Source organism: Lepidothrix coronata, unplaced genomic scaffold, assembly GCF_001604755.1.
Source record: "Lepidothrix coronata isolate B3197 unplaced genomic scaffold, Lepidothrix_coronata-1.0 Scaffold65, whole genome shotgun sequence".
Taxonomy (NCBI): domain Eukaryota; kingdom Metazoa; phylum Chordata; class Aves; order Passeriformes; family Pipridae; genus Lepidothrix; species Lepidothrix coronata.
The window spans coordinates 1,133,375-1,277,553 of NW_016690245.1; the positions used below are offsets into that span (position 1 = coordinate 1,133,375).

Here is a 144,179-nt window from a genome sequence, read left to right on the forward strand (position 1 = left end):
ACCTAAGAAAGTGAATGGAAAACCACAGACAACATTAATTCTGGTATTTTGTTAATTTTTAAATCTCTGCATCTGCAACCCTAGAACTGTTCTTTTAAGAGTTGTTGGATACTGGATGAGATTTTTTTTCTTTCATTTTGTTTTCTGGTACAACCTAGCTTAGACTGCACCACATAAAATCAGTTCTGGAATCCCAGGGCAACAGGAGCACAGAGATTCACTTCGATTTATCTTTTCTGACTCACTATAGTAAAAAATCTGAAATTGCTAACTTATTACAGTTCAATCCAAAAAGATAGTCATATCCAAACAAAAGGATATAAAAAATACTTAGACTCATTTGTATTTCTACATGTACTTGGTCTCCTTGTACTCTTTCTGTATATACAGATGCATCTTTTCCTGATATGTGCTTTTATAGGAGTCCTAATCCTTGAGGCCTTTGGAGAGCTGCAGGCTGGCCTGGTGGTAAATGTGTTGCACAACACACAGAACAATTCTGAAAATACACACCACACAAACACAGGTTAAAATGCTCCAAATGAGTCACATGTTTTCATTATCCATTCCATGAGCTGCAAACATTTGCCATGAATTATAATAATGCATTCAATTCCCAGCAGAAGAGTTGTCGGCAAAGGAAGAAAAACAAAGTCCTCTGCAGAGTATATCACACCAAAGCTGTCAGCTGTGCAAGGGTTCATAGAACTGGCACATTCAGATCAGATGAGCGTTCATTTTAATACACTCCTAATCCTCTTTTGTTCTCGTGAGCTATTATTTGACAGGGATTCTGCATTCTCATTATCTTCTCTTTCACACTCCTGATACACTCCAGAGAAATACAGAGGGTCTGGATAGCACTAGAAAGTAACCTCAGCAGACATTTCCTTCCTGACTACAGGTATACTTGCCGGATTTGATGATGAGCTATGAAGATTTTTCAAGTATCAGTGATAAGGGTATGATTTCCAAGCAAACTCTTAAAATGTTTCTAATTTAGAGATATTTCCCCATCCTACCATTAATTCTTCAAGTACTTAGCAATAGAAAATTCTCCATAAAATAAATATGAAGGACATTGCCCTACTTGATATGGCTAGGCTTTTTAAATCTTCGTGAACTGTTAGTTGCTGAAGAAATGGGAACAGGGAAAGAACTATACTTACAAGATCAACCTCAGCTTTAGCTAGTGGCTCCCACTCTGTGCCTGACCTACTGACACAGGGGCTGATTTGGGTCCAAAGTCCTATCAACCAGTTCCCAAATAGGGAAAGATTATGGCACAATAAGCAAGTGAGTCTTTTCAGACTGTGTGATCTTGTCCACTCTTTGATTATGAAGGGCACAGAGGAGTTATTTCTACCATTATTAATTCTAATTTGCCAGTTTTAAGTGCCCCTAGTAGTAATTGAGAAGACCACTCAAAGCCAAAAGCCAGCTTACTCTGAGATAAGATTTGTATCCTCTTTCATAGCAATGCTTGAGACCCAAGACCCAACTGTAAGGCCAGTAGGCTCAGAGCTTGGAGAAAGCTCACGAAGATTCCTGCCTGAATCTCCCTACCTGGAGAACCTGCCAGCTCTCTCCAAACAAGTCAACACAGAGGCACGTGCAGACTGTAGTGAGATGTCATCTTGAACCCTGAGCTTATCTGACAATCTTATCTAAGGGTCCCCTATGAGCATCTGAGTCAGGCTTTGCCTCTGAATCACCTTCTGGAAACCTTTTCTTACCACTGTGAAGAAAGAGAGTTTGAGAGATTTCCTAAGTAATTCACAGTTGACTTTGTGAATACCACGTTCCTTCTACTCGCTCTTATTTACAAGTCAGGCAAGCTTTTAGCACAGAAACAAACCAGAGAAGTTCAGATCCAGATATTGTCAAGGCCTCTAAACACAGCTTGGAACTCCAACATCTCCTTAAGTATCAATTGATGGGTCTTCAAACTCAAACAGATCACTTGATCTATCGTGTAGTGTTTTATTAACTCCAACAAAGTTCTGTATTTGCTATTAGTTGTTTAGTTCTGCTGGAAATATGAATAAATTACTGTAAATATGATGCTGTTAAAAAAGGGCCATAATTTCATACATACACTCCTCATTATAGAAAATGAAATATCAAGGAAATGTCAAGTCAAGAGCAGAAAAGCACTAAGATATAATTTCTAGCAAATTTTCAGCATGTCTTTCACTGAGTCTTGTAATTTCACTTTTAGGCACAAAGGGTGTAGTACACCAAGTGCAAATGTCATAAATCTACAGTTTACAGTCTTTCTAACCTGAATGGCTAATAAGTCTAACACATTCATTTTTCAGTACAAATTAAGCCTGTCAGAATGACTCACACTTCTATATAAAGGAAGTTCTAAACATATTTAAAGGGAAATTTAGCTGTCAAAGTCAGTTAGTTTGTTGGGGTAAGAGGAATCCCATGTTTCTTTGTAACCTTTCAGAGAACATGGTATTTGGCAGATTGCAGACCTGTTCAAGATAAGTGGGTTTAAAATGTGTTTGTGTATGTTTGTGTGTGTGAAAGAGAGCAATTACAGACTCTGGAGAGCAATTCTGGAGAAGTTGAAGGCATACTTCTTTGCCCATTATTACTAGCCAGGGTCTTTCTGTAAGTTAGTGAGGTCTGAGGAAGGGCTTGCATGCCCGTTTTTTCTCCACAATTACATAAGATCATATACTGAAAAACTTTACTCTCCCTACAAATCCTGCCTTGCTAGTGCCCCCAGTTATAACACTGCTGCTTCTTGCATTTCAAGATCATTTTTCGTTGCTAGTTTCTGAAATGTCTTATAAATATTGGTGCACAGAATGATCTTTTCCTGAAAAAAGATCTAGCAAAGCAAAATCTTGTAAGCTAAACATGGCTGAAAGCCAAACAATTCTGCTTTATAATTTTTCCAACCAAAATGGGTAAAATTTAGAGCAATGCAGAAGTTCTTCATCAATGTCATTGGTCAGCTAGCTAAGAAGCTAATTTTCTCTTCAGACATTGTTTCACTGGACATATTCAGAGCAGTTCTTAGTGAGTCCCCTCTTGTTGTTTGTGAAAGGCTGGAAAGGCAAAATGATGTGCCAAGAACATAGAGCAACTTAGTTGCTTCTCCTGATGTTAGTATACACCCTATCACGCAAAGAGACACAGGGACACTTCCCATGGCTCTTTGAGCTCACAATGCTACATTCAGACCCTCATTTCCCTGTTCAGATCTGGAGGCCCACATACTGGATGAACTGCTGCCTAAAAGGCAAGCCAGTAAATGCCAGTACATCTGTCTCCAAAGCACAGGCTAAAATTCACAGCTTGAAGTCCCACCAGAAAGTAAGAACATCATTTGAACCACAAGTGCACCAAACCTCCAAAAGCTCTGAGACAAAACGAAAGAGAAGCAAGAGGAAGTCTGAGTCTGAAGCATGGTTGTTAAAGCACTCAGCCAGAAAGAGGAGGATCCTGGTGTGAGAAGGATGACATAACTAGAGAGATAGTGGGAAAGGGGCCAATACCCTTGCTGATTTACAGTGGGCTATGCTGCTTCATTCTGAGGGAGTTGGCAATAAGGGTCCCAAGATTCTTCCCCTAAGCTCCGCTCCTGGACTACAGCTGACATCCCTGAACTGAGGTTAATGAAAAAAAAAAAAAATCTGAGAAATACAGGAAGACTGAGGTACCTGGGAAGAAGTCTGTTCTACATTCTAAAGACAAACTGGCCTTACCTCCAGGTTATATACATAAGCTTCTTCAACTTACTGCCCTTAGGAACCCCAGGCCTGCCCCTTAGGCAAGCTGGATCACAGTAAAACAGCTAGAGCCTTTCCCTAGATACCTGGAAAACTTAACCAGAGAAGTCATAGTTAGCACTGAGTATGGACCCTGTGATTTGCAGTCTTAGCCTTTAAACACTGATAAGCCATCTCACTCATTCCTTAGCACATATGGCCTTCTGTGTGTTTCAGCTCCTTTTTCACCATTAGTGCAACATGCCCCAGATACTGCTGGAGCTGCAGAGGGATGTCACTCCTGGCTTTTCCTCCTTCTTAGTATCCCTTTCAAAGAAAAGAAAATTTTCAAAAAAATATACTAAAGGAACTTTTAACATGCCACTGCCTACTTTATCTGTGGGCAGGTAATGCTGAATTCACCCACTGCTGGAATTTGTGGATTTTAATGGCACATTTGAACTTTTAATTTCCATTCAAAAGAAGCTAAATTAGATGGTGTCCTGAGACAGGTGGGCACAACACCCTTTTGCAGGGATAATTTTCAATTAAAACTGTAGCCTACTTTCAAGCTCACTTTTCTTTGAATTCTCTATTTCTTCTAACTGAGAGTGTTAATAAGCCAATATGGCATGAACAACAGATCGTGAGAGATTGCCATTAACTAATCAAAAGAAAAATTGCCTTTCCAAAGGATTATATTTAGCTCCTTTTTTTGGGGAAGGGAAAGGAAGCTCAGCATCAACTGAACTGTTTCAGGTCAGGCCAGTCACCATGGCAACAAATTTTTCTGATATTAGAAAGTATCACTTGGGAAGTGTGGTTGGGATAATAACATCATGAATCATTTTCATATATTCACTCTGGACTCAGGACTTAAAGGAACTACATCCTTTTCTTTTGAAAAAAACTGCAACATATTGAGCAAGATACAGATATGCAAATAACAGCAAGTATCAAAGAAACCTGGTGATCTCAGCCAAATATAGGCCTTGATAATTTTGGCTGGTAGAAACCCAAATTTAGCTACCTAGTAACCTGATTGACACTCATGGATGTCCTAACCTTTCTTTTGCCTTCTAACTACAGTACAACAGCATTTGTCTGCTATTTAGCTATAATTAGATGCACAGATTCAGAATATTTCCAAGCAGCAGAATATTACCTTGAAGAATATTACCTTTCTGACCAGCAAAATATTACCTTGTGACTATTCTTGAATTGTTTCATTTCTTGTCACATTGGATTGAGCTGTATTTAAAATATATTGGTTTTGCTTTTAACAGGAAGGATAAATATGTAATTTGACTACACTCAGGGATTTTCAGTCTGTATTGTCATTCTTTTCCCTTTTTTCCTCTCCAGAGATAGGCACATAGCTTCTGAAAGTACTTGAAAAGAACTGCTTAATGATATGGTTGATTATTAAGTCTTTTGGAGGTTTTTCTCTGATTACATGAGAAATGCTGGATTCAGTGCTGGTATTAGGGATGAAATCTGATGTGTACAAGGCAGAAGGTCAGACACATCTATAAACTGTGATAAAAGCAATGAAGATTTTTTTCTTGTCATCTAAACAAGGCCAGATTCTATGATTGGACCAAGGGGCCAGTTACCTCAACTTCATTGATTCAATCAAAATATTACACTGCAGGATAAAGCAGTGTACCACAAGCACATAAATAAGTATCTTACAATTTTCATCCAGGAAAGAAAAATTTTCACTGGGTATCATATTGTGAGGAAGGGTGAGCCAGATTCTGATTTCTCTTTCATGCATGTAAGCCCTATGTTGCCAAGTGAAACTTCTCAGGATTTACAAGACGGTAAAATGAGCTCAGGATACAGCCCAATACATTGCATGAGGTAATGCTCCCCCATATAGCTGGCTGGAGAGTTTCCCTATGGCCCAGGGGAGAAGGGCTCGTTCTGCGCAGGGATCACCTGTTGAAGCTCCACAGCCTCTGTTCTGCACAAGGTCAGACTAGATAATCAGAGTTCTCCCTTTTGGCCTTGGAATCTATGAAGCTATTAAATGAAAACAAATGTTACAATTAATCAAGATGCTTTTCCTCTGCTCCAACCCACCAGGTTAGTCATAACAAACTGGCCTCTCCAGACATGGCTACTTCAACTGTTGTTTGGTGCAACACTGGCAAGAATTAAAGGCACAAGAGGTGTCAATTTTTCAGCTTCATTTTTGCATCAGTTACCTGCTGCAACTGAAATTCTGAAATCCCTACTCAGTTCTTGCTTAGCTAAAGCTCAAATCGAGTTGTGCCTTTGGAAGTCCTGATTAAGTAATTTCAAGGACTGGATGCAGTAGGTGTTGTTAGACTGAGTAATATGTCAGCTGCAGCCTGCAACAGAGCATTCATCACTCATGTAGATGGAGTTTAACCTCCTAAAATGAAAACCTGTTGCATCAGTTTTGTGTAAAGGATTGAATTATTATAATTAAGTGCAAACAGGATACATCAGATATTTTTACCTGGATTCTGACCTCTTAACATATATGGTATGGTCATAAGGCATGTCCAATGTGTGCTGCAGAACCTGAGACCTACCCGTGGGATCACAAAGCACACGAAAATAAAGATTCTTTTCACAGTAAAAATACAACATCTTAGCAATGCTACCAAATTATTATTATCCAAAATAATAATACTGAAATAATAATATTGAAAATAATTATTCTCAGTCATATTAGTTGCTCAGTGTAATAGTTCAACTTCCTTCTGTGAATAAAAAATTAGAAATTATTAAATCTGAAATGCTGAGTGTTTTGCCAACAGTTGACACCAAACAGAATGTACACGCTACAAGATATACACACTTTGGTTACAAAATTTGATCTTTGTTACCACATAAAGCCTTGGAAAATGGGATTTATGAAGCTGAAGTTTTCTTCTGCTGTATATAATGTAGGTTGTTTATTGTGCTCAATACAATGATCAGAATAAAGATCTTTGCTCTGAGGATAATCTTTTCAAAGAAATTTTCAGATCTTAATTTCCAGACAAGATATAAAGTGAAAATACATGCTTCCTCCTTTTTCCCCTCGTATACCTACCAGCCTGTACTATTTGAATCACTATAATGGAGTAAGAGAAATGGAGGAAGACTAAGAAATTTTCAGTTATTCTGAGAAAAAATAGAAAACAGCAGTTGTAAGGTTGGTTGAATATGAAAAGAATATGCACTATTTCCTGTTTAACTGTATTACAGTTAACCTTTGCTGTCATTCTTCAGGCTTAGGCGTGTGAATTACCGGACATGCTGGTAGAATATGACCTGACAATTTGATGGGGTGAGTTTGAAATGGCAGCATCTCCTATGATTATCAAAACTGGGAATGGCTGATACAGGCTTTCCTACCAGATTAAATAAAACCTTCTAATACAACTATCATATAAATGAACATATCGTTATATGAATGACTCAGAGAGTTTTAGCATTTGTATTGAAATGACTTTGTGTTTTGTATCCTGCCCTCTATGAGAAACGGCAGCACTTTTGTGCCCACATGTAGCCACTTTGCACTTTTTTTAGGTTTCATAAAATGTCTGAGACGCCCACATGGGCCTGGCAGAGACAACCTGCTGCTTCTGAAGATAGAGCTGGAGGCCAGCCAGGATACTCTAGAGCATCTACCATGGCAATCATCATCAAAGTTCAGTCAGCTGAACTGAGCCTGAGGCATCCCAGTTTGCACTGTATTAGCAGAGATCTACTGGATACAGTCAGCAGAGTCTGGAGGGTGACTCAACTTATCTAAGTGTAGACAGACAGTGCCTAAGCAGCCAAATGACACGCTGGTTTTCAGTGACTGCATTAACTAGATCTCCACTGATTATAACAGGAGTCTAGACACCCAGTTTATGCATAAATGGGTATACATGGACATGTGGAGTCCTTATCTCTAATGGATTCCCAACCACAATGCCCAACTGCCCAAAACGTTTGATGTTGTTTCAGATCACTAATGGCATCCAACTGCTTTTCAAGGAAGGCAAAGGTCTATCATGCATCCTACATTACATCTGCCATCGTTATGAGGATGCTTCAGACACTTTTTGGCATATTAGCTGGCACTAAAAACATAAATTCAGGCAGCTGACCTAAGTCCATAACTCTTTGCCTTCCTTCCATAATGCCTTCAGCAACTGCCAATGTGTTCCAGACTGCAAAGACTGCAGCCTCTAATAAAGACTAAGCACACTTAAGGTAACATTGGGTAGAATTGGGCAATTAATTAGCCAATTGCTCATCCAGTCTGGGTGTTGGGAAAAACTGAACTCACTAGACCCTTTAGCTGATGGCAATCAGCACCCTTGGTGTCTCATCATCCATCACCACCCTCATTTAGCGGAATTTTAAATCTTTCTTGTCCATGACTGCATTGACAAAATAGATTATCAGGGCAACCAACCTCAAACTGCCCAGAAGAGTGTCAAATTAATAATTGGGAGGAGGTGCTCCAAAATTGTCAAGGGCAATCAGAATTAATGCTTGAGAAGAAATAAAACCAAGTAGATGAAATCCAAGAAATTGGGGCTTCCCTGAGGGATGACGAAAACACTTTAAAATAATGGCCTAATTATTTAATTCTGAATTTCAGTGAAAATCCTATAACAGTACTTAAAGCACCCCCATTAGCACTAAATGAGCTCATCTTGATTAATGTTATTAAAACAATTGCCAAAGGGTTTAGTAATGATTAAGTCTTTTATCTCAGGTGATAAATTCTTAACATTCTGGCTACATTAGGATAAAGCATAAAAATAAAAGTTTATTTTCATTTTAATTTTTTTAATTTATTATATTCCTTCTTTTTCCCTCAATCAGACTAAGCAACACGTGCACATTTCCACTCTAATCTTAGTAAATGTGGCACAGGAAAATTATGCAATAATTTTCCCACTGTTTCAGTTGGGTACTGAGGTGCTTCAACCTATTCTTCCCACTAAGTTTGGGCACTATTCAAGGCACCAAATTAGAAGATTAAACTCTTTAATGACTCTTCACAGTTAACAGCATGGGATGAGTTCAATCAGAGAGTCTGACCCACTGCCTGACTAAATCTGTCTCTTTGTACTGTTCTACCTTAGACATCTTTATCAAATACCTACATTTAGGTCGATGACTCCCAGTCTTCAAACTCTGCCTAGGCATGCAATTAGAGTAAGAATCTGAGCCCAGCTGAACCCGTTAAAAAGACCCCTGTTGATTTCAATGGTGAATTTGCCTAGACTTACTCTACTGGTAATTGAAAATCACATTTGATAGCTTTCACATCCATCCCACCATGTCCTGGCCTTTCCCTCTCAGGGGTCTCAGAAGAATAAAATTGAAACCAAGCATGGATTTTGTCTGTGACAAACACATGAAGGAGCCAGGACACAGGAGTCCTGCATCACCCAGGAGCAGGACATCTCACATGTGGAGAAGCTTTGTCCTCGCCCACCTTCATCCTCACCAGGACAGCAGGGAGAGAAGCAGAGGAAACAACTGTGGTGCTGCCTTCCTCTGCCAGTGCTGATTATGGAGCATAGCAGAGAAAGTCATGTTGTTTTTCCAAGGTAGCTCTGCTGCTACTGTGGATCAAGACAACCAGGAAAACTCCAGCTGTCCTGTCTGCAGTAGAGGAGGTCTCACTCTGAAATAACTCTTAGTGCCCAGAACCTTGTATGTAACTGACATTTGCGGAGGCAAAAATGTGCAGGAAGTTTTTATTTGCATGGGTCAAACATCAGAGTGCGCAGCAAACAACCTTCTTTGAAGAACTTTGGAAGTTCTAATCCTTTTTCTTCATACATATGTGTGCATGTACTAACTCCTTCCATCTCTCAATCCCAATGACAAGTGTTTATTGATGTCACTCTAGAGATGCTGGTAACAGTTTTGTTGTTATTCAAGTTCAAATGGTGTCCTGTGCATGACAGAATATCTTGAGAAGACCCGTAGAGTCCTTGCTTTTCTCGGGTTCTTGACACATCCCCAGGCACTTTCCTTCAGTCAGAGGTGAGAGCAAACTGTGACTCATGAGTACTCAAGCTGTGCTGCACTGAGAATGATAACAGACCGCTTTTCCTTATCTTCTCTGGTACAGGCTCTTCTGGCTGCATCAGGGCACACTGAGGTTTGCTTTTGGACAGATGGAAAAGGCAGATTTGCAGGCTTTCTTCTCATGTGGTGTCAGATGAGCTGCAGTTCTTAGCACTGAGTAATTATACAAATATCTCTGTGACAGCTCTGGAAGACAGGTGCAGGCAGCACCATTGCCCTTCTTACTGCTTTTTGTATACATGGCATCAGCAGCAGCAGCAGCAGCAGCATGGCTTGGCTTCACGAATGAAGATTTCAGAAGGGCTCTACCCACGTTTGTTACAAGCGCGCTGGTGGCTAAAAAGGCCAATACGAGATGGACAAGTCTGGTTGCAAAAGGCACAGCAGAAAGACTCCTTAGGTGGTATATTCTGCAGGGCACGATTCTTTCTACGTTGTCTTTTCTCCTCGAGAGTGATCCTGCATGCGTTCTCAAATGAAGCAGCAGTGTTATACATAATGTGTCTCCAGACCTCCCAATTGGAGGCCAGAGTAGACCAGTTATGTTGATCAATATGGCCAAGGCTGAGATGTTATTTCAGGGAGTCCTTGTATCTTCTCTTTTGGGCTCCTCTCTTGCAGCAGCCAGTGGCAAGTTCACCATAGAGCAGGATCTTAAGGAGGCGGTGGTCCTTCATCCTTGAGATGTGCCCTGCCCAGCTCAGCTGTGTTCTCAGTAACATGGCCTCAATACTTGTAACTGCTACTTGTTCTAGAACAGATGTATTGGTCACATAATCTGACCAGTGGATGTTTAGGATTGTACGGAGACAGAGTTGATGGAAGCATTCTGAGAGTTGCAGGTGGTGACGGTAGATGACCCATGATTCGGATCCATATAAAAGAGTAGACAGCACAATGGCTCTGTAAACACTCATCTTTGTACTTTTCTTCAAGTGCTTATTTAGCCAAAAAGCTCTATATGCCTTTGCTAACCTGTTGTCTATCTCTCCATCAATCTTACCATCCGAGGAGATGAGGCTGCCTAGGTAATTAAACTGCTGAACTGATCTGAGCTCTGATTCACCAATGGTGATATGGGGATGATGGAAGACTTCCTGAGGTGCAGGCTGATAGAGAACATCAGCCTTCTTTAAGCTGACTTCCAGCCCAAAGAGCTCAGCAGCATCTGCAAAGCAGGATGTTAAATGCTGCAGAACTACTTCTGTGTGGGCCACAAGGGTGGCATCATTAGCATAAAGCAGCTCCCAGACATGGCATCATATACATATACATTTGCACAGGAAGTTCCACCTGAATATGAGGAAGAACTTCTTTACTGTGCTGGTGACTGAACACTGGAAGAGGTTCCCAGAGTGGTTGTGGGATCTCCCTCACTGGAGACATTACAGAACCGTCTGGATGGAATCCTGTGCAATGTGCTCTAGGATGACCCTGCTTAAGCAGGGAAATTGGACCAGATGACCCACTGTAGGCCTTTCAAACTGACCCATTCAGTCATTCTGTGATCTCCTCCTCAGAGGTACTGAGTGGCAAGAAGACCTGAGAATCTCCCGCTCTCGGGTAAACACAATGCAAAGAGCTATAGGCAACACGTGAAAAGCAGACGCAGTGGACTTACAGCCACCAGCTGCAAAGCCAGCATCCTGTGTGAGCATGTACAGCCTCTGGTGAAGCCTGAAGGGCCAAAGCTGGGCATTTCTAACTGGTTATGTCGTCTCTGCATGGACCTCTGTCACGTCTCTGGAATGTGCCATAGACCTGGCTTCACACCACACGGTGCCCCCAAAGCCCTGCAGACATCAGTAATTCCTTGTGTTTTTCACAAGTGACACACAGAGCAACCCACTATGGCTTGATAGAGCACTACAGGTATAAGAGTCCTGCTAGCAACTCCCTTTGGTGACATCAAGAAATGCTGAAGAGGAAAGAAAAAGGTGGCTTCGATCTTGTTATGTCTCTTGGCCAACCTGCTTCCACGTATTGTTATCAGGTTTTAGAGGTGCTGACAAAGAGCTCATTTGATCTGAAGTGACCCTTAACCGAAGAAGGTTTCTGATGCTATTTGTGTGCCTGTATATGGAACAGCTCTTGGTCTGTACAAAGGGAAGTGACAAAGAAATCTGAGCCTGTAAATGCAGACCTGGGAAATAAAAACACCAAGGGATTTCATGAAAAAAAAATAAACCCAAACCAGTTTTAATTTCTTTCTCTGACTGGAGTAGTTTGGTTTTTTTTAAGTTACTCACAGATTGTGCAAAACCTCTGCTTTTCCACTTCCTGAAATTTCTTCAACAACTTGAAAGTTCTGATGAATTCTCTGGAAATGTATAGAGTATGAAATGTCCTCAAGCCTTTTTTTTCCTTTCATCCCACATTTTGCAGCATGTAGTCATTACTGGATAGCATTTTGTAACTTGCTTGTCTTCACCAAAGCTTTTGCAAAATCTCTTTATTTGTTGTCACTGAGAAACCCCCTTGATGTTTCGATTAGTTTCTCCCTACATACCAATGAACTGGCAGCAACATGTGCTTTCTTACAGCTTTCTGGAAAATATAATATCCCACTTTAATTCCCAAACTTTGACTCCCAAGGATTCACTTGGCCCCTGATTTTTTTCTCTTTATTTAGTCTCTTACTGAAGTCCAGAACTTTTCCTCACCCAGAATTGACTTTCTATCTTGATTCTCTCCCCCCCCTATCCAGTTTCTCCTGCTCTAGGATGTTTTTCTTATTTCCAAAATGAAGATTCCTAGTCCTAGAGGTGAACCCTGTACAGCCCACAAGAGTCTGTCCAACCACATCCATACATAACAGTTAAGTAGAACCAGGACACAAGAACAGATCACCATCATCCAAACTGGAGAATAGTTAAGCAGTGCCGGGACCACGTCTGAACTGGGCCTGCCAGCATCCTACAACCAGTTCCTGGGTACAACTAGACCAGAGACTGTTCACTAGCCTAGTTAGATGCAGCCACCCTGTTTTGAAGGTAAAGAGAGTTTAACAGTACAGACATTGCCAGATGGCTTCAGAGACAGAGTCCTGAACAGACGTACTCTTGGGGTCCCAGTGGTGCCTTCTCAGAATCTGCTGCATTTGTTCAAACAAAAGCAGGTGTATTGGAGGCTGTTAGCAGTCCTGACCATTTAACGCGTCTCCATCTTTCAGAAGAATGTGTGTCCACATGAGCCCTGAGCACTGTTTGCAAGTGTTCCTCTTTCAATTTCACTCTGGCATGGGTTCTTCCTAAACCTCCTCCCCATCCAGACACTCCCCACACCAACGAAGTCCTCATCAGTGTGGTTGGCTGTACTATGCCAAGTGACTACTGCTACTCTGGTTAACTCCCACTGAGAGGTAATGCTGAATTTAGCTGTAGGTGTTTTTCCCCCAGCTAAAACTAGCAAGTCTGTGCTTTCTGTATGGGGGAAGGGACTGTGAAAAAACAGAAGAGCCCCATTCAATTGCACAAGCTTCACAAGCAATTAGTAACTCAGAGTGGAAAGAAATCATGAACCAAATCATAGGAAATGGCAACGGAGCTACAAAGTTGACATCATAGTTTATTGGAATTATTTAAACATCTTAGACATATGTGCAAAGCTCAATGGAGAACTCCAATGCTACATGCCAGTTAAAATTAGCTTTTCATTCAGGATCAAGTCAACTATCCTTCTGACTTCATACTGGAGTGCTTTACTCATCTTTTTATACATGGCATCTAAATAAAGTCTCTGTCACAATTAGCTGTGCTGAAACAACCTTGGTATCACATGATGATGCATATGCTTTAGCTGATGTGCATCCAGAGAGAAAGCTAACCAGAACCACAGGATATTTCAGCCCTCGAGGGGAGGGAAGTGAGCAACTCTGCTGTGGAAAGTAGCTGGAAGTCATCCAGCTTCTCCAGGGCAGTCAGTCATGAATATCCTGCTTTGGCCACAGAGGGGTTGTGGAGGAAGCAGGCTCACAACAATTGGGAAAGATTTGTAACCACAGGAGTCAAATGAATGAAGCCAAGAGGCTGCCAAGTGATGCAATTCATGGGGAAAAGGGAAAGGAAAAAAAAAAACAGGAGAAGAAAAAAATACCCAAACCCCCTCAGCTCCTACACAGGAGCATTCATCATTCACTGTGACCTTCCAGGAATGTGCTGACAGACACAAAGCATTTTGTATGACATTGTGCCAGTGAACTGGAATGACTGTGCTCACAGCATTGTTCCTAACAGCAGGGCACCATCTTCTGGAGGCTGCACAGGCTGTCCCACCACTCCTGGGGCAGTGCAGGCCGGGCAGTGGGGGGATGATGCACCATCCCTTTGAAAGAAATCGAGGATCTAAAAAAAAACAAAACAGTGTTCAGAACTCATATTAAAACCAGCCGCTGCCTCAATTAGGCACAGGCGCCTGAGTGCCTGAGAGGGGTGCTGGAAGGGTTGGGGTGCTATGCTGGGATGGGATGGAGCTGGGGAGGCCTCTTCAAAATTTCTTATGTTCTGAGCTGACACTGTTGTGCTGTTCATTGGCACAGCACAGCCATCAATGGACAGACAGAAAAGGAAAAAAAGGTGTTACCAGAGAATCATAGAAAAGTTTGTGTTGGAATGGACCTTAAAGATCATCTAGTTAGCTACCAAAATCACTCTGGCAGCAGAAGTGGAACAAGATGGGATGTGGTTAGGGTGGCAGGCATTTTTCCTGCAGCTACGACTCTGCTGGGGACCTTGCTGCCCTGGGTGGTGTCAGCGGGGCTGTAGCACCATGGTGTTTGTAGACACCGTGTTGCCAGGGCTGCTCTGCTTCTTTACCAGCAGAAGATGTGCCTTTGGCGGTTTAAAAGTCATATCAAGCCATGTTAAGTGCAGATGACAGTGTCTTATTCTTCAGAAATACCTCAAGGGCTCTGTTCATTTCCTTGTAAGTGGGGCAAACCTTATTCCCTGGTGATGAGCCAGGCAACAGATTGCTGGTTTGGTTATGCCTCCAGTGTCATCTTTCAGACTCTCTCTGTAGACTTCATTGCCCTACCTTTTCTACCCAGTCCAAACACTAACTCAGCGCAATTTACCTTTGCTTGAGTACAAGTACAGTCAATTGTGTTCTCCCCTGTCCAATGCTGTTGTCCAAACTCTTAGACTCATTTAAAAAATAATTATCTGCTTCATTTTACATCTGCAAAACTCTTAAGTCCCAAGACTTTTGATGTCTGACATACATATCTTGCTATTCTGCTCTTATTAAAACAGGCATCACATATTTTAGCTGAGGGACAATGCCATGAACAGAAGTGTCTGGGCATCTGGGTATGTCTAGGAGCACAAGCTGTTCACCCTCAGCTGAAGGGTAGCTGAGCAGCTAGAATGTTTCACAAACTCTCCTTTTCTGTCATGTTTCCTGCAACCATTCCAGCACATCACATCATGAGAAGGGAGAAGGAGAAGTGATACAAGGGCACGTGGCACTAGACTGCCCTTGCCATTGTGGTGTCTGCCTTGCTGAGGACTTCAACTGGTAATTCAGAGGAGGCAGGACAGCAGGAAAAAAATCACTTTTGGTGTGATTCTTGGGACAGAAGGAAAAAAAACCAAAACCGTACATGGTATAACTCTCGGGACTGCCCTGTCCAAGGCCAGGGGTTGGACTTCACTGTAGGTCCCTTCCAACTCAGGATACTCTGTGATTCTGTGATTTTATGCTGCCACTAGAGATGGTACAGCTGCACAATAGGCCTGGATGCTGTTGGACAGACCTTGTGCCTGAGAGTATCTGTCACAGGAGAAGTGGAGCCTGCCCAACAGGAGGAACTGATGTTGGGTGGTGAGGTCCTGGAGATCCTGGCCACAACTGTGGGTGCACGCTAGGAGGTCCCCATGTGTCTTCCTGGATTTCAGTAAAGCAGACTGGAGTAGGCTCATCTGGACAAGAAGAAACAAAATTAACAGTTACCAAAAAAAAGGCACCAAGAAACTACTGTCTCCATAGTGTCCTCTACAAGGGCAGTGGGTCAGCTGGCTGAAGACAGGGAGAGAACTTACTCAGATGATATGAAGAGAGAGACTGGAAAGGTAAGGAGCCAGTACAGGAATAAGTGTAGGATTACAGTCCAAGCTCAGAGAGGTAGGATGTGGGAAAACATTTGGAGGAAATAACAGTTGCTACAACCCTCTAACAAAAAATGAGTAGAAGATGCCAAGATAAACTTACTCTTCTGTTCTTGCCTAGAGCTACATTTTCAGGACCATCCATGTGATGAAATGATCAGTCAGGCAGAGATAAAGGGTTCACAGCACCTCTGTGTATCACTGTTGCTGTAAAGCTGGGTGCTCAGAGATGTCCAGTATGCTTTAGGCAAGCATTTGTGTTTCTCACTTCAAAACCAAACACGCTGCTTCATTTCTCACAGTCCAGCTGTAGCCCTCTGTCTACCACTGATGCCGTGGGCTGCGGTCACAAGGCTGTTCCCATGCCCCTCACTAGCTTGCTTCTTGGCATCCACTTCTGGGAACAGCCATCGATGTGCCCTGTGTATCTGGGAGCATGTGATCCTGGGCAAGTCCCTTATACTCTGCATGCCATGCCTAAAATTGCGGGAAAAGTTCCCACAGATTTCCTCACTAATTGCCCAATGGTCTCTTAGAGTATTTATTGGAAAGTGAGGAGACAACCAAAGTAAACCTGTAGGAAATCATAAAAAGATCAGATCTGATCTAAGCTGTGGGTAACTGCCTGGCTAGACAAAGCAAAAGCTTACAGATACAATTCCTTTAAGAGACTCACTTCCTCCTATTCCGTGCCTGATGCAAGAGCTGATTTTTATGAGATAATCAGCCAGAGTTCTCCAGTTATCTAAGAGAAGGCTTCACCTCCCAATGAGCCACAATATGCTAAGCCCACCTGGTGCCTGATGGTGTAATTTAACTGGTGGTAGTTTGCATCAGCAGATATCAAAGACAGATCTGACTCGGTATCTGCAATGTTAGTGAAAGGGAGTGTGTCCACTACATAACAGTGGGTTATGTGGGTTTCTGGCAGCACAGCACCAGAAAGTCTATGAAATAAAGAGTATTGTCATCTTGTGTGGGACATTCATTCCCAGGTATTCCAAGCCTTTTGTGCTTGCAATGTCCCATGAATCACTTCTCTCTCTATAAAGACAAGATATTTGTGTCCACCTTTGCAAAACAAAGGCTGAATTTCCTTACCACTTCACTGATTTATGCTGAAGATCTGGAGGACTGACACAACGCTCTTTAAAAACAAGGTTATGGTGAGGTCTCCCATGATCCCTTGCTACATTATGGCTATCACAATTTATCAGAAAAGCAGGGCTACCACGCTGTGGTAAGCAAATGAACACAATGTTTTCTTTATCATAAATTCAAAGCATATTGCATTCAATAATTGCCAATTTCTTTCTTCTAATTCCACACATATTGGGACATGGAAAATTTGGCATGGGGAGGCTTTTAAGGAGGAAATTGCATCTTAAATTTTTTAATATATTTCCATAACTTCTAAGCTTTTTGAGAGTTCCTGATGTATTAGAAGATCTCAGTCCTGAGAGCTGAATTTAAACGACCATAAAAGGACTTAAATTTCAGATGATGGGTGCTCAGCCATTCTGAAATTCAGGCATTATTACAATGTTTCCAGTTAAGCACCCAAAGTCATTAGTCACTTCTGAAAACCTTGGCATAGAGTAAAAGAGAAAATCTCCAACTGAGCTAACATCCTTTATGCAAAGTCTCGTAAAACAAAAACTAGAAAAAATGTCCTAAAGCCCATGAGTGAGTCAATCTCATTCATTGTGACTGTGGTAAGCTGTAAATTATTTTTATTTAATAATAGCTAATACCTGGCTTTTATAAAGCTGCTTTTTTTTTATCAATGCACTATAAATGTATTATAATCTTTAAATGCAGCATCATGGAGCCATTAGCACAAGAATTTAGTCAGTGTAGACAGACCATCATAGCAAAAGAATCCAGCTAAACAAAATATACACCAAAGTATTTGCTCCTTAGAAGACAATGGGAAATTTTAAACAGGCAAAAATTCTGATGCCTTTCTCACATATTATTCTTGAGAATACATTTTTCAGTCAGATCAAAGACAGTTGTGTTAATATTTCTTTCTCTGTTTTCTTTTGACTCCTCCTACCAAGCCAAAGGGAAGGGGGCTGTATCACAGATCCCAGCAAGGTTTTGTATCCTGGCCTCCAGATCAGAAAGGCAGGAGGTTGCACCATGGTTGCACAGAGCCTCCCAGGACCACTTGCAGAGCAGTTGTTTAGGCATTACCCCAAGACTGTATCCAAAACGGTCTCCTGGCCAATAAGCCCCAGCAACTGACTCAGAGGTCAAGGAGCCAAAATTATCCTCAGCACCACCATCAGCCTGGGGGATTTAAATATCCCAGGGTACTTATAGGGGTACCAGCAGTTTGACTGCAGGAGCAGACGCATTCAGGATGTGGCAGCACTGTGTTTTACCACGGAGCAATATACTGCAAGCCAAGCTATCACCCACCTGTATGGACCTCATCAAGCAGAAGAGCTGCTTGACAGATGGGTCTTGCTCTTTCAAACTCAAAATTTCAGCCTTGCACAGTCAGCAAGCGACAGTGCTGGGCAGTGACCAGAGAAACCAAAGTGGCGGTGGTTGCTCAACACCCATGTTTCGCCCAGCACAAGGTCTGTGCCAGACACATCACCCTGCAGCTTAGATAAGCTCCAAACTGAGTCTAAGGTGGACTGAGCTCTACTTCTCTCACCACAATACTTTTGCTGTCTGGGGCCAAGTTTCCTGAACACTCTTACACAGGGTTGAAAATATGTGAGAAACCAGGATGAAGCTGCAAATGCAGCCAATCACCTGGCTCCTGTATGTAGGCCTTATAAAGATCGCTTTATAAGTATTTTTGTAAAGTGATGCTGTGCCATGTTTTCGCACAAATCCAGTGCATCATTACTCCTAGCTAAAACTGCTTGCTGGAGAGGGCAGTCTGAGAGTTGATAAGGGTGGGGCATCTCCGGCAGTTTTCAAGAGGTTAGTAAATAAAAGAAGTCCTTGTGAAATCTTTGCAGTCAGCCTTGGGGCCATGAGCAGCCGTTGTTTGGTTCCTGCCACAGCCCCACAGTACAGTCTCCCAACAACAGAGAAGCAGATGGACATATAGGCAGGATCAGGTCCAACACAGCCCTGTCTCACATCCATCTGAAATAGAAACAGGTCCTGACACTTGCACACAGAACAGAGAGCTCGTGAGGGAGGTAAGGACTAAACACATAGGAAGAGTGAAATTTGAAATGCAGAAGAGGTGGATGCAGAAGAAGAGAGAAATACATAATAGGCACTTAGCCGCCCAAAACACAAAAGCAAATGTCCTGCCTAGATGTAGTAAACACATTTTTCTGGATATTTGTCTTTCTAGCCCTATCTTAGAAACCTGCAGTTATGTGTTAATTTTATGCATTCATTTAACAGTCAAACCATCCCTCTGTCTCATTTTTACCTAGTTTTAGAAGTTAAAAAGGAAATCTCATTTGCAAACCAAACAAAATTCTAAGTAAAATAATTCCAGATAAAAAACCCAAGTCAATACCTGACAAATAGTCACATAAAAAAAGTTTAAAAAGCATTTTAAAGAGTTAAAGATTGTGATATATTTGTAGTGCCTATCATTAAAATAAATACTACTTTTTCATCTCTAAGTGCAAAATATGAAATAGTCACATACAACAAAATATTTCACCAAAAAAGGAACATAAAAATTATTATTCCACTCCCGAAAACAGGCAGTGGTTTTATTTGACTTATGTGCTTACATCTCTTGAATTTAATAAGTGTTTGCTTACCACTACGGAAGGTCATACATGTGGTTATTACTCATACATACAAATCAGTTTCACAGGTAAATCAGAAGGAAACTAATTTGACTAGACATTTGAAATTTGCTATATTTTTGTAAGCATGAATTGCAATCAAAGCATTATTTTCAGGAAAGTTTATTGGTATTATCTGCAACATTCCCCACCAAACACTCTTTCTTCAAAGTCAATGTTTAGAAATTCTCATTAGTCAAAATTCTATCTCTGTATTTGTCACAGGGACATTTTGGAAATGTTATCCCCAGGTCAATACTCATCTTGTTGCATTTTAATGGACAGTGTGAGCCCTTCTGATTTGCATAATAGCTGATGGTTTCAAATCCTGCTGGAGCTAACACCATATTATCCCCTTTCGCAAGAGTACCTGGGTAGCAGTGACCTGGACACCTCACTGTGGTCATTATTCAGATGATGTCATAACTGCTCAGAGCTTCTGAAAACCAGCCTGCATTTAATAGGTAGCTAAAAATACATAGGTATGGGTTTGCTTATAAGCCAGAGCCCTTTAGCCTCCCATCCTGCCCACATGCCGGTGTCATCAGCTATTTCATTTTCTCCTCAGCAGTAGGGGTTTGAAAGTGCTCTGATACAGAACTACATTGCTGTCACTTAGCAACCTTTGCTATGGCCCTAAATAAAGTGTTTTATCGAGGAATTCATGTAAGTTTGGCATTTATAACCAAATCAAAGGATTTTCCCTCTCTCACAAAATAATTAAAGGATGGTATTTAAAGTTTAAAATAAACTTGTGAGGGCTTTTTCTCTCTGACAGAAATAGAAACAAGGAAATACTGATCTGAAGTTCTGTTGCCAGTTACTGAAATTGCATTTACCTAGTTTTTAACCTTTTGCCTGCTTGTTGTGAAAGGACATTGCTGAGCTGGGAACAAGGAACAACTGGCTTGGACATTGCCCCTTACCAGACCCTCCATCAAGTTTTTGCTACATTTAAAGCTTAGTTGTAAGAACAACTTCAGTGGGAGATGTGATTGTCTCCTGATTTATTCATATAAGTGTAACTTCTAGGTTGGATGAATTTCAGCATTATGGTTTATTCCCTTTTTTAATGTAAATAATAATAATAAAGTATTGTCAAGTATACATGAGAAAATTTGAAGCAGCATAACCACATGAGAAACTCCTTCAGATTTAACAACACACATACTGACAATGCGGCAACACTTTTTGCATATATCAAGCCAATGACTATTTAAAAACACATTCCAGTAGCCTTCAATGGCTGAAAATAGCTGTAAGTGCACGCTCATCTGCTGAGCAGACTGTGGGTGACCATCATCTCTCTGCACCTCTTGGCACTCTCCACCAGCAACCAGCCCACCCTTGGGTGCCTCTCCCTTGGCTGATGGAGACAATTCAGGGTGGGGAGGGAAATTGAGGCAGGGATGTGTGTGGCTGGAGATACCTTGTACTGTGGGTTTCGCAGCAAGGAGATCCTCGAGGGGACCATGGATGCTGGGTATACAAACCAGGACACTGGTGCTCAGGTCCATCAACAAGGGTCAGGATGGGACTGAAAGCCAGGAGCTGGCTAAGCCAGCTGTGAGGGTACCAGTCCTGCTTAGCCTTCCTCAGAGGAGGGGTTCCCACGTCTGGCTGAGAACAGCCCCCTGAGTGGCCCTGGGAGGCACTGAGCAGGAGATACAGGTGTGTCAGGCTCTTGGAGTGATTTTTTTTTTCCCACAAGATGCCACTAAAAAAGGAAATGAGAAGCGGCCTTTTTCATGGCTGAGATTCGCTCTGGAGGGCTGTTTCTTGCCTGCTGCTTTCCTCCTATGTTGCAACACAGGAAATTTGTTTCTGCTAACACCTGGTGTTGTTTCAAACAGCCAGATGGTCCTAACCTCAGTCTCCGGTAATTGATGGCCTACTTGTCTAACCCTGTAACTATCTCTCACTTTAGACACAGATGCTGCATCTCTCTAAATACTGTTCCACATTAAAATATCCTACCTTCCTGTTTCGTGTATCAATCAATGCAGCAACTCTTACAGAAGCCAGCAATGGCCTGTGTAAACCAGGAGACAGTGGGTGTAAGCAAGCAGAGATAAAATTATGCAGGCTTAAATTACAAACTGGATGTGCGGTTGAAGGATTTTGACTCACATTGCAAAATTAGCTGGGACATAACCAGCAAGCAAACAGACATCATGCAGTGACCCCAAGAGCAGATGTTAGTCCACAAAAGCCAGGATGCCCTGGTGTATATACTGTTCTCTGTTACAATGACTAATGCTAATTTGGTGCCTCTCTGCACCAGCCCAACTCTCTGCCTATTTCCAGCAAATCCAAATAGCCTTGTACTTGGAATATCCATTTTTCTGGGTTCTTCTGGTAGGTGGCTCTCTTCTTCTAGGTGGGCTCTATTTGTAGGTGGTCTCTTACTGCAGGGATCATAATGAGGCATCCTAAAGACTACCACAGTACCAGGAGGCATTATTAGCCTTTATGAGTTTAAAGGCCAGAAGCTTTTACTTGACAAATTAGGATCTGCCCCAAGCTCCTTGCCTCCTTGTTCTGAACAGATTGAAGGCTGACAGAGTACCTGGGCTGACAACAGACTCAGGAAATGGAAGCTTAAGTTACTGAGGCTACCAAGATGCTTTTGTCTCCTGATGCTAAATGGCGACAGTATTCTTCCCTCTAATGGGCCAAGAAGGATAAAACTTGACTGTCAGGTGTTCAGAAGCTGAATCACTGGTGGTTTTTCAAATACCTTTTTTGCATGACCCTTCAGCTTCACATCACAGCATCTCCTAGGCATTAGTGCCTTGTTAGCAAAGGTATATAGTGCTTTCGGAAAACTCCATAAAAGAGTTTGGCGAAATAAACACTTGAAGAAAAGTACAAAGATCAGTGTTTACAGAACTATTGTGCTGTCTACTGTTTTATATGGTTCCGAATCATGGGTCATCTACCGCCACCACCTGCATCTCCTAGAACACTTCCATCAACTCTGTCTCTGTACAGTCTTAAACATCCACTGGTCAGATTATGTGACCAATACATCTGTTCTAGAACAAGCAGCAGTCACAAGTATTGAGGCCATGACTGTGAGAACACAGCTGCGTTGGGCAGGACACGTCTCCAGGATGAAGGACCACCACCTCCCTAAGATCTTGCTTTATGGTGAACTTGCCACCGGCTGCCACAATAGAGGAGCCCCGAAGAAAAGATACAAGGACTCCCTGAAACAACATCTCAGCCTTGGCCATATTGATTTTCATCACTGGTCTACTCTGGCCTCCAACTGGAAGGCCTGGAGACACACCATCTATAATGCTGCGGATGCTTTTGAGAAAGCACGCAGGATCACCCTCAAGGAGAAAAGACAACGTAGAAAGAATCGTGTCTTGCAGAATATACCACCTAAGGAGTCTTTCTGCTGTGCCTTTTGCAATCGGATATGTCTGTCTCGTATTGGCCCTATTAGCCACCAGCGTGCTTGTAACAAATGTGGATAGGGCCTTTCCCAAATCTTCGTTTGCGAAGCCTAGCCATGATGAGTGCCTTGTTTGCAGGTCATGCCTGGAACAGAGGAACTGCCATCATCCCTGTCTTCTGCTCGAAGCACAGTGAAGGATTCACCTCAATCAACACAAGATTTCCGTGTCAGGGCACGGACTGGATCCAGTTCCTTACTTGGGACCAGGTTTTTCTTCCTTATCAGTCTCTCTATTTTGAGCAGATGGTTTTGATCCTGCAGTTTCTTTACATGATGTGGTACCATTCATGGACTCATCTGAATGTGGTTATGTCCATGCTCTCAAGTTCATTGATAGACACCAGGCATGTCACTTTATAAGGTCTGCCCACAATTATACGATGATTACTATAAGAATAAAGAGGTCGGGTATAGAATTGGCATGGACACAGTAAAATTGAGGTTCCAGTTTCATGGGACATAGAAGCATAAGGTCCTGCTTCCCTCTGAGCCCATTTAGTTCACTAACACAGAACAAAACTATCCCAGAAGTACAGTGGAGTAGAAAATCAGGAGGAATAAAGAAGGAAACAGAGAGAGTGACTTTTTCCTTTAGGCAGTAACAAAACTGGCAGATCAGATCAGCTACCCAAGAATACGTAGCTTTGGTTTACAAGAATGTACTAGGTCGAAAGAAATGGAAGTGTTTCCATACCAATGATGTGCAGAAGAGCAATCCAGAGCTAGAGGAAATGAGCTTTGCAGAGAGGTGCAATACCTGTGCAGGCTCTCAAGTTGTGCAGAGACTGCATTAGAAAGCAATGCAAGTGTGAACAGCTGAAATGCTCCCTAAGTCACTGTAATTTCATACAATCTGTTACTGACACAAAACAAACAATCCCCCCAAAACCCACCCCACTCCATCATACTTTGAGAAATAAAGACATTTCTCACGTTGTTGTCATTCACACAATACATCAGCAAGAAACAAAGTCCACAATACAGAGCACTGTATTTTTATATATCCGGATCCCTATAGGAAAGGAGTATGATAATATTGGGTCTTCCTCTTTGTTTCTTCTCAGTACATTTCCAATAAAACTCCTTCACTTTCTGAGCCTCACAATTTTTCCTTCCAATTGTTGTCTCTGCCAACTCGAACTTGACAGTGGAGAAGGGTAACAGGAAGGTCACATTTGAAGCATGATCTGTTGAATTTCTGCTTTTCCAACGTGCTTATTTGCTCTCAGGTATGATTTTTCTGTATATCTCCATTCACACTTCAACTCTAAGAAGCCTGTGCTAGCAGAGCTTTTAGATTTTTCTGGCCTTTTGCAGAACTGCAGCTTCCCTAACATAGGTTAATATTGCACAGGCTTGCACCAGACAGAGGTGAAAGCAGTTCAGGACCAGAGAGTGCTTCCTCTTGAGATTCAACTGAACTACAGATGAACTGAAGCACCTTCTTAAGGCATAGGAAGAGCCCAGCTCATACCAAAACCTCCAGAAGGAGAGGTCCCAATATCTCATTACCCAGCCAGCTGGGACACACAAAAGGAAAGAATCTACAGCTCAAACCCAAACCCCAGATCTGGCTCTTCCCAGGTACAGCGCAGATACGTAAGCAAAGTGTCAGGGCACAAGCCCCAGCTCTGGCACACAGTATGCTGACAACAAGGTCCCCAGCATGACCTGAGCCAGGGCAACCAGTGTTCATCCAAGCAAGGGCTGGGCACAGCCTGAGGGCCAGCAGAGGCCAGCAATTCCCCTATGTGGCAGGTAAGCAGCTGGACACTCGCCAAGCAAGCCCGTTGGTAAGGGTGCCTAAAAACAACCTCTGCCCTTTATTGGGCAGTGATTTGTCTGCATAGACATAGCCACCGAGCCCAAAATATAAATAGTTGTATCTAGCAATGGGGAATGGAAACTGTCCTGGTCATTGGTTTTGATGTATTTGTGGTTGTTTTTAACGTAAATCTAAGTTTTCAGTGCTAACAGTCCGAGCCTGCTGAGGATTCTGCCCTTCCGCCACGATATTTTTGGCAAAACTCAGAAACAAATACATCCACATCTCCTACCTCTTTGGCTCCAGTATTCTAAAGGGATTAGAGGGATCATGAATTCGATGGAAATCTGTAGCTCTTGCTATTCACACTTCAGATGGCGATTGTAACTGTCCATATCTGAGCAGCCATTCAGATCCTAATGGAGCTGCTCCTGTGTCAGTAAAATCAGAGAAAGGCCTCCACTGTTTCATTTATAGCCAATAAATATCCAAAAATTAAAGAGTCAACACATATTGAGATACCAGGAAAAATGTCTTTTTTTGCCCGTGTTAGCAGCAATGTTCTAAGATGAAGCCGCTATTTTAAAACATGACTTATTTCCACTTTGCACTAGTGTTTTTAACTGTCCCAAAAAGAAGGATGTTTATACAATTTTGCAAAGAAACATGAACTGTTCTACTCCATTTACATCTCTTTGTTCCAAAATGTATTCCTCTTGTTGAGATTCCAGCAGACAAGGAAAGCAGACACAGCGGTTACTTTCCAACGTGAAACTTAAAACCACAATCTCCCTCTCAGAAAACACAGAATGAGTCACAGGAAGGGGCCACTTGCTTGCAAAACTCATTAAAAGCAAGGCAAGGCAAAATGGATTTCCTGTATCAATAAATAGATTGCTGGCAATAGGCAGAACACCTGACAGTGCTGGAGGCTAAAAACCAGTCCAAGGGTAACCATTAGTAAAGCCAGATCAATTCTTCAGCTCAGAAACTGTATCTCCCCAGCACACAGTTTTCTTGGAATTACTTAGCTTAATCCAGCAAAGTGCTTAAGAACATGCCTAAGTTTCAGCTCAGGGAGGGATGAGTTAAACACTTGCTTAAATAGGGTGAAAAATGATGATGTCTGTATTTATTCACTGAAGCAAGCCATATTGAAAGGATGCACGCATGGTACCACAGCGGTGTACATACTGCAGGTGAAAACTTTGTTTCCCAAGTTCATGAAATAATAAAGAAGCCCTAGTCCTTACATAAGCTTAAAATTTAGCTGTAACTGCAACTTTGTTTTGCTCTTAGCAGTGTCCCTTGGACACTTGAGTATAGATTTCCTTTTGTTCAATGTTATTCCCTTCTGTTTGGGAAATGAAGCCAAAATGGCTTTCTCACCTTTTCTGTGCAGCGCAGACACGTGGGATTTCAGGCAGTGCTGCTTAAGGGGCTTAAAGGCAGAGCTCAGCACCTGACCCAGTACCACCCAGGGTCAGCACAAGGGTAGGAACAAGAAGGTGCTTTTTAGCCATTTGTTCTGGTTTTGTTCCCTTTTTCAAGTTCCTCCTAGAAGAAAACTAATTTCTCATTTTACCTTTACTTTTCTCCCTCACATCCCAGTGACTGGAAAGGTCTTAATGAAGATCTCTTCCCAAAGCATCCAGCAGCTGTAATTCCTCAGCACCACTGCTGGGTGCTCCTTAGAGCCAGTCTCTTGCCTCTGATCTACGACCAACCCTTTCATTGCATATCTCCAACACGCTACAGAAGAGAATGAGGGGCTGTATTTTACTGCAAGAAAAAGAGTCGGGACTATCTAAGGTTGTGGCACTGTGAGTATATTCCATTCACCACCATTCTTTGCTGGACTTCTATGAAAAGAAAAAAACCCACAAAACAAAACAAATTAAAACATACTAAGAACAACCTTCAGACTTCCCTTTTTATGCCTTCATGGAAGAGCTGAAAGTTATAATAATAATTTTAGGCACTATCTCAGCACAAGCCATCTTCTGCCTGCCTCTTGCAATGAACTACCCTGAGGTACTTGATAACATATGCAATGCATATTTATTTATAAGGTCAAACACGTAGTATTCTGGAAATATTCCCTACATTACTCACAGCATCAAAAAAACTCTAACACCATACTCTTCCCTCCTCAGGAGCTTCCTCCCTCAGACTGTTGTACCTCTAGTGTTAATGGGATATTCCAGGAGCAATGAGTATGTCCTTATAAAGTTTGGTTTGCTGATGCAAAAGCACCATTTCTCTGACTTCAGATTAAAAGGGCACCTTCATTTCAAAGTCTGTCTCCAGAGCTCCAGGGTAAATGTTTATACAAGCAAGAGACACACGGAAAATAGAGAAAGAAGACTGAAGAAGCAGTGACTGCAGGCTGCCCAAATACGGCTGCTTCTGTATTTTTAACAGAGAACTTGAGATGTCGCAGAGCCTTATCAACCCCAAACATCTTTGTTTTCATACCAGCACACACAAGCCTGGCAGCATCACTACACTGCAGTCAGTTTGCTCAGCAAACCTGGCAGTGGGGGAAAAAGGCAGCTCTGTGTTCTCAGGGACAGGAGATAAAAAAAAGGGTATTGGTTTCTCCACAGCAGAATGGCCAATGTCAAAGAAGAGGAGAAAGAAAAAAAGACACAAAAAAATAGACTATCTGGTCTCACTGCCATGAGTGACATCTCCATTCAAAACAGATGGCTAGTTTTTGCTTAGGTCACACTAGGAATTACACGAAACAAAGATTAAAAAAAATTCTGGGGTGGGTTGGATTCCCAGCAGCTCCAATTTGCTCTAGTTCCTGTCTGGTTGCTTTTGGTTTCAAAGTGCTGCTCTCATATCCCAAAACAGCTAGACCAGACCCTGATCCCATCTCTCTCAGCAAACTCTTTGCATTTGAAAAGGCTCTGGGTAAAACATTGTAGCCAAACTGCAAAAATAGTGCAAGTTACACTGGATATCCCCAATAAGAAACAGGCAACAGAGACTGGAGCTACAAAAGCCACACTTTACAGGTTTCAGTAGTTCTTCAAAAGCACTCTGCCATTGTCAAAGGATACAGAAAAATAGAAAAGTCAGGAAAAAAATTTATATTTGCCTTTATTACAATATATATTTCTACCCTTGTTGCATTCAGATCGAAATGAAGTGTCAAAATTATTTTCATCATTGCAGTAGCACATACATATACAGAGTAAATACTGTATATAAATAGGCTTTGAAATAATAATAATCCATATCTATAAATAAAAATACCCAATACCCTCCTTCTCCTCCCTCCCCAAATTATAGCAGTAACATTTTATCTTCAACGTAACTAATGCCACAAGTATGGTATTCTTTTCCTCTCATGACCCAGCTGGAGTGGTGTGGCCATCAGCTTGAAGAAAATAAACTGCTGCATATACTAGTTTCTGCGTATTGCATGAACTGAATATAGTGTGATTTAATGTGTCTGCATACTTATGTTAGCATATTCTTTCTGTAATAAAACCCAGCATTACACTGCAAACAAGGTTGGTATTTTTTCTTTCACAGAAAGAGTAGGAATTCGTTAAACGATCCCTTTTTCTTCTATATGAATTAACAAAGCAGTTTAAATATTATGCTAAAATTAATCAGCTACCAAATCAAAATGTCTTATACTTTCTGGAAAAGTATGGTTGATGTTTCTAGCAGGTCAAACCCTTGATTTTCATAAGTGTCTTTTTTGTGAGCAAATTTGATAAACATTTTACAAACACACATTCCTGACACTGTTCAGCTATATTTCAACTTTCGGATACACAGGGGTACACAGTATGTCAGTGGTAAGGCGTTTAATGTCACAGAATCGCAGAAATGTTGGTCAGAAGAGACCCCTGGAGGTCATGCAGTCCAACTTCATCCTTGAAGCAGATGATTGCCAGCACTAGATCAAGTCAGCCATAACCCCGTTTAACCAAGTCTTGAAAAGCTCTGGGACAGATTCTGCAGCATCTCAGGGTTATCTGTGCCAGCACTTCACCACAGCTACAGTCTGACAGATTAAAACAGACCCTTATTCACACTATCATTTGGTTGGAAATACAAATGGTGACAAACAACCTTGGATTACCTATTTATTAATTTATAAATAAACACATCGTTTAATTGTGGAGAATTTTCAGGGAGCATATTTTCTGTTGGGAGTTGCTGTGTGTAATATCTTAGGAAAATAGATCTTTGCTATTGTTAAGGATAAATACGACAAAACTGACAGCCTCTAATTGAAGAGAAGGGTTAGTTAGGTTTATTTTACATAATAAATGGTTTGAAATAGGCCTTTACCAAAACTGAATTTAAATAGGATGCAGCTAGGACATACATCCATTTATTCAATCATTAATTATAAATATTATTAGACACTTAAAGGAACATGTGGCTATATTTAGAGACGCAACTATCTCAGTTTGGTAACCTGCAATCCCCATCGACTGTCTTTCAGAAAATCCACCCCACATTTCTTCCATCTTTAAGTAAAAAGATATTTGCATTTTCTTCAAACTTCCAAGAGAGAACAATCAATCTGCATTTGTTCCTCATTTTGTCTAATCCTGGTATCCCCAAAGTGGACATGCATCTTGCCTGAAGCAGAAGCGTTCATGTGAAAGGAAGACCTAGGGAGTGCTCACCACTGCACACTGCAGCTGTGTAAAGGATTGCACTTATATTTATTACTATTGAAGGCACAGAGAAAAATCATAAATTGGCCCACTGACATACCAGATAAAGTCTGCAGTACTAAAAGTTAGAAAACCCCTCGTACAGAGTTACCATCCCATCTACATTGCCATCACTCTTGACATGCAAAACCAGAATCTGTTGTAACAGAAGAAATGTGATACAGAGCAGCCATTCCAAAACTTCTGGGTGATAACAACCATAATCATATCTTAAAATTTCTCCTGGGCCACTCTGCCTTCCTGTTATTAAACTCTTAACTGAAAAAACTACAAAGCAGCTGTAAAACATACCACAGTCTCAGAGATCACAAGCTGGCAGAGACCACAGCTTGTGAACCACGGGTTTAGCCATACTGAAATACAATATACATAGAATCCCATGCTGCCATTTTCAGTGTTTCAGAACAATTAGACTTTTCACTATATTTTAGAAGTAAAAAAAAAAGTTACTTTCCTAACTACAAGCACATTTGAGAATCATTTGGCATGTGAGCACTTGAAGTCCACATTTGAACTACCACATTGTGTAAAGGCAGACCATTTGGAAAACATCATCAACTGATCTGCAGTATTGCTTTTAGCACGCATATTTAAGTCTTAAGGCTGTCAAAAGCAGGTAGCAAAAAAAACTAACTACAGCTTGTGTCTGGATAAATAAGGAAAAAAAATATGAAAGAGGAGAGTTCATTACCTTAAAGGAGAGTAAATTGCACTAAAATTATCCATTCTTTACACTACAAGACAAAGCAAAAAAATCCATACAGTAAAAACCTGAGATGCATCATTCACCGGCATCAAAAGTCACATTTTAGTCAAAGTAATGTTTCAAATAAAACTATTCCATTTTGACAAAATCCTCAGTGTTCTTGGCTCAGTAACAATCTTGAACCTCAGCACATTGTGTGGGTTAAATGCCTTTACTGAAAATCACCCATTTCAGTAATGTGAGCACCACGCACAGTATAGCCTGTATCTTCCACTTGCCCACTTACCTTGATCCAAATAGCTACTCTTGAAGCATGATACTTCTCAAATTAAAAAAGACTGGCAGAATCTGGCCATCCTATTTCATTTATCTTCTATTTAGACTACACATAATTTATTTCCTCAGAAATACGCCATGTCAAAACAGGCTGGAATAAATCAACACGGCTCAACTGGCTTTGACAGCTATACTGATGTATATCAGTGAGGATCTAGACCAGTAATTAACTCTTAAATAAATAGTTTGTTGGTCAAGCAAGGGGAAACGGGAAGAATCATTTGCTCCTTCAGAGAGAAAAATTTTGATGTATGGATTGCAACCCCTGTCCGTGTCACCAGACGATGTCAGGAACGGTGAGGACCTTCAGCTCCCTTCCTGGCAAGCGTTTCTGACGAGATGAAAGATCGCTTCAGTGATGCAGAACAGACATGGAACCACCTTACAACCTTATGGCACATTTAACTGCAACTCCAACATCAGTTCACTTTTATTTGACCTTACACAATGAAAGTGCATGGCACAATTTGAGGAGCCAGGTGAAGACCTAGAAATGCAACTCCTATTCCCAGCAAGACTCCTCTTGTCTGGAAACGTGACTAAATATGAAAAAGCATTTCTAAGTGTGCTCACAGCAAAAGAATACAATGCTCACATCATCACAGATTCCAGGTGAACTGTCAACAGCAAAAGCCACCTGCTGTCCTGTCAATACAAGCCAACTCATTCTTTGAGCAGAGGTCAAGGGTTTGGAGATGCAGTTAAGACGAGGCTGGATTTACATCCTGAGTTTCAAACGGCGGCAGAGGTTCTCTCCAGTAGGTGAACTGACTGTAGGTGTCAGAACAAGGAAAGTCTGAAGAATGGCTTCTTTTTAGCAAAGGGAAGATGTGATCTACCACTTCAAAGAGTCTGACATAGCTGGAAAACAAACAAATAAAAAGACCCATTTCAGACCATCTTATTTTGAACTTTTTTAAGTCCCCAACCAGTAAGGCATGACTACTACCAACAGACAAGGTGGACAAGTCACCCTCCTCAAAGGAATAAAACTAAATTCAATTTTAGTGAACAGCTTCCAGAAATGATTCACAGCTCAGATAAGAAATTCATTCTAATCCATTAATTCTAACAAATTATACTTACCTGGTAAGAAACAGATGCCATTGTACACCCAGATTATCTGATCAAATACTCAAGCACCACATTCTGCATCTCCATTTCTGTCTAGCTTCGCTCAAGCAGCTCCCTCCTCAACTGATTATTCCTATTTTATACCCATATGGCTCCCCTTCAGTTAAGGACACTCTTGACATTACTAAACGCCATTTCCAGTGGTAGGTGCTACCAGTGCCTAAGCATCTTGCTGGAAGCACTCGGCCCTCTCTTCAGATATTGTTTTCTGGCTCTTCTAGATAGGAGCTCCAGAAAAAGTAAATTTGAAAAGGCCATGAAAAGACAGATGGCTTCAGCAAACTAGTGAGTCTCATTTTTATGCAGACTAAATCATACACTTAAAATTCTTTTACATGATTAAAGTAGATGGGATATATTATATTAAATACAGAAAAAAAATCCTTTTGTCAGCTTAACTGAAGGAAAGTGGAAAATCTGTATTTTATTCCAAATTTTTTATGTTTTCTTTGAAGTATTCTAAGGAATCTTTCATTACTAAAATTGAATGGATCTTTGGGCAACTTGAGTCTCAAATTAGCACAGCAAATTAATTTAGTCCATAAAATGTTAGGGATAAGAGATTACTTACGATGAGATGTTTGTCTTTGCATGCTCCTGTATAAGTTCTCCTTTGGGGTTAACTGTAAATATCCTGTTTAAAGAAACCCCCACCTGTTTGTATGAATAAACATCCTAAAAAGAAAAGAAAAAAAGAGAAATCATGATTCTACCTTTGCACTATAATGTTTATTCTTGCTGGAATATATTACACAGAAGAACATATTCACAAAGTATTGGTACTAAATTTACTTAGTTCTTGTGTACCTGATATTCTCCATTATGTTACAAATGAGGTAAATCTAACTCACAATTCGCTGCTAGGGAAAGAGTTTGCCACTTCAGTTTAATCTATTGATCTGTTTAAACTATTAATCAAAATCATGGTCATTTTTTTCAGTAACTTTCCTTTGACATAACAATAACATTCAATAAAAAACTAGTGATATTTGGTGTAAAAGCACCTTTTTTTTCCTCAGAGAGTATTTAATTTCCTGAGTGCATTGTACTGTGTATCTAATGTACAGAGGTTAAAATATAACTGACACATAAAAGAAGAATCGTTTTTTAAGGACAAGGTCACGAAAGGAAGTCATAGCAAATTTGTCTACGTTAAAATCCCTGGAAACATCTCTTAGCTCCTGAGTTCAGATTTGTGCCATGCTCCATGTCAGAGCAAGAGGAAAAGAAGGGAAAGTGAGAAATATATGCCAAAATAGCAGCAGTGAACCCCAGCAGGTAATGGAGATGCAACTATGGGAAGTACAATGAGAAGTAAGAATTAAGAATGTCTTCTAAAAAGTCCAGATCGCTAAGGAAAGCAATAAATAGGTTTTGATCTGTTCTGAAGAAAAGCTTGACAAAACCAAAGATGAAAATATCTCCCAGAAGATCAGAGTAAAAATAATCTTCTATTTTGCTAATATAAATCATGGTTTTAAAAGCCTAGGTGGTGAAAAAAACTGGAATGTTAATGAAGATACAGAGATTACTTTTATATCTACATTGTAAAGACTGTTCAAAAAAATTAACTGAACAAAAGTGAACAGCAGTCACTTCAAGAATTCAGCAATCTGGCAGTCCATGCACTGTCTACACCTGTAAGACCTGTGAGTACAAAAATTTCCCGGACTTTGTTCTTGGGAAAACAAAACAAAAAAAAAAAGCAAAAGCAAAACAAGCAGAGTAGAAAATTGAGAAAGCTATGATCCTGATTTTCACAAAGCCAGTGGCACATCACATACCTGAAGCCTGTACACTGGCAGCAAACAGAGAAGTGAATTCTCAGCAATTACTTCAGAAACATTAACTTAGTGTTTTACTTGAAATTTTATTCAAATATGAATGAAAATAATTATTCTATTTTATTTCCCTGAAGTTCAAAAAATGGAACTGGAAATAGATTCATCCATAATACAAAATCATAAAAGTTTTTAAAAACTTATTTCAGAGTCATATGTTTAAAGGTATCTTGATAACAGAAGTTAAAGTGTGTATGATATAACAATTTAATATAGCAATTGGACAGTGAGGACCTCCTGTCACCTCTGACATAATGCTTTTAAAGAAGGGATAAAGATATGCCACGGTCCCCACCTCTGCCTTGGCTCCTGAGACTGTTTCCTTTTCTAGATGCATAAAATAATTCTTTGGCCTAGGGCAGGAGTGAGAGCCATCTATGGCCCAAAGATACAGTCTCCAAATAAGTGACAGAGATCTATCTTCCCCTCTCCATGTCAAACTTATCACTTTCCATACAAAGTAGAAACTTTTGACTTCAATGAGACATCCAAGGTCTTTTGAGTGTACTCAGAGTCTGAAGTGTAAGTCCTACCAATATTAATCTGAAATATTTTCTATCTGTCCACAGGTGACACTGTATTTGTGTGGATTTAAAGGAGATCAGTGTTTCACCACAAGATTAACTGCCAATTTATGCAGATCTAACATAGTTACTTTGCTGTTCTTCCATGCATCCTACATTGTGGTATTTTTGAAGAACCTTTATATTTTCCTTAGTACGGGGCCTAATAAAATATTCTTAACTCTCATTTACAGCTTCTAGGCTCTAATGCAACAGAACCATGAAATAACAGCAACCTTTCTGTTCTCTGCAATAGAAATAAATTCAGCTATTACTTACAGCAGGTCTGTTTCCAAAAGCAGCATAAAAGGGTTCTGTGTTAGGATAAAACAAATTTTTGATGTCTGTCAAACACTGCACTTTAAATTTTTCTGGCTTCTTTTCTATGACCTCCCTGAAATTATAAAAAAGGGAAGCTGAATAAGTACACATGAAATACAGAACAAAACATTTTATTTTCTTTATTCAATATTTTTGCCTAGCTGGATACTGATACAGAGCACCCACTCTTCTCTTACTTCTTTTTGAAGTCAGAGTGCTCATGAAGACAAAACCCAAGCATTCCAAAGCTTACATAATGGACACAGTAAATAAATCCAAGGGAACTTCTATTGAAACCTACATTGCAAAGATGGTTACTGAGCAAGGATGGTGGATTACAAGGAGTAGCTAAATCAAGCCCTCTGAGGCATAAACTGTCATCAAATAAACTGCCTCCTGTGAACTGCAGAATGATTCAGAGATTACATTAGCCCTCGCTGTGTATAGCGCCTTTTTTTAAATTTTATTTTTAAAAGGACTCCGATCACCATATGTGCTAGAAGCAACTCAGCCTGTTAAGATACTTCTACAGTCAGGATCCTCCATCAGGGCTAATTAACAAAAGTTAAGGAATAAAGGAATCTTCTATTTCTCTTCAGTTCTCCTTACAGAATATAAAATTCATTAATGAACAGAGTAGTTATCTCATTCCTGGGCAAAAGCCCTTTCACAACAGCTTCTCTTGGCAAGAAGACTGAGCAGGTGGCAGAGTCTGGAGTTCCCATAACATAGGAAGATGCCAGCATGACACAAAAGCGCTTAAGAAGCTCAGAATCCCAGATCCTAGCACCAACACATATGTCAAGGAAGATGTGAATAGTATAGAAAGTTCATAGGAGTAAAACAGCCCTTTGGAACAGGAGATCCGTGTATAAATCAAAGTTTGAGAATGTGCAATACACAAATAAAACTATCTTTCCTTGCATACACCTGATCTCAAACCTAGAAGAATTAAATCTATGGATAACAATGCAGTAATTTATTGTCCACACACCACAGCAGTTACAACAGTGTACACTGAAAGAAGGGCATTCTTTAGTCTAAACAAGATACCAAAAATAGTATCACTTTAAATGTATTTCTAGATATGAGGAGCATAAGATAACAGTAACTACCTTTTCACTGCATTTATTGTTTAATCAGTCTGAGAAGTGCACAGTAATACCTCCACAGTTTCTTATATTTAGAACGTGACTGGTAAGATTGCCTGTAGCATGTCACTCAATCAGGAGAACATCTGAACAACCTTCCATTAAAAATTCTAATGAAATATATCCTGTCACAGCAGCTTTTAACTTAGCTTAAAATATTTTCAGTAATCACTTGACATGCTTCACTGAATTAGGAAGAAGGTACGATATTCATAATCTGTGCTATTCTTATTCACTTATTGCAATTCAACACCTAGAAAAGCTAACACTGTCCACACAGAATTCCACAGTGCAGTCAGGCACGTAAAAAGTTCATTTCATTTTCACACGAATTTCTTCAAAACCCACTAAGAAATAATCTCACACAAAAATATATTTATGTCAATTGGAACACCTTTCAGATCAAGACAAGAAGGATTGCTATTAAAATGCCCACATTTCTTCTATAGCTAAATACACACCACATTAAACACCCCCTATGAGGTTGTGAGCTATGCTGGTGAAGGTATATGCCTTCGGCAGGGTCTCCCATGCCAGAAAGGTCAAAACTGAAGGGTCAGTTAAAATGTCTTCATGGGCAGGATAGGCTCACTAGCCTCCTGGCAGTCATCCCAGGAGAAGGACAACTCTCATTCCAAACCCGGGCAGATGGAGCTCGCTTAGCCCCGTAAGGCAATCCATCTAAGAGAAGGTCACTCTAATCAAACCTACATCCTGAGGACCTCACTGCCACCGTCCAAGCTTGCTCGGCCCTGGCAGATGAACCTTAGGATTAAAGGGTGGGTTCAGTTCTGCGCATACTGCGTCTCACCTAAAAAATCCATTGCACAGGCTCGAAGGTTATACCCACATTTGTAAAGCCCTGTAGCGACAGGTGAGGGTCGAAATGGCAGGTGAAAGGTGCACTGGAAGCCGCAGACCCAACCCTGCATACGGGTGGTTCAGGATATTGGTCGCCTGAGACTGACCCCAGAGATGACAGTCTCTTTCGGCAGCATCCTGAATGACCAAGCAACCTTTTTCAAGGACAGCACTGCTTGCTCCACACGGAGAGGGGCCCAGAAAAGGTGGCCTAACAAAAGCTAATCTCCACCCCTCACCCAGTTGGTTAACCGCAGGCCAACGGGCATCTTCTAATTGTGGTCAAACAAAGATTAAGAGACAAAGGCATACACCTGCCTTCAAAGGTGTACCCAAATTGACACTCGCATGCTGGAACATCAGAACCATACTTGATACTGCAGATAGTGGATGTCCTGAGCGTCACTCTGCCCTAATTGCCCACGAACCGTCACGTCTACGAGTATTGAGGTCATGTTGCTGAGAACACAGCTGCGCTGGGCAGGGCACGTCTCCAGGATGAAGGACCACCACCTCCCTAAGATCTTGCTTTATGGTGAACTTGCCACTGGCTGCCGCAACAGAGGAGCCCAAAAGAGAAGATACAAGGACTCCCTGAAACAACATCTCAGCCTTGGCCATATTGATCATCATAACTGGTCTACTCTGGCCTCCAATCGGGAGGTCTGGAGACACACCATCTATAATGCTGCTGATGCCTTTGAGAACACACGCAGGAGCACTCTCGAGGAGAAAAGACAACGCAGAAAGAATCGTGTCTTGCCGATACCATCCAAGGACTCTTTCTGCTGTGCCTTTTGCAACTGGACTTGTCTATCTTGCATTGGCCTCTTTAGCCACCAGAGCACTTGCAGCAAATGTGGGTAGAGCCCTCCCCCAAATCTTCGTTCGCGAAACCTAGCCATGAATGAATGAATATTAAACACATGAAGTCATCAAGCAGTAGCTATTGGCAAAGAGAGAACACAGACTTGCCTCAATATACATCTAAGACATAAACTAAGAAAACCATCTATTAACTATCTATTGAATTTTGGTCTTTCTCTAACAAAATTTCTTCTTAGTGAAATTTTGCACCAATATGTAAGAAAAAAAAATCATAAATTATTTCAAGCACTCCGATTTAAAAAAGCTGAGAATTCAGCCTCCACCAACCTTGCAGTTTCTTTCTGCATAAAAGCAAAATTGCATTACCTGTGAAGAGCTGAGAACAGGCTGCTTGGACTCAGCAACACTGGCCCCTGAGGCAGCACAGTTCCTCGTTCATTGACCCAGTGCAAGTATCCTCTGGTCATGCCTGCCATTCCAATAGCACGTGCCGAGCAGTACAAAAACTTATATCCATTTCTGTGAGCAGATACAAAAGAAGAAACTACTGTAAAAATAAAGCAGGTATTTAAGTATTAATTTTGGGGCTTGATTTTACATTAACCAAGTCATGACTATTAAATAGACTTATGTTTAACGTAACTTGATTTAAAAGGAATAAAAACATTTATGCCAGAAACCTGAATAATTAAAACCTATCTAGTTCCACTGCATTTTGTGATTGCACCTAAAGAGGGGTCATTTATCTCTGCTCTTCTCATGACTTATGACTCCTCATGGTTTCCTATCCACCCCTGCATGATAGAACCATTGTCCCTAGAATTAACTGAAATGACATCTGTGAAGATGAAAACACTTGGCACAAAACAGATAATGGTGTATAGGTCTCTGCTTTACTAACAGTATTGCATTCCTGCCTCTTGGGCCTCTACAAAAACAGACTAGTTTATGTGCAGCAGTAACATATTATTTCAAGTTGAAACATATTTGAACTTCAAAATACAGTATGAGAAGTAATCCTTAACTTGACACTGAAATAAGTTTTGGTAGAAGTCATACGTTGCCTTTGGTTCTGTTCATGGTAGAACAGAGTCCTATCTGATACTAGTTCAACTTAATAGCAGTTTACTTTCCAATTCCTATAAAGAAATTACTGTTCATAAAATACAGAAATATTGTATTCAGTGCATGCATGGTCATTAGATCTAACTACTGAACATTTATATGGTGTTCAGCTGTAATATCCAGCCGCTACATAATTAACTCAGTAATTTGAAAACCAACATGACTCAAATCTATTTTTTCCCCTATGTTTATGATCACCAAAGCCCTAACAACTGACAGTGCTGGCAGGCACAGAAATAACAACTGCAATTAAAAAAATTAATTAACATTTTCACCAAATGTAATGCAGAGCTTATACACAGAACTCAGCATGTGAATTCCCAGGCTGTCTTGTCTTTTCTGTGTACACGTATGTTTACACACAGACAAGTGTCTCTGGCATAATTAGATTTCATCATCCATAATTTATAATTCATCATCCATGTAAAACAAAAAGCAGTAAACGAACCTTAGCATAACCCTAGCACACAGAACAAATCAGATTAACTAAGAGGACAGTTGTGATGTGTACCAGAGGTACACTTATGGTAATTTGAATATCTAAGAAAAGCTGACTTTAATACAATAAAAGAAAACAGCAATCAGTAATCCTCCTTGTAAAAATTAAAATCAGATACTTTATCTGATCCCATTCAGACATCAATTAATTTTTCCTCATTTCCTTTTTTCTCTCAGTGGATAATTACAAAATTCAGCATGCTCTGTCTTTGTCTTTCCAGTGTACACAATGGCTTGACTACATTGTATCAAGGGAACCAACAGTACACCTGTACTTTTGCACCAGCCTTGCTCACCTAGAAGCATTCCCACACATCACCCCATGTGAGCTGGTACTGTCTGATTGTTTTTCTCCTGTTCATATTCATCAGAGGAAACATCTCCAATTTTTTGGAATATATTGCTCTAGGTAATACCCAGATAGTCTCCTTGTTAATGACATTAACTGACCTAGAGCACAGCTGATACACTGTTGCCCAATATTTCTTCGATAACTAACGGGAAAAATTTCTTTTTTCTAAACACGGTTAGATCTCAGGTGTACTGAGCTACTTTTTGAAGATGCCCACCTTTTTCCATGGATTACGGAGAATGCAAAAGCCACACCTAAACATGATGAATCCAATCCTTTACCTCCTCCAGTGGCATGGAAACTATTTATCACTGTGGACCAACAGGCATCAGTGCAGGTCAATTACTGGATTATAATACAGTAACTGGTGTTGCCAGGTTAAAGCCTTTTCCTTAGGCTGTTCACAGCATATGCCTTACTGACTTTCAATAACTTTAAATTGTACTTTAAGCAATGTTTACTTATCACCTACTCTCAAAATTAACCAATGGCACAAAAATATTTTAAGACTGATCCTTCTTAACATTTCAATTTAACAATGGAATAGCAACAAACACTTGTATAGAGGAATAACAAAATTAATTGTATAATCATCAGTATTAAAAAATTACATGCTGCAACTGCATAACTTGTTCAAATTACTACAGTCTTTGGAACTAACTGTAGGTATCTGTTTGGGATGGTTGGAAGAGTAATCACTACTCATAGATAGGGGGCTTTTGCTTTTGGTATCACAAAGCAGGTTTTGCTCTGGACACCATGCAGCAGATGTTTGCACTGTGTAAGCATCACTGAAGTGATGAGATATTGATGAAATTTTTACCCTTATAGGTTAAGAGAAACTTAAGAGAAATTTTTATTTTTATGTGCAAATAAATAAACACAAACAAGCCACAGATGCGTGAACAGATTTACTGAATACTCACTGGCTCACTTTATGGTACAACTTTGCAATCCCTTGGTGTGTCCAGTCTTTGCCAAGAGTTGGCAAAATATGGCCTAAAGTATCTGACCTGAATAAAGAAAAAACAATATAACTGAACCAAAAAAACCCAACACTTATAATAAGAGTTGAGGATAACACAAACCCCCCTAGCTTACTTGGCTAGCAGCAAATGAAAATAATGTTTTCTGTAAGGTACTGATCGTAATCAGAGGAGGATTATTTTATTCCCCTTTCTTTTGAGACAGATTGATGTGCTCATCCTTGGCCACACTGTTTTAATTACTCTTGTGCCCCAAGACAGATAAGCTTGTGACCCATAAGGTAACATGGAAATTACAGCACATAGGCCATCAATCAGACATGTAGGAGGCCACCAGTACTAAGCATACCTTTTCAGGTTTACATTAAATATTTTCTAAATAAACCAAATATATTCATAAGGGAAGTTTATGGTAAATTGAGAGCATGAGATAAGTCACATTCTAGCTTACTTCAAATTTCTCCACATAAAGCCAGGAGTCGGTCACATATGAAGTATTTTGAAATATTTATTCTGGTTTCAATATATTTCCTGCTTTATATGAGAAAATTATTTACAGTATAATAACAAATGGTGCAAACACACATTGTTTGACTAAGCATTGTATAGATACACAGCAAGAAGTCCACACCCTGAATATCTTGCATCGTAGAGGGAAGAACATTGGGCAGCGGTTTAGGGTGGATTTGCACTGGTATTGTAAGGTGAAGTGATTAAGTAACTCTGGGCAGCTCAACAACAGAGTAAAGAATAGATCCCATTAACTTTACTGAAGCTTAAAAAACAAAAGTTTACACCGAAAAAGAAGTCTGCAATACAATGGATAAATCATGAGAAAGAAGAGAGTTTCAGTTTAAATCAAGTATTTTAGTTCCTCCCAGATTACTCTTGGAAATTATTTTTCCTCATTGTTTTTCCTCACTACATAAAGCTAAGTTTCATTTTCAAATAAATTGATTTAAAAACAAAATCTAAGCATTTCACTTAAAAAGACAATGTTTTTGTGTTTCCTCTGTTCCACACACAATTGTTTTCCCCAGTGTTAAGTAACTAACTAAATAAAAATCAGTGAGTCAGTGAATCATTTTGGTCACTCCAAAATTCTGGGTTTTTATCCAAAGTACTAATCTGAAACTTTCCATCAGATTCTAATTCTGACATTGATTTTGGAGTCTTGTCTTCTAAATAATAGTAATGCCTCTCACTGGAATGCCCTAGTAATTTCTTCTAAAACAAAATTCTCATGTTTCTTCTTTTTAATGCAGCAAGTGCGCTTCGTAAGTGTCATGCAGCAAAAAAGTTAGGATTTTGCAGCAAGTCCTCCAATACTACTGTAAATACTATCATGAAACACCAATAGGTGACAAATAATGGGAACATATGGCATGTATCTTTATTAAATTGAGAATTCAGCTAAGGATTCTTGCACTGTTTGATAGCCAAATTTTTTTAAAAAAATAAATACCCTCAGAAAACACTGGAATGTAATGATTCCCTGATTCAGAATTCCCTGTTAGTTATTTTTGCTTTAGTCTAACGAGCAACTTGTCCTTGCAGATAAAGTCTCTCCCTGTTCATGAACTTACCGTGTGATGGTTCCATCAATGTCAGAAATAACAACTTTGTCATCCCAATCCCATAGGTAAATGGTGCCTTCGCAGCGGCAAGTGCCTTGATACTGTGTTGTAACACTAAAGGTCACATCGTTGGGGCCATTCTTGAGCTTTAAGCTTTTCTGCAAGACATTATCAGCAAGATGATCAACAAACTGAGCATGTGAAATGGGCACAGTGCAAACACAAAGGCACAGCTGATCGTTGCCTCGGTCACACTGAATCTTACTGCTTTCAGCAGAGCTGTGGTCTAAATAAGGACAGCAGAGGTTTGTCCTCCATTGTGTATATTAGGCATTGATATATAGAACAGAACAAAGTAAATTAAAAAAAAATCTGTTTCACAATTAAGGTATATTTTAAAAAAATAAAATCCCCAGATGTTCACATAAACAGCAATAAATGGTGGAACAGGGACCATCTCTGGGGGTTTTCTATTCTGAGATATAGATACACATGCAGAGGTATGTGAGTAACATGAAGTTCCATAAACTCTAATTAAGAATGTTTATATGGGGATTTGTGTTCTGTGGTATTTCATCTCTTTCATACAATAACCTACCTCTCACACCACATGACCTATTACCCTTCAGTCTCCACTAAATATCCTTCACTCTCCCACTTTGCTGACATCACTGTTTCCTGTGTTACTCAGTGACATGCTGGACAAGAGATTATTGATTTGACTTTATTTGTGGACCTACCTGTTCATTTTCCCCAAACCTGTAGGAATTTAATACTCTAAGTGTATCTTTTTCTTAGTTATCTTTCATGGCTGTTTTTCAATTAGTAAAAAAAGTGAAAAGGAGGTGGGAATGAAGAATAACTGATGGGTAACTCTTGTCTTGTTTCATCAAGAAAACAATTTAAGAGCAGTTTTAGCTTCAGTTAATTTCTGCAAGGTTTCTGAAACCGAAATGTACCGATATATTTATGCCACCTTTGCTTTCTGTTTGCTATAGTAAATTACCAACACATGCCATCTATCTCTTGGGAAAAATTATGTGTTTCTTACAAATTATCCAGTGAGCAATGGGCTGTTTAATGTTGTACACCTTGTGTAGGTTTCCTTCAGAAAATTGATTGCCTGTAGATAAGACGACAAAAAGTATTTGCCTGAAGTAGCCCATTTTTCCAGATCAAATTGAAATGTACAGAACACAAAACTGAAACAGTTTTGTCACTATTAGTCAAAACACCTCTGTCACAGAGGAAAAGAAATGGCTTCAAAGCAGTTAATAGTCTGGCCTCATGGTAAATTCACAAGCAGCTCTTTTAGAAGTTATTAACAGAAAAGTATATTTATGCAAAATGTGACTGTCTGCCTATGAATGAGAGGAAAGGAAAGGAAAGGAGGAAAGGAGAAAAGGAAAAAAGAAAAAAGAGAGGCCTTTATATATATAGTATATGTATTATATATAATGTGTATATATACACATTATATATACTACAAAAAATGATGTGGCTCCAGTATACTTTTACACAGGTGAAAAATACATACTTTGGAATTTAATTTTGACATTTTTCTAAATGGGATCCCACCTCTGAATGCCAGTACTTGCTGCAAGGAACAACATTCATGCTTAATATATAAAAGAGAAAGGAAAAGTTGACTTTTTTTAAAAAGTAACAAGAGAGAGAATTAAATGGAAGACATGAGAGGTAATTAAGCTTTGCAAGCCTGAATAACGATGTGGTTCATATTGTACTAGAAATGACATTTAGGACAAGGATGTAAAAAATTAACTCACAAGCTGGTCAGAAGTGAGTCGAAGTGATTTTTTGTAACTGACTCCAGACAATAATGAGAGATGATTGGAGTTGGTTTGTAATGACCCAAGGTTTTGTTTGGCAGCTCTAGGGTCTTCATCGCTTGAAGAAGATTCATCTTTTATTCTGGAACATTGCACACACAGAAAATGATGTTATCATGTCAGTAAATGCATCTCAGTATCCATTAAAAATGCATTAACAGTGAGTCACCAAGTAAGTCCTTGATTCTCTGCTTCCAAGTACTGTCTCACAGGAGGTCATTCACAATATGACTTTGAATATATCAATGAAGCACTGAATTTTCATTCATGCATGTTCCCCATTATTCATAGTTGTATTTCTCTAGTCATTCACTTGTTTTCACTACTTAAATTTAACAAATATAAATTAATGTGCTGCATTGACTCAAAAATCTCATAGTGGTAAAAAAAAAAAAAAAAAAACACCAGATACCATAACTACAAAAAATCCTCTGTTCTTAGGAGAAGAGAGATGCATTTGTTATTCTGGCTTTCTCTTCCCCCTTCTCCCCCTCCCCAAAGAATTTAAAAATTAATAAAAAAGAAATGCAGGTGGTGGAAATTTTATTATAGAAAGTAACTCATCTTTCTCTTTCACTGACCAAGTTGAGCTCATTGGATTATTCTTTTCCAGAATTTTCAAGATTATCCCATTCAGGATATAATGATGAAAAGTCATAAAACCTGAGCTCCCTCACACTATTCTGTTTACATATGCATTGGTATAGGTTGGGTCTTTTTTTTCTGGTACAACCATTTTTTAGAGATTTGTTAAGGGTATTTTTCATCAGAGAAAAAGTTTTCCTACAGTAAAAAAAAATCTGTCACTGTAGGCAGAAGGTAAAATACTCTTTCAGATCCTACAAATCTTATCTTTAAAACAATCAGCATTTGGCCTCTTATTCAATCACACCTGGACATTGTTTGATGTTAGGAAGTCTTGACCCAGTACCAAGGTACTGTATGTTGTGACTAGCAACATTTAAAAGCCTATTTTATCTTTTGTGACATCTCATCTCAAAAGCTTTTCTCAACATCCCACTTGTCACATTGTGATGGCAAACAGTAAATTTTTAATTACAGACATCCAAGGCCAGTTAAAACTTAAACAAAGAACACCAATTTCAGAATCTAGTCTGCTTGAAGTCTTAATCCCACTTTGAAGCTTATCTTCAAACAACCATGTAAGAAACAGACCTAAATGTCATGTGTCATCCTTAAAAGTAAAATCAACATTCCTGATTTATTCCACAGCTCTCAATCTCAGAGAGGAAACAGAGACAACAGCCAGTCTCCTACAGAATGAGGAATCTTCCTTCCAGCCCATTCACCTGGATTGCAGCTGTTGACCACCAGAAAGAACAACAGCTAATGACTTTTTGTTTCAGAAAGGTGATTCCCAAACTTAACATAATGAGAATATCTGAATCTGGCGTTTTTCAACTGTAAGTTTAGACAGCACATAGATGAGCTGTCTTTACACTAAGATCTGTAAGCACAGAAAAGGGACAAGGTAGAAGAGCTGTTCCTGGGTAACTCATCCCTCCAAAGCAAGTTAAAGCTCATCTTATGAAACCTTCCTAAAGGTGAGATTCTGGCTATACACTGTGATTCGTTTGGAGCACAAGAAGGAAGAGACTTCTGCAATCCTTGAAAGAAGTAACAGAAAACATGGCTATTACCTGTGAAAAACACTCTGGAAAGTCTTAGGCCCCTGAACTTCCCAAAATATGCAGGAACAATTTAAGTGGTCAGGCCATAAAGCCAAATAAATTGAAAACTTTAGCAACTGGGATCTGACAAAAACATGGGTTCATCCATGATGTTCCCTTGAAATGGGAATGTGTGCCACAGAGCTGCCAGTCAAACCACAGAAATGCCAGGGTGCACCCGCAAAGTCTGCAACCCTGCCATGGGCAGAGACCTCCTATCTGCACTTATGTTGCGCAATTAGTAACAAACTAAACTTATTTCACTGAGACAGTATTTCTTTGATCAAAATACACGAGGTGCTTTCACTTTTAAAAGGTAATTCTTGCTTATTTGAGGTACAGATAATTTTGAGGATACCTGTTTCCCCTGCTCATCTGTGAAGAGTCTTCTGTAAGTCCACTCTCACTCATACCTTGCTCTGGCTTTGTTTCCTGTAAAAACACAAGTATGAGTAGCTAGGCATCTCCTGTTGAGCAGAAAGCAAATGTCTTTAGAAAAACACTTGAAAATCAAACACCTCAAATAGCTAGATTTCACCTGAAAAAGCAAAGTATGACTCTGGAGATGGAAAAAAATGCAATTCCCTTTCATAGAATCATTAAAATTTTTAATCCAATAAAACTCTCCAAACTGCTTTTGAGTAGATCCTGAACACTACTGATTGTCATTCCACAAGATTTTTAAATAGTGAATAGTTCTACAACTCAAGAGATAACCAAATACTTCCAGAGGTAAATTCTAAAAACTTCAAACAACTACAAAACTAAAATCTCATGCTCTGAAGCCCATACCCACAGATCAGTACAATGGTTATTTCAAGGCTAAAGAAGTTCCTGACTGAGGCATAACCATAAAATCATATTAGAAGTCATTTTCTCCCCTCAAGTACTAATGCTTCAGTAGAATAAATTAATATGAAGAGGTTTTATTAGAAAATTTTAAAGATTAAATATGTCTAGACAGGAGATCAATATTTCATATAAAGCTTTGGTTTTTTCACTGTTCTTTAATGTTCATCCATGGCTTTAAGACTATTACCACAAACTTTTAATGCTTTGAAAAGAAACTCCAGAAGACTTTCAAACTAATATATACAGTCAGTTTTCCATCTTAGGTTTTGCAGAATTTTACAGCTCACACAACTCATAAATATGTCTGCTCCTCAGCTATCAAAAGAAAGCTGCAGAAAGGTAGGTCATCTGCGTTAAAACATTAAATTAGTGGCACAACTATTTGATTCTAGGTTCCCAAAAAGAGATTTAATAGATTAGATAATACTGCCTCAGATTTCTTTATAAAAATAAAGGCAGAACCAAAACTCTTCAGTCAAATGTTTCAGGTAGGGTCTGATCCAAAGCTTTCTGAAGTCAAAAGAAATCAGACTCCAGACCATGTTTAAATATCTCTTAATGTCTATATCCTCAGTCAAATTGACTACTGAGCTGCTCTCTAAAGTAAAGCTCTGAGGGATGAATATGGAGATACCCAGCCTTCCCTTTGCAACCAAAAAGAAACTCTTGCTTGCTTCTTAAACTTACCTCTTTAATAGTGCTGTTCCTCCCTCGCCATGAAAACCACCACCTTCCACCTTTTTTGGGCATCTTGTCCCTCATTATAGATTCCACAGTTGCCTGTGATAAATGGATGGTAACATAAAAAAGGCCCAAAACAAAGGACAACCTGATATATGTAAATGAAAAAGTGCCAAACACACAGTTTTAACTGATAATAAATAGAATAAAAGTAAACATACTGTCTGTGGACCATACATTCTACTAAAGCAAAATCTAATGGTATCCAGAGCTGCTCTGAAGTAACTTAAGCATGAATACTTATGGTATATTTAAAAGGAAAATGAAAAAGAAACCAAATCAAAGAAGAAAAAAAGCATAAAGAGATATTAGTATAATGTCTAGAATGGAGAACCTACTGTTTTTAAGTTATTTAGTACAAATTATATGTTAACAAAAAGAAAAATATCACTTTCTGAAGGAGCTGTCATGCAAAACAGTAAAAAACTGACTTGCAAGATGGCTATTCTCATTTAAAAATAACTGCAAAGTTCATCATTAATCACCAGTTTAGAAAAAAAGCAAAGACATTACTAGCTTTTATGACAATATTAGAATTGGGCTTTTTATAAACCCTGGCTACTTTTCATTGGTTCTGTGTACTAGACATAAGTAGAGAAGTTTCTTTCAATATCCATAATGACTAGAGCCTTATGCATTGCAACAAGAGAACTGAATTCTTTCACTCAGAGAGAAGCAAAAGATAAAAAGGAAAAATATTATAGTAAAGGTGGCCACAGGGTTTGGTATGCCCTGGATCAGCTTAGCCACTGCCTTTCTGAGATGCTAGCTTCCACTGTAAGCAAAGTCACCAAAAGAAAGCTGTGATGTTCATTAGTGATTTTTTAAAAATTGAAAAAAAATTCAAAGAAATCTTAGCAGTAAAGGGAGGAGGTTTCACTCAGCTAATGTGTGGACCCCTTTTCTCTGTTTTTCCCTAGGTTCTCTCTGCTTTATTATTTAAAGTATATGAGATCAAAAAAGAAATTACAGAGGAATAAATTTGTGCAAATGATAGCTTTTTAAACAAAATAACAAAAACAGGGAGTAGATGGAGCTACTGAGAATGGAATGCCACCACTGAGAACAACAGCTACAATTTAAAGAGATTCTCAAACATACTGATAACTTCAAGCAGATGTCCTATTGACTTTTAGTGAGAGAATTCACATGCTTAAAATTAGACATGCATTTAAGTCTATTTTGCAGAACATGAGTGATTTCTTTTTGCAAAAACTTCAGTTTTCAATCACTTCACAGTGTCTGTTTTAATAAAGTATCTTAGTATTTCGATTCCTTAGTTTCATAACTATCGCAAATCAAAACTCTAAATAACAAGTCATGAAGAAAACCAGTAGGATGACTGGTAGCATAAATGAGTAATTTTAGTTTCAGAGGCACAGTTCAACCAAGTAAATCTTCCCAATCATACGGATTGCTCCAACTATAAATACCGGTTTCTCCACTAAACTAAAACTGCACTGCCTAAAAAGTTATCAGCCTTCAGAATACACATTAACCACTAAAAAAAAAAAAAAAATGAACACACTGAATTTCACACTCATAGATGATTTTTCTCAAACACTAACATGGGCCAACATAATTTATGTTTACAATCCATATTAACGAAGTAAAAAAGGAAGCTTTCCTTCTTCAAAATAGTTGTAATCGCCTGGCAGGCAAACACTATTCACAAACCAAACTTAGTCCGGCTTATTTAGCCCTTAGCATAGGCCAGACAAACAGTTATGTGTGGATATATAGTACTGTGTTCTCTTGTACAACAACCCTCTTCCCTCCCTTAATCAATGGCATAATTTCACAACTCCTCTTCTTACCAATCTTCATGTTCAATCTCACCTTTGGCAAAGGTTTCTGGAATGCCTGCATTGCCAGCAGAAGGGGACCAGCTGTTGTCCAGTTATAGTACCTGGGCACGCAAGAGAGATAATTACTGCATTTTGTAATCCCAATTGACAATCTACTTCGTATTTATCATCTGGCAGGTAAAAGCCATGAAACACAGGTCAAACTCTGGCCTGCACTAGTAATAACAGATCCATCTTATTCCACAGGTATTTATGGCATATACTTTTCAGGGTATGTAAGAGAAGCTAGACCCTTTAGAAAGGGTATTTGTCACACATTCCTCAAGTCATCACAGAATCACAGAATGGTTTGGGTTGGAAGGGTCCTTAAAGATCATCTAATTCCAACTCACCTGCTAAGGGAAGTGACACCTGTCACTAGACCAGTTACTCAGGGCCCCATCCAACCTTGTCTTGAACACTTCCAGACACGGTGCATCCACCACTTCTCTGGGCAACCTGTTCCAGCGATTCACAGTAAAGGATTCCTCCTAACATCTAATCTAAATCTTTCCTCTTTTAGTTTAAAACTGGTCCTCCTTACCCTATCGCTATCAGCCCATGTAAAAAGTTGCTCTCCTTTTTCCTAAGCTCCCTTGAAGCAGAAAAAAGCTGCAATGAAGTCTCCCCAGAGCCTTCTCTTCTCCAGGCTGAGCAGCCCCACCCCTGTCATCCTGTCTTCATAGGAGAGGTGCTCCAGCCCTCTGATCACACCTTTGTGTCCTTCCTTCAGACTTGCTCAAACAGGTCCATGTCCTTCCCGTGCCGGGGACGACAGACCTGGACACAGCACTGCAGGTGGGGTCTCACCAGAGCAGAGTAGAGGGGCAGAATCACCTCCCCTGACCTGCTGGCTACACTGCTTTGGATGCAGCCCAGGATGTGGTTGGCCTTCTGGACTGTAAACACAGACTTTTGGCTCATGTCCCACTTTTCATTCACCAAAACCCCCAAGTCCTTCCCCGCAGGGCTGCTCTCAATGACTTCATCTCCCAATCTGTACTCATGCCTGGGATTGCCTTGACCCAGCCACAGCACCTTGCATTCGAACTTGTTGACCTTCATGGGGTTCTCATGGGCCCATTTCTCAAGTTTGTCCAGGTCCCTCTGGCTGGCATCCCTTCCTTCTGTTGATTCAACTGCACTACTCAGTTTTGTGTCATCTGCAAACTTGCTGAAGGTGTGCTCCATCTCACAGTCTACGTCATTGATAAAGATACTGAAGAGCACCAGTCCCAAGACAGAGCCCTGAAGAACACTGCTCATTATCACCCTCCACCTGGACATAGAGCCATTGACCACAACTCTCTGGCAACCATCCATCCAGCTAATGTCCTTACTACACCTCATCACAGCATGAGCCACATTTTTTACAAGTTTTTCCATTTTTTCATCAAGGAACTACATAAAAGTCAAGGGCTGTAGTCTGTAGAATGTCAAGCTTCTGCTATTACATGTTGAACAGGGATCAACTCTTGTTACAGACAGTAGGACAATTACAGTATCCATTGTCTAGGGAAGTTGAAGCTCACACAACATTCAGAGAATATGACAGTAAGATCCTCACTAAGCACTCTTTTATTCCCAACACATTCAGTAAGCAGGTAAATACTATCATCAAATCCAAATGACTCTGTCAGGAAAGCAGGAAATGACTCACCTCAGAGCACAGAGAGGGTCAGGTAAGAGGCCATAACATACACAATACAAACTATCACCTGGTACATGAGATTTGCATAGGCAATGTCTGTGACTAAGGGTAGCCAAACCTCTAAGTGCAGCACAATGCCATGATGTCTCCTCTATCCTCTAACACTGTTTGCCAGGTGTAAGGTTTTAAGTTAAAGAGTCCTTCAAATAGCTGCATCTGCATATGGCATAGACTACAGTGCTGCCCTGCTGCTGGCAATATAAACATGAAATAATCTTAGCCTTGCAGAAATGTAAGTATCATACTCAGTGGCTGAAGTTTGACAAGTCTTGAAAAGCAATGCCTCCAGACAGGTATATTAGCAAAATATTCAGTACATACAAAAAAATTGCTGGGTACTGAGTGACTGCAAGCAGACTGACACATCCCTGCAAATATTAATTATTCAAACTGGCTCAGGGCAAGCCTTAGCAAGTTCATATCATATTTAATTTTTACTCTGTCAATTGAGTGTGAATACTATCAGCATTTAATAGCAGCTTCTTGAAATTCAAATTGTGTCAGTTAGCTCTAATAGGTCATTTGAAACTGCTCTTTACTTTCAATTTAATGGAGGAAAGGTAACTAGAAGGGGCTGAATTCACCATGGAATTGAATCTTTCTGGATGAATCCAAGCTACAGACATTCAAAACCTGTTTTTCAGCTATGGCTAAACTGATCTAATGCACTGAAGTGCCACAGAAGTGTCTGTTATAACAGTAATTTTTTTTTTCTGAAATATACTTACTTATTTCCAATCTTAACCACAAGGTTAGGGTCATCGATGATAGCAGGATTGTCCACAAACTGCTGATATGTGACTGCATGTTCTAAGAATTCTTCTGTGGGGGAAAAAGTTACATTTGTAAAGCATGCGTTTATAGATGCCTGAGATGGGCCAAACTAAACCTCTTGGCATCTCTCAGGTACATAGGTTTTACACTCATTATGAGGGTGCTGAAATTTAACTGTAATATGGAAGCAAGTGGTTCAGAGACTCTCACTCCTAGAAGATGCTGAGGGTTTCTTTTTTTGCTTCTGGGTGTCCTTCCTGTTCAACATACAATCTAAGTGAAAGCTCAGGGATGTAATTATGAGGGAGGAAAACCTCCTTTTAGAAAAGCTATAAAATTTACAAGTGATTCAGATAACAATATCTGAATCACAATAAATCACAGTTTTTTTGAAATGTTTTAATACAAAGCTTCTGAGCAGCAATCAGTGTAGCATTAGGCTCATATGATTTCATGATGCCACAATACTGCAGGAAGTGTAAGTCAACACATTTTGTCCTTATGCCACTGGAAGTTTAAGGAATAGAGTATTGTAGGTGATGTACTTAAAAGTTACACAAGAAATTGGAGTTGGGACAGGAACTCATGTTAAGCATTCCAACTCTCTATCCTCGTGTCCCCATTTACAGACCACCTTTTCATTCCTGACAACAGCTGTGAATTTCCTAGCTATATACTATACCAAGTGGCAAAAGCACCACTAACACTATTTTGATACAAAACATAGCACTATCAGGAAATAAAAATACCCATAAAATACTTTCAAACATTTTTGTATGTAGTGGATTACTAAAACATGTTAAAAATAGTAAGTTCTATATAAGTCTACTATTCTAAGCATAAAAAGTTCTAGAAGACTGATTATTACATGGCCAGTATTTGTCTTCTCAACACGTTTTTGAGCACAGCCACAGGAGGGCTCTGCAGCCTCAGGCTGCGATGCTCAAACCTGGCTGCCAGCAAATGCCCGCAATTCAGAAAATCATTCTGTACCTTTGGTTATCTCTTTGTTGTCAGTAAGGCCTCCACAGAGAGAAATGGCAATGGAGGGCAAATCCCGAATTCCATCCGAGGTGCTTTCGGCTCCACTGTCAACACCTGAGCTCCCAACAGACTGTGGAGAGTGGCTGGCTGACCGCGGCCCCGTGTCATTCGCGCTCTTACTTTGGACATTATCCCCACTGGAAAAGAAAAATCAGGAATTCAGTCTTCATGTATTCCTTCCCAAATTCACTTCCTCTGACAAGCACTGTATAACATGTGGTGCATACTAAGATTAAAAAAAAGAAAAAAAAAGAAAGTAAAAAAATTCATTCAAATTTTACAGCACATGGGAACAAGAATAATGCAAATTAAATAATAAACTAATACGTTTAATTATATAAACTGATAGCTAAAACCAAACAAAAATGTGCATGTTTGTGTATTTATGTGTCATGTATCTATAAATAAAACACTCAACATATAAACTACTGGGATTAAAATTTTAAGAAACAATAAATCATTATGCTAACTTAAAATTTTTGTATAGATGAGATAATTATTACAAAATTCAAGCTCATCAAACTGCTTTTCACTCCAGATTTATAAGAATGCATTTAAGAAATTTTCAATCTGACATTTTCTCCATATTACTAATCTTTTTCAGTTTTATTGAAATGTTAATATTACAATAGCTGACTTTAAGCAAACAAATAAGAAAAATAAAATACACAAGCTACTTTAGTTATTGCTCAATGACTTTAGTCAAATGACTAGAGTATGATGTGGAAAGAGAAGCTATAAATGTTACAAGAGGATCTAATAAAGATCAGAATGAGTTGGAAATCGTATGCTCAGGGTGCAATATTTTCACATATAACTCTGTCATGCATCTTCCAGAAATTATTTTCTCACATTCATATTTATAGGTGATCACCCCCAGTAGAGCAACACTAGAGCAAAAATTTTCTGCTAATACTGTTAACAGTAAGATATGTTCTTCATGGTAATAAGCCAGGACACGGGGATAAATATATCCCAAAGCCAACTGCTCTCCAAAGACATGTGAGTAGCACTCACAAATATCGGTGTACATTACATAATGATCTACAATCTATATATGATGCTTAATTGACCAAAACAGAAAACAAGCTGCAAGCACACTTCTCAGGCCCAAATGCAGCACCTTCCAAAAGCTCTAATATTCCTCTCTACAGGGTTTTATTTTCCTTCTACCTTCATCTCTGCTTGGACTCTGAAAAAGAGGTCTTATCTGTTTGGCAATGAGTTTGATCTAAATATGGAAGGTGTCAAGAGCTCTTTAAAAAGTAAAAATATAAGAAAAGAACTTATACTTCTTGGGGAAATAAAGTGCAGCAACTTCTGGATCCATGTCAGTGAGGTCATCTAAATAGACACCATCAGCACCAAGATGTCGGCTTCGTTTGTCTGTAAAGAACAGCACAAATCAGCCTATTAAGATTTTCTGAGTAACAATCCAGAGCTGTTATTACTGTTTAACTATTCATTTTAACATTGAGAAATCAGACAAGTTATAACAGTTTGTAAACTGTATTTGTACAGAATGGTACTGCCAAAAATTTCAAAACAGGTTGTTCAAACTATGAATACACAAAATGGGACAGCAGAGGACTAGTTTTGAGACATCCTGAAGACTCCCTATGCCAGACATGATCACCAGGAATCAGAAGTCAGTGGTCACTGCAAGAAAACAGCAAGAGGAAAACCTTCTAAGTATTTGCATAGGCCTACTGTCACAGTATGGCAGTCAGAGCATTTAATCTCCTAATCTTCAATCCCTCCTTGCAGAAGGGATGTAACAGACTAGACTATAGCCTCTAACACACTATAACTGGCTTGTAAGGAGACAACTCACTGTTGAGCACATACAACTGATGTGCTGTCTGTGCACATGCACCATTGTAGGGGACAAGACAACGCTCTTAAGTCTCACAAGGACCAACACACAGAGCCATCGCTGTCCTGTTATTGCTAGTACATCTAGACAAGTAACCAGTGCGGGGACAAAAACTAATTTGGAATTGATTCTCAAATGCACAACCTCTCACTATCCCAATTTTCAACACCAAACATCAGAAAAGTAATTAGAAAAAAGTTATGCAAATACTTAATAGTAAGCAGACTAACACATCAGTTTTTTTTGTTTTCAGAGACAGTGGAAATGCATGGGGAAGAAGCTAAGAAACTTGAATGTTTACTGATTGAAAAGCAGCTGCACAAACTAGACTTATGTAAAGCTTATATAATCATAGAATGAGTGCTCTAAAACAGATAATTTGTAAGCAAATAAATTTCATGTGAAGATTGTAACACTTGTTATAAAATATCATTAATATAGAGCCCAGAAATTAGGAAGTAGAAAAGTAGATGGAGTTATATTTCACATATTCAGGACACGATATTTACCACACAGAACTGAAAAGGCTCATGTGAAACAAAAGCACCTCATTTTAAGGCAAAACTGCTGTTTGTGCCAAAGACATACTACAGTGTTTTACTAGAGCAGAGTTTCCACAGCTATTAGCAACATATAACTCAGCTGAACCAGCAGATCCACACAGAGTGAAACCCCTGAATCTATCAAACATGAGTGAAATTCAAGCAAGTTTTGCTCACAGTCTTGCTCATATGCACAGAGCTGCCAAGAACTCCAGACCAAGGAGAATCTTCTAATACATATCTCTTGTGAACAGCCTGCTGCACAAGAAGGCTGCACAAGAAGGCTCCTTCCAAACCTTACTCCTTTCCAGACCTGAAAGTGTCTCCAGGGCACAGATTAGTTTATATGGCAATAAGGTGCTTTACCACCATGAAATTTGAAGACAAAATAATAAATGTAAAAGTGCAGAATCAACAGCTTTACCTTTCTTTCTTGAAGGGGAATCTGTCTTGCCAGTTGGTTGGGTTGAGCAAGCTGCAGCTTGTTTTATTTCTTCATTGGCAGGCAACGGTGGTACAGCTGCTCCTGGCGACTCTGTCTCTGGCTTATTTGTCTCAACTGGTAAGGGCTCACTTTCATCAGCAGTTGCTGCATCTGCTTGTCCAAGGGCAGGCGAAGGAGACACTGTATTAAGCTCCTCTACGGGAGAGTTCTGGATGACCCGAAAGTGAGTGCTTTCAGAAGGATTTACGTCCACTACGCTGGGTTCCTTTGCTTTGAGCAAAGAACTGGCCTGTGAGGAAAATTAAACAGATTATTATAAAGAAAAGCTCTTAAAAAATGCAACAGCCAGAGTTTAACCTGTTCGGTTCACTCCAGTGAGATGAGATTCTCAAGATAACCAACTACAGCAGAAAGCCATCACTAACTGAGATGGAGACTACAGTGCACAAATGACCTTTCTGCTGTGTGTTTGCTTGCACAAAATTCATCTGCATCTTGGGGCCAGGAAAGATTTGTTCTGCAATCTGCTCTACAGTCTTCATTTTCCACTCACCTGCACATCCCACCTCCCACCCTGCCTTCCTCCCTTCCTGTGAAAATCTTGGCTTTCCCTCAGGAGGTAACCCTGACAAACAGGAAGGAGAAAGCAGTGCAGACTGAAGTCCTTGCACAATCAGGGTGCTCTCAGGCACCAGGACACTGTCATTCATCTATACCCCAGATTTAGACTTTAAATCACTTTATAGGAAAAATTTCAGATCGTCTCTGAGTGTGGGATAGGAAGTGTTCTTACAGAGGGGAGCTGAACTACAGCAGCAGCTGTATAGATGCTATAACCTTCACGTCATAGCAAACAAACAACTCTTACATGAAGAACAACAGCATCCAGAGTATAACTCCCAGTTCAGGTATGGCCAGATCAACTCAGAATAGCTTGTCTAAGGACACAGACAGGGACTTCAGAGGCAAAAGCCTCCAGGAATCAGATTTGCAACACACACCAGGCTGTGTTACTGGAATAAAAAAGATATGCCTAAATCTGCTGAGAAACCCTAAATTCTAGACTGCAAATGCCAACTTGAAACTCCTGCATGGACCTGTGCACTTAAATCAGTTCTCTATGAGCAGAAAATGGCTCCCAATTTTCTTCTAATACACATGAGGAGGAAAATAACACAGAGCTGATGGTACAGCTCATCCTTGGCCTGTTAAAGAAGAGACCAGAACTCTTCTGAAGAAACTAAGAATTCAGGATTCCCATCCCTGCTTTTGTCACTAGTTACAAACAGTGAATTAAAGATAAATTATAATAGTGCCATAACTCTGGTGCCATCGCCAGAACACAGAAGCCTTCTTTCTGAGCAAGATACCCACTGCCCTGGCCTGCAAAGCAGGATTTTCTTTTTTCTTTATACTGTGTGTGTGACCCCATCTCTCCTGCATTCCTGTCTGCAGAGAAGCCAGCCTTCAGCAGGAAGGGCCAAACCCTGCACCATCCTGGCCCCCACAGTTGCAGTATTCCACTGAAACCTGACCTTTATTTCTCACACCCTAGGGCAGGCATAATAACTCCCATTTTCCCTTTCCCACAGCAATGCTCTGACTCTACAGCCATCCCAAGGAGCTGACAGTATCTGAGGGAATTGCAGCGTCCACAGCTGCCACAGTCACTGTGCAGCACAGGAGACAATGCTGCTGGGACACTGCAGATCCCACCACCTAACTGGGCCAAATGGCACCAAGCCAGTCCTCTCAGCCAAGAGAACAGCACGTCTGGGCATGCAGAAATACAGGTGTTTCCGGATGCTTATGTACTCAAGGAACACATTTTAATTTTTGTGATGCATACTGCAAACACCAAGCACCTAATTTCCATCTTAAGGCCATTTATGAATTTCAATGATTTACCAAAGGACATTGGGTATGATTTTATCTGGTTTTTACACTTGTAACTTTTACAAGACTAAGTCTTAGGTGCTTCTTAATTTTCTACTGTATATCATCAGTATTGAGAACATCCATGGCGTAAGATCCAATACCTCCTAAGGAGTAAGATGCAATTCTCTTACATAAAAAACTGTAATTTTATGTAAAACAAGGATCCATTCTCTCTTCAGCAGTTTGCAGTAGAATAAGTAGATGTGCCCCATTAAAGCACAATAGATGCTAGCAGGAATTAAACAAGTTACGTTGTATACCTTTGCAGCCTGGGGTAGCTCTCCCCATGCCCAGTGCATGTGGGGATTATCCTTCAGTCCACTTCTGTCCATAGGTTTACTAACTAATTCTGAGTCACTCTGAGGAGTAGGAGGGCGTGAATCTGATTGGCTAAAGAAAAACAAAAAATGTTACAAAACCAAAAGTAACCACAATGCACTAAGCACTTTCAAAACTGATATCCACCAACACAAAGCACTGAAGATTGAAATAATCATGAGCCAACTGAAAGTACAAAAGGATGGCAAAATAGTTAAACAGTTCAGGATCCTCTGATACTGGCATTCAGAGTTCTCATCCATTTTATAGTAAGTGCTGTTAAGGAAGTAGGATTTGAGAAGCTGAAAGAGATGGAACAAGAACACTGGACATGAACATTTCTGGAGGATTTTTGGTTTTCTGTATGGAAAAAAAAATGTGGATGGTACCAGCAGCAGTAGATGAATAGTTGTTAGTATTGTTATAGTGGATGTGAAGTGCAGAAATTACACACTTGCATCAACAAAACACCTCATCCTGACTAAGTAATAAATTAGCCTAAGTAATCCAGTTGACTCCTTTATACTAACTTGTTCATGTTTATATGGAGAACAGCAGGAGACCTACACAGAGAATTTGATCCCTTCAGTTCAAATATAGTTAACTATTTGTTTTGAGAACTACCTAATATAAACTATCTAATAATTAATTAGTAAATTATCAGCTTGTAGCATATTTTTAATGTGGTGAAGACAATAACATGATGTCAAGTCAGTCATTAATAAACAATGATTCACTGATTTTAAGGGCAACAGGAAAAATTCTGATTATCTACTCTGTCTTTCTGCATAACATAAGTCATAGAATTTCACTCAGAACCCCCTAAACAAAGCCCATTATTTTTTGTCTGGGCCATAACTTGTGTTGGTATACTCATCCAATCCCGATTTAAAAACTACAAAAGCTACAAAAGAATCCACAACATTCTGAAGTCAAAGGTCCAGACTGAGTTACTTTCACTCTCAAACACAAAAGGCTTCCTATCTCATGAATTTCCTAACTTAATGAAGGTAAAATCACAGAATCATAGAATGGTTTAGGTTGGAAGGGACCTTAGAGATCATCTAGTCCAACCACCCCGCGGGGCACATGGCAGGAGACTGGGTTGCTCAGAGCCCCACCCAGCCTGGCTTTGAACACCTCCAGGAATGAGAAGTCCACAAATTTTCATGGCATCCTGTTCCAGTGCCTCAACACCCCCTGACTGAATAATTTCTTACCAAAAGTCCAACCTAAACCTACCCCCTTTCAGTTCAAATCCATTACCCCTTGTCCTGTCCCTACATGCCCTTGTGAAAAGTCCCTCTCCCTTTTAGTTACTACTCTAAGGTCTCCCTCTTTCAATGAAAGGCAGTTATGTAGAGCTATCTGGTAGGGAGTTCATTGGTCACAGCAAAATGATTACTCACACTCACATCTGAAATAACATCAATCTAATTATCTACTTTATTCACTGTTTTCACCTATACTGCAATAAGATACATTTTGAATATGGACAAATGCTATGACTTTTTAGCTACAGATATTTATGTTACCTAATTAAATTATAAAACTTATAAGCCATACCGCTGTGGCACATCTTTTTAGGTCCTAAGAATTTCAAGTTTTTATCAGTCCTTAGGGTATAACCTACAATTTGACAGATGAAGGAATAAATACAATGCAATTTTAAGTATTTTCAAGCTCTAGGAATTCAAGAAACTCTTAGTGGGTTTTTCAAAAACTTCTACATTTCCCACTGAAAGTTTTTTAGGATTTGCAGTATTTTCCATGCTTAGGGGCATTGAACCTTTGGAAATCAGGACCCTGGGCACCTCAGAAAATCTCAGCAGGCAATAATGCTTTAAGCCAAAACCACTTTTTTAAAGAAGTCTTGTCACTTCATAACTTACCTAATCTGTGCACTACAGCCATTTCAACCTTCAGAATACCTTAGAAAAATCTCTAGTCTGGCTTTTGGAGTGTGTTTAGGCAGGTTCAGTTAGCCAACCTGAGAGAACAGAGGTATTGTTTCCATTTCAGCTAGAACCTCTGCATTTTGCAGTGAGAATACTGATTTGGGGTGGAGAGAAACCTGGTCTTTTCCATAATTTTCATGGAAAGTACAGTTCCCTTGTACACACAGCTGAGTAGGGAAGAGCCCAGGCTGTTACAGAGCACCATGATTTACATTCCCAGACATAGACATGCAAGTACCAGAACTATGGCACTTGCACATGTGTGTATGTTAAAGCAGGTAGAGTTCTGCTCTGTGAAGGCTCTTGCTGGAAAAGGCTGTTTGATGATCCATGCACACATCTGGGTTTGTCTTGGGCAGAACTATCTCTTGCAGTTCCTCTGCCCTTAAGTTAGGGACTGATCCAGCCCAGCTGAAATTCCCTAGCTTTGCAAAGATTGCTGAGATATTTCAGATCAAACTAGAGCCACCCATCCTGGCAACACTGCACAAGCAGGAAGGGAGACTTCAGCCATTTAGATCAGCATCTCTGATTCACATCCCATAAACGATGAATGCTTGTGTCACAATCCTATGTATTCCTTAACAAGCTATGATTGCACTTAATCTAATTCAATGTCAAAGAACAAGGAACTTGGCCTGTAGTTGGCAGTTCTGCAATAGTAAACCATGATGACCTCTGCAGTGTTTTCCACTGGAAGAAAAAAGATCTCTGAGAAAGCAGAAGTGTAACCTGAGAAAAAGTCCCATCTTGACTGATGACAAATAACCTGTGAAAACATAGTCAGAAGGAAAGAGGCCTATGCCATGTACACAGCATGCTCACAGCAATAACTGAGAGCCTCCACACCTCCTCTTAGGTCAACATAATAGAGCTTCTTATTTCACATGGAAGGAAAAAATTGCTGAAAGACCCACCAGGCATTTATTTCAACAGTTGCAGACACAGAGAAGGCCCCGCTCAGACAAGTTACTACAGCACTTTAGCTATCTAGACTCTAAGGCAGGTGAACTCCAGAGGAAAGTCCATGAAGCAACACAGAGCACACCACTCTTCCATTCCAACCTGTGCAACTGCCCTTCCTTGCAATAGAAAACACTAAGGCAAAGAGCTTTGAATATCCCAGGATCTCACTTTGACTTGGTGCTGCAACACAGTCAGGGGCAGACCTAGAAGCTGAGAAAACCTCAAGATTATCAGTTCTGATACAGCCTTAGGCACCTAGTACAGCAACTATGTTGAGATAATGAATGAGCAATTTAGCCTGATCTATTATTCAAAGCTTTCCCAGCATTAATGGAGATTTGTAGAGGTCGTATTCAGACATCTACTTTAAATTTTTTAACTGAGTTGCTGTGACCTCTCTCCTCTGACTTAATGGAGAGAAAGGGCCTGACTGTAGAATCTTGAGACTTCTCAAATTTAAGATAACACAAAATGTGTCTGTATCCAATTTTACCTTTGTAGAAAAGAGTCCACCCTCAGAGGAATCCTACCTACAGAGAAGGTTTAAGTCTTAATCTCCTAAACCTCTGACAGGATGCCTTACCTATTGTGTCATCTTTATTCTGCAATGTTCTCCCCCAGTCCAACTCAACACACAGAAACTCTTCCCCTCTCCCAAACCAGGGAACAAAGGAAGAGGAGTTTTCTTTCAGCACTGGGCTCCTCCCATTACAAGTTTTTCATTTCTTATTGATCACTTAATCTCTGAGGCTTTTGTTTTGCTTTTACTTTTGCAACCTATGCACAAGCAAACAACTCAGGAAAACCATGGGATAAAAATGTCATTAAAATATACGCTGACTGTAAAAAGCTACATGGAAATGTCAATCTTCAGAGGAATATAAGTTTTCACTAGTTATGTTCTTCCTTTTTGGTGTTTTTATCATCTTAATCAACTTGAGTTTTAACCCAGGTTCTATCAGCCATCATCACTGAATGGATGATTCAACAAGGTAACTCCAGTCAAAGCCCACAAAGAAGCAAGGAGAGGACGTGGTTTTCAATGTCACTTTCAAAGCATCGGGGTTAGCAGTAAGTACAGTTATAAATTCAATGAAGTTCACTGAGTATTAATGTGTTAAAAGTGTATTAATGTGTTAAAAGGAGTAAAAAGCAGTCCAGAAAAGAGGACAACCGTTCTACCTGTCTGGAAGAGAAAAGTGGGAAGATTGTTGAGGACAAGAGTTAGATAGGCCTCCATCTGCTGGAACAGTGAGGAGAGAGGTTTGCCCTGCACAATCTATAGGCTTACTGGGCAGCAAAGCATGTTGGGAGAAAGAAAAACAGTGCTGATTAACATAAACTCTTTGTGCATTAGCTACATGAATGCTGAATTTACATCTAGAGTTTTCAAAATCCAGAATACTGCAATCAACAAACAAACAGAGCACGCAGTTCCAAAAGCCATCGAAAGGACAGAGCGCTGACATATGCTATCATCAGACTGGTGAGGTTAATCACATTAAGCTTTACAGGCAGAGGAGAAAGTTTCTTGCAGAGTGCAATTCAAAACATTTAAATTGAGTCCTTGCTCTGAAATAATCTCCTCACAGTCCCTTCCTCTGCCCCTCAACTACAGAGGCAGGATATTGAGATTAGACTTCTTAGCATAAGGTTTTGTGAATATTGCTGTACTCCAGCAGTCTGCATGGAGGATGTGGAGCACACGTGCATGGGGGCACACACACAGTATAATTGGAATTATAATGCAATGCACGTTAAGCAAAAATTACCCCTTTTTGCCAGGGTTCCACAGACAAGAAAGGAGATCTGAGATGCTCTGATTTGACATGAAAGGTATACACATGCACACAAATACACATACAGGAAAAAGCAAGCAAATTACTGTACGTGTCCTCTTCACAATAAATATTCCATGTCTATACTAAAAGGGACATGAAAAGCTCATATTCTTATTCGTTAAAAAAATCTTACTTTTATACATCAATTCCAATCTTTATTACACTCAGAGCACTAAAGACTTATAGACCTGCATCCACTAAAGTCTTTACAAGGTGTGTGCATCAGGCAAACATTCACATTTCACAAAACATTCATCCTCTCAACAGTATTTATAAACAAACAGTGACATTAACAGATAAAAATATTTTTCAGAATTTGTAGACCTGCATTTGTATGCATACATTTGCTGAATCAAGGACAAAGCTTACCTGAAGTTTTGGTACGCTATCTGAATGCAATTACAGAATGCATCTAACAGTGGTCAGTGACCATGTTTGATATCAAAATTTTTAGTATGACTTTACTTACACTGGCATAGAAGACATAATGGAAAAAAGAAGATGAAGGTACTACCTAGGATTCTAGTATCAGAAAAAGTACCTTTGAAGAGGTGACCATTCTCCATCTGAACGAGGGTAAGGTGCAGACTGAGAAAGCACAGAAACTGCAGGAGCCTTTATGTCAGAAACATCATCAACAAACACATCCGGAACAGGGATCCTAAGTATGGGGAAAGATGTGACATTTAAAAAGCACATCTGAATACTGAATTGTCATATACATCAGATAATAAAAAAACCCTACTACATCTGAATACTGAATTGTCATATACATCAGATAATAAAAAAACCCTACTGCAGAGAAGAACTAAAAGGAGATAGAGAAATGTTATGTTTCAAACCTTCTAGTTCACAACACCACAGAGGATTCTTCTTATCTTTTCAATGTCATTTTCATTACTTTTGTTACTACATTCCCAATAGCTCTCTAGCCTAAAGCTTTTTTCTTAAAGTAACATGTTCATCACCCATGTGTTCTAACTTAGAAATTACTGTTGGAAGTCATGGCATGGAACATTAACCCAGGTTTCCATTACATATCTTAATTCCAATGCAATACCTTGAATTGTCCAATGGTTCTTTTTCTTCCTCTGAGCTAATCTCTATAGGAAACATGTCTTCATCTTCTGATGTATCTCCATGTGTGTCTTCTCTTTTTAAGCTGTCTATTTTATGGGTAGACTTCCTCCTCTTCTTCCTCCTTTTTTTCAAAGAGCTAGAGACTGGAGGTGTTTCAGTAGAAGGCTGGGATCCATGGGCTTGGGTTGGTAATTGTGAGGATGCACTGGTGTCCAGGTTTCTTATCCTGTCTATGGAATTCCTCTTCAGCTGAGATTCCATTAAAGCAGTTCCCTCAGACAGAATGGGAGATGTGGAGAGATGATAAGGAATTACCTCCTGGAAAAGAAAAAATTCAAACCATGAAACATATTAGTTCTTCCACCAGTCATAGAACTGGTTCTAAAACCTATGGACAACTACCAAAATATAAGTCATTTATTCCTCAGCTCAGCATGCTTCTATGGCATATGGAAATTGTTCCACAGCTGCATCTCCTTAGGCAAGCCAGGAACAATACCCTTAATAAAGAGCATCTTCTGAGCATCTAACATTGGCCAGGTTGTGGCATGAGTCTCTATCCACCTCATGCTAGACAAAGAGCAGAAACAAAATCTTAGTTTACAACCTGAGCATTTTGTAAAATCCAATTCCCCCTCACAACTCAGATGACACATAGTAGTCAGACAGGTCAGTGGTTTATAACTAGGTCACAAAAACATCCTGCTATTCAATCATATATATACACATCTCTAAATACTCATGGAAGTATTTCCAGCAATTTTCAGTCACCAAATAGCTGTTGCCACATAAAAGTTTTAAAATAAAGATATAGGAATGAATACTGCACATGCACACAGCTCTCACCTGAAACTAGTACTATCATACTCAGTATAAGAATTTGAAAACTCATCCTGCTCTGGACATGGACAAAAATTTTTGGGGATATCTGAGGAGAAATGCCTGAAAAATTTTCTTATGTTACATTAGGTGTGGACTACTCAAAATTAATGTGACCATAACTTATATACATTAGTATTTAACCACAGCTTAAAAGCAGACATTCTCACTTAAATATAATTCCACATGAATAATAGTTGTGAGATCATGTTTACAGTGAGTACCAGAATTAATCTGTGAACAGATGTTTACAGAGCATGTGCACTTTTACTGGCAGTCTGTCTGAGTGCATGTGTTCAAATTAAAGATTTCCACAAAAAATCAGATCCTTGGACATTAATCTCTGTTGCACACAACTTTGGAGCATGTGAACTCTGTACATGCCATTTCTGTTCACACACTGGTATGCATGGTTTATTTTTCAGTTACATGTTAACTTTAGATTTTTTCCAATCTCAGCAACTCAAAGAAATCCCAAAGTAAGAGCATAGCATTTAATCTCCATAGCTGAAAATTGTCCAGAAACTTTCAAAATTATGAAATGGGTAAAAGTATATTTTTTCAACAAAATTCCTAAAATCAAAACTGACTCTGAAGAGCAGGCATTGAATTTTTAATGAATTAAAAGTACTTTTGACTCTTACCTGATCATTATCGGTCTCCTGCACAAAAAAGGCCTCCCCATTGTCTCCTAGTTTCATGTGCAAATCTACAGCCTCTCCATTAATTTCTATGTCAACCTGGAAGAAAATAAATATATTCTCATATGAAAAGAAAGTTATTTTAGGTACACAGTTCCTGTTCAGCTGTCCTTCTGCTGTCACTGAGCAAACTCTTCTCAGGGAAGTGCAGGAAACCTTACAATAAACATAAAACAGTAAACCTCTCTGTTTCTTCTCTTACCCCTTCACAAGGCAATCAATTACAGAAATGTTTTCCTAACTCGTTCAGCTCATTGCTGTTTTGTTCCTTTATTCAGAAAGGTTTACAGACATTGAATATTTTTAAATATAATTCTGAATGCTTCACTTGCCACACAAATCTATTTGGTCTTTTAATTCATCACCTAATTTTGAATTGTGCAAGAAGTACTTCCAAATGCAAATTCTTAATAAGCTGTCTTTCAAATTCATTAAACAGACTTCTCTGCACACTATGAGAAGTAAAAATAAGAAAAATCATTTTACATTCAATTCATGTGTCTATTTCTTCCACACATTTATCACATCACTGTACAGCCTTAATTATCTCCATTTCTTCTCAGGAGGATCTCTCTCTTTGCCTATAAACGTTCTTGCCACTAACTCCATTGTAAATTTTTTGGAAATTTGGACAAGTCTACATTTATGTTGTATTTCAGGACACAGTATTGCACAGTTACATTTTCAACTTTTACCCATCCTAAATATTGGAATTTCTTTCTGATCCATGTAAGAATTGAACAATATCCAGGTTGACTTTAGAATCTTTCTGCTGAACAATTATGGCTACATTAGAACCTAGACTGCATGTAGTTACAAATTATTTCCTAAAATAATCTGCCACCCATTACTCAACGGTAACTTCACATCTGATATAATATTGCCATGTCATTCAGCCTGGTTACATTTATTTCAAGGTCCTCACTGCTTTTTCTAGCTTCAATTAACCCCAACATTCTATTATCTGAAAATATTACTTTACTAATACCTCCTTTTTTATAATTATCATTGAACGTGTCAAAGAAATGGGTTTTAATACACAGTCACTAATAGAATCTAGTATGGGCTCAAATTAGCACATTCAAAATTTTGCTTTTTGAAAATAAACATTACAGATTTCATGGCTTTTTTTGTTTTTTGTTATAGCCAATATCTCATAAATTATGCTCTGAAGTGCAAGAATTAGTAACAACCACTTTAATTGAACCCTATCTTAATTCAGGCGTGTCTAAAGAAAACCTTGGTTAGCAGACCACAGCACATTCGGTTACCTTCATGCTATTAGAGCTAACTCACGAACAAAATATACAAAAATTCTCAGTTTTCTTACCACTTTCTCCCTAGAACGCAGAACTCCCATTTTCCCAAAGCGAACATGGAAAGGGGAACACTGAAGATTTCCATCTGGCTGACGTACAACAATTATATCTATACATCCCGACAATGTGGCTGGGTTCAGTCCCTTATAGAGCTCCTTCACAGTTACAAATACTTGCCCTGCTAACTGTCCAACGTAATTCATGGTTTGGACCTGAAAGGCAAATGACAGAACAAATTAGATTCTGATCCCTGATTTGTATTTCAGAGATATTTGAGAGACAGAATCTAGCAGTAGGGTATCCTCCTCTTTCACAAATTAACAATTTTACACAGAATCAGGATTTCCCACCTGATTTATTTACAGCTGATGCATGTTTGTAAAGAGCTTTTAAAAGAAAAAAGCAAATGAGATCTTGTAAGTCAGCAAATTGTAACAACTTCAAAAGTTCATTAAAATCAGTTGCCTACAAAACCACTGTCAGACTTTAGACTCTAAAGCTCTTAAATATCTCCAATTATCTCTGAAGAGAGAAGCATTACTTCCAGAATAACATCTCCTATCATTTATTGTGCCATCAACACCAAATATACTTTTCTCATTATTTCCACAGGCTTTTAAGGGCAGGACAAGTGAATGGTTTTAAGCAGATCCAATTTTCCACTGCACTGAAGTCAAAGACTATTTTCCCACTTTACAGGGATTTCTCCCATTTGAAGATTATTATAATGCATACAGACAATAGATATGCATTAAGGTTGGACAAGCAACCTTCAATCCAGAGTGTTTGAACATTGGACTACTTCCTAATGCAACTTCACTGTTCTTGTTTCAAACACCCTTTTAGTATCAGCAGTTTTATTAAAAATCAGACGTGTTGATGGCTGAAGTTATTGGCTTTATTTCTCCTGCTCCTGGATTTCTTTAGTGTTTAGTATTTAGCACTTAGCTTGCTGCTTCTACTCTGCTAATGCACATCCTATTTAATACATTTAGACCCCCAGACATGACAGCATAGACATATTTATAGGATGAAAAAGACTTTTAAGGGCTCTCAAAATATAAGTGAATTGAAGCAGATACCATTCTGAACAGTACAGATTTTAAGGACTTCCAGTGTCTATTGTTTTCATTATTTTTCCAACACCTCTTGCAGATTCCAAGGCATTGGTTTCTGCGAAGTCCTTGCACACTCAGCACAGAGCACAAAACTTACATACAAGTTCTTTGGTAGGCTGTACTACATCACCTGGACATTACTAAAAGAGACACTTGCATGATGGACAATGCTAAAACTCCCACTGATGGTGACAAGAACAGAATTGAGCTCAGAGTCTGAGACAGTCACTGTGCAGCAGCAGCATCAGCTACAATAGAGACTCTTTCAGCTGTGTTCTTTCATAAATAGCAAAAAGATGTATGAGATGTAAAAATGGCTCCAAATTTTAACTGTTATTTACAGTTATGAACAAAAAACTATTTAAAGAATACAGGGAAAGCATTACAGTAAAAAAAACAGAAAGTTAGGAAATGCTATAATTAAGGCAGGTCTCTTCATGCACTGCTGTTCTATTTAATTAATGTTCACCTGTGCTTTTTTCCAAAAAAACCTAGGATGGACTGAGGCTTTACTTTCTTCTCTATTTCTATTTTAATACATGGGTATCAGGACACAAACCACGTATGCTCTGAAGGAAGAATTATTTATGATAGCCATCACTACATTGCCCCTGAAGAGCAATTATGGTCTCCCCATCTGACAACTGGGGGGCTGAATTACAAAAAGATTAAGATTAAAATTAGGCATTAACTTGAAAAATCACACACGGGTTTTTTTTAAGTATTTACTATACAAGATGTTGTCACAGTTTAACTCCAGTCAGCAACCAACCACCACAAAGCCACTCACTCACAACCAACTCCCCACCCCAAGCAGGATGGGAGGAAGAATCAGAATAGTGAAAATGATAAAATTCATGGCTAAAATAAAGACAGTTTAATGGGACAGAAAAGAAAGAAAATAATAATCATTACCGTAATAAATTATATAATAATAATAATGTAATAAATAATGGTAATAATAATAAGAAGAAAATAATTTCAATATACAAAACAAGTGATGCACAATGCAACTGCTTACCACCCACAGACTGATGCTCAGCCAGTACATGAGCAGCAGCCCATGACCAATTTTCCCCCCAGTTTATATTCTGGATATGACAGTATATGGTATAGAATATACCTTTGGTCAGTTGGGATCAGCAGTCCTGGCCATGTCTCCTCACAGCTTCTTGTGCCCCTCCAGCCTTCTCACTGGCAGGGCATGAGACACTGAAAAGTCCTTGGCATAGTGTAAGCACTGGTCAGCAACACCTAAACCATCGGTGTATTACCAACATTATTCTCATCCAAAATCCCAAACTGTACCATCTAAGAGGAAGAAAATTAATTGTATCCCAGCCAAAACCAGGACAGATGTTAACTAATGGAAGAATAATCCCTAAATACTGTTTGGAGAAGCCTTTCTGCATAGCCCTCAATTCAGGCACCTAGAAAGTGCCACCTACTGAAAAGCCAACAGATAAAAATTTCATGACAATTATATTTAGTTTTGCTGCACTGAACTGGTATTAGCACTTTTGGGCTCCTATTATACATTAGAAACATGCTTTCCTGACTGCTCTTTCATAGGGAATGGCACTTGAAAATCAGGCCACACTCTCTGTTGTGTCACAGAACAACAGGGTGGAACAGATTTCTAAAGGTCACCTGGTCCAAAGGACTGTCCGAAGCAGGGACAACTTGGACCACACAGCCCACAATCTTGGTCCAGCTGAGTTCTCAATGTCTTCAAGGACAGAGATTTTTCAGCCTTCCTGCACTCCTGTTCCTATGTTTGCCTGTCCTCACAGAGAAAATTTTCTTCCCGAAACCTAATTTGAATTTCCCTTGTTGCAACTTGTGCCGTTGCCTCTTGTCCTATAACTGTGCACCTCCTAATATTCCAGCTGTTTCCTCTATACTCCCTAACAAGTAACTAAATAGTCTGAAGACTAAACAAAACTAGCTTTCTCCACCTCTTCTTTTAAGTCAAAAGTTCTTAGTCTCCTAATTATCTTGGTGGCCACCATCTAAACTTTTTAACAAGATGGCACCACACAGGCACACACTTCAGTTCAGAAGTGAGCCTCCAGGGTGACAGATGTAAGGAACCTTTTAAAATTACCCCTGTGCTGTGGAAAAATACTTCAGTTTCTACTGAGGATTCTTCCAGCCTAAAGTGCAATAAGAAACACATTTCTCATTGAGCTGAGACTAAATTTAACAATGGCTACAATTAGGCTCAAAATTACACTGTATAGTTCACCCCAATTAATGATTGGATTGCTGAAGTAACAAAATTTCTAGGTGTAAAACAGCCACAACTTCCTTGGCAGGGAAGGAGCTGCTGAGACAGTATATACACCCCACTATTTGGAGAGTTATGGTCAGACAATCCAAATATGAGGACTGATGCATCCCCTTAACAAGTTACACCAGCAGGGCTCCCAAAATCATAAACAGAGAATTTTGCAAATATTCTTGTTCAAAACAAATCTTAGCTGCACTGCCTGCCCTATCTTAGGACACAGAGATTATTTTTATACTCACAAATTAAAAAATTTAGGCACCATCCTCTGACCAGCTCTGACCACGCCAACTGGCACAGTACAGCTTGCTTCCATACAGTGGAAATCTCCTATCCCTTATAAAGAAAGTGCCACATTCAAACTGCTGGTGATGGACACCTTTGAAGCTGGGCTGAACCTGACATGCAACAAAATCATTGTAGAACTAAGAGACAGACTAGGAGACTAATCACATAAACCCCATTTCCTGACAAAAATGGTTTATATTTCAAATGTAAGGAAGAAAAGATGCTGTAGTTAAAATGGGGGAGAGTTCAGAAATTAGACTCTGATGGATGTAGGTCCCTTATTCTAAGTTTTATACATGCCAATCAAAGCTAAGATTGTTTGGAGTCTGAGGTTTGTAAGTTTATACTCCAAACCTAAAGTCAGTCCATACTATGTCAGCACTCCAGGAAACCAACATTCCTCAAACCCCAGAGAGACTGCATGTGGTTTTGGAGCAACACTTCACTCTGGCCACTCCAAGAAGTCTTTCACTTACTGACCAGGCAGCAGCAACTTCAGCAATAAACATGAATTTATGTCATGGGCTAAAGCCCCTGTGCCTGTCTAATTATACTCAACTTAGTAAAACTCTTGTTCTCATACCATGCTAGTGGACATAGCATAGAATATTTTTTTTCGTGCTGGGAAAATTCAGAATTCTTTTCATCCAAGCTTGCAGCAAGAGAGAACAGTCTGTACTGTTTCTGTCAGGATTTTCAAATGGCTTGAGTTTTATTCTTTGCCAGAAGACATTTCACAGCTCTAAATAATGCATCTATTATAAAATTAAAAGTACAATTTTTAATGTAAATTTAACCAGCATCATCTACCAGGAAGCTTAGAAAATTTCCAACTCTTTTGATTCCTAAAGACAGCAGTCATTTTTCAGAATTTATCATCATGTGGAAAAATAAGACAGAAATAAATAGCTAAGTATGTCCCTTATTACTTAATTGATTTATTCACTTAGAAAAGATTGACCTAGCAAAGTTAATTCTTTAAAGTCCTGCTCTACTACATGCCACAGAAAGATCAAATGTATTGCCATCTCGATAATCCACTTCTTTCATACAGGTATACTAGACTGTCCTAATTCCACTGGAAAAGTCAGTAATTGTGCTCTTTGTGGCCCAATTTTGATTGTTTGGAGGTTTTTTTACAGCTCAACTCTTGCCCATACCTTTTCATTTTTTTTTCTTTTCTTTTCAAAAAGTAAAATACTTGAAGTCATAGGAACTAAAGGCCTTTTTTCCCTTTGCAATACCCACTGTCTCCTCAGGTGCCACAACATAATGAATAAGAGATTAGATATCCACACACATCTAAATTACTAAGGGATACAAGTACTATTCAACATGTTCTAATGTCAGGCACTTGATTTAGGTAGCATGCTGCAAGGCTAACTAAAAACTGGAGCACGCTTCCTCTGGAAGATATGGAATTTCCAACGCAGAAAATTTTGAGAAGGACAAATATCTACTAGGACTGGTTTAAGAGCAGGCAACTGTAATCTCTGGGAAAGATGTTGCTGTTCCTGTGACCAAAACAGTAAACCAAACCATATCCCATCACAGAGCTGACCATTACAATCTGGACATCTCAACTGAATCTATTTAAATTTCAAAATCTACTTCTGGTACCTTTTAGGCACAGGCCAATAAACACTCTCCCAACAATTCCCAGGCACAGCTAATGAGAGATGATGGACTGTGGACTACTCCCGTGGCCAGTTTATAAGTAGTCACCTTCTTCTAGAGGTTAAGAGAGCTTTACAGAACAGATGTAAACAGATGGTGCTAGCTGGTCTGGCCACCCAGAACAGACTTTGGCATCATTTCATTCAGTAGGAGGGATATAACATTTAGGTCCCTTTCTGTCCCTTTACTCAAGTTCTACAGTTATGACTTTGCATTGGCTTTGTAGGCCAGAAGAGAAAAATTTGCAGCACTGGTAAACATAACACAAACCAAACACTTAGCACAAGGAAAAACAACACATACAGACAGTTACACTTTTAATACCTGATGTGATGATGAGACCTTGGTCCACCACTGAAGTGGTGGGCATAAGCACAAAACAAATCAACCTAAGAACTTCCATACAACTTGTGAGATTATGAAAGGGAGACAAAAATTGATGAGCCAGTGTTCACTTAAAATACATTATTGCAACTCTGCTGCTAACACTGAAACTATGACAATTTTAATAAACCTGATCTGCCCTTGGCTTCTGTTTTAAAGATGTAAAGCTTGAGAGAGACCAGACCATATTTGGGAATCAGACTGTGGTCCTTTCAAGAGAATTATTCCACATTTACCAGAAAAAAAAAAAAAAAAAAAGTGAATGACATTAATCAAAGTCAGTGCTTATTGCCACTCTTTTACTGCATATCAAACATTTATTTTCTTGACTCTGAAGCAATTTAGTACTGAACATCAACTCCCTCTACTGCAATTAATGGAATTTTACTATTGACTTAAGTCTTTACCATATTGAAAACAGTTTCAGAGGTTATGTTCTAAAAAAGATTTATGACAAACATGTAGGGGAGAGAAGGAAATATTTTAGATGAAGATTTCCTAGATGATTTTTTTAAAATTAAGCTTAGCCCTTCAAGTCTGTACCACAAGCATAGTAACAGTGACTTCTTAAAGACAAAAGCTCATAATAACTATCATTCCATTATTTTTAAAAGAGGTACTTTTGTTTATTAGTAAGTACACATTGTACAGTCACTAAAGCTGTGTGATTGTCACATTAAAATCTCTTTATATTTTAAATAATAATTTCAGGTTGGAAACTGAAAATCATTAAGAACTTCTGAAAGCTTTTGTCTTAACTATTTGTTAGCTCCCACATCAATCAAACCCAAGGTCACTGCCATGAATTCTGATCGTACTTTTTTTGAGTAAATTCCACACCAAAGTTGTGCACTTCTCAGAGCAAAGTCAGAACCTGAATTTACTTTCTCTAGAGGAACCATGCAGACATGGCACAGGACTTTGGGAGCCCTCAGTTTAGGGCTCTACTTTCCTACAAGATTTCTACGTAGTTTTTAGTAAGTTATTAAGGCTTATATCTCAGAGGGTGTGTAACTCCCATTGATTTTAAGCAGGTATCTCATTGTGGTTGTATATCAACTGCAGTATGGCAAGCTCAATCAAGTGAGACATACACAAGCACTCTCCTTGCATATTCCTTTTTCCTGGGAAAGGAAACCTGGACACATGACCTGAAAGGGAGCCATAAGTAGCCATGACTCTGATTTGGACAAGTAGCTGAGGGAGAACTCCAGAGCACTCTGCTGAGCAGCGTGACACTGGTTGTTCTGTAAATAGGAGTGCAAACTCTGTCCAAGTCTGATTATAAGCACATTTGTTCCAGACTTCCCCACAGTCACAGCTGCATGGGACAGACCACATTCCTGCAGGTGATATGACAATAAGTCTGGTCAATCAGGAGACAGGTGCAATTCACTTGTACGTCCCACATCAGAAAGCAAAATTTGGCATGTGGCTGGCTCTACAACAAAGTAAGAGCATTGTGATTTCTCTGCCAGCCAAATCTCCAGAAATATTTTAGGATTGAGATTAAGCTGTTAGGAACTATTTGACTTCCACTACAAGTTAGCCAAGGCCAGTGCCAAAAACTGTGACTTCTCACAGCAGCCAGAGAGTCAAATGGATCAAATGTCAAACTTATCTTCCAAGCTGCTGGTCCCTCCAAAATACCACCATTCACACTCACTCGAAGACAAGGACTTTGACTTTGAGATGACTATTCATTTGGTTCTGATATTCAAATAGTTGAGACTTTACTTGGTGCAATACTTCACAAAGTTTCTGTAAAAGGCTGATTATTTTCTTGAGAGCAGGTGAAATCAAAAATTCAAACCAAAGACTCAAAACTTGTCTGTAATGAATCCTCATTTTCAAACAAATGGAGGACTGGCCAATAGCCCCACAGTCAGGGTATCAGACTGGTAACCAAGAGTCCAGGAGAATTATTTCAGGGCCAGTTGAAGTGTACAACCACAGTCCCCACACCAACCTCCCAAATGTACATTCCCCACTCCCCTAAATCTTGCCCTTGTCTCAGCACTAACATCACTAAAACCAGCTTCAAAATGAGTACTTAAATTTTATATTTTAAATGTTAAATTTCATATTTTATTATTTTAAAATAACTTCTAGCTGGATCAACAGGGTGACCTGACTCACCACATACCCATACAATTGCTACTACCAACTAAAGAGAGAAACTAAGAGTCAGTGTTGCGCAGTAAAAAGGACATCTCTATTGACTTTTCAGGCAGTCCTGAAATCATACCTCAGGACTTGCCTCCTCCTTTCCCTGAGGTTTCCTAGGAGACTTTCCACATTTCCCTTCATCTCTGTGTGCCTCAGCTCCCCACCTGTACAGTGCTTCCCTCCTCATGGAGACACTTTGAAGGAACGTACAGAAGGGCTGAGACCCCATTGGACTGACCCTGCATAAAGAGGTGCAAACTTTACAAACAATTGAAAAGTACAAACTGGTGCCTGAAAATGAGAACTTTTGAAATAGCTGGAGGATATATGGTAGGTCATGTACAGTGCTGCCCTGTGCTACTGTTCTGATGTCAGAGAGGGAACACAAATCATAATGGAAAAACAGCAGTAGCTCTACTCTATACTGACATCTCATGTGACTTGGCATCCTTTCTTTCAGCAGGACTGGAAAACAAATTTGTTTGTTAGGCTCTAATTTTACATTTTCCACATTTTTAGAGTTTAAAGTAAACTCTTACTGTATTTCAACTGTATATATGTTCACAGATAAACAAATGTGTACCTGCACATCTTCAAGTACGGAAAAGGGCCAAAGACTAAAACTTGCCCAACTCCTTACAAACAGGTCCTACTACATAAGGTAAACAAACATTATCAGGGCTACCCAAATTTGGGGCTATCACAAAAGCAGGCTATCAGAAAAGCAAAAAGTATCTAAAACCATTAAAAGCTAATTTAGCTATTTTCATGGCTTTATGCTTAAAATTATAACAATTAGGTTGTTTCCCCTCTTATCTCCTTCACTGTCTCCTCACTTTTTCTCCATCTCTCTTCATGGAAGTAGGCTCATTTTACTGTAATAGGAATTCATTCATCCAACTTCTAACAATACAATGATGACAGCACAATGTTATGCATGTACACTAAGCATTTGCCGATATCTGTTTCCTAGGACAGCAGAGATACAGATAAAGCTATCCAGAAAATAAACAACTCCCTAACACCCCCCAGACTATGCACCAAATTAGCGGGATAACAAAAATATTGAAGGGTTTTGTCTCCTTCCCCTCCCTTCACAAGATACATTTCCTTTTAGTTTTGCTTCTTGAAGATAGGGGAGATACCCTAATCAATAGAAAAATTAACAAGTATTGGGGCAGGGGGGGAGGAAGAGGGAAAAGGGGCCCATATAAAAGAAATACAAAATATCTGAAAGTTCATATTCATATGTAGCTATTGCACCGCTGCCAGGCAGGCTCTGCTACGTCATTAAATCCCTCTGTCCTATTACCGCTTTCATTATTCCAGCTCAGGGAAAGTATTAGTGAAGCAGTGGCACTAATGCAGAGATTTGCATCAGCAGCTGCCAGCCAAAGGGAGGCAAAAAATATAATCCCGAATGTGAAAGGGAAAGCAGCAGCAGCAGCACACAGAGGGGCACTGACCTCCACCAGCTCACACCCCAAACCAACACCCCCGCGCTGGACGCCTTTCCCGAGGGTAAACCTGGGAAGCATCGGATCTTCCCTCTCGCCCCCTGCACAAAGCACTGTCCAGCCACGATGCGCTCAACAACCCCGGCGCTCGCTGTCACTGCCAGAGCCGGGCTGTCTGGCAAGGGAAGGCAGGGACTGCGGGCAAGGGGAAGGGCAGGGGAGAGGGCAGGGGGCGCGGGCAGGGGGCGCGGGCAGCCGCCCGAAGCCCCGCCAAGGCCGGCAGGATGCCCAGGCCGACCGACCCGCTGCCTCCAGCCGCAACAACGCCCGGCGGGGCATCCCGGCCTCGCCTTCTCCGCCCAGGGGCAGCCGGAGGAAGGAAGGGCCTCCCTGCCCAAGCCCAGGCACCCACCTGTGCCTTGGGCCGGCTCCCGCACGCTCCGCTCACCGCCGCCTCTGTGGCCGCCGCGGCCGCGGGGACGCGCCGGGCCCGGCGGTGCCGCCCCGGAGGAGGGGCCGCGGTGCCGGGGCGGGGGCGGAGCGCGGGCCCGGCCGAGCCGGAGCTGCCGCAGCAGCCGCGCCATCGCGGGGGGCGGTGCGGTGGGGTGGGGTGATGTGATCCCCGGGTTTGTGATGGGAGAAGCGGGCAGCGGAAGAGGGAATCGGTCAGCCCAGCCTGACCCGTGACAGGCGCCGGGGCAAGTTTGAGCTGCCAAAGCCCAGCCATCGGGAGTACGTCTTTAAGCCTCGTGCGCTTTATCGCTGTAAGTAAATGCGATTAAATAAAGTTTTGCCACCAGATAGTGGTTCCCTTCCATTTAAACCGTATCGTAACCTCCTTTTACACTGAGAGCAGCCTTACACATCTAAATAGGGAAGTGGGTGTCCGTGTTAAAAATGACCCGATGAAGGAATCTTCCAGGCTCTTTGAAGTCTGTTTACAGAAGGCAGGAGAGGGTGGTGCTATGTGCAAAACAAATGAGAAGTAAACTGAGTAACACACAAAAAAGAGAACAAAGAAAAAAATACATATATATATATATATATATATATAAAGGGAACAAAATTCATTAGTTGAAGCACCCTGCTAATTTTAGGCCTGAAAACAAGTTTTTGAGAATGGGATTTCATGGACCTGCATATTCTAGTCCCCAAAATGTGCATGCAGCTGAAGCCTGGGAAGAGTTCCCTGTCAAGTAATTAACGCTTAAGCCTTCCATTTTCTGTTAACTTTCCAGTTACACTGTAAAACAATCCCAGTGTACATCACCCAGTCATAATCCTTCAGACTTATTTTCTGTGACACATCTTCCTGCTGTAGCTCTATTAGCTCTGTGTCTATGTTGGCCAGTCTTTGTACAGTTCACAGCCACGATGGAGTTGCTGGGTGATGGGGCCTGGTGCACCCTCACAGACTCCAATCCCTGCCTCTTGTTCTCCTCCATTCCGACTTGCACAGCTACCCTAATGAGTTTACTTCAGTTTTGGAACACAAAAGTCAGTGAAGATGGTTTCTGCCTGGACACAAGGGTCTATGCTTAATCTCAAAGAGAAAATAATACACAACTGAGCCCAGAAATACCTGCAGTTTCATTACCCAGGCATATCATATCTAATCCCTTGTCAGTGGGCAGTCAGTAGACAATGAGGAATGCTGGTAAATAATCCCATCCCTGATATTAATACAAGGAGCTCTGTCTGTGTTGGCTGTGGATCCTGACCAGTGCCCACCACTTTTGCATGGACTATGATCCCATATTGTATTCTCTCTGAGAGGATGGTAACCTCCAGCCATCACCATCCATGTTAGGTGGGAGGACTGCTCTAATATATTGGTCTAATATGGTCTTTCACTACTGTACTAAAATCAAAATGTGATCATAACACACTGAATCAAAACCACTGTCTTTCCACAGTCTCAATAACACCCACCCTTCTTGCTTCTTTCAGAAATCCAGAAGTTACAGCCTCAGTTATGGAAGTTCTATATTGTGTTTATAGCTACTTATCATGTCCAACCATATGCTGCTTGATGTAAAATAACCCACAGAATAATACTCTACATTTTTTATGGTTACACATGCAAGGTCATGGAAATACAGCCATGATACACACAAGAAGCTGTGGGAAGTGCCAAATGCTTGCAGAGCAACACTGAGCTTCAGTTAACAACAGGAGACTATTTTCATCCTTCTGTGCTTTTTTACTCTGTTCTTATTGATGGTGTGACCAGTGTGCAGAGCAGTGTTTCTCAGATTACTTCCCTGGAACAATCTCTGCCAAATGATTCTGAAGTCTTTACTTGTGCTGCACTTTAGCTCATAACTGTTCTCCACAGTTACATCTATCTGGAGTACCAAGCACTAATACATAACCTTTGATATTGTCCAAGCCTTAGCATGGTCATTGCTGTGATTTTGACTCAGCCCAATACAGAGTTTGGAGGACAGTATTGTCAGGGGTGGTTCCTAAAAAATATTCTGGAGTTACCCAGAGACTAGTTGGCAGAGGGAGTATGGTCAGGAGGCCTGCTCTGCCCTTGCAAGAGGAAAGTCCCTGGTGGTATCATTTCCAAAACACACTCAGGAATGATAAAGTTCTGAACTATTACTGTTTTCTTCCTGTAATGCTTCCCACTTGACAGTTTCTTTCTGGAGGCATTGTGTTAGTCAAAACATATTTGTATCTCAGGGTCTGATCTAAAACAGTCCACAAAATTTTGAAGGACATGCTCATGTAAGTTTTTCTTTCCATTCCTTTGGTGGTCAAGTTATATGCATTCATTATTACCTAATTCTTGATTCCTGTCCCAAAGAGCTTATAGGTTATGTATTTACTCTGTGTTTGTACAGTTCTGGCACAGTGGAGTTCTAGCCTATGATGTGGGCACATAGTTACTATGAAAATAGAAGTAAGAAGAAAGTTGAGCTGTGTAGTCTTCTGTAAATTAATAAACCTCAATTTATAAAAAAATCTACAAGCACAGAAGATTTTAATAATACTCAAGAACAGATTCCTAGAGAACACTGCATAAGTTCATGCAAGGGAAAAAAGGCCTTCCATTCTTACTTGGGACACTAGATTTTTCTACCAAGTATGTTGCCAGAGAGCAAAATAACCACTCAAACCATTGTGCATTAGCAGTAACGTCTGGCTTTTCCCCCACTAAAATCAGAGTTGATGTTCAGGCACACAGTACCTGGGTCATGAATGACTGCAATTGTTAATGCATGCCCACTGTGCTGGTAAAAATTATTCAGTAAATAAAAACTTGAACTTTTAGCTTTTAATTTATAATGAACTCATAAGCAAACATAGCTCTGGGGTCTGGTGCTGACATTCTTTGTATTAGCAATAAACTCAGAGTAGCTCAGGCATTGTAAATTAATAGTTGATGTAGTTTTATTCCAGTGTAAACATAAAAAAGCAGTTTGACTCTGACTATGTAATTATCTAATTAAATGTCCCACAATCCTAACCAAGGGATTGTTCTCCTAACATAAGTAGATATTTTTATACAGTACCTACAGTTAGCTGTGATAATTTATTGAATTCTCTATCTGGTTCACTTTTTTCCCCCTTCATTTTTCTTTTCCTTTCAAATCCAATTATCTCGTACTTCATTAAATACTGACATTTTATCTACCTCTTAGCACTTGATTGATTTGAGAATTTTTTTTTAAAAGTATAATTAGGTGTTATTTAGTTGCAGATATTTCTAAAACATTTGGCCCCTCCTTGAATTTAACTTGCTGCCAGTTTTGACTGTCCTGCTGGTTTTGCTTTGTCTCTATTCCTGGGATCGTCTCTTCCAACTGTTTCAGTATCAGATGCTTGAATATCTTTCTTCTTTGACCTCTGTGTTAAGAGATGAGATGATAACATCATCCTCAGGACGACTGTGATGTCACCAGAAGTAGTATAAAGTGTAAGCCAATAATGAGGCAGGGGAGTGACCGGTGAAAAGCAAAACTGAGAGGCTTATTATGTCAAATGGTCAAATGTGGGATTGTAATTTTCCAGGAACTGTTGCAGGTGGAATTAGAGGCAGGGCAGAAGGCACTGGTTATGTGCCAAAATGCTCATCTGTAATGATAAGAGCTCTCATGCCGTCAGGGTGTGCATTGCATAACTGAACTTGATTTTGAAACAAGTTTTTTGGACTTGGTTTTATGACAGATACACCCTTTCCTCCCCCTCACTGAAAATACAGCCCAAAAAAAGGATCTGTAGGAAATGAACCACCAGACAAGTTTTGGGATTTTTTTTCCTTCTCGGAATATAACAAGTCATGATGATGAAAGTTCTCAAAAGAGCCTTTCTTTTTCCTCTAGATCCATATCCAGCCATGCAAAACCATGAAAACATCAATGCTTCCTTTATGTCCTAGCAGCTCTTTCCCCAGTCAAAACTCATTTCTCTGCTACAAAATACTTGGCTCCTGAGAAACAGAGGCTTCTATTGATTGACTTCTATGACCCAAACATCATCAAAGCAAAAGAGTGTACGAATATTTAAATTAGGCACAAGAGAGGTTAAATTTATCAACCTTTCTGGACGTACACTTGTACCAGTCCAATCTCATCAGAAAGTAATTTAGCTCCAAATCTGTAAATAGCCATGGATAATCTCTCTAAATATAATCTTAAAAAACTTAGAAAAACTTGAGACCTGATAAAGCAAAGCAATCATGGTGTATGAGATTAAGGATATAACAGTGAAATCATCAACATGTTCTTTCTTCAGCCAAAGACCACAATTCCTGCATATGCTTGTTCAAACACAGACCTGTAGTCTGCTCAAGCAAAATACTGTTGTCTAAGTGCACACGTGTACAAGAAATAAGAGATCATGCTCAACTCCTTGGAAATCCCCTCCATCCTATTGTGGACAGAAATGCTTTCCAGCCCCAAAGCTAGATTTTCATCAGTCCAGTATATCAATGCATGACCAGCAAAGATTTTGCCCAGAATACTGTTTTCAAAGCACAGCAAATCAAAATCATCGGTATTATTTGTTTAGAACAAAACAGTACAAAACATACTTTGAGAACTTCAAACAAAGCTGGTCTGCTTCCCAGGGTATAATCTTTTCTTTACTTTTCCTGCAACTCTTGCAAACTACAACAGCAATCCTAATCCTGAAGAGGAAAAAGAAATTTGGAAACCATCTGCTTCTGTTGAGAGGTTTATTGCTTTTCTCTCAGGCTCGTGTCTGCAATTTCTACATCAGACTGCCTACCAATATGAAATTATCCTTGCAAACGTTTCTGAAAGTTATTGCTCAGAAACTGGAGAGCAGCACACCTTGATTAGTTCACTATGTTGTTACCTCCTTACTCTGCAAACTGTAGCTGGAAAAGATGTAACAGCTACAGCCATGATAATGAGAAGATAAATAGATATTTTATGTAAAGTTTTTTGTTCTGATGGACTAAGCATTAAGTGCTAATATAGCTCAACTTGAAGTTCATTCTATAACTCCACTGAGGGAGTGGAGTATCTAAAATGAGTTTTACAATAAAGGTAGCAATATTTGGTGCTTCTTGCTGTGACAGAAAAATTCTTCACTTCTGTGCAGACCAGGGTATAGAAGGGGTTGTGCTGTGTGGCTCCTGATGAATGAAGGGGCACTCTGTCTCTGGCTTGTGGTTACAAGAAGCAGGTTGGCTTGGCTTTGAAGTTAAATAATTCTGTGCTACCTCAGGTACTGTCGTTAGTTCTGGCTGTCATATAAACTGGATGAAAAGAGTTTAATCTCCCCTCAAGAAAGAGGCAGATGGAGGATTGTGAGCAGGCTGCCAGGAAGAGAGGCAGACCCTAGAGCTGACGGGGAAGGTCTCTGCAGGCATTGCCTGGAAGTTCCCCTCTTCAGCCCTGTCTTGTGACAGATGCTGAAATAAAGTGAGATAATGCGACCCATTACTACTTTTCTTTCCTCCCCCCCTCACTTATACTCAGTTTTCCTGAATATTTGAAGTGGCAGAATGTAACCACGTTACAGCATTTTTTTTTTCAAATGGCTGTGTGTAACACTTAAAAGGGTAATTTTCCCAATTCACCCTGTGCAGCAGGTGCAGGTCCTGTGCCTCTGCTTGAAGGGCCTCTGCTTTCCCCCCACCGGACTATCTGTAATAGCAAGGCAGGCACAAGGGTGCAGGTCTGTTCATGAACTCCTGCCCTAAGGCATTTCCACACTGTCTGTTCATTCCTTCTTGTGTGTCAAGCTGTGAGGACACCTTAATCTGGCAGCACAGATTTCAGATCTCTGTGATCCTTAACCTCTAGACTCAGTACCGGGTGATTCAGGGGGAGAGGTGAGATACTGTTTCGGGATAATCTGTTTTAGAAGCACTTTCCTTGTAATTCCATTATTGAGGATTTTAGTGATTGCAGTTTATGCCAAGGACTGTGCTTGTTCTGCATTTAATGTACAATCATCCTTTGAATGCAAAATTTGAGCTATATGGAACAATGACAGTGTTTAAAAGTATATTTTGCTCAAGCAAATAATCTTTTCAGTCTTACTTGCCGTCAAAGCTGAATTAATCTTATTGTTATGGGCTGGTTTGTTCTTAAAAATATATTGTTATATATACAGTTAATACTCAAGATTGTGTGAAAATCCTGAGGCACACAATTAAATCCTGCACATGCAGTCACAGGACAATAAATTCTCTTTAATTATTTGCATCAAGCCTGGGCAAATAATCAGTAAATAAGGTTGTTAAGTGCAGTCTTTCTCTTATCTAAGCAATTCATTCTCCTGGTCAGGTGTATTAAAGCAGGAACATTGTCATTTATTTCCATTTTGTACCTGCTATTATTCATTACATCTTCTTTAAGGACATGCATATCTATGTGATATTATCTGAGGATTGGGCTTGTTATGATGTCTACATCTGGAGTACTAAGATAGTTAATAGATTTGATTGACTTTGCAAAATAATGAAAATGGTGCTTTATTTTATGTCAGTTTCATATTCAAGTTTCTATGTGTGGGAGAAGCGTCCCTGGTAACTCAGTAGTAAATCCTTCCCTGAAAACGTGGTCAGTGTCAAAATGAGTGTGGTCTCTCCAGAAGTTTTATAGCACTATAATCCCTGAACATAGGAAGGAATGTTATTTCAGAACTGAAATTAAGCAGAATTTCATCTCCATCAGTCTAAAAATAATTATTTGGAAAACTAAATTTAGGTTTGCTGTGACAAAGGATATTCAGATGATGGAGAAACTACAGTCTGTTATTTGAAAGGAGGTATTTCTCTTTTTTTTTCCGATTTTTGCTGTTTTGATGAAAGCTGTGCAAAAATTAGAATTTTACTCTAATAAAAATTTCAGTATAAAAGAGTCTTGAAGTCTAAAATGCACAAAAGTTTTTGCAAGTGAAACATCTGTCTTAAAATGGTCAAAAATTATGATATATTGGAATGACTCTCAGGAGGCAATGATCCATTATAAGAAAATGTAATTCAGTGTTGAACTGAGAAAGTTGAAACAATTTTAGTTAGTCTAGTATTAAGATATTGTAAATTAATGTATTACCAACCCCGCCTGCTCTACATTTAACTCTCTATATCCTGCCCTTGCATAAATGCCAGTGAGGGTCAATTCTTCTCCATGTATTCCTGTTCACAGTTTGAAAAGAGCTTACAAGCACTTGCACATACATACAAGAATTCTTTTTAAACATTCTGTTTCAGAGTTATTTCAATAAAATAGCTGCATTCAAGAATTAGCACACTGTGAAAATTATTCATCCTTGTTCCATAAATGAGGCAGAGGTTTGTCTTAAAACAAGCATTTTCTGTAAATCTATGGAAATCATTTACTTTGGTGAAATTAGTGAAATCCATTTCATTAGGTCCAGCATGTCCTGGGACAGAAAGCTCTTGTCCTGGCAGCCTGTATGCTTTCCATATTCCGTTATGCAAATATGAGAATTCATCAGAGACTTTGCCTCATTCCTTTACCCTCATTCCAGTTGATTGTACAGTTTATCTACTTCAGACAAATCTATGCACAGTCTCCCAAAACTAGCAGCTTCTGCCCACAAAAGCAACATAAGCTTGTTTTACTATTACTTGCACATCAGTGACATTGTGTTCAGTGTGTCAGGCACAAAGAGAATTCCCATCCCAGTGAGTTTAGAGCCTGAAAGTATCAGGCCTGATATTCAGTTTACACAAAACAATATAATCCCGTTCAAGCCAGTGAACTCTGTATTACATAAGCAAAGGGCCTTGCTCATTGTTTCAAACAGATGAAGATTTATTTTTTTTTTTAATAGCAAGACTAGGAACAAACTAGGCAAGCAGTGTTTTTATCAAGCTCTGCCATAGTACAAGAAGAGACAAAGGACTGGTCAGAAAATAATTCTATTTCATAGAATAAAAAACAAAGTCATACCCACAGGTAGTTCAGAGTCATGTCAAGGTACATGTCTGCTTCTGATCTGAACTCTTCAGACACTGTTTTCCCCATTCCCACCCCCACACTGCAATTTGTGCACAAACAGAAAGGCTTCCCTGTGCAGTCATCCCAGTGATATCAGATGTCCCTCCCCTGCAGCCCTAGGTGACATCCCAGCTCATTCACGCTGCATGTTTTTCATGTTGCTTGCATGGGGTTGGGATCATACTTATTGCTCATCTGCTTTGTCCAGGTCAGATGTAATTTGTTCTGTGCAATTCTGCTTCCCCTGGCAGATTAAATCTGATGTGGGTTTCTCACTTTCTGTTTCATACTGCTATCTTCTCTGAGCAGACATAGGCCCAACTTAGTGCAAATATATCTTTTGTCTGCAATACCCATGAGATTTCTTTTATTATTAGTGGTTTGCTAATTTCCCATGATCTTCTTTCTGTGCAGCACATTTTAAATATGGCACATCCACATTACAAATTTCTTCCTCCTCCTCTTCTTCATGTATTTCTGTACTAGATTATGAGACATTTAGGGCAAACAACATAGTATTGATACATAAAGAAGAATACAAAATTTTTCCCAAATAAAACATAACATGCTTCTTCTTAAAGTATAGCCTTACTGGAAGAATGCATTATCCTCAGTTCTTTCAAAGTTACAGTACAAGTTCACATGGCATGTTTTGGTTAGCCGGGAGATGTTCTTGTAAAGTTCAGAATCTCACCCGAATGCAGATCTGAATGTTCCCAAAGTTCGGAATGAAAAGATCACATCTGTAATATTGCCTTACATATGTTTAATTTTCAGATTTTATGCTGTCCTTTGTTAATTGGAGTTCCTTCCCTGTTCATTTTACTGGCATTTTGAATTTCAAGGTACCTTTCTGTCTGCAAAGCTCAGCTACAGTATTGGATGTCCAAACCCAAACCCTGACAACAGCAACCAACCTCGTCCTCATTTCAGACTGCCTGTTTGGCTTTTGTACCTGTCCAATTTACGTGACATTGCTAATATCAAAGTCTTCATGAAGGTTAGATCTTCAATTTGTAGAAGCTGACATACCTTCCTACATCTGCCACACCCAAACCAAGAAGCTGCCAGGTTCTACCAACCAGCCACCACACACCGAGGAGCTACATGTGACACCCCACAGGCTCTTGGATCAGGAAGGTTCTTCTGTAAGTCATAGAATATATCCTACACTGCACTGTGTAGGCTGTCTGGAAACACCAGAGTGGGATTTACATGAGATAGCACTATAGCTATGCTAAGATTATACTCCACCCAGACTAATACATCTCCTGTGAAACCTACACAGAGCTGTGTGGTGACTCCAGTAGCTCAGCTCAGTGGATATGATTGCATTGCTCTGCTTGATGCTGGGTAGAAATGCCATGGTCTTGCATATGATTTCAAACACGTCAGCATTTAAATACTCTGCTCCACCATCACTGTAAGAGTAGGTCACTGAGAAATACAAACCAGAGTCACTTCGAAAATCATCAGGCTGATCCCCAGATCTGCCTCTTTTCCCTCCTCCACTAATCATTCAGCAGTGGCGGATCTATCACTGGGGTGGAAAGTGCCATTCCCCCTCTCTCATTTCCAGGACAGCAGCAGCAGGGATGTCTGGGCATGTTTTCCCTGGCTTGGGACATGTTTTGCATCTCACATTTGCCACAAGTTTGCTCATTCTGTGCTTATTGCCCAGGCCAGGTGCCAACTTTCCAAACTTTTGTGCTGTTTCCATCCTTATCCTGATGGTACCAGCCACGTGTGAGGGCCACCGGAGCCACCCAAACTTTCCAAACAAGAATAGTAATACCATGGGGGACATATAGTAACACAGTGTCCAAAGGGTGATACTTGAACAAGCTGGGTACCAGAAAGTGGGAAGAGTTAACCACTGCCTGATCCTGCTTTAGCAAAGACTCACTGGGCTTCAAGCTAGGCCTGCTTTATGGCACTGAGTTGAAAATGCAAATGAACAATTAAATTCCTACATTTAGATTGCGAGTCCAGACATTTCGAATCCAACCGGGATCTTTCATCAACGGAATCTGAAAAAAAAAAAAAAAACCCAAACAAAAAATAATGAGAAATAATGCAGTTAATTAACTATACAGAGAAGTTTATGTATATGAGCCTCAGTCATGGTCCTTGAAATGCAGCTGCTCTTAATGAATACCTCTCCTGTGATTCTTTTGTAAGCCACATTGCCCTTGTGTCATCCTCACTCTTTATCTGAACTGAGAAATGTTCTCAGTTCTCTCTTTCTGCCTCAGTTTTTAGGGGTTTTGCAGAAGGATTTAGTCCTCTGCTGGTAAGATCTGTGTCATCAGCTGGAGAGAGCTTGGAAGGAGAGGATCCCTGCAAGCTCTGAAGAAGCAGGGACCACAACAGTCTCTGTTTATCCTTTTGGAGTATGGGGATGGCCAATACAAAGGGCAGAGGTAGAGCTGTAATTCCACCCCACTGCCTAGGAAAAAAGTCTTTTCATAATGCAGCGTTCTTAGACCTGTTCATGGCACAGGAAAACCTCTAATATCAAGTAAGATAGGAAAAGAAGTTCTGTAGGACAAGAAGAACACACTTCACCCCATTTGAAGCAACCTGGGGCTCAGGAGCCTCATAGCAGAGCCATGAGTTTATTCCATGAGCAATGCCCTGCTGACAGACAGCACAAGAGCCTCAGCAGAGTGGCTGTACCTCCACAGACAGAGCCCCACAGCTGAGGTGGCACACAATTACTGTGACAACCTCTTTTTGAATGCACAGAAGTAGGAGTGAATGATGATTTCATTTTTAAAGAAGCTACAGTTGCAAGACACACTGAAATAAATTAATGTCCACTAAATAGAGTAAGCTTCCAGTGTTGTTGGAGATGAAGGGCTACATGTTTAAAATAAAAGGAAAAGTTATTGAAGATAAATTCTGTACTGCATTTTATACTACTTTTTATTTCATAGTGAAATTTCATACTGAAAGAACTAATTCTACAGGATCAATAAATATGATGATGATATGAAAAAATTTGAAAGATTTCCCTTTCTTGTCTTGAAGAATTAACTTCCAAATGTGACCAGGTTTGCTGGTGGTGTGTTCTGAAAATACTCATATTTCCTCATATTCAAATATCAAAATTTTTCAAACACAAATGCTCACCAGAAAAAACCCAACCCATTCTCCTCTCTATCATTCCCAAGTTATATGAAACCTAGAATACTCCATGGAATTTTACTGAGTAAATAGAAAAGGCATGAAATTATTCTTTTTCTGAACTTTCTTTTATTTGAATTAAGACAATGAAACAATTACAAATAAGGAGCAATCAGAAACCGAAAAACAAGCATTACAGAAATAAATTCACCCAGTTCTAGTAGATGCAGTTCTTAAGGGTTCCTTTACTGTTCATTACACTCACACACTCTGGTATATGTATAATTAAAATAACATTTTGGGGGGGATGTGATAAATGAGTTTGGGGTGGCACCATCAGAAGACATAGAGGTTTGGCACACAGCCCTTCTCCATTCACCATAATATCTTGCACTTGAACATTACACTAGGGATTGCACAACACTATTCAAACAGAATTTACTGAGTCTCTCAACAATCTTATGGACCAGGAGGTATTATAAATTCCATTTTTCAGATAAGGAAACTGAGACACACCCTGATTAAATTACTTATCTGCATTACAAAGGAATTCTAGCATCTGAATTAGAAATAGATCTTTATATGTAGCCCATTGTTTTAACAAGCGATCTATCCTTTCTATTCTCGGAAGCAGAATAAAAATACTGGCATTATTGCATCAATAATTAAATGAACAGAAACACGCTTACAGGCTAAATTATACGTTTGTGGTAGTTTGGCCTAGGCCTTCCTTGGTGACCAGTTTGTAACCAAGGAAGGGCCCAGATTTACCCAATATTCCCTACAATTTTTACGTAAGCTGGGCTATAAGAAGAAAGGAGGAGAGGCCTTCGCTCTCTTTCCTTCCGGCGGCTTGGAGGTGCAGGTTCCCTGCTGTTGAGTCTGTCGTGTTGGGGAGTGAGGCCTGGTTAGGCCTTGTTGACCTTGGGAGACGGAGGTTGCCGGCGATCGTTCCAGAGTGACTTTCTGTTGTCCCAAGGAGAGTAGTAAGATAGTCTTTTGCTAATATCTTTTAGTTGCTAGATCTCGGGCTACTGATTGGGATATATATATATATATTTTATTTTGATTTTGTTCCTTTTCCCTTCCCCCTTTCCTTTCCCTTGTGAAATTGTATATATATTTCAATTGTATATAACTGTAATATAAGTGTAAATATATTTATATATATTGCTTTAGCTGTCTCTCTCTTGTTTTGGTTTTCTTGGTTGTTTTTTCCCTCTTCTCCCTGAGGTTTGGGGGGGGGGGAGGAGGACGACTTCTTGTGGTAAGGTTTGGAGACTTGGCAGGGAACCAGTTTCAAACCATATCAACATTAAAATACACATGCATATTGTATGCAAATGTTGAATTCAATATAATTACCATTTCATGTTGCGTGTGCCTGTTTGTGTCTCAGAGGTGTCATAGAATGGTTGGGTTGGAAAGGACCTTAAAGATAATCTAGTTCCAACTCCCCTGCTATGGGGAGTATAAGCTTTATGAGACCAGCTTGCTCAAAGCCCCATCCAACCTGGCCTTGAACCACTTCCAGGGATGGGGCATCCACAACTTCTCTAGACAGCCTGTGCCAGTGTCTCATCACCATCATAGTAAAATACTTCTTTCTGATATCTAATATAAATCTACCCTCTTTCAGTTTAAAGCATTCCACCTTGTCCTGTCATTACATGCCCTTATAAAAAGTCCCTCTCCACGTCCCTTGTTGCCCATTTAGTTACTGGAAGGTGCCCTAAGATCTCCCCCTGGGGTCTCAGCTTCTCTAGGCTGAACAACTCCAACTCTCTCACCCTGTCTTTATAGGACAGGTATTCCAGCCCTCTGATTATTTTTGTGTCCCTCCTCTGGACCTGCTGTAACAGGTTGTCTTGGTTTCTCTTTGGTGTTGAGGTAATTTGTGGGTAGGTGGGGGAAGCTTGGAGATTGGATTTTTGTGGAATGAAACCTCCACACAGGTCCACACCTTTCCTGTGCTGAGGACCCCAGAGATAGAAGCCACACTCCAGGTGGGGTCTCACCAGGGCAGAGTAGAAGGACAGAAACACCTTCCTCGACCTGCTGGCCATGCTGCTTTGGCTACAGTCTAGGATACAGTTGGCCTCCTGAGCTAAGTGCACTCATTCTTTCCTTTTCTTTCTTTCTTAAAAACAAAGTTCCCTGATCCAAAAAATAAATCTACGAATCATAATAATAGGAACCGCCACAGGAAAACAGTATGTTTCATCAGCAGAAAAGTCAACAGTGTGTTGCAACAGAGTTGGTAATTGTACGAAAGTGCCTGTGCATTCAGTTCGTCTGAAAAACAGTGATCAGGGACAGGCCTGTAAAACATTCTTTGTGTACTGGTGCAACAACCACGCGACTCTCCAGGAACCCTGCCAGCAGTTTGAAAGTACAGTTAACATTGCAGTTTAGTATTTGATCTTTAGAGTTTTCTAATTGCTGCTCCTGCCCGCTTTTGAAAAACAACCCTAAGGAGCTTTCATTCAGTCCTGTAATTAATGGAAAAATTTAGTATTTATTGAATGATATTTTGTCCATTTTCAGAGTGACTGTTGTAAATCGACTGTCTGCTTTTCCTACTTAGTAGGCTTAGAAATGCAAAGTGACAGGAGCAAAAATTATTTTAAAGTGGACAGAATGCATTAAATCTTTTCTTCAGTTGTGCCAGCCTCTGTAGGCACCCTGCTGACCTTAGAGAACAAGCTAATGTGGGGAAAAGATGACCTCGCACTTGAGTTAGTGAAATAGGACACAAGTGCTATTCCTGTACAAGACAATCAGAGTCAAGGCACAGGCGGAGTCACTGGGACGCTCTGGCCTGTGCCCTGTTGCTGGAAGAACAGCACTTGGCACGGGTGCCACGGCCAGCTGGCAGCTCCCAGTTTGGGAATGAGCACAGAGCATTTCCAATAGGCATCTGAAGGGGGCCGACTGGTTTTGGGTGCTGATGGAGTTTAATAGCATGGAGGTGTCTAGATTACACCAGTAGCATCAAAGCCAGAGAATGGGCACTGTCACTGTTTAGTTCATTAACACCAGTGTGGCAAAGAGATCCAGACCGCCTCTGGAGCTACCTGAACCTTCTTCCTTCCAGGAGCATGGGCATGCCACAGGCCTTATTGCTCAGTTCTCCTGATGACTAAAATTAATATTATCCTCCTAAACTGTCAGAGTAAATTCAATAATATTAATAAGGAAACTGTAACTTCTGGTGCAAAGCTAAATTTGCCTTTTGACCTCTAAAAAGAGTCTTTGTGATCCTATATTGCCCAGTCTGGCAGCATTAAGCCAAGCTGTATTTTTCCCAACTAAACATGAAACATTTAAGAATTAAGATATTTATTATAGCTGATAGAAGGTGAAGTAAAACAGAAGACTCAGAGGTAACAGGCCTGATATCTGCAAGAGAACTTCATACTCTCACTGGAGGGAAAAATACATGTTATATAAAAATATTTCAAGGAAAAAATGAAAAGGTAATAACTGTAATCCATGTCTCCTTGGGAGAGATATAGAGACGCAGTGAGCATGAAAGAAAACAGGAAACATTTATGCATTAGGAAAACTTTGTGATAACAGGACCACACAAGCTCTAATATGGCTTGGTGGAAGAAGCTGAGATCTTTCAGAGCAGGCTGAACATGCATTTTTCAGAAATGTTTTAATTATAGCCGAATTTGCCTGTAGGCATAGAAACGGACTAGATGATCTCTGAGTCTCTTTCAGCCTTGTATTCTATTCTGTGGTGAAGTGACACAGCAAAATGAGTCTGCATTTTCAGGAGTTCTTTTCTAACAATGAAATCTCACAGTGGAAAAAAATTCAGAAACTGGTGGTGAAAACCCTGTTATATGAAATGTTTTGAATCTGACTAAGGAAACAATGCAAAAATGAGGTGTAAGGAAGCATGGCAGAGTAGCCAAGGGATGGGCAGGGTGACCTAAGCAGCTCTTCTGTCTCAAACTTCTGACTCAATCTCATGGTATCACCTGACTGGTGTTTAGCCCGTCGCATTGATGCAACAGATGTTGTAAACAAAGTTACTCATTTGTGAATTACTCAGGTAATTTAAATCAGGTTCCTACAGTAATCATGCCTCTAAATGTAGTTAAGTACACAGTGTATGTGTGCTTCATTGCTGCTAATATCAGATTGAAACATCCAATTGCTTCCCTTGAAGAGCATTTGATTTTACAAAACAATTACAAGAGCCACACCTGCTGCCCAGAGGTGAGTTACGTTTTCTCTGTAGTGTGGGTGCCTACTGCAGAGCAGTTGATCTGTTCTGTCGCAGTGACCCAGAGCTGGTACCTTTTGTGAGAGGATGCTACCTCCACTACAGAGTAAATTTTAAGCAACAAAGAGGAAAGACGGACACCTTCTTTCAAAATAAGATGATGATCTAATTTAGGCACATGACCAAATTACCTTTCTAAGTGACCTAGAGTAAGAAAACCATTTCCTGGTATCTGAAGTAAGTCAGGTTTGACTGACAACTTTAGTTTTCCTGAAGAGGTTGTAATTAGAGTCAGATGAAGCTTGGGACATCAGTAAATAATGATTAAAAAAACATAACTACAGAGAGTTTTATCAAAAACTGCAGTAACGATTTCATAGTCAAATGGCCTGATGTCTTAACTCATCAAGCCAAAAAATTCCTGTCTACATTAGGCTTCTACAAGAAGGCTACCTAAATATAGCCACTGGTCTGTAGGAGGCCAAATGGGGCTGCAGCCAATGGAGATCTCCACAGAACAGTTTAAGTACTTTGCAACACAGAAATCATATTCAAGTTTTATTGTATGAAGCAGAGGAGACATGACAAAAAACCAGTACTGCCATATCAACTCACTCAAACCTGGCCCATGTAGTTGCTTCCAAGTCAAAGGAGCCATTATAGTCAAGGGGCCTGGTAGCTCCAGGGTCCCAAGACATCACATGGAGACAGAGGAACAGGTGTAGGGTGGAAAGATCACAAGCGGCTTGGAGTCTCCAAACTTGCCCAGCTGTCACAGCCTCTATTGCTCTGGAGGCAGCATGGGAGCCAGGCCAGCTCTTACAGTGCAAGCACGGTATTGTCCCTGCCCCATCACTGCTAAAAATATGGATAGCTGCATTTTAATCATACAATCATGGAATGTCTTGGGTTGGAAGGGATCTTAAAGATCATCTTGTTTCAACCCCCCACCACCATGGGGACAGATACCACCTGCTAGACCAGGTTGCTCAAATTCCCATCCAACCTGGCCTTATACACTTCCAAGGATGGAGCATCCACAACTTCTCTGGGCAACCTGTGCCAGTGCCTCACCACTCACAGTAAAGAATTTCTTCCTAACATCTCATATAATCTTCTTTTAGTTTAAAACTGTTCCCCCTTGTCTTATCACTACATGCCCTTGTGACAAGTCTCTCTCCTTCTTTTATATAAGCCCCCTTCAAGTACTGGAAGGCTACTCTGATGTCTCTTCTTCTCCAGGCTGAACAACCCCAACTCCTTCAGCCTGTCTTCATAGGAGCAGTGTTCCAGTGCTTTTGTGTCCCTCCTTTGGACCTGCTCTAACAGGTCCACATCTTGCCTGTATTGCGAACCCCAGAGCGGGAGTCAGTGCTACAGATGGGGTCTCACCACAGCTCCTTCTGATGCAGCCCAGGGTACTCTCAGCTCTGGGCTAAGAGTGCACATTGCTGGCTCACATCCAGCTTTTCATCCACCAGGACCCTCAAGACCTTCTCTGCAGGACTGCTCTCAATGAGTTCATTTCCCAGTCTGTAGTACCTCAAGTTCCTAAGTGATTTAAAAATCCACACTTATGCTGATTCCTTTGTAATAATCCAGCCTCTAAATTAAAAAAAAAAAAAAGTGAGAATGTCGATGACATTTCTGTCCCAGAGCTCCAATCTTCTTGCTCAGTGTCAGTGGGAGAAGAGGAACTGTCAAGGTGCTGCAATCTGCAGCGGGGCTCAGGCATAGTGGTTTGCTAACGATACTTGAAAGTGAGTTTCAGTAAAGTTAAAAATAAGGACTGGAAGCAAGACACTACATGGCAGTTCATTTAGTCCCACACCTCAGTAAGTACATCCCAGCACTGGGTTAACATGGGGGACTCCAACTCTGGTTATTGAAGTACATCCTGAAAGAGCCTCATGCCAGGACTGGATTCTTCCTGCTTAGCTCCTCCCATTTCTTAACCTCACATTAGTCACTCACAGAAAGAATTATCAGCTGTTTATCTAAGATCTTACAACATAGGTTGATAAAGGCTGTTTTGTCATCTCCCACAGACCATTCAGCTGGGTGGAGCACATTTGGCTGCCACCACCATTGGCAGAGATGGTGGCCCCACCACCACACCTGAGCTTGCTTTTGGCGGATGTTTTAATGGCTGCAGTTAACACTGCACCTGGGAATGTTTCTCTTAGGAACCACCTCAGGCTACCAAAAGGTGTTTCGTGAGGTGATGTTTACACATCACCCGATCTTCACATCCTCCCTCATGGCATCAGCCTTTCCAGACTCAGAGGCCTCCCAGCCCACTCCTTTCCAGGGCAACTTCACCATGAGCCCTGGAAATGGGGGCTACTGGCCACAGCTTACCCTAGACCACTGAAGAAGGCCATACATGCCGTTCACCAGAGAAGGATTTAAATGGTTGCTTCTCCTCACAGCCAAGGGCAGAAAGCTGGCAGGTAGTGGAGCTGCATGACCGAGGTATCTGCACTGCACATGCCCTTGTGCATTCGGTTGGCCTTGAGGGAAGCTTTGGGCCATCCAGACCCTTGTTGTTAAGTACAAGACAGGGGAATTCAGAGTACTGAACTCTGGCAGAATATGGGATCTGCAGCCATGAAGAATCTGTAAATTTGGGGGTTTCGTGATATAGAGCACACAAAGCCGATGGTGCCCCACTGATGTTCAGTCTGAGACACAAGATACATACTCAGTCATGTACCCAGAGGACCCTCAGGAGGCAAAAAAGGCAGGAACTATTAAGAAGCTCTTGGCTTAGTTCAGAGGGATTCTGGTCAAACAGGTACAGCAGTGGAGCTGAACTGGCAGCAGGCTTGTTTACAGTCTTGAGAAACTGGACATGAGCCACTCACTGGATCCCCAGGCTCCGCAGCACCCAGCAGTACACAGAATAAAACTGCTATGGCTGCTGTGCTGTGCCTGATCTTTAAATAATATCGGGCACAGATTGTGATTTGGCTTGCTAGTAAACTTCACCACAGGTCACATACAAACACCTTGTAAAAGGCTTTTGGAAAGGAGCATTTCCCTGCTTCCATTTGTTTTCTGTGCAAATTCAGGCATGAGTTTCAGTAGTGGGGATGGGGTTAGGAAGATGACAGTGCAAAACTGGGTGGTGTACACTGAAAAGCTGTGTGAGCCTTTCATGTTGTGAATTGAGCCCTTTGTCCATTTGCCTACAGCAGCTGCCTCCATAGTGCAGCATAAATATCATGGCAAGTGGGAGGCAATGGCCTCATCTGGGGCTGACCTTTAAAAATCAGCTGGGCTTTTTATTCTTTTTCTTTACTCACTTTGTTTGCTTGTAGACTTTTACTCAGAGGTCTTCCCTATGGGTATCTTGGCTATTTTAGGCTGCCAGTGATGTTTTCCATCCTCCTGGCCATTGATTTGTGGTAAGCCTTCCATCAGAATTCAGTTTATTCAGAGAAGATTAAATTCTGCCACAGAGGTTGGTTCTGTCAAGTCAGTACTGATATCTAAGTACTTACATATAAGTCACTGTCCAGAGTCAGCAAGGGCACCAACAGTAATGGGCGCAACAGGTTTTAAGATATGGCTTCATGACAGGTTTGGAACAGTCATAACAAGCCTGCATTAAAATGCGAATGAATTAAAATATACTTTTTTTCCCACTTTTCTCTGTCTGTCTGGGATAAAAATATTGATAATTATGCTATTCTTTCAAACCTTTAAGAAGTCAAATCTTAAAGCCTCACATGTGCACTACTAATAACAGAAAAAAAAGTACCATTTTCTTGTGTGTAGTTTTCATAGTTTTTAGAAGGATTTACTAGCCACAGCTTTTTAGGGAGTAAGTTTAGGTCATTTTGTGGAAACATGGGTATGTTTGTAATATGGAGAGGACAGACCTTTTGTCCCACGATCATATTTCTGCAGTTGAAACAACAGGAGAGGCAAAACAATCCCCCATCTGAGAGGTAGGTCAGGAAGTTTGGAAACTTCCATTGCAGCTGGCACTATTGCAGGCTGTCTGTGCTCTGCTGCACAGCCCAGCTAACCTCGCTCTGCTTCTGTTTTTTCAATTTAAAATAGAGAAAACATTACCAACTTCAGACTACCATTATGAAACTGAATTTCTCAGTGTTCACAAAGGTTCTGAGCTGCTTGAGTCAGTACACAGGGCTCACATGTAGTAAAAGCTACGTGTATGCAAAAGTAAACACACGTTCATAAATAGACTTTGAAAGCAGTTCCCTACTGGCTTTTGTCCAGAAAGGCAGAAAAAAAGGAGGAGGGGAAAGCTCAGTGTGCTTTTTCATTGGAAGTGATTTGTTTTTCTCGCTAGCGCTACACATTGTTCAGGACTATTTCTAGGAAGAAGGCAGTCATAAAACCCAATCAACATATGCTGACACGTTGCTGACTAGAAGAAAAACAGCATGTGCAGAACAAGGGGAAGTCTTCGAATCAAGTTCTTGGAAAGTATCTCAGAACGCAATGGGGCAGGAATGTATTATTTCTGTGGTGCATGTTTAGTATTTGTTCACACAGAAAGCTTTAAAAGTCTTTCGAAATATTTTTTAAATGTCAATAATCTCTTACGCTTAACTGGGCTTTAATTAATACTCAAATAATTGCATTGGCTTTAAAATTCTTTCACCATATAACAATGTCAAACTTTTAGAAGATCCCTGCCTCTCCTCCTTTTTCCATCAGTATTTTACCTAAACCAAGCTCAGTGGCATGGCAGCCATTGATCTCTTTGTTAAATGTCATATAGTTTTTCTCCAGACAGCACAATGCTATGGGTGAAGCTTTACAGATCTCTGGCTGTAGAGAATAATGTTTATATCACCAGTTTATGGCACCACACAGGACTGGCTGACTCAAGAACAGAGCAACTCCAAGTGTTTATTTAACACTCCTAAAGGTGCCACTGCACCTAGGCTGGCAGTGAAGCAGTGCTGGATTAATAGAGCATAACCAGATGCTCTCAGGAATGCTCTGAGACTCTGTTTTCTGGATTTATAGTTTAAGAACAATACAGAGAGACAGGTAGCAAGATCTACACCACAAACCTCACCCAGCATCCAGCAACAGGGCCAAGGACATCAGAGATCCACCTCTGTCAATGGAGGATCCCAAGTGCTGTTTATGTTGCCTAAAAAAGAGGCATTTTCCCCCAGAAGTTAAATCAAGGGAACATTCAAAGCTCCATTTTGTAAATAATCTTTTCTTGAGTGCTTTGGGCTTCAGAGGCAATCCTACATTCAGATGGATGAAGAATTATTAAATGCTCTGTGAGAAATTAACACCTCCTCATACTCCAGACTGGCAGGATCCATTTTTAAATTACCTTCACAGATTAGGTAGTCAACAAAAAGAGAGATGGTGGCAGGAGATAATCTGTTCACTGTAGCAGGCTAAAGTGCAGTAGAGACTACTTGTAGTCTCTTCATTATCCAATGCCCATAATGTAATTATTTGTGTGTGAAGGGATTCCTGCAGAGGGCAAGCACATATGTCCAGCTGTTCTTGTTTTGCTCGAGCTGCCAACACAGGACTTTACATTTTCAGAGCCTGTCTCATGCAGGTCACAGTCTTCATTATGTGGCATCAGTTGAACAGCAAGATGTCCTGCCTCTGGGCTGGGTTGTTAGTGCTAGTGTTAGTGAGATAGCACTAGATTTGGAGTCCCCATGGCATATAATCCAAAAATGTATTCAGCCCAGATGTACTCGTCTGACTTGAGGAACAGAGAATAGTTCCTCTTAACTTCAAGGTCACATTTCTTAAGTGGGATCAGATCCTGGAGCTGCCCCTTTTACCTGAGATAATCTTAACAAAGGTGGTTATGCCTGGATTCCCTTTCTAATCAACAGGAAGTGTAGCATTGCTAAAGCATGATCCATTTGAGCTTCCTTTGGACAGCATGACATAGAGCACTCAAAAGCAACCTGTTTTCTTTAAATGTACCTCTTGCCTGTCTTGGAAAGACCATTTCCAGAACTGCCTGCTATTCTTTTTACATTATGTTTTTCACCCTTTTTCCCTACAGGATAGATCTGCTTTTGTACCTTCTCTAAAGCATACCACTTCCATCAGCGATTGCAGCTCCTTGAAAACAGTCAGCTTTCCTTCAGCAGAGCTCTCATAGTCAGTGGAAAAGTGAAAACAAATGCAAATACACACTGCAAATCAGTACAGCAGTCAAAAGAGCTTCCTTTTTTCCAATATTAAATTATCCCAGGGTTTATAAAGGAAAAGGACATGCACTGACTCATATTCTATACTGCTGTTTTCTGGCCTTCAGCAGTGCTTAGAACCTTTAACTGTGGCTCACTTTGTCACTTTGTCTCTGCTGTACAGAGACAAAACAAAAAGGTTGTGCCAGGGTGTCTGTTTTGTGAAATCCTCCTTACTTTAATAAAGTGTTTTTCCACATCTTAGCGTTCAAAAGTCTGGGCAGTCATTCACTGTCTGCTACTTGCCACCAGCTTAATAAGTAACAAGTCATCATTATGTAGGCAACATAGGATGAGCTGAAAAGTTTGCTTGACCGATATGGCAGGTAAGGAACTTGCTGCCCAGCTACAGGGACAGCAGGTAGTCAGGAAATATGTCTGTTCTAACAATCCCCATATCCTGATTTCAGGGATGCTTGTCTGGGGATTTAAAAAGGGCTTTTACAAAGCAGAAAATACTGACATTACCAAGCAAAAAAAGGCACCTATTCAATAGCTGTGAACTGATACAAGCCAGTTAAAGTGAGGAACTGCCTCTCCCATGTGGAAATGTTGTGCAGGTCCCCAGTGAGTAGCATCTTCTCGAATCTTAGAGGAAGCCTGTGAGCTCACGGTTCCCTCTGTAGGCAGTGGTGAGGTACAGACAGTTGCAAGGACTGAGTTGCTCCAGCGGGATTGTTGCCTTTAGATTGTGGAAACGAATCCTTCAGTGGCTTCAAACAAAGCCTCTCTTTCCACTGAGCACAAATGAGGTAAAAAAACCTGCAGCATCCTATTTTGTTCCCTCCAATGTGGGTAGAGATCAAATCAGTCCACAGGAAAGCAGTAGGTGGGAGCACCGGGGAACCTGTGGAAATCCCTGGAGTGGCTGGGATTGAGGCTTCTTCCTCAGATGCCATGTGAGGAAGAGGTAAAGGCTGCTGCCTCTGGCCTTTGGCAGGCCTTCTCAGTGGAGGGTGAAGGCTCCCTCCAGCTCCTGTCAAAAGCCAAGGGAAAGCATTGCTGAGCTGGATGCAGCCCAGCTCCTGCATACAACTTATGTGGGTACTCTGTGGAAGGGAAACCTTTTCCTCACCGGCTGGTGTCCCCATGCCCCTGGATCTGTCATCCCTCACCCTTCTCCTCTTCTTCACTCTTACCATTAACCCCTCTCTCTTCCCAGCCTTTCTTCCAAACCTGGATCCATCACCACAGGCTGTTCTGCTAATAGCCCTTTCCTACTTACAGGCTACAAGAAAAGGACCCAGCCCATGCAAAAGTAAAATATCTGGATCCTGCTGTAGCATTGGGTTAATTCTTAGTCCAGTACATTTTCATAGTTCCTCATCCACTGCAGAAACTTCCCTCTCCTACCTAGCTGCCCTGAACTACCAAGAAAACTGAGTCAGGAAACGTGACCATTGCCTCTCCTGCTGCACTAACCTGCCACTCATCAGGCACAGGCTGCCTGCAGGAAATTAGACACCTGCTTTGGTCTTCTTCTTGCAGTCATTAAGTGTTGTATGGTGTAGTATGTCTGCCAAACGCCTATTAATAAACCACCTTTTTGTGTGTCACAGACTTATGCCAAGATAAAATGATAAAAAGATAAAATTCCCCTTCTACCATCCATCTTCTTTGTGTTTCCCAGGTCCTGGTAGAGTTTCTTTTCTGTACTATTTCCTGATCTACAGAGATTTGTGCAGCACTTACGAAAGGAGGAAGAGTGTAAAATTAGTGAACTAGTCAAATAAATAAGAGTTAAAGGAAACTACATGTACTCTGTTATACCATTAGGACCTGACTATCCACAACCTGCTACCCTGGGGGGAAAAAGAGAGAGAAAGTATATTAATTTTGAGCAAAACATTAGCTTTATGGCATGGTTTATATCCAAATGTGTTGCTGCAGAAATGGTCTGTGCCCATCTTCATGAGCTCCTACTTTACAAGTCTAATACAGCTTCTGAAGGGAAACAGAAAGGAGAAATGAGATGAAAAATAGAACTAAAGTCCTTCTTTCATTTAAACTCCAATCACTTAATGTTACTTTTCACATAGAAGGGGAAGAAAAGTATTATTGTGTTTATAACCTGTTTATTAACTGCATCACCCCGCTCACATACAGCACAGCCTCGACAAATCTTGCAGGATATTACAAAAGATGTTATTAGCATAATCCCCTTGCAACTGAGCAACTGAGAAAGTTGCAGAGGGTTGTTGAAACTCATCCAACACCACAAGGGAAAATAGCTTTGTCATCCTGTCTCAGGCCAGCACTGCACTGATTAGGTCAACAGCTACAGATCATTTCTCAATCTTAACTAAGAGTCAAGTCTTCTTTGACTTACATTCAAGTTTTGGCCTCTATTGCACACATAACATAAAATTTCCAGGAGAAGGGATTTATGAGTACCCAAACTTTTTTTACCAAAGGTCATGTCTGTAATTGCTTTAGATTAGCTCAGTTGCAATGACTGTTGCATTTCCACTGACCTTACAAAGTTACAGGGAGAGTGAATCCAATTTAGCTAAGGAAATAAAGATGAAGGACATTTAAATACCTATTGGGAAAACTCTCCTTCAAGTTTAATCTGTTTTGTTTTATATAAGGCTAAAACAGATTAAGGAAACTGTTGTTTTGCAAGAGTTTTCAAATAAAATATTTATTGCAAATTATTTATTTATTAAAGAGTATATTTCCATTGAATTTCCAAAATGTCCCTCTGAAGGAAAGGTAGCCCTCAGATGTCTTTGACTCATGAAAATCTCTAAGCAAAAGCTGGTAGATTGGAGGGGCTCAGAAATTTATAATGAAAGGAAATCCTTGAACTCTAGAGATTTCTCAGAAATATTTACTGGGATGGAAATCCCTCAAAGCCTCTATTTATACCCCTACTTCATCTTTCTCTGCCTTAAAATATTCAAGAAGTAATGAGCCCCTGGGATCCTAAAATACTTAAAAAAAAAGATAGGGCAATCCATCCTGATTTCCAGATTTTAAAGGAAAACCAATGATTTTATTAGCAAAGCTGTGCAGAATCCCTAATTGCTTGGGTAACTAAAAATTACCCTTGAGATGCGTGATGATATATTATTTGCTTTTAAAAGATCACCTCTGTTCTGTAGCAGATTACATTAAGGCTGTTAGCATCAAAGCTGTATTATGTGCAGAGGGTGAGCAAAGAGAACAGGGCCTTATACTCCTCCATAATACAGAAAAAACACTCCTGAGATGTAAAACATTGATTTAGAAGAAACTTTCATACTGGTTAGCAAGTGTATAAAATATCTGGATGTAAGGATACATTCAGATTATCCAACCTTTTTTTAAAGGGTACATCCAATTTAATTGGCTGTACTTCCTTCAAGCTTTAAATATCTTATGGCCTCATTTCTAAGAAGAGGAAGATAAATACCAGGCACCAGCCATAAATATTGTGTGGGACCACTGGAGGGCACTTTTGATCTAAAAATCCCTCACTTTAAGAGCCTTTTGGCAGCTATACAACTTCTGCAAACGCAGGAGGGAGCACAACTGGGGATTGCAACCTGTTCATGAAAATTCATTGGAAAATACTTATTTCATTTTTATATATTTTGTAGCCCAGAAGGGCTTCAGAGTGTTCTAGCAAATTTCTAGCCTGAAACACAATTATATTAATGAATCAATGAATTTTGAAAAAACAACTATAAGATTGGGTTAGAATGTCTGTGTGGAGATGCAGACACATTACTGGCTCTGCATTTAAAAGAAGAATATGCTAAAACTATTCACCTGATTTGTGGATCAGTTGTCTTCCACTTAGTTCAAAGGCTCCAAGTTTCTGGCTTTTATCACTGAAGGACTAAAGAAAGAGCAAAGAAAAGTAGCAACACACTATGTACTGGATTAATTTCTAGACTAATCCTGCAAAATCTTACTCCTCTGAAAGATCTTCCTGAGATGATTGATTCAATTGACTTCAGAGGGAGAGTGTGTCTGAATAAAAAAAGATTCTTTCAGACCAGCTGCCAATGTTCAGTCTCGCTTTCTGAAGTTTTTTTCTTGTTGTTTCAGGCCTTCATGAAAGGGGGCTGCTTCCTGGCCTCCCTTGCTTGGGAGCAGATATGCAATTTCTTGGCCTCTTGTGTTCCCCATCTCTGTTGGGCAAAGGACAATTTGCTCATCCATTATAGCAGAGCATTTCAGGATGAATGCCACAAAAACAGAATTACTCCAAGATCGGACCAAGACTTTTGTGAAATTCAGGAGACAGAAGGGAAAAAGGGAAAAAAGGGCAAGACAATGCAGAAAACACATAAATACCTCCATCAGGTATTTTCCTCTTGGCCTTTCAGAAGGAAGGATGGAGCATGTATTGTGAATGGGCATGTCTCCACTGCCTGGTAACAGTGCCTGTAATATTGTACCTGCTGTGTTGGAGTAAATGATTGCCCTTTTATGCTGTGGTCTGTGGTTTTGATGATGAACTTCCTGAGGGACTGTGAAGATAAAAACCACCACTTGCCACTTGCTGAAGATTTAAAGAGCTGTAGCTTCTAAATGGTACGAGTGAGGGATAAACAGGCTTTTGCCTCCTGCCCTTGAGCACCACAGCAGTACCTGAGGAAGCTGAACCCGAACAAAACTCACAGTGAAACCCACAAAATTCATGCCTATGAGGGGACTTTCGGGCCACCATAGGACAGAACACAGAGGCTTTGCAAAGCTGAGTGAAGGCTCTCCTTTGCTGTCAGCTTTGCGAGGAAACCACCCCAATACGGCACTTATAGACAGCAGCACAGGTGTAGAGAACTTGAGGATGGTGGTGAAAGCACAGCAGAAGCTACAAGCTCCATTTGGAACAATATAGACCACAGGCTAAAGGAGGAGCAGTTTCAGGAACTTCTTTTTCTCTCTACATCCATTTCTATGACATTATATTGGTAAATTCTCATAAAAACAGTGGCTGATTTTCCTGTGAGTGAGGCTACTGGTACCAAAAGAGAGAAAATCAATTCTGAGGATTGTCTTGAGGTCACTTTCCCTCCTCACTTCATGAACTGTGATTCCACGTACCTCGGTTCTAACACACAGTGCATTTGAACCGGGAGCGTGGGGGCTTGAGCTGTGAGGCAGCATGCCCTGACAGGATGGCCATACACAAGGCTTTGCAGCAAAACACATCCTTCTCTTCTCATTGCTCCTTTACTCCACAGGCAAGTACAGCTTTGCTTTCTGCTCCCAGGCTCACTTCCAAGCCTGTCTCTAGCCCTCTCCATATGCAGCTCCATTTGCAATTTCTTAATTATTTCTAGCTGTGTAAAAGCAATGAGTTCCACAAGATCATTTGGTCCTGTTTCCTTAACACAGTCTACACCCCCTATGTATCATTTTGAGCAAAGTAGAAGACAGTTCTGCTTTCCTGAACCGTTGTGCCATGAAGGCTCTTCTCCAATGATCTCCCCAGCTTGTGCCCATTAAAAACAGTGGGGACACATTCTGAGGTGCCAACAAGATGGTCCCTTTTTGTGTGCACCCCATTATAGCACTCATGGCCTCCTAGCTCCCTGGGTGATGGCACTGGGAAATGCCCAGCTGATGACAGCCCAGCCCTTATCTGCTCGTTTATTTGGAGCAGAAGCTCTTTGGGAAGCTGCAGTGGAAGTGCCAGACTTCCGCTGCTTTTCAGGAAGCTTATGCTTATCTCCCAGAGACAGAGGACTTTAAATGGAAAAGAGTTTTAACCTTTGCCATGACTAGTAAGAGCCTGATAAATTTTAAATGGAGATATCTAAAGGTAGGTAGCAGGAAACAAATATGTATCACTGATTTCAAAAATCGCAGATTTTGAGACAGCCCTGGTTCTTAGAGATGTGTTTGTGCTTTCTACCTGTTTGTATTGGGTTTTTCTTATATTCTTCACACTTTTTGGAGTGTTTTGCACTTGCGGCTCAGATCTCAGGATAAGTTTTGCTGAGCCACTTGGCTGGAGCTGCTGAAGCTCACCCTCAGGCTGACCAGTTCTTGGGTTATGGCCTTGTCGTGGTTCTAATTCCTACTCCGAGTGAGATTGAATTGTCACAGACCACCATAAGGAGTAGGAGAGTAGGAAGCAGAGAGGTTAACACTTTATTTGCATTTATGGCAGCTTAAGATAAATGTTATTAAAGCATTACTCATCATGCAAAGAAAGATTATCATGCAAAGGCAGTGCAGGCAACAGGAAATGGGGGGTGAAGCAGCTGACAGCCATGACACTATTTGCCAACCACTTATTGCCCTCACAGACTTTTATCCCCATGGACCAAGCTGAACTTTCAGATCTATATTAAGATACGGCAGGCTTTCTGAGACATGATCTCCAGATACAGAAGGATTGCTGACCTCCAGCAATTTGCCCTAAATAAAATGCGAAAGGACTCAGCCTGCAACCAGCTCCCCAGAGAGGTGCTCTGTGAACCCTGGGGTGAACCATGGGGACGGGTCTGGGTTCAATTTAATGTTTGTTCTTTACTAGCTGGGAAGGCAGCACATGTGCTTGATGCTGGAAGAAAACAAATCTGCACTGAATACCTTTGAGACCTTGCAAAAATATATCCTCCTGTCTCTGAAGTGTCAGCCTTCCAAAATGGGAGCAAGGAGCTGCAACTAGGCAGCATCTGCTCCCCTGGCTACAGCTGCTGACCTGCCAGGCAAGGCAGGGTAAGACAACTGTGGGGGAAAGATGCTCCTGCCTCTGAAAAATCTGAAGTCTCCTCAGGACATGGCTGTAAAATGCCTACCAAAACAAAAAAGAAGAGCTCACACCGAGGACCCTGTGCATAGGGCAGTAGTTGAATCCCTGGGCCTGACATGGTACAGATCAGCCGCAGGTCAGAAAGTGTGGGGGGGGAATCAGGCCCTGTATGAGAGTTCCTTCACTAGCAAAGGTCCACAGGACAGAGCAGTTCCAGAGTCCAGACCATTTCCATCTGCTGGAACAGCTGGGAACAGCCCTACTCTCAGAGTTGCTGGGGGCATCCTTGCTGTAAAGTGCAGGACTGCAGCCACCAGGCAAATGGGCTCTGGTCTCTGCTCTGAGCTCCAACAGGGTTGATGGGGGGAGACCAGCCACTGGCCCTGGCCCACTCTTTCTGATTTACACAGGAAAGCTGTTTAATGTAGTAAAAGTCTCACAGTGAAAGACGCACAGACACTCTTAGCTTTCCAGAGAAATTGATGCTAATTACATTGTTAACCCCAGTGGAACCTGGTAAATCCAAGACTGCCTGGTAAATCCAAGACTGCTGAGAAATTACAGCGTTTTATCAATGACCAGTGGTTTGGTCTGGGACTGGGCAAAGATTGACAGAAACTGAGAAGTGCCCTGTGAAGCCAACCACTGCCTCTCCCTTGGCAGCATCAACTGCAGCAGCAGCACTGGCAGCAGATGGCAACTGCAGCAAGGCATTGCATTTCTGGAAAGCTTCTCCCAGAAGACCTCAAAAAGCAACATAAAATTCAGGTTAAATTAACTTTAAAATGTTGCAGGTAGGGGGAAAATGAAGGTTACAATTTTCAAGTGTGCCTGTTTAATTTGGGTACCCCGTGCAAGCGGCTCAGGGGGTATTTTCACAGATGTTCAGTCCCCGTGGTGCAGGTGAAAGTTGTAGAAATTCCTGTGAATATGAAGGTGTCAAGCTGGAATCTCAGAGCAGAGCTAACTGCTACCTGCAATAAGTGGAAACACTAGCAAATGAAACCTAAAATTTGCCTAGGGCCGTATGGGAAGTTGGTATTTGATTCAGGAATTTGCACAGTTCTTCTTGATGTCTGCTATGCTTTGACAGGCTCAGTCCTGCTTTAAAATTTTGTGATAATGAGGATGTGTGAGTACTTTTAATGTCCCTCCTAGATATTTCTGTAATTAAATATGAACAGCATTGACAGTACCTGTTATGTAAGCTACACAGCCCATAGTATTTTGTTAGTTATCAGGTAAAAAAAACCCCAACTTTTAGAGGTCAAATTGAAAGAAACGCCACCATGTGGAGAGCTTGGGGATGTTTTAATAATATTCTCAATATTGTCTTTTCTCCAATATGGATTTTGGCAGGGTGGGGGGTGTTTCTTTGCTAAATATGTTAGTGGTTTTCAATGCCCACCACAAAGTCTAACTCAGCAAATCCCCCCATGGCTCAGCTGCTGTGGCTGCTGGAGGACACAGCAGGAGGGCAGCAATGCCCAGGGATGCCAGGGGGCAAGTCAGGCCAAGCATCATGTCTCCATCTGAGATGATCTGATCACCCTGCTGAATATGATTGCTCTTTGCCCCAGGAGGGAAGAGAGCAGAGGGAAGAAGCATCCTCACACATGACCCACCAGTGGCCATTTTGGGCAATATTAAGTTGAAAGAGAAGCTCCACAGCCCTCAAATCTGACTGCCACCAGCAGTCTGTGACACAAGCCCAGCTGCCACCACGTGGCCCACGTGTGCCTGTCCCAGTCACAAATGGGAAATCAGGTTTCTGTGCCCAGCATATGGCCATCCATGTGTAATTTATTTGTTACTTTTTATTTATTCCTACTCTGGAAAGAATAAAAATGTACAATCTCATTCATATCTTTAGGGAAAGAAAATGTCTGTATGAAATTATATTTGTGTGCTCCTCTTACAATATCCTGCTAAATCAGAGGAAGTTTGAGGTCTACATGCTTACAAAAAGAAATCTTTGCTTCTGGAAGCATGTAAGTTTTTAATAACCTGCTACATTTCAAAGCCTGGGGCTCATATATTTATCTTTGCGTACCTCAGGCATCTTTTCATCGAAGACCTCTCTATTATTAGCTTTTAATATTAACAGATATATATAGTCTGTCTTCCTCTCCAAGGACCACAATTTTCTCTGTACTCTACAGGGAGTGACATGCAGAAACGCTTTAGTAAATCTATGGAGGCAAACAGTCCTTCTTTTCTGATGTCCTTAGGGGAAGCCCAGAGTCAGCAACTCCTAAAGGCCAATAGCAACAGCTTTGAATTATCTTTAGCACATCTATTTCTATCAGAAATCCAATATCCTTTATATGCTGAATAACACTGTTTATTTAGCTTGTAATGAAACTTACACATTTGTTCCAAGGAGCAGTGGGATCCATGACTCCCCTTGGCAATTAGAGACTTTACATGAAAGAAATTTCAGAAGGAAATTTAAGGTAAAGTACACATCGTGCAAATGCAGTAGTTACAATATTATGTGGGACATATTAATTTTTACTAAAACTGATGGCCAGAAATTCACTTGCATTTGAAGTTTTAAGGCAAACATAAAATCCCTGCCTTCTTTGTTTCTACTCAGTTTGGTTTATGTTTAACATAGTCTAGATGTTCCTTAGCTCTCCAGTCATCCATGAACCAATCAGTACACATCTCTCCCCACCCAGTCTCCATTCTGCTAAGTCTGTAGTGGATTTTCAGTGGAAATAGAAAGTTTTCATTTATGTTTAATTAAGAAATCAAGACCTATAAATTATCTTCCTTTCCATCCTAAATAGACATCTACCAACACACAAATACTGTTGGTCACCAGGAAATCTCTGTCCTGATAGTGAGAACAACTGGTGCTTATTTTCACCATCCCTGCATGTTCCTCCAAGGATGACACTACTTTAAATACATGTTTCTATTAGCAGCTGAACCAATTTATTCTATGCTTTCTACCTTCAAAAAGCAACTGTCTCAGATAATTCCTTGGGTCCCCTCAGGACATACCAGTTCCATGCTATCACACACATTCATGCCTAACGTTTAGAAACCATTTCAAACATTGTCATTCCCAGAAAAATCATAGATGTCTATGTCTATCAAAAGATAAGAAAACCATATATATGAAACCATAAATACTAATTTCAAAGCATATAACTGGGTTTTAATCACTTTAATTTTTTTTTAAAGTAATTGAAAGCCTTGGTTGTATCCCCCTCACCTTTTCCTGAAACTTAGAGAATTTTCAGACCATGCAGTAGAGCTGTTCCTATTTCTACTAAAAGTCATTTCAGAGTGAATTCATCCTCTATCTTTCTGCCAGAAAACTGTACTGACTCACATCCTCTTTAGCAGCATTAGGCATAAGCCCAGATCTTAAAACACGGGACCATGCAGCCACTGTTAGAGGACCATCAGTGTAGATTGTATTTCATTAAGGCAGCTTCAGTCTTACTGAAAAAAAAATGGCAAGACATTTCTATATTTGTAATACAGCCTCATGGGCTCTTTTCTTAATGTAGACCTCCAGAGCAAACATTTACACTACTGTTTACATCCTTTCGCTTCCATTATACCTAAAAGTTACCTTTCAACATTGCTGCTTACATGGCCAGGAGTACAGAATCAGCCAGGTTTTCTTGTAGCACCTGACATATACAGCAGAAGCAAAAGAAGCTTTTCCCCATACAATTCTTTTTAAGATGTCCACACTGAACAGGAACAAATATTCTAACCACTCATGAAACACAAACTTCAACAGGAGAGCAAAACAGCTGCTGATACTCACTACTATGGAGGGTCACACAGCCCAGGTTGTTACTTTTTTTTCTAAAGCTTTAAGCGTGATTTATGCAGCCTTAGGGCATAAGCTCTTACCCAAGACCAAGGGGAGCCAATGGGGGTCTCTGGCTGGTCTTCCTCCTCAGATGACATCCTGAGCTGATAATTTTTCCCCGTTCTCCGCATACGCCACTAAAACCACTCTTGGTTGCTGCCATATACAAAAAACTGCCTTCAAGTTTTAGCTGTAGACAACAAAGCTGCAGAGAATATAATTTCCCTGCGATCGTGTCTGCTTGCTAATTTTACCTGCCGAAGTTCTTGGAAGCACAGTCAGAGCAAGAAACCTGAGCTCAGTAAACCAGAGCACACTTTCCTTGCAACTGACTCCTCAAGTGTCCTAGTTCAGTCAAAAGGTTCAGTGAAAAATTAGAGCCTGACAAACACAAATTCTCTTCCAAACAGTCAGTACCCTTACTTGCATATAAGATTTTATGGGCAGACGGTTTGCCGAGTTATAAACTCCAGAAACAGAATATAAGGAATTTTTACTGACAACATTTTATTCCCATCATTAATTATATTTTGAATGGATTTTAATAGTTTGATTTTGTTTTCAAGACAGGTTCTTAATGCCAAAATCTAATTCTGCCTTTCTGCATAGTTGCACAGCTCCACAATAATAACTGTATGTGTGTGAAAGCAGCACAGCTTTTCTGTTCTTCTGTGCAATAACATTTGAAAGAGGACCATTTTCTTTGCCATTTTTTCTTTTTGTTTTTCTCTTTGTATCTAGATTGGTACTAGCATGTAGAATCCAATTATCATAGATCACATGCTATGTAACTTCAGATAAACTTGTCCTGATGCCTGTGAGACTTCTGGCTGTTTGAGGGGACAACTGAGTCCAGCATCTTGAAATCACATCTGGCAGCTGGCAGGTATAGCAGCTCTGTCACCAACATCAGGCCTGAGGTTTTGTGCCCAAACTGACCACTAATTCACAGCTGTGATATGCTTTCAAATTCACAACCTGTGGCTTGAATTTTATTATTTATTATTCCTCTGCTTATAAGGCATCCGGCTGCAGTAGCTGGTGAAATAAAACTACCATCAAAACCCCTGAACCTTCTGTTACATGTCTGACTTTGGTCAAAGGCTTCTAAATCTTTCCACTGAATTATATAATGAAATGAGCTATTTATAGCACCCCACTGCAGGAGAGTCCTAGTGTTAGCTAGGAGCTGATAATGCTTATCAAATGAACAAATATGCCCAGCTGTGCTTCATAATTAACCTTAAGCTATGTGCAAATTCAGCAAGTAGGAAAATTACCAATTGATAGAAAAAGAAAACTTTGGAAAAAATGGCATTGAGTAGATAAACAGCTTGTTGCTACTGCATGGTCTCTTGCTGCTGTGTCACTAAGCTGGGCAGCATGTAAAGACAGAGAGGACTAGAAAGCGACAGCCCCCTCTGACAGCTGGGCAGCCCACCAGGCATCATCAGCTTGAGGATTAGGGTATCACAGTCTCACAGGCCATGATTTGATAGTGTGTCATTTTCAACTGCAACATCAGCTTCAGCTGGACTTGCTTCTGCCATCCTCCTTATCCCGAAATACAAAATGCAGGGCTTTTAAAAGTCTGAAACAGTTTCCTAAAACAATTTATTCTGGGGTCTCAAGAAGAGCTGTGACAATCAGCTGACAGGGAAGTTCACTGCTGTGTGGAGTTGCCTTCAAGCTTTGGGAGTATTGGGCATGAGTTTTATTCCTGTGTATCAACCAAAACTAACACAGCTGCCAAACTACTGTGAATGTCTGACATGGCAAAGGAAATATCAGTTTGTATCACAGGACAAGCATTAGATGCAGGCAACACTCTCAACTCACTTCAGTTACTCACTGGGCCTATGGGAGTCTGCTGGGCTACCCTCAACATCCCTCAGGCACTGTCACACTGTCATGCTGCTGGTTCTGACCTGCTCCTGCCCCTGAAACTCTGCCACTCTGGCCCACTGGTACCAGTCTCTGACGGACTTTCCACCTGATGAGTGTCTTAGGATCACAGAACAGTGATGTGGAAGACACATGGAAGAGATTTTCAGAAAAAAGAGTGCTTACTTAGATGCTTTCACATTTCACATTAGAAACTCTGAATCTGAAGTGGCCCAATAGCCAAGTTGTAGGATAAATCTTCCAAGAGAAAATAGCACAGCACTTAAGTTACCAAGATGCTCAAGTTACTCATTTCTGTTGTACGCCGAACGTTAAGACTGTAAGCACAGAAACCCATTTATTAGCTATCTGACAGATCACATTTTCTTTCTGGAACAATTTCAGGGAAGGAAATTCAACACAATTCTTCTTATTTCAGATAAACAGGGAATGCCACACCTAATGAATTTCAATGGCATTCCTGCCTCTGCTGAAAGGTCTATTCACTAAATTTAAAAGATAGGAACTGCTGTTTGCTGGAGTAATTTTCCACTGTCCCACCCATTTCTTCTGATAAATTTACTTTCAAGCTGTGATGGGTAAGTATAAAAATCTATTAGAAATAGCATTTAAATAATTGTAATATGCTTCATATTGTTTATTTATAAAATTCTTCAAGAAGTGGGTGTGCATCTTTCTCAGCACACTGTATTTCTGAGGCCTTTGTCATTTTCTGGACTGTCCAACCTCAGGATCTTTCTGCTTTCTCCAGGAAGCACTAACAACTGCAGGCATTTCTTCTGTGCAACACAGATGCATCCAATGGCCGCTCCTAGACCAACGCATCTGGTATCCCATGTCCAAGGGCGACCATCACCAAACACTTCTGATGAATATATCCAGAAACTGAATAATAACAAGATGTAAAAGGAACTTGCTCTATAATTTTCATATATTAGGATAATGGTTCCCAGACTTTTCCCAAGGTTGCCGCCCCCACTACACGCTTCCCATCTCACCTCCTGCTGTCATGACCACTGAGCCAGGCCATTGTTTCTTTGCCTTCTTCCCAGTTCTCACAATCCCAGCATCTGCTTTTTCCTTCCCTCCCTTCTCATTTCCCCACTCTAAGGACTTCACAACTTTGTTGCTACTTTCCCAGTTTGGTTTTCAACCAGACAAGACAAATGTGGAACACAGGCTGACACAAAATTGACAGGTGTTCTCAGACTCGCACTGCACAGAGGCTTCATATTGGTTTTCAGATACCTGCTCAGCCCATAGCCTCTGTGAGATCCTGTAGCAACAAGTTTCACTGGATAATTATGCACTGTAAACACAAGTTTTGATGTCGGTTTTAAACCATGTCTTATGATTTCACTACATGATGACACAGGGTAAACAGGAGCCAGCTTCTTTTTATAAACCACGCTTGCAAGTGCTGTATCATGAGAAGGAAAAAAAATGCTTGTAATCATTCCAGAATATTTAAATATAGTAATATTAGCTCATAGTAACCTTCACATGAACTTTATTTTGTGAACTGATGAGATTATGTTATCTTGTTTTTAATAGAATAATTGTTCAATGCAAAGATTAATTTAAGATATTTTTAAATACAATTGCAACTCTACTGTACTGGGACAGTGTCACTCTCCTAAAATAGTTTTACTTTCTCCAGTTTTTTCACATTACTGCAGTTGCCATGGACAAAGTGTATGGAACTAAACACCCATGGCAATTCATAGCATCACGTATCTGAAATGGGGCTAAATTAAGAAAGCAAAAATAAAATCTACCTAACACAGCTGCTTAGTCATAATTTTCCTGGTTTGCATCTCCTGCAGAGGTAAGGTTCAAGATGCTGCTATTCAGATCAAACACGAACCATCAAACAGGGGCACAGGGCTGCCAGCGTGCCCCAGCACAGGTGCCAACTTGTCTGGGAGAGATCTTCCAGATTTATGGCTGATAAATAAACATTATTTACAAGAATAATTTAGGTTCTAGTAGAAAGAAATCACACCGTCAACAAAAAACAAAGGTTCTGTGTGTTTGCAAAAACACATACATGCAAAGGTATCTTATGATATGGAATCAACTCCATGCCATACACATGCCCCACTAACCTGTGAGGCAGTATCTGTTCTCCAAACTGCTACTGGTCCCCATATGTAATAACAAGTAAAAACTCACTTTCCTATCAATCCTGTTGTCTCTGAGTATAAAGAAAATTGTTAAGTTGCTGTTAACAGCACCACTCAACATTTTCTACAGCACCACAGGACACATTGCCAGAATAATAATTCTTAGTATGCTCAGGGTTTAAATGCATAATCAACATATCAGTCATGTAAGAGGTGTGGAGAGATTGTCTTCTGTTTGTATTACTGTATAAATCTAAATAAAAAATTCTCAGTTTTCTTTAAGATTTTAATCAAAACCACATTTATGCATGAAGCAGCTTTATGAAATCTCTCTTAAAATCATGGCAATTGATTCCCAACACCTTTTTCTCACTGCACAGGAACCTTGCTGTTATATCCAAATTCCATCACCACCTTGCCAAATTGGGCACCATTGCAATGGGCAATGCCAGCATTTGGACTATTGCTTCAAAACTCCCAGAGCTGTGATCTCCACAATCATCAATGGTAATTTGAGGAGCTGTCAAAACTGAAAAATGGACTGAAAATGCTATAAAAGCATTTGAAAACTACGAGAAACACTGAGTATTTCTTCAGGTGCAGACTGGAGCAGGTATAAGGGACAGAAGTCAGCAGGTAGAGGGTGTGTGTGACTAATTTCACTGTTCATTGTAAAGTTTTACCCTTAAGGAAGTAGAAAAATTGGAAGAATATGGATTTTATTTTGTGCCAGCATATCCACCATATTTCAGTGATAGCTGATGAAATATTAAGACTGGTTCTTGAGAGCTGGGGGATGATGTGGCAGCAGAGGACTCCGGTGGGAGAGTTGAAAGGCAGTGTGGCAGCTCTGTGTGGGTGAATGCGGTGAGAGGCTGTGCCATGGGGCTGTGGTGGGCTGTGCTCGCTGGCCAAGTGATGCATGGCAGAGGGATGCAAGCAGAGGTTGGGCTTTGTGACAGTTGCAGTGCATTACCACCCTGAGAAACAGCTGTGGCACAGTCAATTCTGCTACAGGCACTGTGGCAGCAGCTGGGGAATGGACCTTAGGAAGGAGTGATGTCTTGCAATCCCCACCAAGCTGGGACCAGTCGAGCAGCCTGTGGCACATGGCTGGGACTTGCTGAGCTGGGTGCTCACACCACCCACATGAATTTCAACTGCCACAGAAATCCAGATTCTCGCGCACTGCACACAGTCCCTGCCCACAGTCCTTGATTTCCTGCAAACACTTTGTACCACTGTTTTCCACCCTGTAAAGCTCTCATCTGACCCCTTCTTTGGATTGGTTGTCTATTACTATTTCTTTTTGTGTGAGAGACATGTTTCATCACAGAGTGTCACAGATACAGTCTTTGAAAAGCAGCCCCATCTCAAGCAACTGCTTCTGGATGCAGAGTGGGAGCTGAGATCTGTACATTCTGTACCACCACAACGGGAAGCACTTGCTAGTGTTCAAATTATCCATAATGATTAAGTACCAGGCATTAGTGCTTAAGTACTTGTGAAGAGTGCTTTGATAGAGAAGAGAGGATGGTAGCAAGGAAAATAATGTCACCTTCCCAGTAACTTTCTCTATATTTGGACTCTGTGTTTTGCGGAAGCTGAATCATGAACTGCTTCACCCTTTGACATGCAATACAGAACATGCTAATAATACTATCTGCAGGTGATAATAGTGGATGACTAAATCAACAAGCATGGAAGGCACTAGAGGAGAAGGTAGAGGCTATAAAAAGTCTTAAAAGTGTGCAGACAACACCTTTTAGTTTGTTTAAGGTTTGTGTTCATAAGGGGCATGAGCCAATTTTTCTCACAAAGGCCACTGGGACCGAAAGCCAGTAATTCCATCCCACAAAAAGCAAGACAAGAGAAGTGTGGAGCTGGGACTTGGGTTCCTAGCCCTACACATGCACCTATGGTAAACAACTACAACCAAGAGTTGTAGCAGAGGATGCCAGTCCCATCCAAGCAGATTTGCTTTTATTTCATTATTATTTATTTCTATTACTCTATCACCTCAAAGTCCCAGAGACACTCACCCTACATTGTTCCTCTCCATGAAAGCTTACATTCTAGGGGGGCTTAGTTTGTAAACAAGGTCAAGGATGAAGAAACTTTTGGATGGAGCTCTGGAGTGTGGCTCTCCTTGACTCATCCACCATTACTTGTGAACAAAATGCTGTGTTTTTCTACCGTGGGGGTGCACAGCTATCTGTATGATGGGAAGCACCTGCATTTTGGTCACATATTAAATGCATATCTAGTCTTGTAACAGGATGTGCTTCACCAGACAATGGGCTGTGCATGCACGTTTCACCATACACAATTTCCTATGTATATACTCCATGGTGGAGAATGATTGTACGTGGTCACACAATAGACATTAGATCTCATGAGACCAGGTCCTGAGACTCCTTTCCTGTAGGCAGGATACAGTATGTAGGCAACTCATGGAGCAAAAGGTTATCAGTGAAACAGCACTCAGGAGCATGATTGCCTTAGCCAACTAGCAGTTTTATTTTGTCAAAGTTTTGAAGACTTTGCGGCAAAAGAGAATGTTAAGAAAGGATGTGATTTATTTATTTTTTTATTATATACTTTAGGCCTTTTAGGTTCTTGGAGAAAATGGATGTCTAAAAACTGGTAAAGCAAATCTCAGATCTAAAACACAGGAAAAGTTAACAGACACTTGGTATAAGTTGTTTAAATATTTGGTTACAGGAAAGGAGATTTCAACCCACTGTCTTTAGATCTCAGTTCTTGCAAAAACTCTTGTATGTTTGAGGCTGTGGTACGCTGTAGGCCATTTAGCAGTACTGTATTTTCTCTTGATCATTTCAGGTCATTGCTTAATTATATTAACTCCTTTTAACCAATCCTTTTACTTTGTTTTTTCCCACTACAAAAGTGTACTTGTTGGTCCTGTAAATCACCAAGACAGATGTCCATGCAGCATGAACTTTATTTATAAAGGATGGATTAGACATAAATGCCACACTTCTTTAAAAAAGTTTAAATTAACTAATCAACTGGTGAAAACTGAACAGGTAATACTATTTACAAAATAGGACAATGCTTACCTTCCTTCCCAAAACTTAAAGTGAATTCTCACTCTGAAGGAAGGACAATGATATATAGAAACACACTGATTGCTAGCAGTTACCTTGTAGGTAGCAATTCACGTCTCTCAAACTTACACAACTTACATTTTCTCTGCAAATGAACCTAAATGACCTCTTTGGCATAATCATACTGATGTCTGTGTTTCAAGGACAGTATTTTAACGGGCTCAGCAACCTGGTAGCATTTCATCACTATAAAATCAATGATCCACCCACTGGTGTATCCAGCAAGAAAGGCCAGCCCAGATATTAACTAGCAATGTCCATGCTCATCCTTCCTACACCTCAACTGAGTGAAGTTAACACTGATTCTATACAGACAAACAGAAAGTTTGCAACTTAGACAGTATTTCCAAAAACTAGACAAAGACGGTGATTGCTGATTTCACATTCAGAGCATATGAAATATTGTGATGCCTGGTGCCATTCTAGAACATCTCTTTAGATTTTCACATGAATTTCTCAGCAATGTAATCTCCATTTTCCCACTCCTTTGAGGCACCTTGGCAAGAAAATATCCCCAGAAAGTGTATTGGGAGTGTTTTAGAACCGTCTCATCTGCTTTCCTGAGTGCACTGGGCCCAGCTTGAAATCTGCAGTCAGTTCAACAATTCAGTCACAAACCACCACTGTTCTAGATGTAATAAATCACTTGCAGATCAGTCTTATCATTTGATGTCTTCAGTTACTCAAGTTAATAACAGTTTCAGGTTTAAATGTTCAGATCTCATTTTAACATCTACCTTCTTAACTCTCTTCCTTATGCTAATAAAACCAGACATATTATTATGCTTCTATTCCAAGGGTCCTGCATGGTAAAACTATCCAGTGTGGCAACTATTCCAAAAAATAAAGCTCCAACTGAGTTCCTACTATTAAAGAAATATACTTTACAAATCTTCATATAAAAATCCTACCTGGATCAATCAGTAGAATATACTACAAAACTGTAACAACTCCTGTTGCCCTGTGCCAACTGTTAGATAAATAAGATTTGTAAACCAAAATCTGCTCCTAAATTTACATTTCCTATTTCTGGAACATACAAAAAGTTTCCTAAAACTTTTCCTTATGAACTTGCATTGGTCTTTTTTGTCACAGAAGAAGTGCACTCATTGACCTCACTTCTGATCCAAAATGATTTCCACCATGTGGAGTAGTAAATCTCTGTGTCTCTCTCAGAAACTGGGAATGACTTCCATCAGACAATTAAATTAGAAAAGTCACTTAAAGATAGGAAATATAAGCTTAAATTGTCTGATTATATATCACTCTAATAAACCATGGAAAACAACTCTCTTTCTGTTCAGAAAGCAGAGCCTCTCAAAAGTAATTTCATGAGATGGTGGCAGTTAGTCTCTTGTATCATTCAGGAAATGTGTCTCTTTTCAATTAAATATGTCGTCCAGTCAGGAAGAAAAGTGGTCTGTCCTCTTTTGCATTGGCAGTCTGGAATTCATCCCGCAGTCGGAACTGCCATTCATCTTCCAGCTCCAGCCGGACAACGGTCTGGCGAAGAGAATTGCGGTCCTGACAAATCACACACAGGGTGGCACCTAAGCAAACAGTTAAAAAGAAACTCACATGAGTATCCCCTTCATTCTCAGATCACCCAGCTCCCACCACCCTTTGGCATGTAGAACTCCACCACTTTCACATCAGGAGTTACAAATAGGCTTGGGAGAAAATTAAGCTGCTCCGGTAGGACTGGGGAGAGCCATGTTCAGCTCCCTATTTGACAGGATCTTCTTGTGTAACCTGAGGTACCTAGTATCCACCTAGTAAACAGGACTAATAGTACTTCCCCTACCCTTTAGGGTAAGGAAGGGTAGAACAGTTAGGTCTAAGGAGGTGGTGATGTGTCCTGGCAGCAAACAAGATAAAGCCCTAAATCCATTCCTGTTTTAGTCCTTCTGATCACTACCTTTGTTGGGTGAAACCCTCACTCAGCAAAACACACAAGTCAATCGCTGTGATAGCTGACTAAGCTCTTTGTGCTTTGCTGGCCAGAAGTGGTATAAATATGTCCTTAAAACTAATCATTAACTTTTAGTGGTTTTCAGATTGATAAGCTAATGTACTGGCAACAAAGAACCTGTATGGCTATGGACATAGGCAATGCCCAAGTAAAAAAGATCATATTTTATAATAATATCAATTTTAACTAATATCAACTACCCTGACTGACATGCTGATACCATTTTAACTTGCTTGTGTGGCTTCCTGGATTCTGAGAAAAATGCTCAATTAAGGGGAAATAATTACCTCAACAGCATTCAGTAATCTGAATGAGGTAAGTGTAAATGCCCAAGACAAAAAAAAAAAGCTATGAATGTAATTAAAAAGAAACAAGACTGACAGTCATGTGGTTTCTAGTGCTTATGTGGCAGGTTCAAAAATCAAGTAAACTGCCAGGGGAGATGGAGAAATCCCAAAGCAAATATATTTTGTGCTACATGCTATAAAAATTGCCTGGTTTATGCAAAATAAGACTGACTGATAGCCCCTGTGTCACCTGCAACAGAGAACACAGCAGTTCATAACAACTCTGCCTGTTTCAAGAGGCACTAACCACAGTGGTTTTCTTCCAGTGACAGTTATAGCTGTGAGTGAAACAAATCCCCAGAGCACTAAATGCCTACGATAGTAGCAGAATGATACAAACGAAGTCTGCAATGTGACTGCCTGAAATCCAAGTGGAACTTAGTTGTCTCCACTGCTACACACCATCATTAGAATTACATGAAGAAACTGGTTATTGGGAATAAATTTTAAATGAGCCAGCATCTATTTCCAAAAATAGTAAATAGATTTTGATAGAGGATTGTCCATCAACCATTTTCCATCACAAATTATAAAATCTGGAAGAACATAATAGGTAAATGGTTCCTGCAAAAACCTTCAATACTCAGTTTTCAAACATAAAGTAAGGAGTTGTGTATGTACACTAGACACAATGATATGGATCCAATATTCCTCCCCACTTAGAAATCTGCAGAATTTATAGCACTGTTATATACCAGCTTACTACAGTGCAGAGCCAGCATGATCAAGCATCAAAGTTTGGTGGGACATATAAATACAAATATGAATACATGCATATACATATATATGTATAGATATTTTCATATAAAATGGACTTTCCCCAGGTTCCCAGAGATCCTGTCATCTAATACTTTGCAATAAAGTTATTGCAGCTCACCTTTAAGAAAATGAAACTTCTTCAAAAAGCTAGCTACAACAAAGGAGTCACAGAGGTACAGCAGGAGACCACTGAATGTCAAACCAGAGGAACTGATGTTCAGAGAATGAGGCCGAGAACTCACATAGCAAACTGCAATCTGATTGGGAGAGGTTGGGAAAAAAAAACACAACATTTGTCAAGCTTCTATATAAAGCTAAGACTTAATATCAAGTTTCCAGTATTTTCAGCTGATTCAAATTCAGACTTGCTTTCCAACTCCAAATATTGTGAGATGTATGGTTCCTTCCAAAACATCCCTCTACTTATTACAAATATATATAAAGCACTATTCATAAATATATATTAGTTGCTACTATTTATTACTATTATTATCACGAGGTTTATATGTGATAGTTTGAAAGCTGCAGTAACTCTAGCTCCCCACAACCATAATGCTGTGACCTGCCCAGTAAATTTTATTTATATGAGTAAATACAGTAACTATGCAGTCAGACATGAAAAGAACCTTTATAAATTCCAATTTTCATTCCAATGGGATTACTCAAGTCAGTAGAGTTGGGCATATACATGAATGCACAAGGTTTCCTCTTGTATAGTTTGTTTTTATGGCTACTCTCAACATCCACTAAGAACTGGGAATATTTATAGCACTGTTTCAGGATTTAAAACTTTGAATTAAGGAACCTTCCACACAGGACTTTGCTTCCAAAGTGCCACTGTACTACATAGATGGGGCAGATCCTCATTTGGCATAAATCAGCCTTATTCAGTGGAGGAAGGTTGAACCACATCAACTGAGACTCTGCCCCACTATGTCTATTCCATATTTTTTCAATCCTATTGTATCATATTCCAGCTCAGGTAACAATTCCAGAACCAAACTGAACTCATTTCATGTGCCGAATGGGTTAGACCTGAAAGTATGCAATGGAGGAAGACAGTAACAGTACAACACCCTTCCATAGTTTGTTTTCCTAAATATGGTGGGAACATAGGCCTGTAAGAGCTTAGCCAGAAAGAAAATGAAAAGATATAGTTCAAGATGTTCTGGGAGCAGCATATATGGGAAGCTCATTACACAGCTACTTTGGTAAAGGAGTTTAGTAAACCCAGCAAAACTGAGCTTCATTTAGTTTTCAAGTCAGATGAAGAGGTAAAAACAGTTTCTCTCTCATGAACAACACCATCTTAGTATCACACTTCTATTCAACCTACATTTGAGTTGAAGTATGACCTTGGCTTTATATTCAAACTCATCAGAGGGAGTGAACAGCTCCTGAGATCTAATGTCAGCTTCTGCCATTCTGACTGTTTTTTTGGTATTTGCTTCTCTGCTCAGCTTATCACTCAAAAGTGAACTAAAACATTGTTTAAAGTGCTTTCTAAGGGTTAGCTAGTATTTGTAAAAGCCTCTTATGGAAAAAATTTGCTGTAGAAAGAGACAAATTATAGCAGATTGAGAAAATACTTCTTAAGGAAAAATGTGCTCTGTAATAATTCAAAATCTAATATAATCCACAGACCATATTACTATTTAGGAGAAATCTGGAATTGTTCTCCATGTACTTTCATTAAAGCCTCTGACAATATCTCTATGGGACTAAGAATTTGATTTTAACATTATAGGAATCTAATACCTAATTCTTCAAAGGCTGTATAACTCTTATTAAGGAATGCATCAGCAAACCCATCCAAAACATACCCTATAAATTTCTAGAGCTGCTTGAAGATTATTTTGTTCAGTACCTGTGGTCCTAAGTTAAGGTAACAGTCCACAGATAGCACTGGATGGCTATAATTCTTCAATGAAAGAGGGAAGAAGCGATGGCTGTGATACTGGAGGTACTTTTCAAGGAGCAACTGAGCAGGTGCTGCCAAGAAGGTGTGCTTGCTGTCAGGAGCACAAATGTACTGAGCAGGGGAGATTGAAACTGGAGTGTCAGATACCTATGAGGAAAAAATATTTCTGGTACAGATCAATCTTGGTCAGTCAAGTTGTACTTTTCTGAATTTTGGTTTGTATAAAACATATCTCTACCCTAAAAATCTAAAATCTATATAACAAGCAAAATCATTCAGCCAAAAATGTCTGCCATCAGAAAAGTTTCAGACAGTCATAGAATTGTATTTGTATTTGTAGTCTTTGAGGTTTCTTCTTTGAACTCAAAGTACTCCTACATATGAAGTCACATGAAGATGAGCAATTCAATAGCTGTAGATAAAAAACACACAGTGAATGGTTACTTGGACCATAATGAGACACTTGGGTGTTTTTAATAATTTTTAAAGGAAAATTATGACGGACAGGTGCATTTTTGACAAGAATATTGTGGATTTCATAAAAAAATAACTGAAAAAAACCCTACATGGCAGACATACCCCATTACTGGCAACAGTAAATGCACCAAAATACCTCAGGTCTCCTGGATAAAAGGTACAAAAAAGGAAAACAGAATTTTAACAACAATGAATCAGAGGTCTTAGTTCCTACCTTGGATTTTATGTGGAAGGATCGTTGTCCTCCTACTGCAATTTGCTTTTTCATCACATTGAAGTGATTGAACCGACAGATGAGAAGGCCAGCACTGTGGACACGCAAGTTGAAGTCAACATCATCACATGTAAATCTGGAAAGAATAAAATCATAGCAGGTCAGAGGAATGTTTCTTGTAACACGCTGACAAATACAAGCACTCAAGGTCTGATCAGCACCATAGAAGGGACAGGTGTCAAACATACTGACCCTCCACCAGTGCCTACCAGTCAGGGAAAGAGGCTTCAGCTTTGTAAAAATAAACTAGGCTAGAATGAGTTCAAGAAGATCAGAATGAGGGAGGGAAGCACTTAGGGAGGGAAAGAATCACAAACATAAAGTGGAAAGGCAGTAAATTGTCAGGAAAATACCCAGGAGTTAAAATATTTTCTTTGCCTTTTACTACAATAATGCAGTCATAGAAAATTGCTACATAGGTTACTACCCCAAATAAGGTCAAGGAAATTAATTTCTTCAACTTCCAAGGAAATGGACGAGGCCCAACATTTGCTTTGTCAAACACACATAAGTATCTGACTACTCATTTTGCCATCAGAATATGAATATCCGGTAATTTTTAGAATGTGCCTCTACAGAAATAATGCCATTTTATGTTAGAGATGAAAACTATTTGAAGACAAGGAGTCTTAATACAAGAGAACTGTTGAGACATAGGAATAAATTAAGCAGAATGAGGCCAAACATCCATGATCTAAACCTGACCCATTCAAAGATTATGATGGAAGAGAATAAAAGGTAAACTCCTAAAATTTTTACTAAATTCAAATACTCTTGTCTTTGGAAAATTCAGACGTGGTTCTCCATTTTGAAAGGAAACAGGATGGTGTGCAGAACCATTGGATTGACATCCAGGGCATTAATTTAAGAGAGCTGAGCAATTAGTGCAACAGTTGATATCAGTGAGAAACATGGCATTTAATTATAGGGTTTTAAAAATTTGTCTTTGATCTTAGCAATATCTACCTACATGGCTATTTTGTATCCCTGACTGTCAGTGTCTCTGTGTTTTAAAATATACCTTTTTCCTTGCCAGCCCAAGCTTGGAATGTCATATGATACTTCAGGCTCAACAGCACCCACACAGAGGATTAGGATGAGCCACATGTGGTTTAAAGAAACAGGCAGGAAATGGGTGGTGTGATCTGGCATTCCTGACATTTTAACATTGCTGCCTGTACTCATATCACTTTGCTTTATTGTCATTGTCTCTCCTAGCCCTTCATAATGCTTCATAAGGCAATACGGTTAGGCAGCCTGGGAGCATAGTTCTGTACTAGGAGACACATGGGAGCAAGTTTAAAATGCTGTTTTAAAGTGTCAGGCTGGTGACAACAGAAATACAGATCATCTGTTTATCCACAGAATAATGAAAGCAGAATGCTTCCCTGCAGTCCCAAGCAAACTTGGACTTCAAAAGGTATCTTCCTGAGTTAGAATAGTTCTTCTGAGAAGCACAGTGACTGATGTTCAGTTACCTAAGTCTAGATATGTAGAGCCATTTTAGATCACCTGAGGTGTCCCACTTAGCTTACAGAAAAACACATGTAGCTTTCATGTCAGACCTGCCAGCCCCATATGGACATCATCTGCATATTCTGAGTTGCCTAAAGACCATCTTTAGACAAGTGAATTACATTCTAGTGATATATACTTCATTCTGTTGTAATAAATTCTTGTCCCCCAAAAGTGGGGCCAAAACCACAGTCTATTTCACACAGATCAGTAAAATTCTGTGAGATGATGTACCTAGTGAATACTGTTCTGGTAACTGTGGTGATGCTGTGTGTGACAAAATTATAATCAGATATGTCTTATGTGGCACAATAAATGAAAAAGTGGGATTTCTGAGACAGCTGAATGTGAGAAACAACCACCAATGTCAACAAGATTTATTTATGCTTTTCTTCTGATTTTTCTGATGAGCACACATGTGGTGCACTCCAGTGTTGTGCTACTCAGGGTAAAAAGCCCAGCTATATGTTAGAACAAGACTTGGTTATGCACCATTCAGCCATACATCCCTGTTTTATTTGGAAGGGAGTGCACATAAGTGGGCAGGAGAGGAAGTAAAGTGTTCACTAAAAGGTCACTTGGAGTCAACCAATACTTCAGAGCACACTGCTGAGTATATCTACCCTGTAATTCAAATATGACTGTTTTATTTGGAACTATGGAAATTAATGTCTTTTTTTCAACTTCTGGCAACCTGGGAAGGATCACTAGCAAGAAAACAAAATCTGTCTGCATGTCATTCACAATCTCCCTAAAAAACCAAGAGCTTTTGTAAAAATTCTTTTACTTGGTTCATTATCTCTATTCAAAAGGTGCTGCAGATTCACTTACCTGTTCTGGTTATACTGTACATTCTGTGTCAGATCCACATTCAGCATAATGAAATCATGCACATGGCAGCAGGAGAACGGTTCCTTGATCTCAGCACTGTTTGTTTTACTGGACCATTTTCTCATCCCAATTAAGGCATAATGAGTAACATTGGGAGTTGCTTCAATATGTTGTAGAATTTGCTTCAAGGAAACATTCCTTTCAGTCCACGTATAGTCACTACAATAATTATGAAAATGTGTTAATTTTAAAGTATATAGAGAACATTCAGAACCTCATTCAGCTGAAGAGCAATTATTAACAGTTAAAAGTTGTTATGATATCCGGTAGATAACTCCAGTGTTGTCTTAGTTTACTGCATTTTTTTGTCTCTCTATTTAAAACTTAAAATTAACTGGTGCTTATGTGGTGGGGACTGGTATGACAGATCTGAAACTTAGTCTAGATCTTTCAAAATATTCACTCAGATATATAAGCTTTTAAAGTTACCTAGATAATATTCTAACGAATCGGGGAGGGTTGCTGACTTTGTGACATAACTTAAGCACAAAGTATTGAGATCCTTCTAGTCCACTCCTAGAGTCCATAAATCTCAGTTTTCACTGAGTTTCATTCTCTCTGAAGGTTTGCTGTAAATCCTGCATAGCACCATTCTGGGAATAGATAAAAATACCTAGTACAAACAATGTTCCCAAGTAATGAAAACAAAAATACTAGTTTGGGGATTTGGGGAACTCATAAAGGAGCCACACAGACTGGGACTGATGAAAGAGCCACAGGAAATCAGTTGCACAATTTGCACGGAATTGTCTTCTAGCTTCCTTAGAAAAATCTGGTAAAAAATGTACATGTGAATGTCCATGCTTGTCCAGTGTATCAGGGATTGCTTATAGAGTCTGAAATCTGCATTCCAAGTAACTGTAGCTTGAACCAGTGTCAATCAAAACAATAACGGCTGCAGGGCACGTAAATCTTCAAGGGACAGAAATGAAAAGCAGGCTAAATAAAAAGCACTACATTATGTACAATGCAAAGGCAGATATTTAGGATATCTACTCTCATTAGGCAGATATAATTCTCTGCTTGTACAGGTAAAAGTTGTAGTATATCAAACATAATTTCAAAATCATATGCAGTGAAATGTTAAAAAAGATCAGCTGAAAAAGCATGTATTACTCTATTTACCTCTTCCTGTCTCCTGAACAATCAACTTCCACTGCATTCCACATAACACAGGAGTCATCTGAAATGACAATGAAAGGCCAAATATCCTGGGGTTTTATGCCCAGCTCCTCCTGCCTATTTCGTTCGAGCTCCAGGTTATGATAAGACAACTCTTTTATCAGGAAGTGTGCAGCACCTGAAACCAAGGACATAACCATCAGATTAAAAATAGGGGCAGAAATTGTTAGCATTTAATTTGAAAGCCTTTTGAAGTAAGCATTTCTGCAGACAAGGGTATAAACCACTCTGCAGATTTTAACACCCCAACACTCCCCAGAGCCAACTTACTTTGTCATTTGCCAAGAAAGTGACTTACAGAACCACACTGAGGCACATGCAAAATGAACTCTGACTTTTTTGCTAGTGTCTTAAGGGTTTAGTGACTAATTCTTTTTTACCTGACAGATATTTGGGTCCACTAGCATCTCTTAGTGCAAACAGCTAGAGATGCTGACTGACCAGCTAAATGACACAGAGAATTTTCCCTAATGATCTACTTTTAAGTTTTGTCACTACTGTTGTGTATAAGTTCTTCCAGCAGCACAAGAAAAAGGCTGAATATTTCACAGATGTTATATTAGCAGAACCTACCTAAAGGATGTACCTAATCAGTGCATCACTGCCCATGGAAACAGTACATAACTTATTTCCACGAGGAAACAGTTACTCCATTTGAGTTAACACCCTCAACTTCTTTTAAAGTCCATAGAAGAGAGTAAGTATTTCTAGGGTGCAATTCATCAAGCTTGCTTTAGGTGACCTGGATTAAGTGAATTGCATCTTCAGCTGTGACCCACTGTCTCCAAAAAGAGTCCAAATCTCCAGATCAGACATGCTCATTACAAGGTGTATATCTACATTTCACTGTTGATTAACAACACCTCAAGGGTTCAGGTCGCGTGTCCACGTTTCTTAGAACTTTTTGTTATGCTTACCTACTCCTGCACTGTTGAAAATGCTTGGAAGAACAAGCATGATGTGGTTGGGCCAATACTTCTTATATATGGCCATTTCGTATTCCTTAACAACTAAAACATGCAAATGACTGGCTCCATCCATTGCATGATATAAATTGAAAAGTCCATGTTCATGACGACCAGTGGTGGGAGTAAAAGTGGGGCTTTTTATGTAATCTTCACTCTGTAAATAAAAAGAAGTGTGAGTTTCTGTATTAACCTGGAGAGAGAAAAGAGAAAGAGAAACAGATTCTTCAGGAGAATAAATCAGATTCACTGTCACTGTACAAACTCACGCATTTTAAATTACCTTGATAGGAAAATAAACAACTTTTATAAGAGCTTGGAAAAAAGAAAACTCAATCACTTAGCTTATTCAACTGGTGAGAGTGCGGTGGAGTGGACAGGACTGCTAACCTTGACCTGCCAAGTGCACAGGGACCTGGAGGCTAGATCTGGAAAAGGATTTAGCTCCATATGACATAAGACAGTAAGAAACACCTTACTCCAAAACTCTTCTGACTGGCCAGCTCCTAAACTTGAAGGCATTGAAACTCACTGGGTGTTTCCAAGCTTGGTAGTACAGTAAAAGCCCTGTTTCTACAGATATCCAGGACTGCTCCAGTCTGGGAAACTGTTTTTAGCCTGGTTCCTACCAAGGTCATTAAAGACCCAGAATGAAAGTGTGCCTCTTTACAGAGACTCGCTAAAGTCCTCACAATTAAGCACTCGAGATTTAAAACTGCCAAACCACAAAATGGTGGACTTGATGCCAGTGGAGTTCATGAAAAGTAGATCAAGAAAAACATTTTATAATGATTTAATAATATAGGTAATATCCCCCAGCATTTTTCAATCTTGCAGCAAGATTGCAGACACTATTTGGGGGCAAGTGAACAGAAAAAGAAGTAAAGAAAGAATAAATTATTTTGGCAAAGCCTCAAAGCAGGTCAGTGGCAGAAGCAGGAAAAGAATCCATGAGGACCAGTGCACAGTTCTGACTGTGTAGCCAAGCACAAGGTTATTGGTTGAAGAAGAGCAGGAGGTTTCATCCTCACATTGCACAGTTGATGCTGTGTTGCTGTCTGGGTTCTTCCATTTAAAACTTGAACTGGAGGGTGGTATTGATTTATTACTGTTTATTGGAAGTAGCTTATTTTCTCCAGGATAGAAGTGCTACTGATCACTACTGTTCCACCAATTGCTTCAATACTCCAAACAGTGTGGCCTGAGCACAGCACAACTTCACCTTAGACATGGATATCAGGAGTCCCTGTAAAGGCCAGCATCAGACCTTGTGTGGCCTGTCCGATGGATGACCTTACAAAGTGTTTTCTTTACAAGTGTGATGTGTGATTCCTTATACAGTCTTGAAGCCACGACAAAGATTCTTTGAAAGCCTTATTTTTATGTGAAAGTACCTGAGCAGTTATGCAGAATAAGACAGGATATTCCACTGCCTTTCTCCACAGAAAAAAAATGCTTCCTCTTAGTAATGGTACAATAAACAAAATAATGTCTCTCAGGTTCATTGCTGAAACCATTCTCACTTTAACATCTTAAACCCATAAAGAAAGACCTTTAGTCACAGATAAGCTATTTATAAAGAAACATGGTGGCTAGACAGTTTTGCTTCATGTGTCCCTTTCTGGGAGAAGCTACAAGCTTAGTATAAGGACATCTTCACTATCTCTTGACAGCAGGAGTAGTAGTATAAAGAATACTAATTCAACAAATTTAAGAATTGGTGGTATCTCTCTCCCATATATGACAATAAATATAATTATCCATCTACCTTATCTGTGACTAGTGGTAGCCTCATGCTTTCCAATTGTCTTCCTGGTTGGCTAAAGACAAAATGATGCTCCTTTGATTTTGGAATGATAAAATGCAGCTGGATCTCTTCTCCCAGCATAGAATAGGAAAATGCAAATGCATGCAGAGTAGACTCATAAAGCTAAAGATGGGAAAAAATGGGATAATTCCAGTTAGAGTCAAACCACAAAGTCTCGATGTAGTTATATACATTTATAACATTGCTAAACAGATTACAATCACTTACAGTATGGTGTTAGATTTTACTTCATTATTCATAGGTGTTAAGCAATATCACCCAGGCTAGAGTTTACACTAAAAAAAACCCCACAGTAAAGTGTTCCCTCTTTTGAAACCATTGTTTCAGCTTTGTCTTGCAGATGGTACCAATACTTACAGGCCACTCTTTGGTTTTCAGAAATACTGACACATAAAAACCAGTATTTGCATTGCTGACACCTTCCTCCTCACATTCTAAGAGGCAGGAAATTAGAGGGTTACTCTGAGTAATAACAAGTTCTATATCACGTATAGACTATTCTATGCTGCACTACTCCTGTATCAGAAGTAGCACCTGTTACAGTTACCCAGGTGAAAATACAAGCAAGTCCCAGTGGGAAAAGATTGCTGGGAAAGTACTTTTAACTGGTAAGTATATATATAGATAGATAGATTACAGCACTGAATAAACTAGTGTAAATGAGGCAGGAATCATTCCTCTGATGTCCCCAAACCTGCAGTCTGGTCAAGGCAGGCAAACCTCAAGAAATAACAAACTCTGTAAATCAGCTGTTTTTAACACACACGTACAATTTCCAAGCGAATTTTAATACAGTGAATGCACACAAATTGTGTATGTGTTGTGTCTGCTTCAGTTTCTGATCTGCAGAGTAACTTCTGGAAATCTTTACCTGGTACCTGGGATTGAAACCCATATACTGATGACACTGTTCACAGTGATGGTAGGTGTTATATGCTGCGTACTTGGACAATCTCATCCTAGTTGTTTGACGGCATGTGTACATATCCTCCTGTCTCCTGCTCATTGATCTGTCTATAAAAAAAAAGAAACAACTTTAACATATATTCAAGGCTTGAATGTGACAAACTGTTTCTGTCATTGTAGTCAGCTTCTAGGAAAAAGGGCCATATTAAACATGTACAAAACAAACTATGAATTCATTCTGAGAATAGTATGTTTATAAACTGTTATGTACAGCAAAGGGAACTACAAATGTATCTGCGAATTCATGATTATGATAATCCTGTACAGATTTTACATAAGGCTGATGCGTAAGCAAAGCCAGATTATTAAAATTATCATCGTTGCTGTTGCTATTACTGGTTGAATGCTTACAAAAGTAATAAACAGTAAAAAAGAGCCTTATGACATTTGGCATTCTGTGACAGAAATCACTGTACATTATGTGACATGAACTTGGCAATTTAGTGATGTTGCTCTTTAGTTCACTTCCATATCTTTTAAAACGATCCCCTTTGTGAGAGACTGAAGGAAGATGAGGTGTAATTTCCACTGAAAAGGACTTTGTTACATCACATTTCACTGAGATTTTCAGTATCAAATCAGGTTGTTCAAGGCTGTTCCTTGTCATGTCAAGTTTTGAAAATCACTAAGAGTGGAATTTCCATAATCTTTCTGGGCAACCTGTTCCATGGCTTGACCACTTTTATTCTGGAAATATTTTTCATACTATCTACTTGTAATTTCTCATGTTGCAATTTGTATCTGTTGTCTCTTCTCCTTATGCTGTTTATCTGTAATAGTGTGTGTTTTTAAGTTCCCATTAGGAAGTTGATGACAGCATTCAGATGGCCCTGCTAGACTTCTCCAGACCAAATCAACCCAATTTTCTGCAATTTTCTTCACATCTTGGTGGCTATCCACTAGCCTCACTTCTGTATGTCAATGTCTTTCTCACACAGGCAAGCAAAAAACTTGACAGAATACCAAGATGTGGTCTTAGAGGTGCCATGCACAGAAGAATAATCACTCCCCTTGACCTGCTTACTAGATTATTACTAAACCATTAACCCAATCATGAAGTGGTGACTCATGTTCAAATTTTTGTCTATCAGGACAAAATCAAATCACCTTTATCAAAGCTGGTCTCTACAGAATTGGCCTTAAGCTTGTGCAGCTGAAAAAAATTATTATTCTATCCCAAGTGCAAGGGGCATGTTTGTTGAACTATATGAGGTTCCTGTTCCTGAGGTTTATTCCTGAAGGTTCCACTTCTCCAGTCTGCCAAGGTCTTTCTGAATAGCAGTGTTACCTTCCTGCATATTGACTCCTGCCCCAACTTGGTACCATCCATGAACTTGCTGACATTGCATTCTGTCCCTCTGACCAGGTTATTAACGGCAATCTTAAACAGCATTTGTCTCCCTACCGGTCTCTGAGTATTGCCACGAGTATCCAGCTGTCAGTCAGATTGGTGACACTCCTCACATTTTAAATTCAGTGGTCCAGCTAATTTCCTACTCACTTTAAAATCCATCTATCCAAATCACCTCTGTCCAGTTTTGCCTGTATGGATATCACAGAAGACAGTGACAAAAGCCTTGCTGAAGTCAAGATAAAGCCACTGCTCTCCATAGTGCCAGTCACCTCATCATACAATGCAGTCATGTTTACCAATCACAATTTGCATCTGATGATCCATTCCAGCTGATCCCAGTCACTTTCCTCTCCTTCATAGGTCTGGACATTGCTTACAGGAGATTTTGTTCCATAATTGTTTTGAGGACTGAGGATAGGCTGAGTAGGCTGTAATTGCTTCAGTCCTCCCCCTGTCCTATGGAGGAAGGGCATGGCATTTTCCTTTTTCCAACTATCAGGAACCTCCACCAATTGCCGTTACCTTTTCAAAATAATAGACAGTAGCCTCACAACAATGCTGTCATCTCCTCAGCATACTTAGATACATCCTACCTAGTCCTATGGGCTTGTGTATGTCCAGCTGGATAATTCAGAGGACTAATTCACACCTCAATACTCCAGGAATCTACATCTGGACATATGCATCTCATGCTTTCCAAAACTAGACCAAAACCTAAAAAAATAAACCTATAAACACTTTTAAGTGAATAACTAACTTTTCTCACATAAGTCTCTTCATTGCTACAAAGCAGGACAAGGCTACTACATAAAACCATTCAAATACACAAATGTACATGGAATTAGAGCTTTTTAAATTAAAGACTACCCATATAATATTCCATAAAACATTTATAAAGCTTATACTCTGGTACTTCATCTGGCAAACTTGTAATCTTTTTTCACTATTACTTAGTCAAGTGAAATTCTAACATTTTGACTCTGCTTGAAAGTTTAACAGGATTCTCATATTAAAAGCAAATAAATACATATATGTGTACCAATCTAGATTTTTAAAATTCTAACCTTCGTTGTTTATAGTCTGAAGCTTTGAACAAATCAGACTTGCATCTTCGTATTTCGGATCATGGATAGTGTAGTCAAAAGGCATCTTCTTAAATGTCTCCAAATCTGGCCACATATCTCCAGGCTGATGGTAGTATCGATCAGATTCTTCTTTTATGTCTATCATATTATTGAAAAATAAGAATTCATAAAATTTTAAAGCTCTTTATATTGCTATAGATGGTTTTGCTTTGTCTATTATTCCCGCTTCATTTTTTCTTTCATTATTCTGCTGAAGCAATACTATTACGCACCAAGAGGTGCACCTTTGCAAAAATGTACCTCATACCTCAATGCAACTCTGCCTTTTAAAATTTATCTTCATGTCCTGATTGCAAGTTTTCTCTAAAATCCTACCAAAAATACAAAGCATTGCTTGCACATAGCAAGAACTAGCAGGTGGTCCACTTTTTCCACAGGTTTTCCCATAAACCTTGGGGGATAGCTGCCTCTTTCTCTTTCACAGCTCACTGTGGAGGAAGACTCCTGGGTACTGCCCCAAGAAGCCCTCAGAGACAAGAGCTGAAGCACATTCCCACAGTAAAATCACTGAACATCTTCAGTAAAATCACAGAACACCTTCTGATGGAGGCAGATCACAGGCTGGTAACACCTACTTAAGATTCTACACGGCTGACTGTGGGCAAACATTTAGTGCAGAATTACACACAGTCCATAAAATATCACCCATATTTTTCTGTGTAATCCAGCCCTTAGTTACAGAAATACATCTGGAAACAAGGGGAGTACTACACTGCAAATAAAGGAAGTTTGGACTAAAATTAGCTATTAGAGAGCAGAAACTTTATTCCCTCATGTAGTCTTACATACTTACAATCTATAGCATTACTCTTCATGGTATAAATCTGCCAGAATTTCACTGATTCTTTTTATACACTTTACCACAAAAGTTCATTTCAATTCTATCTTAGTGGCTGGATATCTTTTAATATACATAAATTCTGTTGATCATTTCTCAAGCAAAACAGAAGTATGTTGTTTTCTTACTGAGAGGAAGACTAAACTCTAAATGACTAGTAAAATAATAAAATATTCTTAAGTGTCAGTTGAAGATCACAAAATTTTTCTTACAATAATTCAATAATGTAAAGTAATTGCAAAGCTGAAGGGGATAGAATATAGAGACAACTATTTTTCAATTTAGCGTAACAATGTTCTATTGTCTACAGAATATTTTTATATCAGGAACTTACTAATATTGATTTCTTCTTCATCATAAACATCCACTTCTGTCAGTCTGATCAGCATTCGGGACAAAATACTGAGGAACTGCAGATAGGCACCTGTTTTCCCTATCTGTAAATAAATAAATTAGAAAATACAAAAGTAAACTTTCATTTTTCTACATGTTACTTCTCCACATATCTGGAAATGGCAGCTGCAGTGAAACTGAATATTACTATTCAGCAGTTGCAGATCCCTGTATTTGTATATTCCTTGGCATACATTAAATGCTTACCGTTGGACAGTTTTGTTCTCCCTATGCAGGAGCCTAGTTTGGAAAATGTATTGTATATAACAGGTATAATTACAGGCCCACAGACAATAACTTTCTCCCTGATGTTACGGTTTCTACATAGGCAATGAATGTTTAAAAAATCCATTCAAGCTCTTAAAATGTTGAATAAAACCTCCTCAAATTACAAGATAATTAAAGAATTACCTCAACCTTTTCATTTTCATATGATTTACCAGTGCACTGACTGCTGCTGAAATACACTATCCTGAGGAGCAAAGTGGGACATGGATCTCTGGGAGAGCTTGTGCAGGCCACTTCCACTCCTGAAGGACATGGTATGTGCAAACTGTGTTGTTCCACCTCCTGCGCTGAAAATACATTATTTCCCTTCCACTCTTTTAAAATTACCTTTTAAAAGTCAATTTAAAAATTATCTTGAGATTATGACTTTCGTCTTTCTTTTTTACCACAACAACAAACTACATAAATTTTCTCTTCATTACACTAAAGAGTATTGCTGGAAGCTATAAGCCACAGCCAATTATTTACTCAATAGATTGTTCTGTGTCTTTCACATGTAGTTTGCTGATGATAACATCAAGTAAGTAAGACCATATCTAAGCAGACAGCTTTACAAACCATGACTGTATGTGTGTCACCTGTACAGGGAAGGGTAACGTAGATCAGTTACAACACATTCTGCTGCAACTGTCTAATTTCACAAAGTGGCATATTTTGGAATAAATCTGTATACTATTGAATTGAAATCCCAGCTTCACTTCCATTACTGCTAGGACATGTCAGAAGCACAGGCTGTTATGTTACTAAATAAAGTATTAAAGCTACCATTCTCTACTTATGTCAAGCAAAATTTTCATCTTCTCTCAACATTTGAGAAAGGGGGGCTTTGAATTCGAAGAAAGAGATCAAACATTTGTTTTGTTCATTATCTGTTGTTCTTAACAAACCATTTTAAACAGTTGCTTGCAAAGGGTGGATAAGGGTACCATTATCCCCATTGAGGGTCAAATGTCAGCACACTCTGTTATCCAGGAGTGACACAGAAAAAAAAGGGGACTTCGAATAGAGGAAATAATAGCATGGACTATAGTCAGCCCACGGACCAGATGTTTCTAACTCGCAATTTGAGTTTTTATGTAAAAGTCATTGAGGCTAATGAGAGTTTTTCTTCTGAGCCTGGAACAAAGTTCTAAACTTGGCTGAAATGGCTACTGGTTGGTGAGCTAAAACAAAACCATCTTGTCTTTACACCTGAGGCACAGAAAGAAAATACTGCCATTTGTTTTCTCTCACATCTGAGATTACCTTTATATTCCCTTCTGAACATACTCTTTTAGAGCGCCTTTGATTGTCATTTCATTAAACACTGGGTGGCCTGACAAAGTAACAGTTCCCTGATTTCAAACAAATGAGAGATCATCTGTCAAAAGCATACAACCTGTTCCCTCGATATCAGGTATCTATGTAAAAATTAATTCCCAATCTTTTGAAGTATATACTTAGAACTGTCAACAGAATAACAGGCTGAAAAGCTTACTTTTTCTTTTTGATATCCATTAAAATTTTATTCTATCAAAGTCTTGTATTTTTCTTTTCCTGGGGGTTCAGTCTTTGCCAGTGTTTTCAAAGACGTATGTGGGAGCGACCAGGCTACTGCTACATGGTGCTTAGATGAAAGGCAGCAGTCAACTGACTTAAGTATACACAAAACTGCAGGGTCATGAGTCAAAAATGCTGGAAACCACAGGATGACAATTGCTAGTCCCTAACCACTAAACTAAAACATATGCACTTATATTATTGCATTCATCATATCTTACCCAATCTCATTATCTGCCACATTAAAAGTTTCCAATTCAGTACTGTGAGCTTTATGAACTGTTAGATATTAGCAACACTGTATGTAAAAAGCTGTTGGAAACTTTCAGGAATCTCTCCATGTTTTCAGAATGTTTCTCTGCCAGGAGAGAAATCAGGCTGAGCACCTGCCACATTCCTATTTGAATTCCATTCACTTGCACATTTGCTTGCATTTGTTGCTGAAGAGATGAATTGGTGAAAGAGAGAACACCTTTTCCAGGTCATTTTGAGATTTCTAACAAGAAAGTGAAAAAAATGCCTTCTCATTTACAATCAGTGGTTACTCCAGAAAAGAAGAACTTTGAACAAATGAATTTGTAGCTTGCCCAGATAGCTAAATGCACCTTTGAAATTAATTGCACTGTTTACTACGTGTATCATCTCTAGGCAAAATGGAATAGCACAGAGTCTTCCTTTGTTTGAAAATACTGAATAGCTGTTAATAAACACAACTTCCACACCTCTCCAAAGAGCCCCTGCCCAATCTTTTAAGACAAGAGGGCATGGCCTTAAGCTGTGCCAGGGGAGGTTTAGGTTGAATATTAAGAAGAAATTTTTTACAGAGAGAGTAATCAGCCATTGGAATGGGCTGCCCAGGGAGGTGGTGGATTCACCATCCCTGGAGGTTTTTAAGATGAGACTGGATGTGGCACTTAGTGCCATGGTCTAGTAACCACGGCAGTGTTGGATCAAGGGTTGGACTTGGCGATCTTGGAGGTCTTTTTCAATCCGGTTGATTCTATGATTCCATGATTCTATGATTTGTCACTACCTCATTTTTGAGAGTTTATGCTTTGTAAGCAGCTGCAAAAAGATCCTACAAGCAGGATATGCACACTTTTGAAGCATAAAGCCCCTCTGCCCATGCTCCATCTCCCAACTGCAACAAACAGAGGATCTGAAATGAAATTTTAAATTGGATACCTGATTGGTGTGCAGCTTTACACAGCTTTAGGGAAGCCAAGTACAATGCTCTGCTGATGCTAATTAGTGACTCCAGGCTAAAAAAGCATGATATATTAACAGTGACAGTAACTGGTAAGGATGCACTCTGGGCAAGGTGTTTTTCCCCATATCCTGTTGTTGATCTAGACAACAAAGCTGCCAACAGATTGAAAGACTGAAGGAACCTAGAACTGGGCTGCTTTTTTCCAACTCCTGAAACAAAATGTACATGAGGGGTACTGCTACAACAGACAGCTCTACTTCCCAGAAAAAGGTTCCTCAAATATATGGCAGTCTTCAGTACTTTATAAGAAAAGGCACTTGGGGGCAAATATTCCCAAACAATAGTAGTATTCATCTAATTTGTTTCTACCTGAACTTGGAAGACAGAAATCTGATGAATCAGGCTTGGAAGAAGAAAATCCCAGAAAACTGATGATAATTAAGGAATTTGGGGCCTGCAAAGATATAGGTTTTTTCTTTCTCTTTTCATCCTTAGTGCCAGGGATGATTTGGCCCATAAAATACTAAGAATATGCTTACCCTGAAGCTCTTCGTTCATGAAAAGAGTAGCGTAGATGTAGCAAGAGGAAGAAATATGAATTCAAATTCTTCCTGCAGAAAATTCAAGAGGTACGAAGGTCTAGTTTTTCTATCAAAGAGGAGGGGAAAGCTCTCCAGGGATTTTGACCACTGAACTCTGCTTGCCATAGATATCAAAGATAAGGTGAAAACAAACTGTCTAAGAACCTGAGAGAGAAATAGTCCCTCAGATAAATTATATGTATGCCTCCATACACGGTCATGGAAATGACACCCAAAAGTGCTCTTGTAGCAGGTCTAATAGCAATGAGTTTTCTTTTTTTTAACTCGTTCCATACACTGGATACCAGGACCAGTAGAAGTACTTTACTATTCTTACATGTTGGTATAAAGCATCACCTGATTTCAGTCTTCACATTCGGAGAAATACAGCAAAAAGGGGAAATAATTCCATAAGGTTTCTCTATTTTAATTTCCAGGTGAGACAGTTCATGGCAGTGGTTTTCAAATTGTGTTCTGTGAATCAGTGGTGATTCGCAGAAAACATGCTGATGATCCACAGACAGCTGGTCAAACGGTGATGGCTCTTCTCCTTGTTTCCACGTGCGACATTCTTCTAAAACACAGCTGATAATAAATATTCCCCTAATATTTTCCTTACATAAGCTGAATGGTATATGTGCCTACTGTAGTAAGATTTTAATAAAAGTAGAGTAAAACCAAATAATATGGGCAGCAGTTTTCTTCTTCAGGAAGTATCTTAAGACACACATTCATTCCCTGGATGTGGTGCCACAGGACTGAGCTGTGCTCACCAGCAGCTTCCACGCTTGAGGAAAATGCTAATTCTAAGTTGTAACATTCAGTTAAAAACCAAAGGTACAAAACCTCAACTTGCAGTTTGGGGAAATTTAAGATGAATGTTCTAAGAAAGATATTTTAGTGAATTTAGGATCCACATAGGAATTTGCTTGGGTGCACTGGGGACTAGACATCAAGCCTATGACAATATGGCAATTTTATACTTTGGCTGAGATGTTACTAACACTCAGGTGCTGTCTAATAACTGTTTTCATTTTTGCCTACACTTCTTCATGCACTACATGTTAAGTCCGTGTAAAATGTTAATATTATCAAAAGTAATGAGCAAAACCTATTTCAGGAAGGAAACTTATTTCTTCTCCAAAAGACAAGGGTAATTCTAATTCCTGCATATTTTATTGTAAGCATTCCATAGAAGAAACAACAGTATTGTATACCTTAAACCAACAAAAAGTCCACATACTTTTACAGCTGTCTGGTTGGTTTATGGGAGTTTTTAGTACTTTAAAATAGTAAAGGCAGCAAAGTTTCTGGTTTTTTCCATGGAAATGGAAATAAATTAGAAATTTCCACGGATTAATAAATGGAAAAATCCATTAAGTTAATATATACCCTACATTTCTATGTTTAGGAAGAAGACATGATACTCCTATTTTCATGTGTATGAATTTGTTCTCTGTGAAACAGATATCCTCTTCAGAAAGAACTAAGGAATATAAAATGAATAAACATATGAAAAACATCCTCTAAGAACTGATCCAACTGTAGGACCCAATGCAACACTAGGAAATAACCTGCATTGTGGAGACAGATGAAAAAGAGATGGAGATTCAAGTAAAAGAATTGTTATCAAGGCTGAAATTCACTGCTGTACAGAGGGTCAACAGGAGTCCTATCCAATACTTGGGAAAAAAAAAAAAGATTTGATAGTGAAAAGTGGTGAATATCACACCCTGGAAGGGAGATGGTGAATAAACAAGGCACTTGTTCAATTATAATTAGTTAAATTGCAAGTACTCAGTGTGTGAAACATCAAAACCTTTTCACAGGTGTGTAGTGTGGTCTCATAAGTCCCTGAATTACTTATTGGCTAATCTGGACATTTAGGGTGGCTTTGGGAATAACATCTTTATGCGGTTTGATGTATATGCATATAAAATTTTAACAGAAGTTGTCACAGCCTGTGGGGGTTTTTTTGAGATGAAAATGAACTTCTCTCTCCAGAATGTATTCATTTTTATGCTACAGCTGAGTATGAAATTCAGTTTATTCATCACATAATACCTCAATCTTTGGTAAACATGAACTATTTAGATCAAAGGAATGGACAGTAAAAGACTGATCACCAGAATATTTTCTGGAATCCTTTATGAATTACAGTAACATCTGGAGGAATTCCCAATATGAAAAGCTCATTTATGCTCTTTCTACTCTGCTGCACCATCAATTTAGGTATACAATGGAATACAATCATTTAACAAACAGTAATATGCAGTTGCCTTTTGCCATGGATGGGCCTATAAGAGTGGATCATGTGGCAAGTTAAATCACTAACTATCTTTAGATTAATTCTTGGGTTGATGTTACAATAACTGGAAACATGAGTCTTTGTCTTGGTTTGCATTTATCCCCTTTGTCTTGGTTTGCATTTATCCCCTTTGTCTTCTGAGGTTAACAGGAAACATATCTGCTCTCAGGAGACCAGGTGCCTCTTCCTATCTTAATGCTTCATACTTCAGTAAAACATGAGAGACACAATATTACCTTTAACATGTAACATGTGCACTTAACTAGAAGTTACTTTGCTCAGAGATTAGTGCTGAACATTCTTAGAGAATTTAGAAGAGAATGAACTTCTTAGAACTAGACCCATTTCCATGTATCTTTTCAAAGTAATTTAAAGACTCCTGGGTCAGCTACTCATCTTGTAAATATGGCTCTCCTAATGTTGAACTGGCCTTCTTGCATTTATTACTTACAATAGCTTCTATTTCTCTTTCCTGTGCAAAGGAAGCAGAGAAAATAACTTAATTACAAACTCCCAGCTGTCTTCAGATCGATCATAAGAAAGTGGTTTTGTGAAGATCTTTAATCTTTATTTAAAATGTAAATGCATATTCAACTTTAACAAACTGAAATTATACACAATATCTATCTCTTGAGCAAACTGTCTTTTAAAACATTATAATGGAGACTGACTGAAAATTAACATTGCTACAGCTTCTCTGCCTTTGAACTCAGGCTAACAGTAAAGAAAGGAAGATTATTTAATTAGAATGGATTAGGAAATACAATGTAAGCAATTTGCTCTCTACCAAAACCGCTCCTTCAAGTATGAGTAATAATAATTTTTTTTTGAGATTATGATAAAATTAAACAAAATAAATCAATGATAATACCTTGTTCTTTCTACACACCTGTGGTGGCCCACTCAGCAGCAGCCTCCTTGGGTGAAAGGTGTCCATTCTGCCCTCATTTCTATTGTTGTAGTCCATATGGATTGGCTTGGGAACCGTCCATTGGCGGTAGTACAGAGACTGCTCTGTGCAAGTCATCATCTTACTCATAAGAGGACGGAAAGAACTTGCCCACATAACAGAATGGTAAGGCAAGAGGGAAGAGGATTTGGGAAGGCCACTGCTGTCTGTAGATGTAATGATGTCATAAACCAGTTTGGGCAGGAAAACTATGGGGGGCTGTTTTGATGCTTTGGTCATGGAGCATTGAGAGGTCTGTAGGATGAAGGAGTTATGAGTAGGTGCAGAAGAGGAAGAAGAAGAGGAGAAAGGTGAGGAGGATGATGAGGTGATGGAGACTTGGGCACTTTTTATGTTTTGTTTCATATCCAGCTGTTCAGTTACCGGTGGCAAGTGTTTGCTGATTGTTGTTTGTGCCCCCTTGTCTACTTTCTGCTTCTGCCTTTCATAGTTATTTGTAGTTTCTTCAGTGTTGTTGCTTAGGACTTGAGGAGGAGATGACTCAGTGCAGAATGCTGTGACTAAAAGAAAATTTATATTTCAACACAGTGCAACTATCTCTGCTAGTCAACACCACAGTTAAACAAAACACAACAAAGAATCATCTAGATAAGAGCATCCCTCAAACATTGCAATCCTGTTCCTCTTCTTGCTTTTACCTTTCTCTTACAGGAAGCCATAATGGGACTAGTTTGGAGTATTCATCGCAATGCAGAAAGTGGCTTTTAAAGTGCATAGGAAAGATGCTAGTGATTGTCCTGGCCTCTGTTTCCCTCATACATTCCCTGCCTAAGGTGTTCACCAGATAGTTTCATCACTCAAGACAAATACAAAATTACAGAAACCACTGTTTAAATGAATTGAAGAAATTAAGTATTCCCAGGCTATTACCCCATTAGACTACAGAAATGTCTACACAGACATCTGAAAACAGTCAGCTCTGCTCTGACACTCATCTCTATGTCACTGCAGCACTTAGACTGATCTAATAAAACTTGGCAGCTCTCAAGTCCCTGGTATGACATAATGCATTACTGCATTCATACAGCTTTTGGTCAGCTGAGAGAACATACTGAACCCACGAATGCTGGCCATGAATACGTGATGTAGATACAGCCCACAGATAACTGCTGATTTTTTAATAGTGGTATATTTTACCTTATGGTTTTTAACTACAAAGACTTGAAAGTTTAACATGTTCGAAGTGGTTCTGTGCATCTTTAATGCTGAGGACATGCAGATACTTCACAGTCTTGAGAGTAGATTGAGAACTGGTTGTGGAATCAGTCTACACAAGGTATTAGAAATATCGGTCTGAAGTTGAACATAGATAAAACCACCTTTCCTCTTATGGTGAAAACAAAAGTCTTGGTTCTCAAAAAGCCCCACATTTCGAGCTAATAAAAGTCTGTAGTTTCTCGTGATCTCAAGCAAAAGATACACTCTAGCTGCATATTAATCTAAAGTAGTCAGTAAAGGACATTAGCAATAAATACAAAAGTATCACCAGCACTATAAATGGTTGCAAGTAACATCGCTGTGACATCCCCCAGAATACCAGCATCCAAGAGCATAGGAAAAAAAAACGAAAGAAGATTTCTTTAATCACAGACAATCTGAGGCCACAGAGCCACAGGCAGACTACATGGACACTGTGGAAATTATGAGTAGCCCAACTTTAACATTTTAAAAATTAAAGTAATGGAGCTTATCCAAAGTTTTCAAGCTTTTGTTCCTTTTGTAACCCCACTGTGCCTGTAGAAAAGAAATCAAGGGCCAAATATCCATGTCACCATGTTGAAAGCTACAATGAGATCAAAAAGAATTTACTGCCACTGACAAAACCCCACATGTTTTAAAAAGCTGCATAACATTGCAACTTCTAGGAAGTTATGGTACAATTTATATTGCCCACTTTTATTTAACAAATAATTCAATTAATATTATCTCCATCAAAAGTAAGGAAATGAGGTCATCAGACAAAAGAACTGTAGTAGTTCTCAACATTGCCTCATACCTTCTACATCAGTTTGCAGATTAAAACGAAATTGATGGTACAAAAAATAATCCATCTCCAAAAGAGCTTTTAAACAGTGCAAAATTAATGAGTGAACATTCTACAGCAAAAACAAAGAGATAAAAATACCAATGAGAAGGAGCATGCTTATTGTCCCTCAGATTCAAGAAAAAATAAATTTAAATGTGAGGTATGTTTCCTCTTCATAAACTGTCATAGCTTCAGTGAACACATCCAGCTATCACAGTAGTAACTAAGGATTTACAACTCACTGTCACATATTAAAGAAGTGCCTGATTTAGGTACACCATTATATGATTATTTTTCAAAAAAGAAAACATCCTACTTCTTATATTTTAGAAGTCTGGTCCTTATTTTTTTTAGTTCTCTTAAGTGATCCGATTAAAATAGGTCCTATCAAAACCTTAGTGAATTATCCCTTTATTTATCTAATAAACTGAATAAAAGGTCTCTTTTATGTCCTAAATTTAAATTAATAGAGATGATCTTATGGTCTTACTGGAAGCTTTTGAAGAGAGAGATGAAGATGCAGAGTCGTGAGAACGCGATCTTTCTCTTTTCATAGGACTTCTCTTTTCTGAAGTAGAACCTGTTTCACGAATGGTAGTAAAGGAAAAAAAATAAAGTAAGCCTGTAAGAAGTCACGGGTACATTGTCAAAGTAAGGAAGAGTACAAAAGGGTTTGTGTAGGGTTTGTGTAGGGTTTGTCCTCATCCTGATACTGTTTTCAGTATGGAGAGTATCTGTTCCTACATGCAATATTGGATCAGTCTATGATATCATTTACCTATGGTGAGCTGCAACAGCCTCACAAAAATCAATGCTGCAGCAAGGAGCTGGTAATTTCTAGGTCTGTCTCAACCATGATATATCAACCATGATTTCCTACCCATGTCTTACTTTCCTCACTAATCCAGTGTCAGGGAAACCAACAGACAAGCCCTATTTTGTCAGCGTGTTATGAAATTGCCTCCTACCCCATACAGCTTTATGGCCAGATTATATCTCAGCTTTTGGTGATGAAAATCCGTATTTAGGTGGCCATCAAGGTTCCCAGTTCAAACTTCTATGTTAAAATGCTTGTTTCTGTACAGTTTTACTGTGATAAACAGACATAAGCACTGCCAGAAGAAAACTTGGACTGTAAATCTATCTCACAGGTTTTGAATTGGGATCTAGATGATTATACTATACTTCACGGAGTAGGAGAGCAGCCTTACAATTTAGATACCTAAAAACTTTAGTGCCCATTTGACTCAGATCACATACAATCTCAGCATACTTCAATTGGATAGCATACTTCAAAATGGACAGAAGTATTCATCACAAGAAGTACTCATCACATCTAAAGTAGGCATCTATTGTAGACAGTCTGAGTATGACTGCTGGTGCTTCATTCCTCTATGAAGAGTACATATTTGATTAAAGAAAATATTTTTGTTTGGCTCCTTCTGCTATCCTTATTATCAATGAGTAAGAACTTCACAGGCTCTCTTTGCCTTCATAGTATAGGAATGAAAATGAAGGCAAGTTGTTTGAGATTTACATAACCTACAGGGATAAAAATCCTTTGTTTTTCACAGTTACAGGCACAATAGACAGTGAAGAAAAGTGTAAAGAACATAATAACAACTGCTAATGGTCATCAATTACCAGTCAAAAAAAGCAACCCCAACTATTCCTGGATAAATTACTGTTTGTTTATACATTTATATGTTCTGAATTGCTCTCTTAACAAATGATAAATTCACCAACTCTACACTGTCAATTTGAATTCATAGACATTTTCAAGAACTTAGAAGTTACTATGTTCAGATATATATCCATACTATTTAATACCTTACAAGCCAGAAACTACTCAGCTGTACTATATACAGTTCCCTTGGAAGGAATCTTCATCACTGACAGTATGTAAGCACAGGTTTGGTAGCATCAGTCAGGGACCATTTAGGCAGAGTTGCCACTGCTGTGAGGGTGAGAAGGGGGTCACTGCTTCTCAGATGGCAAATCACACCCTTTCCTACTGGTGAGGGCAAGTGCAGAAGGTACTCTGAACAGTGGATGTCACTAGATGTACCCACACGAGCCCCTCTTTGTGGCTGCCAGAACATACAGGTAAAGGAGGGACACGGGGAGGAAAGAGAAGGGAGCCAGAAAACAGAGAGAGAGAGAACAGATGCAGCAGTAGAACTGGAGGAGGTTCAGCAGCAGCATTCCAGGGCATGGCGTGCTAGAAAACACAGATTCAATGAGATGAAACAAAATTAAGGAGCAGAGCTCACTCAGTAAGACTAACTCAAGAAACCCTCACCCATACAATTCTGCTTTTTCTAATACAGCTCAATCATTTTACAGCTTCTTTTATTATCACTAATAATAATACCTTCTGTTGCTATTTCTTCATCTTCATTATCAGTGCTGCTTAGTTTCTCTGGGTCACTTTCTAACACATCGTTCACAACTGCTTTCTCTGTGTGAATTTCTGAGCTCACAAAGTACGCTGCCAAACCAAGTTCTTGCTCCAAGGTTGTCCTTACCAAAGAAGATGAATTTATTAAACGTAGGTCACAGTATCTCAGTGATCTGGAGAGAAACAAGAGGTGCTAATATGAAAGCTCACTGTAATCTACCCCCTTATTTCTTTTACAAACACAGCCAAAGGAGAATTTTTTCATTATCTGCTTCAACTACAGAGGAGATATTAAGCACAAAATACTGTGTGCTAAATTTACCACTGTGGTGCATACACTTTTTCTTAATCCAGTTATGCAGCTTAATCTAGTGCACTCAACGTTAGCATCAGCACAGGAAAAAGAATAATCATTTGGATTCTAAACCTAACACACAGAATGGGGTTCAGTTTAACATACAAAAGCACGCAGTGTTCCGGGCATCCTGTCTAACTTCCTGCTGCCATTCGAGAAGGCACTGATATCTCCACACATCCTGGAGCACATATGCCAACATCACACAGATTTCTCAGCTACCCTAAGGTGCCTACAGCAGCTATAATT

General features: G+C 39.8%; 2 protein-coding genes across 13 annotated transcripts in view; both read right to left on the minus strand.

The window, feature by feature from the left end:
- Positions 1-28,016: 28,016 nt before the first annotated feature.
- LPIN1 (lipin 1) lies at positions 28,017-108,556 on the minus strand. 6 transcript variants are annotated; one of them, XM_017818091.1, is made up of 22 exons: positions 108,518-108,556; positions 86,103-86,159; positions 66,302-66,502; positions 64,915-65,010; positions 63,372-63,709; positions 62,853-62,972; positions 61,653-61,760; positions 57,489-57,618; positions 55,270-55,579; positions 53,720-53,813; positions 52,377-52,564; positions 51,338-51,431; positions 48,891-48,960; positions 46,998-47,090; positions 45,817-45,890; positions 43,705-43,849; positions 41,927-42,075; positions 40,281-40,367; positions 37,746-37,898; positions 34,498-34,612; positions 32,386-32,489; positions 28,017-31,541 (listed from the first exon to the last, which is right to left on the minus strand). In XM_017818091.1, the coding sequence occupies exons 2-22, from the start codon at positions 86,148-86,150 to the stop codon at positions 31,382-31,384; spliced, it is 2,877 nt and encodes a 958-aa protein (XP_017673580.1). In that variant the 5' UTR covers positions 86,151-86,159; positions 108,518-108,556; the 3' UTR covers positions 28,017-31,381. The 6 variants fall into 6 exon arrangements, with proteins under 6 accessions (XP_017673580.1, XP_017673579.1, XP_017673581.1 ...); XM_017818090.1 differs by lacking the exon at positions 108,518-108,556 and adding an exon at positions 108,305-108,470; XM_017818092.1 differs by lacking the exon at positions 108,518-108,556 and adding an exon at positions 108,216-108,236.
- Positions 108,557-115,241: 6,685 nt separating this feature from the next.
- GREB1 (growth regulation by estrogen in breast cancer 1) overlaps positions 115,242-144,179 on the minus strand; it is a 93,249-nt gene continuing 64,311 nt past the window's right edge. For 4 of the 7 annotated variants that reach the window (XM_017818081.1, XM_017818082.1, XM_017818078.1 and 1 more), the window contains 14 exons: positions 143,549-143,748; positions 141,665-141,754; positions 139,068-139,648; positions 132,194-132,296; positions 130,941-131,099; positions 128,428-128,570; positions 127,497-127,658; positions 125,681-125,921; positions 124,707-124,881; positions 123,522-123,740; positions 121,116-121,251; positions 120,371-120,571; positions 118,622-118,760; positions 115,242-116,975 (listed from right to left, as the gene is read on the minus strand). In XM_017818081.1, coding sequence (XP_017673570.1) covers positions 116,812-116,975; positions 118,622-118,760; positions 120,371-120,571; positions 121,116-121,251; positions 123,522-123,740; positions 124,707-124,881; positions 125,681-125,921; positions 127,497-127,658; positions 128,428-128,570; positions 130,941-131,099; positions 132,194-132,296; positions 139,068-139,648; positions 141,665-141,754; positions 143,549-143,748 — 2,713 coding nt within the window. In that variant the 3' untranslated portion in view covers positions 115,242-116,811. Of the gene's footprint in view, positions 116,976-118,621; positions 118,761-120,370; positions 120,572-121,115; positions 121,252-123,521; positions 123,741-124,706; positions 124,882-125,680; positions 125,922-127,496; positions 127,659-128,427; positions 128,571-130,940; positions 131,100-132,193; positions 132,297-139,067; positions 139,649-141,664; positions 141,755-143,548; positions 143,749-144,179 lie in introns of those variants that run through there. The other 3 variants (XM_017818080.1, XM_017818084.1, XM_017818085.1) reach the window with 3 other exon arrangements.

What these genes read in the sequence shown, in the direction of transcription:
- LPIN1 (XM_017818090.1), bottom strand. Translation starts at nt 108,394, where the DNA reads ATGCGGAGAACGGGGAAAAATTATCAGCTCAGGATGTCATCTGAGGAG. An exon ending in TTGGCTCCCCTTGGTCTTGG is followed by an intron (nt 86,160 to 108,304) that starts GTAAGAGCTTAT and finishes TTTTTTTTTCAG; the next exon opens with ATTCCGTTGATGAAAGATCC. An exon ending in ATTGATGGAACCATCACACG is followed by an intron (nt 40,368 to 41,926) that starts GTAAGTTCATGA and finishes TTCTTTATTCAG; the next exon opens with GTCAGATACTTTAGGCCATA.